The following is a 122,976-nucleotide window of genomic DNA, read 5'->3' on the forward strand; positions in this document are numbered from 1 at the left end:
GATGAATTTGATAACATCTTAGTTCAGATAGTAAGTTTAATTTAAAAGAGAAAGTAGAGATAAGTAGCCAACTAAACTAGTGTAAAATAACATGGTTGGCCATGGGTGGTTTCCCTTTTGTCCTCCACAATATGTAGAGTCCCCAGCTGCCAGTGATTCACAGTATTTAAACACAAAGCATTTTGTTGAACATTAAAGCAACGTAAACATGTTCTAGTAGAACCAAAAACACTAGCATAAACCTGAAAATGAGCATGATATGTCTCCTTTAATATTAATGTTCCATTTATTCATGAAGTTAAACACAAAAGTAAAAGAAACACAATGTGCAGACCAGAGATTACAAAATGAAAGAGTTGAGCCCAAAGACTCTACATAAACATAAATAAACAAAACAGAACACACATAAATAAACTAAACATACATGACAATATACACAGCAATCCAAAGTTGAATATCAGTTATCATGAAGAGGTTTGTTCAGTCTCTCTGTGGTCAGTGTTTCAACATGGCGTTGGCATTGTGCCAGCCTTATCCTTTAAAAGGAGTGAAGAAGGAAAACAACAAGCACCTCAATAAGGACAGTATTTAACAGCTTACCCTGGAGATGTCCTGCTCCTCCTCTTCATCACAACTCTCACCCATCATGTGGCTCTCCCTCTGGTTCTTCAGACAGTGTAAGACAAAGACTACCAGCTCTGTGGCCTCATCCTGAAAAACACACACAAACACACACACACACACACAGAGCTGAGTATGTCGCTGACTTCAATCTTTCCCGTTTGCCTGGATAGCTGATGGACTTACTGTTTTCTCTTGGCTGGGCTCCACTGTCATCACCATATGGTCCTTAAACCTCAAACACACCATATCCTCCAAGGCAGGAATTTTCCCAGCTGTGACACACACACACACACACACACACACACACACACACACACACACACACACACACACACACACACACACACACACACACACACACACACACACACACACACAAAGTGGCAATGTGAGTTCTAGCAATGTGCACATCGTTTTAACGCATACTAATGAGCAGAAACATGCTCACATGGCTCTGGCAGCTCCTGCTGGCTGTACGGTGGCAGTCGGTTCATGATGAAGTCTCTCTTCATGTGAGTGGAGCGGACTTCCTGAGTTTCGTTTTCCAGTTCATCAGCCAGAGATCTGAGGCCAGCGGCCAGCGTCCTGCCGATGTCCGGGCCTTCACTGTTACCCTACAAACCCAGACAGAGTCGGTGTTAACGCCTGTTGCTGAACATGATGAATGAATGCTGATACGATGTTTTACCTTACAGTGCTTGCAGGACTGTATGTTTCTTTACCAACTAAGGCCATAAAATGTCTGTTTGCACCACTACTTGAGATGATTTCTATGGCAAAATTACAATGTGCTGCCTGATCTGCATAATCACTACCTCTGCTGCTCCACTCCACATGAGTGGGTTAGTTTGGAGCCAGTAAATGAGCAGACAGGGGCCGGCCCAAAACATGGACCAGCTTGGACTGTTCTTCACGACTGTATCATCTTCCTGGTGGCATGAAAGCTGATGTCAAATCCTCTACAGGGTCGACTAGTCTTGAATTCTGAATAAAGTATAAACTAGAATTACCACCTCCTGGTTGTATGCCTCCAGCAACAAGCGATGTTGCATTTCCATGTCTGTCCAAAATGTCATCACTTCATTATTTTATCCTATCAATAATCCTAGAGTTGTGGCCAAAAACGTGTTTCTGAGGTCACAGTGACCTTCAACCAGCAAATTCTAATCAGTTCATTCTTGAGTCCAAGTGGACGTCTGTGTCAAATTTGAATAAATGACCTCATATCGTTCCTGAGTGGGGCTGCATCTAAAGATTATTTTGATGATTTCTTGATTGATCGATTATTAGCTTCATTAATCAATTATTAATCGGATAAAAAGCTGTTTTTTCAGCAAAAAACTAAACATGTTTCTCGTGTTCTTGAACAATATTATTTTCTACACACTGAGGATGCAGCCATTCACTGGGAATAAAATGTCACCTACACATCTTAGCATCTACTGTCTTTTTATCGTCTATTTGCCCTTGTTTAAATGGGTTGTGTTAATTATCATTATTGTTATCAGATTTGATAAGATATTACTCAAGTTTCAGTTGTGAACATTTAAATGATTCACTTTAGAGAGAATGAACAGCACGGACAGATGGAGAGAGACAGACAACCCAAAAACATAATCCGTCCAGCCGTGGCTGTCACAGAGGCATAGTGAAGTGGAACTGTAAGTTGGGTCACAGTAATCCAAACAGAGTTTTACCAGAAGGAGTGCTCTGGGCATGCCCTCTCTCAGGCTGACTTCAGCCTTGCTGCGGTCGCTCAGCAAGCTGGGAAATATGTCCAATAGCAAATCTCCCCATGACCTGAGGGAGGGACAGGTAGAGAGGACAGGTGAGATTATCAGAGGTGGGTGTCACGTTCTGACAGATTCAGATTCATTCTTTATGGTTTGTTTTCACAGTCTGTACACTATCAAACATATAAACAGGACCTCTGTACATGTAATGAGATGAGTGTAGCGTTACGTAGAAAACAATAAAAAAAACGGGCTGTTCTGTGGCAGCACACAGCCACTGTAAATGTTTTATCACACACAATACCAATCCATCTATCTGCCTGTCCAAATGAGCTTTTGTCTATTGAAGTAGAAAAACACTATGTAGGTGCTGTCCTTTTTAACTGTACACACCCAAAGTAGCTGTAGTTTGGCATTTTTGAACACTACATCACAATGTAGCGTTCTAAAGGGGCCAGTGCAGTTGTGTTTCTTTGTACTATCAAGATGTCATGTGTGGCTACTCTTTATTAGGGAGTAATGATGTATTACAATATACTTTAGTGATGATCGGACTTATTTTCTTCAATGAAAATTAGTTTTAAAAGCTCGGCCAGAAATGATGATCTGGATATGTTTCCATATTCTATTGACTTAACAGGGATGGACAGGGAAGTCTCCTCTGTTGTATTGATCTTAGTTGTTTTATTCAAAGCAGACCGTATCTCTTTATGCTAGTTTTATTCTACTACTTCTCCCAGTACTGAGGTAAAACCTAATACCCCCAATTCAAAGATTAAAAATCAAATATTTGGAGCAACGAGTTTGTTACAGTTTAACGTGCATAAGCATGTCCAAAAGCTGATTTTTAGGTATTTTTCTTCTGTTTTATGTACAGTGGGGCAAAAAAGTATTTAGTCAGCCACCAATTGTGCAAGTTCTCCCACTTAAAAAGATGAGAGAGGCCTGTCATTTTCATCATAGGTATACCTAAACTATGAGAGACAAAATGAGAAAACAAATTCCTGAAAATCACATTGTCTGATTTTTAAAGAATATATTTGCAAATTATGGTGGAAAATAAGTATTTGGTCAATAACAAAAGTTCATCTCAATACTTTGTTATATACCCTTTGTTGGCAATGACAGAGGTCAAACGTTTTCTGTAAGTCTTCACAAGCTTTTCACACACTGTTGCTGGTATTTTGGCCCATTCCTCCATGCAGATCTCCTCTAGAGCAGTGATGTTTTGGGGCTGTCGCTGGGCAACACGGACTTTCAACTCCCTCCACAGATTTTCTATGGGGTTGAGATCTGGAGACTGGCTAGGCCACTCCAGGACCTTGAAATGCTTCTTACGAAGCCACTCCTTCGTTGCCCGGGCGGTGTGTTTGGGATCATTGTCATGCTGAAAGACCCAGCCACGTTTCATCTTCAATGCCCTTGCTGATGGAAGGAGGTTTTCACTCAAAATCTCACGATACATGGCCCCATTCATTCTTTCCTTTACACGGATCAGTCGTCCTGGTCCCCTTGCAGAAAAACAGCCCCAAAGCATGATGTTTCCACCCCCATGCTTCACAGTAGGTATGTGTTCTTTGGATGCAACTCGGCATTCTTTCTCCTCCAAACACGACGAGTTGAGTTTTTACCAAAAAGTTCTATTTTGGTTTCATCTGACCATATGACATTCTCCCAATCCTCTTCTGGATCATCCAAATGCTCTCTAGCAAACTTCAGACGGGCCTGGACATGTACTGGCTTAAGCAGGGGGACACGTCTGGCACTGCAGGATTTGAGTCCCTGGCGGCGTAGTGTGTTACTGATGGTAGCCTTTGTTACTTTGGTCCCAGCTCTCTGCAGGTCATTCACTAGGTCCCCCCGTGTGGTTCTGGGATTTTTGTTCACCGTTCTTGTGATCATTTTGGCCCCACGGGGTGAGATCTTGCGTGGAGCCCCAGATCGAGGGAGATTATCAGTGGTCTTGTATGTCTTCCATTTTCTAATAATTGCTCCCACAGTTGATTTCTTCACACCAAGCTGCTTACCTATTGCAGATTCAGTCTTCCCAGCCTGGTGCAGGTCTACAATTTTGTTTCTGGTGTCCTTTGACAGCTCTTTGGTCTTGGCCATAGTGGAGTTTGGAGTGTGACTGTTTGAGGTTGTGGACAGGTGTCTTTTATACTGATAACAAGTTCAAACAGGTGCCATTAATACAGGTAACGAGTGGAGGACAGAGGAGCCTCTTAAAGAAGAAGTTACAGGTCTGTGAGAGCCAGAAATCTTGCTTGTTTGTAGGTGACCAAATACTTATTTTACCGAGGAATTTACCAATTAATTCATTAAAAATCCTACAATGTGATTTCCTGGATTATTTCCCCCCATTCTGTCTCTCATAGTTGAAGTGTACCTATGATGATCTCTCATCTTTTTAAGTGGGAGAACTTGCACAATTGGTGGCTGACTAAATACTTTTTTGCCCCACTGTACATAAGAAGATTAATGTGTGTTTTGAAACAAAGTAGACCTACACTCAACACTGATGAGACACGGCGTTACATTGAATGCTACGTGGAAGAGGAGCTCTCATACATTCTCTGGTAAGTGCTGAGAGTCAAGTGGGTCGAGTGGTCCACTCCTGCTGGGGTGCTGGCCTGATGGATGGTTCCTCTGGGAAAGTACAGAAGGTCTCCTGCCTGTGGAGGGAGGAGAGGATCTCACTCAAACAGAGAGCATATTTTATATGCTGCGGTTTTGTCGACAGCTTTGTGTATGAATATATATACAGCGGGTAAAATAAGTATTGAACACGTCACCATTTTTCTCAGTTAATATATTTCTAAAGGTGCTATTAACATGAAATATTCACCAGATGTCGGTAACAACCCAAGTAATCCATCCATACAAAGAAAACCAAACAAATAAGTTCATAAATTAAGTTAAGTGTAATAAAAATGGAATGACAGGGAAAAAGTATTGAACACATGAAGAAAGGGAGGTGCAAAAAGGCATGGAAAGCCAAGACACCAGCTGAAATCTATCAGTAATTAGAAAGCAATCCTGCCCCTTGTCAGTGCAAATTAATATCAGCTGGTTCAGTCCCAACTGATGGCCTTTAAAAAGGTGTCTCATTACCAAGGTGTCACACAAGAAACATCTCATGATGGGTAAAAGCAAAGAGCTCTCTCAAGACCTTCACAACCTTATTGTTGCAAAACATACTGATGGCATTGGTTACAGAAGGATTTCTAAACTTCTGAATGTTCCAGTGAGCTCTGTTACATAATCCGGAAGTGGAAAGAACATAATTTCACCATAAACCGGCCACAACCAGGTGCTCCTCGCAAGATTTCTGACAGAGGAGTGAAAATAATTATCAGAAGAGTTGTCCAAGAGCCAAGGACTACTTGTGGAGAGCTTCAGAAAGACCTGGAATTAGCAGGTACAATTGTTTCAAAGAAAACAATAAGTAATGCACTCAACCGCCGTTGAAGACTCCATTGCTGAAGAAAAAGCATGTTGAAGCTCATTTAAAGTTTGCTGCACAACATTTAGACTAGCCTGTGAAATACTGGGAGAATATAGTCTGGTCAGATGAGACCAAAATTGAACTCTTTGGATGCCATAATACACACCATGTTTGGAGGTCAAATGGCACTGCACATCACCCCAAAAACACCATACCAACAGTGAAGTTTGGAGGTGGGAACATCATGGTGTGGGGCTGTTTTTCAGCATACGGCACTGGCAAACTTCATATAATTGAAGGAAGGATCAATGGAAAAATGTACCGAGACATTCTTGATAAAAATCTGCTGCCATCTACCAGGATGATGAAGATGAAACGAGGGTGGACATTTCAGCAAGACAATGATCCCAAACACACAGCCAAGGAAACTCTCAATTGGTTTCAGAGAAAGAAAATAAAGCTGCTAGAATGGCCCAGCCAATCACCTGACTTGAATCCAATAGAAAATCTATGGAAAGAACTAAAGGTCAGAGTTCATAGAAGAGGCCCACGGAACCTTCAAGATTTGAAAACTGTTTATGTGGAAGAATGGGCCAAAATCACACCTGAGCAATGCATGCGACTAGTTTCTCCATACAGGAGGCGTCTTGAAGCTGTCATTACCAACAAAGGCTTTTGTACCAAGTATTAAATACATTTCAGTAAGCGTGTTCAATACTTTTTCCCTGTGTCATTCCATTTTATTACACATAACTTAATTTCTGAACTTATTTGTTTGCTTTTCTTTGTATGTATGGATTACTTGGGTTGTTACTGACATCTGGTGAAAATTTCATGTCAATAGCACCTTTAGAAATATATTTACTGAGAAAAATGGTGACGTGTTCAATACTTATTTTACCCGCTGTATATATATATATATATATATTTAGTTAGGGTGCTGTACCTTCAGCATGATGTCATGGGTCGGGCTGCCCATCCTCTCCTCTGACTCCACGCTGTACTCTGCTGCCAAAGGAACAGTGGGAGTGTAGAGGAGCCAACGTTTCTGCCCCTCCAGCTGCAGGATGAATACCTGTGCAAAAACAACACATCAGCATAATAAAAAATATATCTGTACCTGCTGTATGCTGATCACCGCTGCGTCTTCAATTGTACCTAAACTGTAAAAAGTTGCTTTGGACAAAAGTGTGCACAATTTACAGTAGTTAAATATATATATATATATAGTATAGTATAGTATATAATATATATTTAGTTAAATATCATAAATTCTATCCCCAACACTTATTAAACAGTTATAATAAATACATACTTTGCAAAACAAGCTTTTCAAAACCCATAATGAGCTTACAAAATATGCAAAACAAAATAGAAATCATTGACAGAGCCCATTCTGTACAAAGAGAACCTTCCCTTTCATTCATTTAGCTGAAATTACTTGTGTACTCCAGTTCACTCAAGTGAATGATTTCAGTAATTTAAGAAAGCTTGTGATTGGCTCTTATGGATTTTTTCAGTCATATATATTTTGTGGAATATTGGTGTGCTATAAATATGACTGCTGAATGAGTCCAGTCGTGGGTTCAGTGTCGTACCTCGACATCGTCATAGTGAGGCGGAAGGCCCTGGGACTCCTGTGGGGTGATGTAGACGTTAGAGCCCACCAAGGCTCCGAAGAAACACTCCAGCTTCTCCTGGATCCTCCACAGCTCATCCTGACCACACACAGGGAAAACTACATGAGTCATTCAGTTCTTATTGCATTTATTATACACTGCCACTTTGGACTCCCCTGTTATATTGATTTTTTCTTCTTTCCTTCAATAATAAATATATTTTGACATTGATCCAGACACCAAATGGGTTATTTCTATTTGAGATAGTTTTGGCACAAAAGAAGAAGAATTAAATGATTAAAACTTACGTATAGTCAATGTTGGGACCGTTTTTATCCCAAATACCCATTGATTTTGAATTTGTCTTCCAGTCAAGAAAAACATAAGTGACCCTCGATCATTTTTAAACCGCAATGGTGAATTTGGGCTGTTAATATTTTGGTAAGCCGTTTTTCTTTGGGCCCTCTGCGTTTAAGAGGTTTAAACTTGGATTTGTTAAGCTGATTTTCCAATAGTGCTAACCCTGGACTAACCTTCTCTTTCTATTGTGAAGTTTGAAGAAGAGCTTTGCTAAAGCAACACACCAGCTTATATTCAATCTTGCTATAGGCTACATTATTGTGAAACACATGACACAGGATCTGTTTCTGTTTAAATCTGCACACATTTTGATGCTAAGCTTCCAGTTTCTTTACCAATGACTGATGATTTGTTTTGTTGACTGTTCTTATTGAACCGTTGCTCAGAGGGATGTCTCCTTCCCCCCTTACAATTCAGGTTGAACCAATTCACATTATTCTTTAATCAATGTACAAAACAAACCCTTTAGACAAAATAACATCTAATGTAAAGAGGACTTTCTACAACCTAAAAACATGTCGAGTGGTCCTCTCAGCCATCGGACTGTAACAAATCTTCTGAAAGTTTTTGTGGAAGGAGATGCCAACCTTTAACGGCAGTGTATATGTTATATCCTACAATACTGCTGAAACTTTTCATTTTGGCACTGTATCATAACATTTTGTCATAAAAAAACTCATCTATCAAAAACCCACATTGAGTTGCTGCTCTTGTTGCTCCAATCAATCTGAAATTGTTAGGCAAGAGATCCAGAGTTGTATCTGTGAAGTGAACAGCTGCGTTCTTCTTCTCTTGTACAGTGTGTACTATGTGGTATTGTCTGAAAGAGCCAACAGCAACACATGACTGCTTATTTCCAATTTCAAAAAAAGACACTGGATGAAATAATAAAGATTGATCTGTTGTTAATATATGAATATTGATTAGTGCGAGGAATGCCGTGTCAATGAATAACTGATTGATGGACTAACATTAGCAGTGGCATTATTTGTCCCAAAGACAACAAAGCCAGGATTTCCTCTCACCTTGAACCTCTGCGGCTGGTGGAACTGGATGGTGGCCTTGTTCTGAACGAAGCTCTTGTTGAGGACACTGCTCTTAACTCGTCCCTGCTTGTTGAGCACTTTTTTCTTGCCGTCGATGCAGCGCACGACGTTGACGTCCCTGTAGTATTCCAGATCCTCGGAGCACAGGCTCGGCAGGTCGGACAGCTGGAACAAAGAGCGGTAGTAGGAGGCAGTGTCGGGATCAGACCTCTGCAGGTGGAGGGGCTTCTTCTCCCAGTACTCGCTGAAGAACTGCTCCGTCCCCATGGGCTGGATGAGGCTCTGGAACAGGCTGACCGGGCTGTTGAAGCACAGGGGGGATGGAGGGTCGCTGGGCTTTAGCTTGCTCTGTTTGGGAGGGAGCTGCTCATCGTCGCTGCTCTGTCTCTTTACAGTCTTTGCTTTGCTTTTCTTTGGCATTTTAATCTGAAAAATGAACACAATTCAAAGAATATCATTGGTGAGATGCTGAACCCAAAGCAGGCTGAATCTGGAGAAACCATTTGCTGTACGGCTATTTCTGCTACCAACAGGCCTAAACGTATTGGGTTTGGTGCATTCCCCTTTAGAAACAAACATCTAAAACGCTATGGTGTGAATGTAAAATAATTTATTTCCTTCAGCCCCTGGACAGGGCATCGGCCACTACACTGTTCTTGCCGGAAATTTGCTTAACTTCAATCTTAAAGGCCGACTCCATCTGTGTTCTTTAACTGGGTTTTCTAATGGAAGCGCCCACTGAGCTGTCAACCAAAGCATTAACATTACTTACTACAGCAAGCTGATCAATAAAGTTATGAATAATGTGAACACTAGCACCAGCTGAGTCAATATTAGCTGTGTTAAGTCTGAAAATAACTGAAAGGTTTACTTTCAGGGTTTTTTTTTAACAGGGTTGTATGTACCTCTGTGTACTGTGAGGTCAAAATATTGTTATCAATGGAGCCTGGTGGTTTTGAAGAGAGCGATTGAACAAACTGGACCAGATGCAAACAGTCTTGTCACCATTAACATTTGAAATTAGATAAGATAAGATAAGATAATCCTTTATTAGTCCCGCAGCGGGGAAATTTGCAGGCTTACAACAGCGTAGAGTAAAGTGCACACAAGAGACATAGTAGAAGAAGACAAGCTAAGAAATGAAAGTATTATAAATAAGCAATAAAAAAAAAACAGTAGAAAAAACAACAATAACTGAAATACTATATTTACAGACAGAGAAAAAAACCCAACAACAACTATTTTAACTATTGTTGTTGGTTTTTTTTCATCTTTTTTTCATCAGGGTCCACATCTTTAAAATAAACTCCTCCTGGGCACCTCTAATTTCTTTACAGCTGCTTTGGGATCAGATGTTTGGGTCACTTTGGTTTGACAGTGTAACATTCATATGTGCTACATTCCTCTTGGCTGATAGAACTGTAAAATCAGTGGTGTGTAGTAACGAAGTAGAAATACTTCGTTACTGTACTTAAGTCGTTTTTTTTGTTTGATCTTCTAATTTAGCTACACATGGTGTATGTTAGGCTGCTGTCTCTGTTTGTACCTCCTTGTCCTTGGTCATGGTGGCCACAGCACTTAAAAGAATAAACTTTATAATTCTCAAAATTCTGACCCTTTGCTTTTTTATTAACAGCATTTACTTGTACTTTTACTTTCAATACTTAAGTACATTTAATATCAGAAAATTACTTTTGATACTTAAGTACAGTAAATATCAGATACTTTAAGACTTTTACTCAAGTAGTATTCTAATAGGTGACTTTCACTTTTACTGGAGTCATTTCCCAGTAAGGTATCTTTACTTTTACTCAAGTATGGCTTTTGGGTACTTTATACACCACTGTGTAAAATCCGCCATACCAAAATAATGCATACTTCTTTAAAATATCGAAAATGGCGTTAGCAGCAGAGACATTATTTTGGGACTACTTTAGCTTGACAGTGTGTATTTAATGTGACATTCATATGTCTGCATGTAAATACTTATACCAACTGTATACTCAGTGTAAGCGTCTGATATTAATAACTACGACATTAAGCAAACCTTGTTACTTTCAGTCCAATCAAGGGATCTCTATTAGTTGGACGGTGTTTCGCCTCTAATGAGCAGATAGAGTCTGACGGTCAGTGTAGCTTTGATATGCATTATTAATTATGTTTGTGTGAGAGTTTAAACAAGTCTACAGTCTCACCTCTTCACCAGCAGCTCAGATGTGTTGAACCTCCCCACGTGAAGCGAGTTGTGTGTTTCGCTAAATATGTCCGACTGGAAACTCGGTACTAACATAGAATATGTGGTTCCCCGTGTGCATCGCTGGGGGGCGCTGTTAGGCGGATGTCACATTTTTGTTCAATTTCCATGCTCAGTGTTGCTTTTTTCACCACGACGGAACTGAACAAATATATTAATTATAAATATGGGTATAATGATTCACATTTTCTCTCCTGGAAGCCACATAATTGTTCACGAAAAGTGACACAAATATATCTATCTATCTATCTATCTATCTATCTATCTATCTATCTATCTATCTATCTATCTATCTATCTATCTATCTATCTATCTATCTATCTATCTATCTATCTATCTATCTATCTCTATCTATCTATCTATCTATCTATCTATCTATCTATCTATCTATCTATCTATCTATCTATATCTATCTCTATCATCTCTATCTATCTATCTATCTATCTATCTATCTATCTATCTATCTATCTATCTATCTATCTATCTATCTATCTATCTATCTATCTATCTATCTATCTATCTATCTATCTATCTATCTATCTATCTATCTATCTATCTATCTATCTATCTATCTATCTATCTATCTATCTATCTATCCATCCATCTATCTATCTATCTATCTATCGGTTAGTATGTCTGTGTTACAGTCACAGAGTGTGTGATAATATTAATATTTTTTCTTAAATAAAACATGGTTTGTTTAGCGTGAAATGAGAGTAGGGTTACAAATGTCCTGACATGTAATAGGAACCAGAAAGCCCACATGGTGGCCTGAAAAAACACCAAAACCAGTATCTCCAGTTGGGAGAAACATCTGATATTATTCTATTCAATGACACCTTTATGTTAAACTGACTTAATCTCAGTGGAGAGATTTGGGGTCAAATAGTCCAAGAAAAGGTTAAATATGTTAAGGATCCCAACTGTATAAAAAGTAGTAAAAAAAAGTTCATCTAGACCAACAACATTATTCCTAAACTGTCACATTAAAGCCATGTAAAGAATCTGAATCAGTCTTCCTCCACCGCAGAGAGGCAGCCTACCCACAGGTCTTAGTCTAGCACAGGACTGACACATACACACAGACAAGCCCATCCAGGGGTAATTAAGACCTTCCAGCTTACATGATCTTTAATTAACAGCCAAATTTAAGAAAAAAATTATCATAAGATTTTTCAAAAGTTGCACTGCAATCATACATCAGATAATAGTAAATTATTGTAAATATTCTTTCTTGACTTATGCATCAGAAACTGGTTCCCAGAGGGCAACAGTTCATACAAATCATACAAGGTAGGGGGGTATCCAAATATATGTGTTGATATGTTCTGAGATTTTCTACTGATTTAACATACTGTTAACCTCTCTAGCTAGTGTGTTCTTTATTCACAAAAATATTATTATATTCCTTTATTGATCCCCATGGGGAAATTCGGTGTTGCAGCAGCTCAACTACACAGAAACAGATAATAAATACACATATTATACAATAAAATAAAAATAGAATAAAATAAAAAATAAGAATACAAATAAAAAATGTACAGTATATCCACATGGGGGGCTGGTCAGCATGATGACAGACTCCACAGTCTGATGGCAGTGGACTTATTTGACGATATAAGGCACTAAATGTACATACATAGTCTAAGATGTCTGTGATGCTGGTGCACAGCCAGTCCTTGGGTTCCTCTGGACCAGGAGTTGCTATAGAACCTTCCACACCTCACTTTCAGCCCCTGCTCTCTGTCTAGACAGGAGGATCTGACTGGCTGATCAGGTAACATAAAAGTTGCTGGACAAACTCTTTAAAGTTTATTTAGAGATCTTTAAATTTTGTTTTCATGGTATCAGTTTTTATCATCATGCTGCTTCACCTCTTCAGATTCATCTATGATGGGGTGGCACCACAATAAGAGCTCCTACTGTAAAATATGACAAGTCATTAGAGGTCTGCTGCTGTCCTCTGGTGGAGTGACTACGTCTGCACAGGACACTTTTTCATGGCGGTCACGGCAGGCCTCCATGTTGAATGTGTTAACGATGGCTGTTAACCTTCAAGTAGCCGTACACACATGAATTATTCAGATTTTAGGAATGCTCAAGTTAAAAATGTTATACGATTGGATTTGTCGAATCAGAGAATAATATTACAACTACTTTGACAACTATCAGTGACGACAGATAGAAAGAAAAAAAAGTATTCCCACATCCATGGTGGATGATGATCAAACTTTATTTAATTATTTTTTTTTCAGCAAATTGTTTCCTAGTTTAATAAATTATTTATTATCATTTGTCATTTTTGTCAAAAATAAATTACTCATCCTCCAATTAATCTGATCCCCTAAACATTCACATCATGGATATCACTGAATCCTTATAGAATTCCTCAGCAGGTCATGATGAAATTAATGCTGGTTTAGTTAAAGATGTATAATATAATCCATCCCTTGACTCATGTTTAGTGCCATGTATCCATTCTAATTACCACCCAGTCTAAATGTTTCCTCCTTTCCCCAAAATCTAATTCATGATTGTTCATGATTTCATAAAAATCACTCAACTTCCTTGGCAATATTACGACCCACTCATACAATAACTGTCTTAATAAAAATGTGAACACAGACACACCACGAGAGGGCAGCATGAGACCAGGTATGATTTATCGATTTCAAAGTAATCCGGTTTGGATAACGTCTGCCTGATTTGGTTTTCCCATTGAAAAAAATGGACAGTTATCTCATTAGAGATTTAAATTAGAACTGCTCCTGCTTCAATTACAGATCAATCTATGATTTTATTTTTTTGCAAATGTTTTTAAGCCACCGTTTGGACAATTTGCATCAAGTGAATACACAAAGCAAGTATGGTGACATTTGAACTGTGTGTTAATAAGAACATTTGCTGTCTTCAGGGTATTGGCTTTCATTTTATTTTTTCTCCTCTAATACAGACAGAGCACCTTTTCATTCACCTCTAAACCCCATGTCTGCTGTCTGCACACTACTAAACACTTAACACTATAGTGCACAGGGTTAATGAGAGACGTACTGTATGCTGAAACACTGTGTGTGTGTGTGTGTGTGTGTGTGTGTGTGTGTGTGTGTGTGTGTGTGTGTGTGTGTGTGTGTGTGTGTGTGTGTGTGTGTGTGTGTGTGTGTGTGTGTGTGTGTGTGTGTGTCTGTTCCCCTGCTCCCTGCTCTGGAATCCAGGCTGCTGTGATGTCACATAGAAGACGGAATGTGTCATGGTGCAGAATGCATTCTGCTGTGGAGTCACACAGAATGTGGAATGTTACAGTGAGGAGCATCCTAGTAGGAAATATTAATTTGATGAAAGACTTTGGAGAGGTAACACATCAAACTTGAACATCATGTCTGAGATTAGCGATATGTTTAGAGGCGCTACAGAGAAAGACAACGACGAGAGGATGGGAGTGCACTTCATCGATCTAGAGGAGGTTTTGGACCCATCTGTGGATCGACGACAAAAGAGCCAAGAAGAGAAGAAGTACGTCTTTCAAAGTTAAATATGGGTTGTGTATTTGCTCCCAAGGGTTGTTTGGCAACATGTGATAAAGACACCTGTAGATATGTAAACTTTATACTCTTGTGTGTGTGCAGTGAACGAGAGGAGCTCAGGAGAAGACTGTATCAGGCCGAAACCCGCTACAGAGAGAAGTGTGAGGTTAGTGAGCGGTTGTATCAGCACGGACTGGACCTCGAGGCGGACATGAACGAGTTGGCAGCCAAGAATAAGTTCCTGGCCGGCAAATTGATAGAGTAAGACACCTAACCAGTCACTCATACACACACTGGCCATCAAGTCTGCTCTGCTCAAAAATTCAACATCTATCTAATGTGATTGTTAGTGAATCAACGGGCTTAGAAACTATATTAATAGTTTATGTGGTTGATTTTGTATTCAGGTTACAACAGCAGACGGCAAACATGAGAAAAATGAGAGAGGAGGAGGATGAAGAAGCATCTCAGGAGGAGAGCAGGCAGATGATGAGTCGAGCAATTAACGTCATGAAGATGGTGAACACATGCTTACATTTATTCTCCTGTTTGTTGATGCAAAGATGGGAGTAGATTACATTTACCAAATAAGAAAACGAGAGGTGGGGGTGTAAACGTTTGCATTAATTTATAACGTTATTAGGTTTAAATACATACTTGTGAATGACTTACACAAGTAGGGGAATGGGTTTCACAGATTTGAAATTCAGCATATTGGAAAACATCCTCGTCACCTCGTCATTAGCAAACAGGTCAGATTTTCCAGGGGTCAGGTCTACAGTAGCAATAAATAACAAGCAAATTATATTGTATCACTGTAAAATGTTTACATTGAACATATGCTGTGACAAAGATCATTTAAATCACTTTTTCTTAAAATCCATTTCTGTCGACCCACTTTGTGAGTGACAAACAATCGTGACCCAGTTCACAAATTTCTTATTTCCTTATATTATCACCTTATATTATTTCAAATAGGTAAACCAAACTTTTGGAAAGGATATACATTTGATAAATGACATGTTAGTTGTATGTATGTGTTATTGAAAACATTTACATGTTACATATTTTATAAATGAGTCCAAAAAATGGCTAGGTTAACATGCTCTTGTTTTATTCTTCTCATCAGTAAAACAAACAGAATGTGTGCCAGCCTTTAATTTTAGATTCAATGTAATACGAATGCTACAGAACAATGCAAACATTCAGGCTCCCTCATGTGCAGATATAAATGTTAAATAAAAGAATAGGGAAGAAATTCTGTTCATTTATTCGATGACCCAAATAAAATCTCTCCTGCGACCCACCTGCTGGTACCGACCCAGTGTTTGGGAATGAATAGTTTAGAGAATTGCAGTATAGCATATGTAAACATGATACAATAACACGTTGGAGTCCATTCCAAATATACATTATATGTGCAGTTTGCATTCAGCATTTTGGAATAATACCTCACTTGCTGTTTTTTGCAACGTTGTTCACTTTTTTGCACCAAAGTTGAATGTTGCAGACTGTCTTAACTCTGGATCATAGTTTTAATTAAAAAATATATATATTTAATTTAAAAAGTCAGCCGTAGGGCGAACTTATAATATGTCTTCATCGAAACAACATCAGAAAAAAAAATATCTTGAGACCTTAAAATTCAGGATTTGTGGAGACATTTTCATCTGGGGCGGTGGTGCATAAAGTTTAATTTCAGATCTCTTTTATCACAAAGCTAGATATTAGACTTAAACAGGACTGTAAAAAAAGGGGGACAGCTAAACTGGTAGTCCTTATTTCTTTGCTTTTCTTTGTTTTTGTGCAGGAGAAGGAGAAGCTGAGGGAGAAACATAAGGATTTGACTGCTGAGGTACGAACCCTGACTCTTGCACACACTGGTTATCTCTGTTCTCACATTATGTGTGGCATTTTAACCATTTTACAGACAAACTTTGATCTTTGAAAGCAATAAGAAGCATTTACTGGCTGCAGATGTGCCAAAGTCCCTCATAGATTTGTAGAAAAACCACAGCCCCAACTAAAAAGAAAAGTGTTTAGTTGGTGTTAATTTCTGAGCATCCTCCTTTGGACCCGACTCTCACTCTGAGCTGTTTCTCATTCAGCTGGAACAACTGTCTCTGCCACCAAAATATCAGGAACAAATACCAAAGCTGAAGACAGCTGAGCAGGAATTAAAGGTAAAACCCTTTTTCCTCATTCAAAGCAATGCAATGATATATATTCTTCCAAACAGTCTGTCCAATCTGTCCAAATAGCGCATTCCTTCAGTTAAGTTATGGTTGACTGGTTATGTGTTTCATAGCACAAGCTGGAGCAGGTTCAAGAAGTCCTACGTAGCAAAGATGAGGAAATAGAGAAGGTATGAACAGCTTTATGACATCTTCAAGATATCATATTGTGAAGTGGCTTCATCTTCAACATCATAGTTGTTGGTGAGTTGAAAATGTCTGTTAATCTGAGCGTCTTTGTGTCGGCAGATATCCACGACTGTCATTCAAAGAAGCAACGAGACAAAGGAGTATTTCAACAACATCGAGGTATGTACCACATCCTGTATGTTGTATGTGTGTGTGTGTGTGTGTGTGTGTGTGTGTGTGTGTGTGTGTGTGTGTGTGTGTGTGTGTGTGTGTGTGTGTGTGTGTGTGTGAGCTTACTGTCACCCCTGTACCTTTCTGACATCCTGTCTCTCTTCTCCAGGACCTTAGACAGGAACAGCAACAACTTCGAGAGCAGCTGAGCAGAAAACAGGAGGAGCAGATATTGTAATAACTGTGTTATATAATTATTATTGGTTATCCTGGTAGAACAGTCTTAAGTACATTACAAAAAAAAATCAGCCAGTGTGAATGTAGCACATTTCAGTGGTTGCTAAGCTAATCACAATGAGCAGCCCTGTTTGTGGAGTTATCAGTTTTTCTCACAGCTGTCCGTTGTTTGGTTCGATAGAGCTGCACAAAGACAGGGCTCGTCTGCGCGTATCACCAGGAAGATATCCTTCTTTGGTAAATTGAGGAATCTACTGTCCACTACAAAAGAATCAAAGGTTTCATTTCCTATTTTCTTGAGCTATAATGAACAAAATATATGGTGTAACGTTGGGGAAAAGAGTTAAAATGCCACCATTGAATGTTTTGCATGCAAGCAATAATGCCTTTGGAACATGTGTGTGCATGTGCGTGGAATGTATCTTTCAATGATTAATGTGTGTGTGTTGACTCTAAAGCCATCATTAAAACCCCCACCGCCATTATTCTATTCATTTATTTTTAGCATTTTTATCTAATATCATTTGGTATTGTTTTTTTATTAGTTTTATTTATTTACTTATAGCTATGCACATTTGTTCCCTATTTTTGCAGGCTATTATTGTTAAAATGTAATGAACAAAAACAAAACAAAAAAGACAGGGTTCGTCAGCTATGGTTAATTAATGGCTGACAATTCCTCTGGTTCCACACTTTGGGAAATACGCTTATGTGCTTTATTGCCGAGAGTTAAATGAGAAGATTGATACCACTGTCACGTCTGTTTGATAAACATGTAGCTGGAGCTAGCACCCGATTAGCTTATCTTAGTTTAGCATCTTCATATTTTGTCTGGTAAGGCAACACAACAGCCTCTTAAGCTCAAACATGAAGGGTTTCTTACCTTTAGGGTTTTCAGATGGACTTTTTCTTGTCCTGGTACTGTGAAATCCTGAAGTCTTGTTTCCACATTTTAAAGCCTTAATGGGCCTTTCACACAGACTGCTGCAGTGGCACCAATTCGCTCTGAAATCATAATTTGAAATTATTTCCAATTCCCATTCAAGTCAGCTTTTTTAGCCGAGCAAAGAGTGGATGCAAAACTCTACCGCTTTTGTACAGAACATGATGTGAAAGGCTCTTAACAAACCTGAGGCTTTTCTCTTTTCCTGTGTTTGCGTTAATATATTTTATGAATTGTTGTTCTTTTTTAAAATTGTGTTCTTTCACATAGAATTCAAAATATTGCGTTGCAAATATATCTAAGGACTTTTTTAACAGAACAAAGCCGTTCTAGGTCTCGCAACGCGAGTTAAGTCATCTGCAAATCATGTTTTGGAACAGGTTGAGTTTGGCTTGTATTAATAAAGCAACAGCACGGAGGCTCTGTAGTCCCAACCAAGAGTGCAAACTTTTTACTCCTTTCTTCCTTGAGAAAGGCAGCACAGACCAGATGCATTCTTCTGTTCTTACCTTAAAATAAATAGAAGCCCTAGACGCACAATATTGAAAGGCAAGTATTTCCCATTCTTGTGTCGTTTATTCATCACATCCCGGTGTGTTAAGTCCTTTAGGTTGCCCAGAAAACCACTGTAGGCTTCATGAAGTTATTCCCGGCTAAGAAATAGTCTGATTGTGTAGATTGTACAGTTTTTGTACAGATTAAACAATTATGATATAATCTGTTGATTAACTAGGACTTTAGAGGGGTTGGTAGGCCAATTTAGTTGTGTTTGGACAGAGAGGCTAGCTTTTACCACATTTCAGGCTTTGTGCTATGCTAAGCTAACTGGCTACTGGCTGCAGCTTCATATCTCCCGGATAGACATTAATATTGATATTTTTATCTTACTCATTAAGAAAGTGGATACTTTAAGTTGTGTTTGTCACACTCCTAAGATACATGCTGAAGCTTTCTGTTATCCTTATAGGACAAGGAGATCAAAGAGCAGAAGAAAGAGGAGAGGCCCCGGAAGAATGAAAAGTAGGCCTACTTATCCGTCACACAACACACTGAAACGTACAAAACAGAAACGTTCCTTTTCTTTATACTCACGTGTGTTTTATGTGTTTTTGTGTAGCTGGTGCTGGTGTTTGAAGGTACTGTGGAAAGGAGTACAGTTAGCAGCACACGTGGCCTTTTGTTATCTGCTCGCTGTGGGTATTGTGGCCTCCATGGTGCCAATCTGCAACAGTCCAGATCCAGACTGCAACCTTTGTGACATCGCTCTCAACCTGGCGGAGTACTACGGCGAGCTCCACTGCACACACACACTGTGAATAAAAGTCACAATGCAGTGTAAGAACTGATTTAATAACAGGTAGCAAAAACGCTGTGCTCACATGTATACTGTGGAAAACATAGTAAACACTAAAATATATAATAAAATTATTAATTTGCCTTAAAATAATACTGGAAAATATTAACGTTAATTACAGTCGGGATACACAACTTTCATTCATATTTCATTAAATGTGTATCATGCAGTAGGTTAGTATGAGATTTTGAACACATCCACAGAGACCTGAGACAAGACAAGACGACTTAACATTCCACATGACACTTTTTACCTGTCCCGTTCATGTAAAGCCACAGGGGAGGCTGGTGTTAGAGGTAGATTCCAGACTCCTCCAGTCCATGTCGAAGTGACCTTGGGCAAGACACTGAACCCCAATTTGCTCCTGATTGCTGTGTATCGGTGTATGAATGTGTGTCAATTAGTTTAGTGCTAATGGGCAGATGGCACCTTAAATGGTAGCCCCTGCCATCAGTGCATGAATCCGTTTGAATGGGTAAATGGCATGCAGAGTAAAGGGCTTTGAGTGGTCGGAGGACTAGAAAGGCACCATACCTTACTTATCATTTACCATAAAAAAATAGGGACATAAATAGAATAAAGTAAAATAAAACATAGTTAATCAAATTTAAAAATATATATATATTTTAAATTAAATGTAATAGAAGTTTATTTTTATTAAATTGAATTTATTACATAAATAGAAATCAAATAAAAATAGTTAAATAAAACAAAATGACCAAAACTAAAACAAAATTAAATTAAAAATTAAAAAATGTTTATTTTAAATCAATCATTTGGATTCATAACATAAATTAAAATAAAATGGAATGAACAAAACAAAACAAAATATAATTTTAAAAATAAAATGACATGACATGACATGAAATAAAATAAAATTAAAAAAATGTTTTTTTCAAAGTATGTTTCAGCTCCAATGGGATCCCTGTGGAGAAAGACAGGGCCCTAAATGCAGCATTACCTTATCTATTTATCCATACAATAATTAATTGACCAATAATTCAAGTAAAATGCAATCTTGGAAACGATCGAACAGACAATATCTTTGGAGTTCTGGTGAAGCCAGCCAGGCTATTCGGGCAAAGACTTAGTTTTAATTCTGTAAGCAACTTGAAACGTTAGAATGGAGTTTGACCAGATTGTTTCACAAGTAGCCAGTTTATGATCTTATTTTAAACAAATAAAAAGCTAAATCACCGTAAGACAAAACCCGGCGGGTTCCCAGATTGGGCCGATTCCACATATTTTGCCCTCCTCACGTACTGTTGTAACAAAAATGCCTGCTCAAACATGATTGGGCGATACTACATGGACTACAAATGGAAACCATTTTTTACATAACAAGAGATTCAAGAAGCATTGCCTTAGAGCAAGTCCTTATACCACACTTAGGTGTTAGGTGGTTGTGTCATATATTAAGTGTTGTGAGATCATTTGTAATAATAATAGTAATTGATGCTCTTGACTACACAGAGTAACTTCTAATACACACAGTGAATAATTAGGTGTGTCTTTTAAAGGGGGATTCTAACACACAAAATAAAAACATTCAGTTTGTATTTTATATTCGTAATGAATTTAGAGAGTTAGTTTGTTGTCTTTCTTTGAACATATAGTCATTGAAGGACTGACAACATATTCAAACTGTGTCATTCAGTTATTTGTGACTGGGTTTCTTCCGGTTTAGGCCTTTTATTCCACATGGAACCACTAGAGTGTGCACACACTTGAAATACTGCCTTCATGTGACACACCGAACCATATCAAGACACTGCGGAGTTAGAGAGACCAAACTACAAGGACTTTAAGTGGCCTAAACTAGAATATGGCTTGGGCATATTTCTAATAAATGACTCTGTTGTACAAATATTTTTTGGTTCAGAAACCAAAATTTTACATCTTTGTTACACCAGTTTGTAACATCTTAATGTTAGACTTACACGTTCACATCTGACATTTACATATGCACTGTAATCTTTAAGTAGGCTCTCAGGTCATGAACAGAATTCAAATATTTGGCGTTTTCAGCCTTTTTTTTTTCTTACACGTAATAACATAGATAACATCATAATATTGTACCAGACTGTATCAGAATTATTATTATTATTATAAGTATTTAATTGTTTTTTTATTTAACTTTTTGTTATAATTTGCTATAAACAACTTTAATGTTGAATATGAATCAGTTTAGTAGTGTTGTGTAGTTATATGATAGAAAATGAATTATCTATGTCAGATAGGGTTTTCTGGTCTAGAAACAGATTTTCTTGCAGTGTAATTGGTTGAAACTACAAATTTTTATTGTTTGGCCGGTGACCCCTTACATATGTTTTGTATATTATTCAATTCAATTATGTTTGTATAGCTACATACCAAAAATCACAATCTGTACACATACAACATTCTCAGTCCTTGGACCTTTGCATCGGAAAAGGGAAAAACTCCCTAAAGAAAACCTTTAAAGAGGAAAACAAAGGAAGAAACCTGTGGGAGAGCAACAGAGGAGGGATGTAATATCTGTCATGTGTACAGAATGAACAACATAACAAAATGACAACATAGTCTATCCATATGACAGAAATGATACATAATGGGAGTAGTAATAGCAGTGATAGCACCAATAATAGCAGATTAATACAAGAAAAATTATGAAACTCCTACTTATTACCAACTACAAACCCACCCTTGTATAGAGGGAGGACATCTCTTTCATGGTAATGTGGTGGCTGAGTGATTAGCATCTCTGCTGCACACTTCTACAGTAGTAGGCAGTAGTGGAAAGACGTGAGGTAGTCATTTCAGGGTTTCTCACATACCAACTGTGCCTTTATTAAAATTCTCTGATGCTGATACTGGCTCTTTCTTTTATGTGGCAGGTTGTGGATTGAGTGTGTGTGCGGCTGGGCTGCTTAATCGAGTGTCCTCACAAGTATAGGAGAACAGGGCTTTGTGTGTGATGGAGTGAGTGAGTGTGAGAGAGTGAGAGTTAAGTAAAGCAAATTAGAAAGGCTTAGCGCTGAACTCGGGTTATAAGCAGCAGCTGAACTCCACAGCTGGTTTTGCGTTGAATTTGCTCGCTCTTCTGCTTTAATGATTTCCATATGACCCAGACTGAGATGATGATGATGATGATGACAGTACCTGCACCCTTCACTGGCAGAATTCAAAGACGTGGTAACACGGAGGACAATTTGTAGGTAGTCAGAGAGTGTCACTATTAGAGACAGGGATGAACAGGGACAGTTACACACACACACACACACACACACACACACACACACACACACACACACACACACACACACACACACACACACACACACACACACACACACACACACACACACACTACACCGAACCCAGCTCAGTACAGTGAGACACACATCATGGCAGAGAGAACACGAAGTGCGGCGACATTTTCCTTGAGTAGATGCTGAGAACTCATGTTGTCTCAAACTCAATAAAACCCTCACAAGTTAAGGGAGGAAACAGCAGCAGTTTATCACAACATCTGGACAAAAAGCAGAACATCAATCTGCAGAAATGATCAGTTTTCTACTGTTTGGAGATCAGCCGTCTGCCCTCGTCCACTGCAGGTAACGTTAGCGATGCAATACAGAGTTTTATCATAAGAATAGTTTAATCAATTAAAGCTAATTGGTTAGTTGCGAATGTATTTTAAATATTCCGTCACTTTTTGTACTTCTGCTCAAGAAAGACTATTTGTTTACAGAGAAGAAAAATAAAGCAATGTCGGTTCTCTTATTAATTGTATTTTTTCCCCACAAAATAATAAAAAAGAATCAATAAGAGTTTAATAATGAACCGAACCGATAATCAGTATAGATAAGAGCACTAGTATCAATAAAATCTTAACAACACCCATCCCTACCTGAGAGGAGAATGCAAGCTGGCTTTTTGGAAAGAACTGCTCTGCTGAAGTTGCACTTTTAGTTCAATATTATAGTTATTCATATAGTTACTCTTATAGTCTAAACATACAGGTAAAAAGGGTGACACAGCATTCACATGGAAATGGTTGTTAAAATATGTTTACAGTGGCTAATAAAGGCCACAAGGTGGCAGTAACATAAAGAAGTCTCCCCTCTGGAGAAAGAGGTAGTGTCTCTACTCATCAGCAACACCGACCTGCAGGAAACAGGGGAGAACATTTCAGTTCCCTCTGATATATATAGACCTCAATTGAGCCTTGAACTGAGGAGCTCCATACCTGTGGCTCCAACCGACAACAGAATGTGCAAACCCAGATGAACTAAAAGTTTATAACAGCCAGAGGTAAAGCTCAATGTAAATAGAAGTCTGCAGTGACCTTGTCCAAAGTGAGACAGATGTGTGCAAAAGCACAGAAATTATTAGTGGTGTTTAGAGAACTAGTGTTCTTCCCCACAATAGTGCAAAATGGTGAAAATTGTCTTTTTTTTTTTATTAATATAAATGTTTTAAAATCAAAATTGACAATGACACCTACTGAGTTCTTTTTGAGAACATTTTCATGCTGTTACAGTTTGTGACCGTTTTTAACGGTAAAAAGATTTTGAAGAAAAAACAAAATACGTCAGTGGGCCATGACTTTAGATGGAAAACATAAAATGTTCAAAAATTCACATTTAACAACCATGAGCCCACAAAAATAACCTGGTAAAATGTGTTGAATGTATAATTAAAAAAGGATACATACATTGCAATGAATTCACTAAACTGACGTGGAACTTCCTGGAATTGCGCAACTCTTCTACCTTCAAACAAACAGTTAAAACTAATGTAAAACCTGTAACCGTTTCTCTAGCAACAAAGTAAAATAGTACGCTGTGGCTTTGCGCATGCTAACATTAGCCTACCGTGCAACTGAGAACACAGTGGTTGACGACTGGCGCCCAAAATGAGAGAAAACGTCCTTTGCGTGTTTGTACGGGTTAACTTTACAAGACGTGTGTATTAACTAAAACTATTTTACACCATAGGGTTACAACACCGTCCACATTGTAAACCTCCATGTTTGTCGCATGTAAACAGGAAAAAGGACCATGAAGCACTTGCCGGAGTAGCAATATCATGGCTCTAATGCTTCCACCTTGAGAACAAAGTCTGCAACAGCATGTGACATCGTACAGCCTACCTACTACCTGCTTTACACTTTACTTAGACTTAAACAATGTTACACTCTAAAGATAGCATCAAATAATACATGCGTTACCATTTAATTAACTCAGAGAATTCTAAAATGACATCTGAAAAGATTCACCACCTACATACATGTATTTACAACACCCTCACAGTCACCCGGAAGTTTAAGGGTATTAAACTCCCCCCTGTCTGTGTATGGTCTAAAATAATCTTCCACTTAGCTCAAATCACATCATTGCATTACATTTGCAACAACAACAGTTGTGAGCTGCGTAACCAAAAGTGAGGAGTCTGCATACAGAGATGAGGTGAGGCAGCTGATAACTTAAAGTGGTCCTATAATGCTTTTCCACTTTTACCCTTTTCTTTAGTGTGTTATATATATTTTTTTGTACATGTAAAAGGTCTGTAGAGTGTAAAACCTGAAGTCCACGCCTAAAAGGAGTTACCCTCCCCCTACGAATCACTGCTCCTGAGCTGCCTGAAACGGCTCCATTGAATTCTCTCCTTCACTTCTGTAACTTTATGAGGTCATAATGTTACTGACGTGACGTAAAACTCCTTCCGGCTAGTTTGGCCCGCCCTCAAACAACAAAAGAGAGAGACTGAGCTGAAGCTCCGGAGGAAGAGTTTTTTGAAATGTGAAATGTTGAGCAATCACAACAGAGCGGGCTAGCTGACCAATCAGAGCAGACTTTGCTTTCTGGAGGGAGGAGCAAGCGCTACAAAGGAGCATTTCAGAGAGAGGGTGAGAACAGGTGCTGCAGGACAGCCAGGATGAGAAAAACAAGGCAGATTATGAGCATTAACGCATGTAAACATGTTATAACTGTAAATTGCGATAAAAATATGCGTCCGGAAAATAGCATAATAGGGCCTGTTTAAACAGCGACTCTACAGTAAAGATGGTTCATAGAACTGTAGGTTAATCTCGTGTCTACTTCCCGTGTGTCATGAGGGAAGCCCACAGGGCAGCATTATAGTGGGAAAGAAGAAGAAAATTTACTTTAACAATTCCAAGGGGGGATTTTCATTTTTCAAGCTTTTGCAGGAGTCTGAGTAACTTGCATTGCTGTTGGCATGGAAACTGCAACACCTCTGACTGTAAGACCCTACAGCAGGTGCTGAGAACAGCAGAGAAGATCCTTGCTGCCTTTCATTTCGGACATTTTTAGAAAAGGTCCATGAACATTATCGAAGGCTTCTCTCACCCCTATCTCCAAAAATTCTAAATGTTATCCTTCCACTTTAATAGTCATTTATAGTGTTTTTTTCCATAAAGGCACACACTTCAAATGGTTAAAATATTGTATTTTCATTAATTAAACAAGTCATAAGCAGTTTTAATTATGTAGTATAAACTGCTTAGAGCTAGTGTAAACAGGTCATAATTATCTCTAATATCTATTGTATTTTGCTGTGTAAACATCAGTTTACACAGCAACGCAACATTTTACGAGATGACATGTTAACACATAATTATTACATTGTAATTTACCTTAGCCAAATATTCATTTTCACTAAACCAGTCCAAATCTTAATTCTTGGTGTTAACAATTAATTTCTCACTAACAGACATGTTCATTGTAGATATATGTTACTTAAACACAACCAGCCAACGTTTACCATTGACTATTCAGACTCAAATACAGATATCTATTATTTAGTTTTGACGTGTTATAATTCCAATACGACATATCAATAATGTCATTTTGAATAGTTGAAATCCTCATTAATGATATCCAAAAATGAATTCTCACTCGTAAAAAATTTTGATTGTTGATATTTACAATTCAATTGTCACTAGTGGAAAATTTCAGTTGTTGAAATCTGTGATGGGATTCGACATTTCCACTAGTCATAACCCCTTTTCAACATGTGGAAATTCAATTGTAGATAAATGTAAACGCTATTCTTACTACTGAAAAAGGAATAACTGATATGTGTAATTAAATTAAAGATTTTTGTACAGCAGTTTTAACTCGAATAAATGCAATTTCTAAATATGATAGTATATCTGAGTCATGTCTAAATTGTTTTAAATATATCTTAAATTGACATTTTAACTGATCATGACAAGTCAAAATGTCGTAAAAACTACATTGCTACTTGTCCACTATTCTTACTGATTAAATGTTGCCTTAACACCTGTGTTGATGTAATCCAATACAACAGCCCTTCATTAATAAAACCTGTTTGACATTTATAATGTTTAGATTGCCAGTGTTGATTCAACTGTGTGTGTTTTTTGGAGGCTGTAATGTGTGGTCCCGTTGAATTACATTCTATTGAGGGGTATTTAAAATTGGTACCTCAGAGTTTATTGCAGGAATGGCGTTCAAAACAACAACAACAACAACAACAACAACAACAACAACAACAACAGTCCTACCTCCACTTGTCGAGAGCCCTCAAATTGAAAAGTCTGCGGTGAGTCCCGGCTGAGATTTTCCTTCAGCGGCCAGAGCAATGTTCATCCATCAACGCTGACAGCCGAGCAGAAAGTGATAGCCAGGCTATTACAGCCAATGCAAATAAATGGACTGATTACACTCTTATGAAAGCTGCCTTCAGGAGCGCAAGGAATATTTTCCCCTCCAGTCACTATCCTGCTCATACACTCGAAAACCGCATGATTAACACAACTTTAAAGTGTTGGTCAAATGTCATGTTAAGACAGACGGACTGATTTCAGAACAGTGATAAAATAACATGTTTCATAGTCATTCCTAGGTAGACAAAAGTCTTTGATGTATTCTATTCTAGTGTTTTGTTACATTGTAGAACAGTTCTGTTTAGAGTATATTTTAATTTTAATGATAATTGTTCAAATGTCTGTGTCATATATGATATATAAAAAAACTCATATGCTGCTCAAGCATTTGGTAGAGCACATTTTTAGCTGTGATATTTTGTGGAAATCATTTTTTATACATAATCAATCTGTTTGAGGTATCTCTAGCATTTGGTATCTTAAGCCAAAACAAATTCCCAGAGTGCACTGCAGTTTTCAGAATATGACCTTTTTAGGTTCCTTTCTTCCCTTGCGGTGAAAAAACAAAACACTGTTACTTGAACTCCTTCACTTTGGGCGGTTATTCACTCCCAACCTGGAGGGAGCAATCCACCATTATCTGGCAGGGAACCGAAGCATCGGACTTGGAGATGCTGCGAGCCACCCTGGCGCGTGATGGGTCTCTCATGGTCACGGTCTGATGAAACCCACAGAGCCACATCATCTGTGAAGAGCAGAGTAGCGATTCTGAGGTCCCCGAAGCCGGACAAATCCTCCCCCTGGCTAAGTCTTGAGATCCAGTCCCTGAAGATCGCAAACAGAATCGGTGATATCAGACAAGCCTGGCGGAGAGCAACACCCAATGACAATGTGCTTGACTTCCTGAATACAAACAAAGATCTGGTTGTATCAGGACCAAGCTCCCATGACCCCTCAAGGAACCTTGCAAGGGTGAAGAGCGAGTCCTTGACCAGGGGGGAATCCGCGCTGCTCCTTCTGAGTCTCCTTTCAAGTACCCTGGCAGGGGCAGTCCCAGGTAGATGAGCATTGTAGTATAGACCACCCTCCGGTCACCCGTCTTAAAAAAGGGAAAAACTTACTACTGAACACATCCTGGGCCAAAGCCCTGCTTCCATTCCCTGGGTCGTCTGACGGGTGGTAAGAACTTCCCAGCCTCCTGAATTCCTCCAACACCTGGATTTTTGCTTCGGCAACCAAAAAAGCCACGGCCCTTTTGGCCTTCCTTTAACTCCGAAGACTACAGACAACTTCCTGGGCTAAAAAAGCCAAAGCGGATCTCCTTCTTCAGCTCAACTTATAACCCCATACTGACAACAACAACTTGGAGCATCTGCCGCCACAAAGGCCATGGACACGTGGGTCAGTTCACCTTCACTACATGCAATGGTTAATCAGGCCTGCCCTGCCACCTGTCCGACAGCCCTGTTCCTCTCTTCCCCCCAATGTCTCAGACATACGGCTGCAGATATGGCGATACAACCATAAAGTTGAACTAAAGCGTTGTTGGGCCAGGTCCACTTGCCTTTACCTTTATGCTCTTACATGGCAATCCAACAACAAAGCACCAGTCTGGTTCAGGTCGGACAGGCTGAGAAGTGCAATGCTGCATCCCTAGAACAAGTTGGGTCAGCACGCCATAGTTGCCCGCACCAATCCAAGTCCAACTGACTATCCATTGTGGGTGTTTGCTCCAGGGTTTAAGTCAATGACTAAGTTATCACAACATTCCTAATAAGAGTCCAGCCAAGGACCTTTGTTGCAAGTCATCCCCTACCCTTTCTCCGCTGTCACTACAAAAGCAGTAAAACGTATCCAATAAAAGGATACTGCAAATGAGATGTATTTTCCTATAATTTAAAAGAAATGCCTGAATTATAGTAACATATAATATATTATATTATTATAATATAATAAGTAACATATGATCCTGCCGTACCAAACGCCACCACACTGCCCGATGGGAAGAGGGTGAAGAGGCGAGATGGAAGCTGAGGTAACCCAACTAGGACCCAAGGCTACTCCACTACCCAGCATGCTCATGGCTGTGTGATGCCCTTTTGCAGAAAAATAAAGATGGATGAAAGCAGCAAGAGGTTGGTGACTGTTGAACCCCCATCTTCACAGAGACCTGACTCCACCGTTCATCCTCCTGGATCAAGCTACACTTGATGGGCGGACAGCAGGAGAGAGTGCAGGACTTCAGTGGGACGAGAGGAGGTGGACTCTGTGTTTACAACATGATGCTTGGTGCTCAAACACAGTCAAAATTGATGGACAATGTTTTCTTGATGTTGATTTTTTTTATTGTCTGCCCTGATAATTGTTTTTGTTGCTGCTGTTTTCATTCCTTATGATGCAAATTCAAATGATGCAGTATGAACTACTGTTTTTGTTTAGTTTTGTTTGTACTATATTTTTGGAATGCAAAATATGTTTTATATGTAAAATATTTAAAATGGAAATACTCAACTAAAGCAGCAATGCCTCTAAATTGTTTTAAAACTGTGTTTGAGTTAATACTTTACTTCTCTGAGAATTACATTATTGTGGCCATGATGCAAATGCAGAATTATGACTTACATTTGTTAACTTTTCCTTTAGTATTAAAAAAAACTATTTTTGAGTATAGTTTGTGTTTGTTGTGTTGAAAATGGGCTACAACTGCCTTTCACTGTGCATCCCTGTGTTACATAATGACAATAAATTGTTATTGACACACCTCAGCAAGTTAGAAAAAAAAAAGTTAGTTTTTTATTTAGCTATTTCTTTACATAGCTGTAAAGAGTAGCCTAAAGCCATTGTGGTAGTGTGTACTCGTATTAGTTGCTGCACTTACTGTATTCGTATCAGTTCGCTGCACTTATTGAATTTGTATTTGTTTACTGCACTTATCCTATTCGTAGTAGTTTGTAGCACTTACTATATTCGGATTAGTCTGTTGCAATTATTGTTTTCGTAGTAATCTGCCTCTGCACTATACTTTTGCTCTGGTTTATGCTTTAAGATGCTTGTTTAAGAAAGGAGATGCACTTATGACTTCTGGTGACTAGTAGTTCTCTTGAATACCTATGTTGAATACACTTATTGTAAGTCGCTTTGGATAAAAGCGTCTGCTAAATGACTGTAATGTAATGTAATGTAATGTAATGTGTAGTAGGCAGTTTGTAGTTCTTACACTCTCTCTCTCACACACACACACACACACACACACACACAACACAGAGACACAGCCCATGGAGAGAGAGAGAGAGAGAGAGAGAGACAGTGCAGAGGTGGTCTGAGGGGTTTCCAGTCTTCTGTTGCTCTGTTCTCTCCATCGGGTGACAACTCGGTCATCTAACAACTTCTGTTCGTGTTCTATAGCGGGGTAGGAAACCTGGACGTCTGGGTATCTGGATGGATGAATAGAAGTGACAGCTCACCGTGAACGCACCGTGAAGGTTCCGACACCTGCGACTCCTCTTTGGTTCCGGCGGTGCGTTCATCGGCGGATGGGATAAACGAAACACACCTGAGTCCATTTAAAGTTTGATCTCCGAGGACATTAATGATGCTCCAGGATCACTTCTAACCCCACCTCTCAGTGTTTGTCATACGAGTCTATGGGGAGACAAACTTTTATTCAACAATTAGGCCTATTTATGTGACATTTCCAGAGAAGATGAAGGAAAAATGCAAAAACGCAGCGAAGACGCGACGGGAGAAGGAGAACGGGGAGTTTTACGAGCTGGCCAAGCTGCTGCCTCTGCCGGCGGCCATCACCTCCCAGCTGGACAAGGCCTCCATCATCCGACTGACCAGCAGCTACCTCAAGATGAGGGCAGTCTTCCCCGACGGTAGGGACAGCCACAGGGCAATAACATAACAATTTAAGATTATAAAGCACTGAAAAGAAAAAGAGGAAGAAAGTATATTATAAGTGTTTACCCAATGTGATAAACTCAAATACTCAAACACACACACTCCATGTGTTTTAAGTCAATTCATAGCCATTCTGTGTAAGAAATTGTATCCATTCAAATTTTAAAATCAATCAATCAATCAATTAAAATCATGAATGATTTTGATGAATAGTATAGCTCTTTAGTTATTTGCATTTATAACTAAATATATTTAATTATGTAGAAAATATAGCTGTTTTTTTCATGTGTAAGCAAATGAATAAGAAATTCGGTAAGAAGAGTATAAATATTCAAATAATATAAATATGTTTTCTCTTGATTTGTTTGTATGAGAAGGTTAATGATGAAATAGATCCATACACTCCTTTTATAGGCGTCCTCCATAACGTGTTTAAGCAATAGCCTACTTAATTGCTTTATTAATTCACTAATGCTTTATATTTCATAGTTGAAAGTTAAACGATTTACCAACGCAAATAACAGCATTTCTTCCAAATATGAAATATAATATAGCCCAATTTATATTTTACATCCTGGTAGGATTTTACATCAAGTATATTTTATACAAAGCCGAACGTTGTAAACCATAATGAGTGTTTATTTTATTTTTTTACAACAACACCGACGTGCTAATTAGTTTAAATAAACTTTTAATTAAACTTTCAAAAAGTTGTATTAAAAATAAAAAATTCACTTGAGTGTTAAATATGCCTGGTTACTTTCCACAGGCCGATTCAATTAAAGAGGCTTTTTTTTTTACTAGACCTTTTGTCTGGAAGCTATAATCTTCAGATTATATTTCTATATATTTTTTTAAATTTGTATTATTTATTATCAGGCCTACTTATCCACGATGTATCAGAGTCAGAAGAGAAAAGAAGTGAAAGTTTGCTCCTTCGCTCAATCATAATCTCCGGGCTGTTAAACCAATTTGGTTAATTAGGGTGTCATCGAAGTGTTGAAGTTAGTTTCCCCACTCTTGATTAAAAGCTGATGTCTCGTTTAAACGCCTCACTCATTCATCAAGGTGAATTATTTAATTAGGGCCTGCTTGCAGCTCCGGGCTCCGGGTTAGAGGGCAGGCAAACATGGCCCTTCCTCTCTGTCATCACTCATAAAGTCGGAGTGAACACACGGCCCTCTGTGGCCGGGCCACCCCGTTCAGGGTCCAGCGAAGCCGCCGTCGCGACCTCTTTGTCCGAGGCGCAGTGAACGCCTCAGCGGCAAAAAGGCCCGCTGCAGCGCTCATAAAGCTCTACGGTGCGTTCAGGGGAATCCGGAATGTCAAGGATCCATCTGTGCTGGATTATATTTGTAGCCCCGTAATCCCGATAAAGACATGAGGAAGTCTGTAAAACAAACTTTGAGTTATCTAGAGGTGTGTGGGAGCTCTTAATGTGTAATGTTCATTACTTCAACATCTGTTTTAATGCTCAGAAGAAGAGCTAGTTATCGTCCCTCTTTTTTCGATTATCTCCGGCTGCAAATGTTATTATAAAGTCGCATTCTGAAGCGGAAAAGTACGTGATAATAACCCTAAAAATGTAGTTTTTTAAATTATTTTGTATATTTTTGAACGCAGCACGATGGAAAAGCAGATCCATTATATTCCTTTATTGATCCCCATGGGGGACACAGACAATAAATACACATACTATACTATACAACTACACAGACAATAAATACACATACTATACAACTACACAGACAATAAATACATACTATACAACTACACAGACAATAAATACACATACTATACAACTACACAGACAATAAATACACATACTATACAACTACACAGACAATAAATACACAACTATAAATACACATACTATACAGCTACACAGACAATAAATACACATACTATACACAGACAATAAATACACATACTATACAAAAATCCGCCTGAAACACAGAAGCCTAGTTGTGATCTGTAGCTTAATTTCGGCGACAAGCAAACTACACAGTAATAAAATAATTATTAAGCGTGGACATTCTGCATATTTGTTTTGCATATAATTCCGCATTTCATTAGATTTGTTGTTGTAGTAAAGATTAAAGCTTTTGTTATTTTGCTTGTTGGAGTTATTATGGGAAGAAGAACATCAGGAATCCAGCAAAGTCACAAAAGAGTTTAGCTCCCATTAATATATGACGTTTCTATTATTTAGATAAGATTATTTAGATTTAGGCTTAATTATTTTTTTTAGTGCATAGCAATGATCTATTGTTAAGGAGGGCCTATTATTCAATAAAAAAAGGAGTTTGTGTTTTTGTTCTCAAAAATAGTTTTTTTTAATACTAAAGGAAAAATTAACAAATGTAAGTCATAATTCTGCATTTGCATCATGGCCACAATAATGTAATTCTCAGAGATGAGAAGTAAAGTATTAACTCAAACACAGTTTTAAAACAATTTAGAGGCATTGCTGCTTTAGTTGAGTATTTCCATTTTAAATATTTTACATATAAAACATATTTTGCATTCCAAAAATATGTATCACTGCAGTTTAAATTATCCATCAGCCTAATGAATTAGTCAAACCAACTTTACCAAAACCCGAGCACATAAGGTTGATAGGAATGACTCTTTATGCTTTTCAGCGTACTTTTACTTCTTTAACTTTTTCACTTACGACGCCCGTTTCTCTAACTAGTTTTAAAATAGAATATAGTTGCATGTTGAGTTTTGGTGGTTTAATGTCCTTTTTCTTTGTAACTTAGATATTCAGCATTTTGCGTTCAGTATTTCCTCATACCCCTGCAGTGCCAATATTCCAGCAGCTCTGGTATGAAATTACAAATTATGTGAAAAGCAGAATTGATCTACAAACTGACTTGCCTAGCAGAAACACAGCTCTTCAGTTCTGTCGGGCTTTCAGAATAACTTTCTGCAGGAAAGGATTCAGTAGAAGTCAATGTAGGCCTCTAAAAAACGTTTCTATATGTATGCAAAGATATGTAAAATTAGCTTTAAAAAACGTTCATACATTGTAATATAGTATAATATTCCACTATTTGATATGTTATCAATTGAACAATATACTCCACCGCACATTTATTTTGGAGCCCCTTCCCTGTCATCAGTGTATTATGTAATGTGTTTCTTTGGATTATCAGTGAGAGAGACACAATCTGTGAATTGGCCTCCACCTGATGAAAACAAAATGTTTTTGACACTGAGAAGTGAAGAGTAACACCTTGTACATATGTCAAAAACACTGCAGACGGTTGCATTCTAAAAAGAATAAGCACTGTGAAGTGTCTGGATCATGATAGGTCACGTTGTTAACCCTCGCTAGCTCTATGACAGCTGAGCGTTTGATTTGATGTGTGAAGCAGTGCAGCAGACACTGGGGTCTGTGAATGCCAGCCTGGATTATAGAGGGGGGGAAAAAAGAGATTCAATTTGAAGTGTCAGGCACTTAACATTTCAGTCCTTCCTGATCAGGTGATGACAGAACCCTCTGCCTCCTCCAATGTTTTCCTTATTTCTAGCTGTTCCCACACATAACTTCATACAGAATATTATTTTTACAGTCAGTTCTCGTCAAATACTTTTTAACGTCTGATACTGACTCACAAGGCAACATTATTATGAGACGCTCAAAGAAAATGCTCGGGAGGTGTGATCGTAGTGAGAGTAGTGACTGTATAACTCAGGATGGGAGGGAGTGGAGGTGGATTGGGTCAAATAAACACTGGACTTTCAAACAGCAGAGCAGTGTTTGAGACTGGTGATTATGTCCCAAAGTTAGGTTAGTGATGTTTGTGAAGTGTTTTCCGTACCTATGTTACGTTGTTTACGTTATACTTATTTATTTTAAGCCCAAACATGATGTTTTTCCTAAATCTAACTAAATGGTTTTGTTCCCGAAACCCAAGCAAATGCTTTGTTTGAATTCACAGTGTTGACCACATGTTTGCTGCGACCGTAGTGGAGCTTCACTAGAAAGTGATGACAAGGGAGCTGACCAAGCGTCAGTGTGTGACCAGCTGGAATGAGGACGTGTTGTATTTTTACCTCAGCCTAAAGCACAAAGTGGAATAGTGTCCCAAGAAATGGAGTCTATAGGCGTGTTTGACAGAGCATGTCTCAGTTCTGTGTCCAAAAGAAAGACGTGCTCATGCTCTTCTCCAAGCCTAGAGGTAAAAGTAAGGATAAGGTTTATAGACATAAACAGTAGGTAGTTATAAAGTTTGCTGCTTACATAAGGATGTGGATATGGATACAAAACAGATCAACAACGTTTCCACAATTAAATGATACAATATATTTGCTTTAAATAATTACTTCACACAACTAACACAAATACAACACCCTCTCAATTAGCGTGACTGCAATCTGTTAGTCCTCAAAATGTGGAATAAGTCCTCTAGCCCTATGGGACATGTGGGTCCAATCTCGTGCAAGGACGATTTTTAAAATGTTGGAGCCTATGTTGAAGTTATGTGTGAAAACACTCTTGCCTTTAAGCGTTTAGGTTTCCGTCTGTAGTCCCAGAAGTATCGATCACGTTTGAGTGGGCTTTGGCTGAATGCAGGTAAACGGTGCATGTGGAGATACAAAAGAGGCGGAACGCATTGGCCCAAATGCAATCTGGCTATCTTCTGAAGATGACTTAGCTTTTTTAAATTAGCTTGTAAACCGGCTACTTGTGAACAATCCGGTTGTTCGAGTCGTCTCTCAACTCCAACTCTGGTTTGTATCTCAAGTTGCTCATCCTAATGTAAACCATGGGCAGCGCAATAAAAAAGGAAGTCTTGGAGCTGATGTCTGCTGGCAAGACAGAAACCCCAGAAATATTGCCCCTTGCACCCAAAGGCTTATCAGTGGTCAGACCAAAGGGTTCAGGGATTGGTGGCTAGATAGAGTACCAATAGTTTCTTTCATCCAGGTTGAGAGATATATCTGCCCCCAACCCAATACAATGGAGGTGAATGGAAATTTGTCTTTATAGTACTTAAACAAAACTGTTTAGCAGCCATGCTATCAGCTCTGTTAGGCTGTACAAAAGTACAGCACTACTTTGAACGAAATGCAAATGGCAGCGTGCCAACATGCTTACAACGACTGTGCTGACATGCTAATGCTTACGTGGTAAAATGTTTACCATGTTCCCCATGTCAGCAATACAGTCAAAGTAGTTACAGCTGAGGCTGATGGTAATCTCATTAGTTTTGTGGATATTTATTGTAATGACTCAGAAACCAAAGTGTTGGACGAAGCAACGTTATTGACGGAGCAAGATGAAAAGTGAAGGGTTTACGCACGTTAGTAAAATTCCTGAAGCGGACATAAATTTGTATGTCACGGCAATCCCTTCTAAATGTTTTAAGACATGGGCTACTCAAAACCATGAACGGACCTCATGGCATCGCAAGAGGAACAGTCCAGCTCCTACAGTTCTGCCAAGTTAAGCAAAAGCGGAAGTGTCTTTAAACCTGCATTATCCTTACTGACCAGCAGGGGGCAACTCTTCCGGTTGTAATAAGAATTCCATTTGTATAGAAGTCTATGACAAAATGACCCTACTTCTCACTTGACTTATTACCTCAGTTAATATTCTAAACATGAGTTTATGGTCTCAATCTCTAGTTTCAAGTCTTCTTCAATACAGATCATGTCACGGCACTTTCATGCGCCATGGCTACAGCAATCCGTTGAGAATCCCGCCTACACTGAGGGGGTTTTATCCGCAGTGGAAACACTGCATAGTAGAGTCGAGGAGAGCCGTACCGTGCAGTGTAAACACAGCTAAATTCAATATGATTCATGCATCTTGTCTGTAGAACATTTTGTGCCAATCCATCAGGTAGATGTTGAGGTATGAAAACTGCAATTGTTTACCTTTACCTCACATAGCAGATGTTGGCATCAGCCTCTGGGGAGGCCGTTAGCACAGAGAACGAGTCGAGGTAGAGGACAGCAGAGCCACTACAGTGACATATCAATAAGGGTCACGTGAGGTGATTGGCAACCAAATCTCTGCAACGGAGTTGTGTGAGATTAAAGCATGACCCATTGTGGCCACATTTGCGGGTTGAAATATACCAGAATTTGTCTGAAATAGTAACTGCATACAATTTTGATGCTGAGAAGAGTCAGCAGGTGGACTACTCTACCAGCTCTCTGGCTGCCGTATCATTTATTGAAACTGTTTTGCATGTTTATTTGCTCACAGCGCTGCATAGGAATCAGAGACATAGCTATATTAGCCTACTTATATTCTATTCACTCATGCATGTGATCAACACTCATCCGATCATAACAGGGATACTGAGCATGTATTTTCTGGTGTGCCCTCAATACAAGCCATGTAGTTAATCAATTGAAGAGAAGAAACATTTGGGACATCCTAAAATATTGTCTCTGTCAGCAACATTTTGCAGATGAGCCACACTTCTGAAATGCTGCTTATTGTCAAGTGAAAACATATTTTTTCATGCTGTTATTGGAGACAGTTTGTCTACATCCCGCTCAGACCTTCTTCAACAACGGATCCGATATCCTCTGGGGACACCGAAAACCCCCGCTATTTAGCTGTCACATACACATTGCTTTAATGCAGGCCTATAAGTAAGTGTAGATGTAAATAGCATTTCTATAAATACTATTGGATCGTAAAACGTGGTCAGGACATTTATATGCCAGGTACTGATAATAAATCAGCAGAGAAATGACTGTTGTTGGAGGAATCTGAGACACTTCACGGACAGAGAGACCTGAATAAGGGATACGGATAATTTCTTATGTTCCATATCATATCCCTGTAGACTTTTAATAAGAACAGCATGCAAACGCGCTCACTGACAGACAAGATTATGTTTTGTTTATGACACAGACCAGAAGCTGAATGAAGTTGAATTAAACTAAAATATGTATCAAGTGCTCTGACGGCAGATATGTTTGGTTTTCCCCGTAAACACAGCTCTGCTTGCTTATGATTCTCCCTGGATGGAAAAAGACTGCAGCACCGTCTAACGCAACGCTAGATATAGAATTTCTTATAATGAAAATAAAATCTGGCAACCTTGTCCCGTATTTTCAAAATTGGAATAATCTCAATTAATAAGTATTTTTTTCCTCTTTTTTTTCCATTTGGTTGATTGGTTGATTGGTTTACAGATTTTTATTTTGAAAATGTAATAAAAAATGTAAATATATTGAAATAGTTACAATATAAAATATCCAACCTGGTACATCCTCTCTGATATATTCTGATATAAATATATATGTATATATTTTTAAAGGTTATTTTCCCCAAGTCCCGGCAGTATCATTACTCTGGAAGTTTAAAGATGCACAACATGGGGTCATAATTTCTGCCCATTTGTAAATGCCAGAGTCTTACTTGGTTAGCGTTGTGGAAGTCAGCATATCTGGGGTCAGAGTTTCAATTTAAATTTAAAAAATGTTTTGGTCACAAAACTTGAAAAAACCTCAGTGGAGCAAACTGTAAATTATGCCCTTAATCTGCACAATGTCAAACTTGCATCTTATCTCTGAGTATTTGTCTCTTGCATGATCGATGGAGTGTCAGTCTTTGTCCCCCCCCATCTCACCGTGCCTGTCTCTCTCTCTCTCTGTAGGTCTGGGTGATGGATGGGGTCAGTCAACAAGGCTCAGTCCTCTGGACAGCATGGCTAAAGAACTGGGATCCCACCTTTTACAAGTCAGTACAGGAAACCACAAACTATGTTCTTGCACTGCTGGGTGCTCTTCCACACTCTACTGTAGTAGACGACTATGATGTGCTGCATGAAACGGATACCAAATGATATGTGTGCTAGTTCGTGCCGTGCTATTTCAGATGTTGCTTTGCTTTGCTTTGCTACAATAGGGTGGGGGTCAGCAAACAGCAGCAGGTAGCCAACCAGCTAAATATGACTTTATACCAAATTATCAAGGCCAACAATTACACTTGAAATTTGCAATACATCAACAAAGTTGGGCTTTTTAATTAATCCCCCATATATATAACAGTCAAATACTGTATTTACAATTAAATATCGTAAATAAAAAAGTATTGAGGGTTTATTTTATCACCATTTTTAATACATATATATATATATATATATATATATATATATATATATAAAAACATTTAAATCAGGAGGTGCTGGCTTTGATTGTACTGTCATGAATCTATCACAAAGTCATTTTTACACTGCACAAACCTAACATTCTGGAACAAGGGGCTTTCCTCAACCTGGTCTATTTAGAACCTTTTGATATTTGCATATACATTCAATTCAATTCAATTCAGTTTATTTTGTATAGCCCAGAATCACAAATTACAAATTTGCCTCAGAGGGCTTTACAATCTGTACACATGTTACATCCTCTGTCCTTCCCTCACATCGGCACAGGAAAAACTCCCCTAAAAAACCCCTTTAACAGGGAGAAAAAAGGAAGAAACCTCTGGGAGAACGACAGAGGAGGGATCCTTCTCCCAGGATGGACAGAATGCAATAGATGTCATGTGTACAGAATGAGCAGCATAACAGTTCATATATTATGCATATATATTTCATATATATGCATAATACATATATATTTCTATCACATATATTTTATTATAGCCATATTGCAAAGCTGTTGGTTATTGCAGGTAATTGCACAGGTTAGTATGTAGGCTACACTGTGGGCTCTGTGTCGGTGCACGGTGAGGAACGGTGTCTTCCTCCCAGTGGGGAGCGGAGGAGCAGCGGAACGCCTGATGAGACGGATTGCACAGCTCAGCGCACTCGTGTTGCCTTATATTTGATTTACTTCACTTGAACTGGGGAAAAACACGACACTCAAAAAATGTATTCCCTGCGTTTAAAGGGATGACGGCTGTAGTGGATGGGATTGCCTGTAACAGCCTCTAAAAACACCCACCTATACCGGAGGATAATGTCTGCTTTCTGATCCCACCCCTCTGTCCATAAATCCATAAATATTTTCATGGCTATAATTCTACTGTAATAATTGCTGCTGTTATTATAAGTAGTCTTATTATATGAATCATTTATGTCATATACATTGAATGTGTTGTATCTCTGTTATGCTGCTCATTCTGTACACATGACATCTATTGCATTCTGTCCATCCTGGGAGAAGGATCCCTCCTCTGTCGTTCTCCCAGAGGTTTCTTCCTTTTTTCTCCCTGTTAAAGGGGTTTTTTAGGGGAGTTTTTCCTGTGCCGATGTGAGGGAAGGACAGAGGATGTAACATGTGTACAGATTGTAAAGCCCTCTGAGGCAAATTTGTAATTTGTGATTCTGGGCTATACAAAATAAACTGAATTGAATTGAATTGAAATGACTGCCAAAGCCACTCATGGTTACCGTTATCACCACCACAGCCTGTAACATTCTTTAAATATTCATTATACTAACAATTTTACTCATACTGATACCAGTAATGTGTCAACACTACTACTGCTATTCAAATGAGTAGGCCAGGCAAATACATTTTACATTTTAAATTAATTAATTCAATTAGAATTTTAATAAATCTTTATTTTATTTTGCACTTTGGCTTTTCCTGCGTTTTGCTTGCACACGCTTATTTAGCACTCATATTTAAGCTCCTTTATTTAGAATTTGATTTGAGCTCAATAATAACATATTTCAGGGAAAATGTTATGATAATATTATTATACATTTCTTAATTTTCTTATAAATAACTGAATTTCTCACTGTACAGTATCAGCCACAGTTATTTGTATGAAGGAGACTTATAGATTTATAACAGCTATGTCACGAGTAACAAACAAAATGGAGAGTAAAAGGCTTAAACTTGGCCTTTACTCATCGGTATGACATGATTCATGGTCCAGTTGAGTTCTGCTAGTGTATACTCAGTGCTGTAACTTTTTAATAAATGTAAGTTATGTGTAGCTATAACCGTCAAGCACAACAGGCCTGCTGAAATATGTGCAGCTGCTATGAGCTCTGTGAGGAAGTGGCTGAATGAGAGTTCAGAGTTTTGCTGGGCCTCTGAATTCCTCTGACCATAAATATTCTGTATAGGGCTTGGGCATGCATTGGATGTAACTTTTTGCACATTAAATAACATTAAATTGTTGTTTTACTAATTAAAAATTTGCGCCCTCTCAATAGTTAGTTCTGTGGGCCCTTAAATGCTGCTGGTTTATATCACTGACACTTTTCTTAATTCCAATTTAAGCACTGGATTAAATAAATTCTGCTGTTCTTTTTTTAGAGATAGTTGAGTCACGCATGAGGGGTATTTGGGGTAATGTAATGCCATTTACCAATTTATATTAATAAGCTTTCAGACACATTAAAATTATCAACACATCTGCAAAATGTTAACTGCCAGTATTTTTAAGTCCAGTACTTTTAATGAGTGAAGGCTCATCATTTCTTTTTTTATTAATGTTTTTTACCAATTTTCCACTCATCAAAAACAGAAAGAAGAATGTTTGCTGCAGTTAAGAGCTATGCATTCAATACCAGAACCATAAAAGAAGAAAATGTGGGGGGGGAATGCAAATAAACTGCTGATCGAGTTTTTACACTGGGAATTATGTTAGATTTTTCACCTATTTAGATTTTTATTTTGTAAAGACACATATACTGCCTGATGTTTTTCTTTATTTAAAAATAATAATAAAGAAGCTTGATAAAAGTTGGTCAAGGGTAAATAAAAAGAAAATGTTTGGACTAACTACACTGCTAATGCAGAATGGCTGAATAAGAACAAAATATGGAGGTGGGGCTGGAAACTCTTAATATTGTCAACATCATGTTTTACCACATTTGGGTAAATGTATTGGCACAGATCACTGTAAAAATAGTTAACAATACTGATTTGTGTTTAACAGTTCTGTTCTGCTACTGCCCCTCAGACTCTGGATGGCTTTGTGTTTGTCGTTGCTTCTGATGGAAAAATCATGTACATCTCTGAAACAGCATCGGTCCACCTCGGTCTGTCCCAGGTAAGACCCTCCTTGGTATGGTAAAGCATAATATGATCATGTGACACATCACAAGTAATGTGCACACACACATTTGGGATGTCGTGCAAATAGAGTAGTCTTTCTTCTCTGCATGGATTCAGTACATTTCTGTGTTTTGTCTTGGTTGGTGTAGCTGTGACGTAGCTCATCACTGCACATTTATGAGCGTATGCTGGAAATGTGTGTGCTGCAGGTGGAGCTGACAGGAAACAGCATATTTGAGTACATCCACCCATCAGACCACGATGAGATGACAGCAGTGCTGGGTCTTTGTCAGCCCCCACACCATCACTTCTCCCCAGGTACCTAAAGAGCCTTAATCTCCAGGCTCTCATGCACACGTCATGGAATATCACCCTAACTGTAAATCTATCTCGGTGGCATAGAGAAGCATTATTTGAAACAGACCTTTGTTAGCTAATTTCCCAAGTAACTAAACTATTATATGCATACCTGTTTTCTTGATTTCCACAGCGCTAATTTCCATCAGTATTACAACAGAATCATTTGGAATTTTATTTTTCTTGCAGCCTCTGTGTTATTTTCATAGTTTTGCCACTAAAACTATCGTTAACAGAAATAAGAACTTTGAGGTAATATAATAATGTCTCGCAGTATGCTGCTTTGATATCCCACGTTCGATTTTGAAGTCTTGTGAGTCTTGATAATTACTTGCATATCCAATTATTTTACTTTAAAAACAATATTCCTGGACTAGCAGACCGAGTGGACGGCCTGTATCTTTTAAATGTGGGTTGTACGGTATGTTACACATACCATGAAAATGATCCAGGATGGTTTGCCATGGTGTTGGAGAAGAGTCCTTGTCAGAAGCAGTTCCGTACAGTCTTACATGTGGACTTGTGGCTTAGATTGTAGGCCTGCAGCATTTTGTAGGTTTTCTCTGACAAAAGTGCTTGCCAAATGAATACATGTTAATGTACATGTGTTAGAGTCATGAGGTGTTTCAAATCATGTCTACTTACGACATATAGCTTTATGATAGAATTAAGGCTGTAGTCTCTGTTCCCTCTAACTACACTACTAGAGTTTGATGCTGCTAAGTAAGGTGCACATTTGATTATACTGGTGTGTAAAAACAAAAAAATCTATATTTCATTGATTTATTGAATTTTGGATAATCTTAAGAGTGAAAAGTGTAACTGGTGACCACAGCACTAGGATATTGTATTGAAAAACACAATATAACATGTGAGTAATGTCTCTGTAATGAGTGTTTGTTCCACAGAGTATGAAATGGAGCGCTCCTTCTTCTTGAGGATGAAGTGTGTTCTGGCTAAACGAAACGCAGGACTTACATGTGGGGGATATAAGGTAGGTGCAACCACTGGATGGTCATTTACTCTGACACACACACGATGACTTCATTTATGGTAACTTGGGGGTCTGGAAGTGATTTCATTTCATGAAGCGATACTTAAACAAGTCATTGGTCATTAGCTGGATACAAATATTGGATATTCAGGAAAATTCAGCTACCCTTCAATAAGACTAGAGCTGCTGTCAGATCTTTGTCCAATCACTTCAATGAATAGAGGCCCTCATAATCACTACAAGCACACATGTGTGATGTACTGTGCAACAGGTGAGAGAAAAGCCACATACTAGAAAGACAGAGAGAGCACTCCTAAGAAAAAGATAGGGTACTGTTGACTTCTCTTCTGGTTTATAATAAACTAGAAGAGAAGTAGATGCATGATGTGAAAATATCGGACTCATTGATTTGTTTATGCTGGTGTTTTGTTTTCTGATTAACATCAATATAGGTAATGGTACTAGTATATGAATAACAAAGTACTCGCTGCTCGACTCCCCAAAAACATAACAAATGAAACAAAAGAGCCAGCTGGGTAAGCAGTTAGAGGGCTACACGTGCACACATAGAACATGAGTTACATCCAAATTTCTTTTTTTGGATTTGTTACTTGCATATATTAAAGGTTAAGGCTATTCGGGATAAATTACATTCCCACCTGGTGATTATATACCTAGGCTTAGCTTCTTACTGGGTAGAAAAGGTGATCAGACAACAGGGGAACCAGGGCTCTTGCTGTCCAACCTCAAAAACGGAAACAGCCATCCTGAGCACTGCAGTGGTCCTATACTACACTGTACAGGTCCTGAACTGGTATGCCACTATGTAATATGCCTTCTAAAAAGATGCAGAAAGCCTTAACTACAAAACCTTGGATCATAGCAAAGACATGACTACTTTGTTATGAAAGGTCAGGTTAAGTTTGCTATGATGCTGCCAGCGACCTTGTGTTTGATACAAATCCTGTTAACTTTATCTGTCAAAAAGTGTAACGGCCTTGTTGTCATGCTGTGGCTTTCCAGGTCATCCACTGCAGCGGTTACCTGAAAGTGCGTCAGTACATGATGGACATGGCACTGTATGAATCCAGTTATCAGACTGTGGGTCTGGTGGCAGTTGGTCACTCCCTGCCCCCGAGTGGAATCACAGAGATCAAACTCCACAGCAACATGTTCATGTTCCGGGCCAGCCTGGACTTAAAACTCATTTTCCTGGACACAAGGTAGGAGAGATGCTTGACTAAGCAAGTCCCTGTTTGTGGGATAAAACATCATAAAAGCATTGAAAAAATAAATGTATTAAAAAATAAATAAATGTAATTACAAATACACCCTTTCTACAGCACATGCACAAGAAAACACGTTATAAGAATGTTGAAATATGTAAAAAAAAATTGAAACAGTTGTGTAGACTGCTGGATTGTTAACTGAACATAACAATGCACTTAAGTACACTGATTTCCAAATCAACCCCCTGACTGTTAGCTTGTGCCCTCTCTCATGTGTGCTGGAGCCAGGGTGGCAGAGCTGACAGGCTATGAGCCTCAGGATCTGATAGAGAAGACTCTCTACCACCACGTCCACGCCTGTGATGTTTTCCAGCTACGCTATGCTCACCATTTATGTGAGTCCTCCAAATCCTTAGTAAGACTTGGGTGGGAGGGTAAATAGAAGCTAAGTGACCAATCAGCAATGATGAATAAACACTGTAATGGCTCAGGAAAAACAGCAAGCTTGAAGCCCATAACATGACTCACAGGTCAAGATAAAAAGTTTACTTGAATCCAAAATACAGTCAAATGTCAAAACCAGGCAGGCAGTCAGAACAGGCAAACTTATCCAGAAAGGGTTTGGTAGAGAATCATTAATCCATGGATCAGGCAGGCAGAATCAGGCAAGCAGAACGCAGGCTAGAATATATAACACTTGAAAGGTGAGTAGGTATGGTCAGGTGATGGGTATGAATTCAATGGAATAGTCGGCAACCCTTCTCCCTCCTTGAACCAGGTTGAACAGACCTCGAGCGGCCTCTTTTCTCTGAGTAGCATGATCAAATACCTTCTTGAGTTATGTGGTGAATAGCTTCTCTGAGTAGCAGAACAGACTCTCTCTTCCAATCGGCAGCGGCTTTGTCGCTGGCCCAAGCAGTTAGCACATAGATGATATAGGCCACCCTAGATTGCTCAGATGGGAAGGAGGAAGGCTGGAGCTAGAAGATGGGGCAGCATTTGGTAAGAAAAGACCGACCCACCCCATGGAGATCTTAAATAGGGCTTTGGAGTAGAGACGTGGTTCTTCCGCAGAAGGTGGACGGGCTGGAGTACTGAGTGGAGGAACTGCAACCGGGTCCTGCACCCTCATGGATAGCCTCTGAATCAGTTCACAAATGGATTCCATGGAAAATGCCTGGTATATAAACTGCAAGAATACTGAAGGAAATTGGGAACAGTCAAGTGAGAATGTGGGCAGGGATGGTCAGGTGAGTGGAATGTGTTACTGCAGGGCTGGAGCGAGTGGCTGGATATAAGTGATAGGAGAGTTAGCATATTGCAGGTAAAACAGAGCAGGCAACAGACTACATACAAGGAGCTGGGTAAAGTTGTGACAGACAAATTAAACTTGCAAGGTGCCGCAACAGAATATTGCAAACATTTGGGAAGAGTGGAGGACAACCGAGGAAAATAGAAGCCAAATAGCTAAAATGGTGCTGTCATCATGGCACGTCATTAATAATAATCCCTAAAACACAGTTACGTTTGGCTGCATTGCATTGTGGCCTTCTAAAGCAGCTAATAATATTATGAAAATCAAATGACAATGCCAAAAAAATATGGACTCATTATTTAGCTGTCCTACTCGTTGCTCTTTTATGTCGTGTTCGGCAGCAGAAGACAACTGTTTTCAGAGGAAAGGTTGTAAAAACTCACTTTACACCAGCTGCTCCGCACCAAACAGCAGCACATTTAGAGACTAGCTGGTGAACATATTGGAGCATTTAGCAGCTAAAGTGCCAGGAGTTGGTAGTGACCAAATCAGAGTTAAAAGAGAGAGAGAATATTCGGCTACCATTAGCCAGGGGGCCAGACTATAGACAAACTATAACTATACATATGTAAGCAACTGTTTGCTGACTAAAAGCTATTTGAAAATATGGCAATGTTTTGTTCACAGTTTATTTCTTCTGCCCCCAAGTGGCCAAAAAACAGTTCTTGGAGGTTTTAAGTTACAGTCCGTTGAGAAATGTTTCTTTTGCTTCTTTTGAATGATAAGAGGCCCTTTCTGTATGTGTCTAAGGGACTGATGTCAGATTTGACCATTTTTCTCTTTGATCCTGATCTTTGTGTTCCCTGTAGTACTGGTGAAGGGGCAGGTCACCACTAAGTACTACCGCATGTTATCAAAGCATGGAGGCTGGGTGTGGGTGCAGAGCTACGCCACCATCGTCCACAACAGTCGCTCCTCCAGACCTCACTGTATTGTCAGTGTCAACTACGTCCTCACGTGAGTAACGATGCCTCCCCCCTGTGATTCTCCATGTAAAACCTCCAGTTAAACCAGTACAAAGATACACAAGGCCTTCCTGTTTGCACACAGTGATGTCGAGGGCAAGGAGCTCCAGTTATCTGAAGACCAGAGCCGAGCCACAAAGCCAGGTCTCAGTCTTACTTCGATTCAGGACCACCGCAAACAACTCCGAACCAAAGCAGTCAAGATGAAGACTAAACTTAGAGCAGCTCACTATCCCGAGGTGGGCCTTCCACTTGGCTTAGTGAGTAAACAAAAGGTGAATGTTTTCACATGGTTATGATGGAAAATGTTTTGTGCCCCCATTTTAAAGAAAGTAATATAATCCTAAACATGTCATTTAAAACCTTAAGGATTCCACTAAGTACTGCTGTAAATTGTACTCCTGTGCTTACAGTAGTTTTGTGTTTGGTTACCTTCTCGATGCTGTTTTGTGTTTGTTTATGGATAGCAGCCGGCTGCTAGCCTCTTCCAGCCAGACCTCTCGAGCTGCTCCCCACAGAGGGGGCTGTGGAAGGAGAGATCCCCGTACCCCCTGACCTCCTGCAGGGAAAGGAGCTCCAGCTTGAGCCCTGAAGCAGGCCAGGTGTCCTGCAGCCCCACATACAACCTGACCCTGCACCACCCCTACAATCACCGACATCTGGATGCTCAGAGCCAGCTTCCCAGCTCAGGTCCGTCCACCCAGCTGGCTCAGCAGATCATCGGCTCCCTGCACAGCAGAAGCTCTGTTGGGTGGAACATCAGTGGCCCCCCAGCAACAAATAAGTACACAGGTACACATTTTATATAACACAGTTTCAATTAAGCCACATTTAAAGGCAATTGTTCATTCTGTAGATGTGTTTCCTGCATTTCATCTAAAACACGGTTTGCTCCTGATGCTGCCCCTTCTCTCTCTCAGCAGAAGTTCTGATGTAATTTCAGCTCCTGAATATTGTTTTCTCCGTCAGGTCCCGTGCTGGCAGCTGACCGCAGGCACCCTGATGAGATCTACCACGATTGTCCCAGCAGCACAAACCCACATTCTACCAGCAGGCTGAAGGAAGAACCTTACGAACATTACACCCTCGTCCACGGCGAGGTGTCTGAGGTTTGTCCACACCCCCGTCCTCACGCCGCCAAGGACAGTAAGCGTTTAAGCCAGGAGGTCCGACATCACATGAGAGGTGCCGAGGGACCTCGAGGGGACCGGGCCCTTGCCTGCCCTCTGCTGGGCCCTGGCCAGTCTCTGCCCGTGCAGATGGCGCTGGAGCAGAGGAGGCGGCTGTGTATGATGGAGGCTCCCTACAGCCACCCGGCCGCAGCATATCCCCAACCTGCCGACGTTCTCCAGCAGCACGGAGCTTCTGCGGAGCTGCAGCCCAGGTCAAGTGAGGAGGACATGAGAATGTTGATTGGTATGGGGGTCGGGATGGGACTTCCGGCCCAAGCCCCATACGTATCTTTGAACTTTCACACGGTGCTGGGCAAACACGGTTCCATTAAAGCCCCTGCTTTTACCACACTGAACCATATAACAGACGGCCACAGTTACCATGGCAAAGAGACAGCCTCTTACAGCTGTAACAGCCAGAGCCCCAGCTCCAGCTCGTCACCCGAGAGCCAAAGAGAGATCCCGCATTATATCGGCACATCCGTCATTATCACAAACGAGAGGTGACCCAGGACAGAAGCTCAGGAGACCCTGAGTGCTTCAAAGACTCCGGACAGGGTCTTTTCTCTTCAAATGCATCCATTTTGCACTCCTGCAGGATAGGACATTACAGCTAAGAGCTATTTTTTCCCACGTTGTCTGTCATATAAAAGACGTTCTATAGAATGTATATGCAATTCAGCTTTCGCAGGATTTTTTATTAACTTTTACTTTTTTTTATTATTAATAAACCCAAACTTAGGGCCTAAACATTATTCAAGACTTAAACCTGATTTTGTTAAAAAAAAAGATAATAATAATTTACACATTTTACTTTTGTATGTATACATTTCATTTAGACACAATTTACACACAACCAATTCTTATCAGCGATGTTTGAAGTTTTGGATGAAAAAGGATTTTTCTTTTTTTTTTTTTACATATGCCAAGCATACATCAATAAACAAAAAAAATATCTCTCAAAGTTTTGATACATTTTTGAAAATTAAAGAGCCATGTCATTTTTTGGCAAACAATAAGTATCAGATTTGCAACGCTTGCACTAGACCCAGTATAGTGCAACTCTGTGTATATGATGCAGCAACAAGCCTCCAGTACAGCAGCTCTTGAAAGGAAAATCAAATATTATTTAACAGGCAAAAATTATTAATTCAGACAGGATTTTGTCTTTAATTGCACTATTTTCTCCACGTTTTATATTTATTGCATAACTTAAATCACTCCACCATTTCCACACTCAAAATATGGTGCAATACAGTGGGAGCCAAATGAGTATTCAGCATGCTGTAAGCTAGCAGCCCTAAAGAGGCTGAAACATTCATTAAACTCAACTCTGTGTCCGAGAAGTTGACATTTGAAAAGATGTCTGTAGACAATAAAAATAAAGCTTATTTTAAAGGAAAACTATGGTTTACTGCAGTTTGGGTTTTATTGCCATAGCTCTGGTCATGGGGGCTGTAGGTTATGATAACACTGCACTCACCAAGCGGAGTTTGGTCACATGCTGACATCGCCGGTGGTGTAAACATGGACAGTGCAGGCAGAGAGGTTGACATGGGGCTTATTGGTGGGAGCAGCACACCCTCCATGTAAAGTGAAGAACAGGTTAAATCACATTTCCACTTTGGAAAAGTACTTGTGCTCAAGAAAGAACTCACATTACTTTAACGTCAGTGCCATTTGCTACATACTCCTTTCAAAGTAAGGGAGTGTTTCGGTAAAATAGTCTGTAGCGATAACAAAATTATATAAATCTATTCTATATAAACTATAAAACTATAAGTAAACTATGAAAAAAACTAAGCACTTAAATTAATAATCTCTTATTTGCCTTGGTATTATTGGCAATAATGATATCTGGGTAACATGAAGATGTGACAAGATGGTGTTTTTGTGTGTGTGTGTGTGTGTGTGTGCTTCATAAGTGGTAACTAGCGTTCACTTGGGTCGTATCTTACGCCACTGAACATCACCAAAAAGAAATCTGAGAGGACAAGAAACACGACACTTACGTACATGTTTGTTGAATTTCCCTGACAAAAAATAAAAAAATTATGAATTTCGAAGAATAAACACTTATTTATTTTGTAAGCTCTTACTCTCACCATCAACAATGTCTCATGTTCTGCAGCTGTGAGCAGCATTTCCTCTCTGCTTTGGTTTGGACAATATTGTACATTAACAGCACGTTAAAAAATGTGTTTAGTATGCATGATACCTTTTTAAAGCATCCTTTGTATCTCTGTGAACACACTACAGTCAAAACCTGCTTAGAATTTGTTCAGAATTAGGATATATTTTATGACATGGACATGGATGACCGCTGGTACAGGCATCTGTGTTGAAAGGTCACCTAGTTGAATGGAGATCGAATGTGTGCATATAATCCAAGGTTGACATGTGGTTTTAGGTCAAATACATGTGTATCAGGAAGGTCTAGCAGCTGGTTTCAATTTCTTGACAAAAAATAAATAAATAAAAACATTTGAAAAGATTTCCCTCTTCTGGGAAAGTGTAAAACATATACAGCAAAGACTAATCCATATGCTGTGTCTGCTTCCGTATTAACATAAAGTGAACACATTATTATGGAATTGATTATTCATTTTCGTTTTCGAATGTTCTTAAGATCCATTAGTATTTTTGTTATCACTCTTTATATTCACTTTTTTTTCAAAAATCAAAAACAATCCACTGTGATTTAGTTTTGTTGAATAATGAAAACTACAATAAAACATGGGGGTGAATCATTTATCTTGGTTTTGTAATAAACATCTGTATTATCTTTAAAACTGGATTCACATGCCCACTTGCATTATGATAGCTCAGTCATGTAATTTAAGCCGCTCTGACTTTGTGAGCGATTCACAAGAGAAACGGCCCGTTCATGGTTTAAATACACTCACTGCAGAACATCCTGTTACCGTGATGACTTCCATATTGGCGTGCTGTGTCCAACAAACAGAGCAGAGGAGGAGGAGGAGGAGGACCGAGGTCGTGATGTAGTACGGGGCTGCATCCAGCTCCGGCAGTTCGCATGTCTCCTTTGACGTTTTCACTTCATCTGAGGGGGACGGGCCGGGAGACCCAGGTGCTGAAGACAAATGAACTGTCAACAACAAGTAGCTGTGGGACGGACCTCAGAGAAACAATCCCCCCCACACACACACACACACACACACATCAAACACATCACCACCACATACACAAACAGAGCACTGGGTAAAATTGCAGCAACATATTCTCTATCCTATCCTCTGCAGAGGAAGTGCACTGCATTTAGATGAAGCACATTCACTCTTACACTCACTCACACACCAACGGCAGTGAGCTGCCATGCAATTTGGGGGTTGGGTGTGCTCAAGGACTCGAACCACCAACCTTGATGTTAGTAGATGACTCCTACCTGCTGAGCCACAGCAGCTCCGAATCTGAAGTGTTACATTAACCATTTAGGGGTTATTCTTGTACAGTAAAGGGTAAGATTGCTATTTTTCCGTCTGAGCCCTCTTCTTCCATGTATTTGTGTCTTAGAGACTAACAGGGACAACCTTTTTGTGAACGCTTACAGCAGCAGCTAAATGTGCTGCGGTGTAATCGCTAGGGGCAACTCCTCACTGTCAATGTACGTCTAATAAATGTGATTGTTTAACCAACGACAGGCTCAGATTGTTATTATTGTCTGACAACGTTACGGAAAGGACCCCCAAACAGAAATAAGTGCATTTTTCTTACTTTCCCCTTGATCCAGCCTGTTTGCTATTGTGACATGTGTCTTGTTGCCGGGAGACAGCGTTAGGAGCATGATTGAACAGGATTAGACCGTACTCTGTGCTTCACAGAGACCCAACAATCCCCCCATGAGCGAGCGAAAAAACAAAACCTTTAACGGGTTGGGTTGAGAGAGAGATTTACAGCAAAAACAATAATAGCAAAACAGGTATAACAATAATAGAATAATAGAATGATAATAAAAAAAAAAGAAATATGACCACTCTTACTGATAATAATAACAGAAATGGATGTATTAGAATGATTATAACAGCGATAGATAGATGAAATGATTTGAGCAGCAGTGTCAAGGCAATGGCAGCAGGTATAACCCTGATCTATGGAAACCTACGAGACGAGAGAGGACAGAGACTAGTAACGTGCATTAATGGGACATGGATGCAAACATTGGAGTAAAGAAAGCATGGCTTGGTGTCATCTAAAAGATTTTGAATGTCATGGCTGACTATTTAGCTGATCACAACAAGGTGGATGCAACGCAAGATTTCACGAGACTTCTCCTTGAATGAGACACGGTCAGACGTGGTCCTGGCTTCAACAAGGCCGGTTTGCCATTAATTCTGTACATCTACTCCAATGTTGTACTTATGTACACATTTGAGGCTTGTACTTTACTTGAGTATTTCCATTTTATGCTACTTAATACTTTTTAATACACTATACACTTCAGAGTAAAATATTTTTACCACTTTTACTGCAGTACTGAGAAATCTAACTTTTTTTGTTTTTTATTGGCCTATGTTATTTGTAAATAATCTAAATAGCATTTATAGATGTGAATAACGCACCAGCTGTTTTATCAGCTCAAATACTTTTTTTAAAGCAACTCATTGGAGGCACACGACCCAGGTTTTAACCCACAGCATGTTTTACCGTCTCCTCATGGACGCATCATTTAGAACATGGTGGTTGCTTTCTGCCACAAATCAGTTCTGATTCACACTCTCATTAAATTATGCATTTATGTTTATATATATATGCAGTGGTTTGCATTATATTAAGTGTGTAAAACACTGGCCAAGTGGTTTTTAAACAAGTATATAAAAGAGAACTTCCCATTAAAATTATTAAAGCTACAATCTGATCTTTTTCTAGACAAGTTACTTTTGGAACTTTTTGGGGGATAATCAGGATTTTGTAGGCAGGTCAATAGAAGCTGGTAAGTTAAAAAGACGTATTTCTGTGCAAATCTTTATTTTTGCGGAAACAAGCAACAGGAAAAGCTGCAGTGATCACTGTTCTCATGTGACAGTGAAATAAAGTTGGCTCTTCAGATGAGGGTTACATGATTTATTGCTCCCAGAAAGTAGCACAAGTTTGAACTGGTGGTCCCGAATCAGCAGGTCATAATCAACCTGACGTGTGTATTGACCCATCACTGACAGATGTCACTAGCTGCCTTTAAACCCAGTTACCATCACTGTGCGTCTTCCAACAAATTACCCCAGCTAGTTCAAGTTAGTTAGCACAAGAAGCTAACCAATGCTGTAAACCAGGAACATATTTATCCATTAGAAAACCCAGACACATTTATACAGTTACATAAAATTTTCTCTCAGACTAAATAATACTTCAGTGTGTTGGGAGAGACGATGGATTTGGTTCTAACGCATCTTGATGACCACCAGGTTCTTCAGCATGTCGAAGGAGTTGCCGTCGGGCTCCACGGAGACCACGCCGTGCTCCTTGTTGTGCACCTGGAGGAAGCCGTTTTGGTCCAGGCCCACCACCTCGGCCTCCAGTCCGTCCTCGCTCCAGAGACGCACCAGAGTCCCGCTGAGGTCAGAGCACACAGAGAGCAACCGTCACGCCTCAGGGAAATGACAAAACTCTGTGACTGAAAGCAGTATGTGCTTCTAGGCTTTGACAAAGAGCGAGAGCCTTTAAGATTGAGACTACTACCCAATGGGGACGGGCATTTCAATCAACAATACTATTAGATATTTACTGGGAGCTATTTGACCATTCCTTGTTTTGTTTTGTTTCTGTTTGAATGAGGTGTGTTAATGATATACTGTTGCTCCAACACACAAATGGAAAAGAGCCACACACGTTTTAATGGCGCGTTATAGGTAACGCTTAAAACAAGGAAAAATATTATTTCTAACACAAGATGATAGTTACGACTATAAAACGATTACATTTATTGACAAATTGAAATTTGTTTTATTATACCCCATCCCTCTTAAACATCCCCTCCATATCGGTTTTCCTTATAACCCTAATATAATATAACCCCAGCTCTGAGGCTGTGTTCTCCCTACTACTGACTGACACGTGTCAAATGTTTCACTGTCTTAACTTTTCCATTTCCTGTCCTTTGCACATTATGCAAACGCTGCCCAAATACTTCTCGATGAACCAGTTGTGGGTTATATTTATTCAGTCCCACACAAAGCAGTGGGTGGGAGATCTGCACTCTACTAAGTGACACCTTTCTAGTTTGATTTGTTTTTTCTTTAGGCACATCCAACCCATTATATCAGGGGTCGGCAACCTTTACTATCCAAAGAGCCATTTTTCCATATTTTCCACAAAATAAAATTTGTCTGGAGCCGCAAAAGCTATTTGATATCACAGCTTATAAAGCTTTATGTTTAGTTATATTATACTGTATATACAGAAACTATAGTTTGTTGTATTTATGAAATTATAGAACAAGAATAAAGACAATTCTTGACATTGTATTGCTATTTTACCTGTTATAACAATATCAAAGTCTTATGAAGAGGAGAAAAAAAATACACTGGCATGTGTATCACTCTTTTTCGCTCATCTCCAGCTTTATACTTTTCAGCAAATGCTGTCTGCTTGTTCTGGAAGGCTCTTTCATTACATTTTTTGTTTTGTGCTAATATATATGTGTGTGTATACATATCAAGCATACAGGTAAGCCAGCATTGTTATATAGTCAAATCAAATGAATACTTCCATGTAGAATTAAACTCTCTATTTCTCTCTGTGACTTTTATTTTTTTGGATTTCTCCATATAGTTTACACGATATATATGGGGTCTGAACACATACACATATATATATATATATATATATATACACACGTATATATATGTTTTTATATAGGCATGTTTTTGTGTATGTGCATAGCATTCTTACCCATCTATTATTATTTAATTTGCAATTTAATTTTTATCTTTCAGCTATTAATTAATGTAAAAACTAGGCACGCACTAATTTGATTGAAGGTTGGGTATAGAGATGCCTATCCACATAAAGGGGGGCACAGATTTGAAATGTGGGAAAAAGAGAGCCCCGTATCACATCTGTACTTGGTATCCTGAGTCGAGCTGTATTGACATATCCACCTAAACAAATTCCCTGTATGTGTGTACCAGCTGATTTAAAGTTTCTGACTCGAAATAAGAAGTGAAAAAGCCGTGCTCACCTGTGAAGCCACCTCTTGTAGTAGGTGGGCAGGACGGTGTCTGGGCCCCCCCGCTGGAAGCTGCCGATGAGGGCCTCCAGGCTGCTGACCGTGCGAGCGATGAGCTGGTCGCAGCGGAGCGGCTGCAGGCTGCTGTTATGCTGCGTGTTGTGCTGCTGGATCAGGTCGTTGATGCACACCGTCGGGTTGCTGTTCGTCACGTTGAACCCACAGCCTGTAGGGGGACACCGTGTTCAGGACATGCTACTGTGTCTGTTAGATATTGCAAAAGATTGTATAATAATGATTGGTGACTAATTATTTGTCCCACAAAATAGAAAAAGTGATGAAGAGGAGGTCATTACCTATGAGCAGGTGAAAGGTCGATCCTATCACTGTGGAAGTCACCAGTACTCCACCGAGCTTCATCAGGTTACTGTAATAGATGTCATTGGGCCACTTCACCCTCAAGTCTATGTCCTGTGAAGGATGAAAAACTTCAATCATCATCATCAGACATGTTCAACTATTTCGGTGATGTTAATTGCATAATCAGATATCACAGAGGATGTGCAGGCTGATAATATCTCATCAGCTGGTGAAGGGAGGACGTGTGTGTTCATACCTGGTATCCAGGAAGTGTACGAACAGCCTCCACCACAGCCAGAGCGGCCAGATGCTGCAGGAAGGGGATCCTCTGTCCCAGCCTGGAGCTCAGCTCCACCTGCACCGTCAGAGTGAACATGGCGCAACCCAGAGGGCTGAGCCAGGCGTTCCCACCCCGACCTGCAGGAAACACAGGAGACATTCGAGGGGACGATAAGCATCACACACTTCTGACAAATAAGATGAATAAAAACAACAACAAAAAAGAATGCAACGGAAAATAATACGTTTGAGGAATGTGTGATTGTTGGTATGCTGGTGTACAGTGTGCTGGAGCGCTGACCTCTGCCCTGGCTCTGTCGAGCAGCAACCGCTATCAAACCCAGTTCCTTTGGTAAGTGCAGAGTCAAGCTGAAGAGGGAGACAAGAACGATGAGCACAGACATGTTAAAACCTTCAAAGTGTGTTCAATGTTTAACATTTATTATTAATATTGTGAAATCCATTTCAATATCATTGTCCTCTCCAGCAGATAATGTGCAGAACGTTTTCTTTTGCTTATGTAAGAGCTAATGATACTTTCCAGAAAACTGACTCTTACAGTAATTATTATAAAATATACACTATGGTCAGTATTTTTTTTTAATAGAGGTGATGTTTAGAGCTGTCATTCCAGGAGATTTGTCCTCATCTAGATCCTGTGGATCGGGACGTCCTTCAATTATGTTAATTTCAGGACGTTGACGTTTATCATTAAAGATCATCGTTAAAACTCACTGACATACTGACTGCTACATGACAGGAGAATGGCACACCTATGAGTCTCATTCCGGAGTGGATCATATTGTGATAAGAACATGTGCATTCCTGTAGTGCTATTTTTGATTTTTTTATTGAAACAATTCTCTGGGCAATAAGACTGACATCTGAACCGTAACATCAACTCTTTTTAAACCCCCATAAAAGACACAGACCAATTTAATTTTTTTTTCAACCAAGGCGTTTTGTTTTTTGAGAAAACCATCTTTGACTAAGCACACACGACATTCAGTGAGCGTATTAACCAGACAGCAGCACTTTCATTTTGCAGTTTTGACAAATTGTGTAATTATTTTGAAAAACAAAATACATTCACTTTTAAACCTTGTGAAATTTCTTGATAACGTAAATGAAAGGTATAGCTTGAAGTGCAGTTGTTTTTCCTCAATCATCCTGCGAGGTTGTAATTATTAGCACAGTGTGTCGGCATTTCATCAATGCTCATTTGAGAGCTGGGGGCTGCCTTACCAGAAAACCAAAAGGGGAAAATGTTTGCACATTCTCTCATCTCCAAATGCAATTAAAGCTGATCCAGCGGCCGAAGAAAAACTGCCCTCGATTGGCCAGCGAACAAAGATTGTGAGGCTGCCAAAGCAAGCGAGCAGGGCCTTTCTGCTATTGTGATGCAAAGTTGGTCTTTGGTAAATCAGCTTAAGGATGAGGGCGCCCCCAACTCTGGCCAGATAGAGCTTTGTAACAGACGTCTCTTAGAGCTGTTTATCAAAGGGATAGATGGATGGCTCAATCTAGCTTCTGAGCTCAGGGAATGCTGATGCGACAGGCTGATGACTTTGTATGGCGGACTACATTAGAGAGGAGTTTATCAGCCGTTAGTCAAGTTAAGTACGGATGATTATGAAAAGAAGGTTCATAATTTTTCTTGTCTGTCTTATAGAGAGCTTCAGCGACGTTGAATTTTTGTAGTCCAACAGCAAGTTAGCACCACACTGGTTCTCTTGACAAAAAGCCACCCAATTTTTCCATCCGATTCTAGATTATTACAGAAAATAAGCCCTGTGGCAAGCCAACCTTTAGGATTCTTACACGTTTTGTTCAGCAAGATAATATTCACAAATGAACAATGCTGACTTTTAAAGGGTGAATACAAAAAGCTAACGCAAGGCTATAAAGGAATAACACCACCGACACATGATCTCACTACACCACTACTAAGCTAAAGAAGTACTAGTGTTTTAGTGAAGACGTTTAGTCGTCTCATTTAGACACTTGTTAGCATCAGAATTTTTCAAGACATGTAAAAGCTTCAGAATTAATTTGCTCTAGTATTTACTGACGTACTTTATATTGTAGTACAAAATGTTAAAATTTATTAAACTTGTGTTAACCAAAGACCTGATTTTAAGGCACCTAACCAGAAACCTATTAGAAAAAACCTTCACTTGGAGATGCAAGAACTTGCTGACTCATTTACGGGTTTTATGCAGGCGGCAACTTCTGGTTCTGCAGAGTGAAGCCAATGCGGAAGTGCCTTAAACTGGCCTTCTCTCTACTGACCAGCGGGGGGTCTCAATTGCTAGTTTCAAGTGATCTTGAATACAGCATGATGTTCATTTCGTAAATGATGGTCCATTTAGAGTCAAATAGACCATAAAGCAGAGTATGCTTTAGGACTGGGCTACCTTGTGATTGACAGATCTCTACCAGAGCCGCATAAGGTGTCTCTATGTCACTCCTACGCAGTCCAAATATGGTGACCTCCATTCATTGGTTGTGAAAAAACAACATGGCGATGGCAAAAACTCTAGGCTTCATAATGGCAGTCCACAAACCAATGGGCAACGTCACGACATCTAGGTCCACATCTTATATACAGTCTTTGGTTTTAGGACTCATTCCTGCAGAACTCCATGACAATAGTCAGCTGCCCCAATGCCCAAATGTTGCTTCCTAATGGTCTTACAATGGAAGAGATGGAGGACAAAATCCACAGGCTTCATTCTGTGCAAAAATGTATAAAAAGTATGAAAAGAAAGATCTGAAGTTAAAAGGCCTCAACCATTCACTTTAGACAAATCAAGAGGTTAAAACTTACAGCCCTTTTATTACCAAACTGTTACTATCCTTCCAGTAGCTCAAGAAAGAAGAGCAAAGAGGGGATTTTATACTAAACGAGCTTAACATTGGTAGACACCCACTAGATGTGAACATCTCAGACTGCTGAAGCCCATTAGGAGGAGATCTCCTACTGGCCAATGTAAACAGAAGGAGTGATTACAGCAAGCACAATCTGACTCAATCTTCATACGGACACCTGACATTTGTTTGAAATGTGAACCTATCCTTTTAGTTCACCTGTGCAGTGGTTATTTCTTAACAACGTTCTTTGCAAATCCTTTAATCTATGCAAATATGTTGGCCAGACTCGCATAGCTCGGGGGCGAATGAAAACATTTGGGGGGAGATGTTTCTGAAAAAGCTCACGGCTTCAGGAATTTGTTCACTTAGCTGAAGCTGATCACACTGGACGTTTTGCGTGGCGCTTCTGCAGCCAAGTAACTGCCAACATGTGCTCACTAATGAAAGACAAAAAAAAAAACAAGACCCTGGGTCTCTGCTGTCAGAAACTTATCGTCTTTAGCCTCAGAGTGAAGGAAGTCCTCATGAAAACGGAATAATAATAGCCAACTACATATGCAGAAAACTGGGAAAAACAAGGCTGAAATGTATTATTTTTTCCCTATGTGATTGAATTATGTTGGAGTACAAATCTTTAAACAAGCATATGAAATATTTCAATATGAACCGATAAACACACACCACTTGGAGGGGTGGAACTGGGTCGCCGTGTGAGATCTTAATGTATGCTGCATTAGCTGGAGCATGACCCCGCTGAGGGTGAGGCTGGTTAGGAGGTGCTTAGTCCCTGCTGAGGCTGTAACTGGGGGGATGCTGCTGTTTGGCAGGACCACCGGAGAATCGGCCCCGTCCGTGACTGACAGGTCTCTGCCGACAATCAGCCCCACGCGGAGAACTGGACCAGGGGCCCAGCTGGCTCTCCGGAGTCCTCGAGCTTCAGAAAATGAGCTTTATATAAGAGGAGCCGGACCTAACAAGACAAGTGAGTCCACCGCTGACCGACTCTTCTGATATGGCAGTGGTGTCTGCACCAGAGTGGGGGACACAGGACGGGACTGGGATTACTATTTGGGAAACACCCTGTTCAGTTTGTGAGGACCTGAACTATAAAATGGATACATTTCTACACTGCAAAACACCAAGACGTCAGTCCTGATATATTTTATTCCCATCCGATCTGATCCCTACACAAAAAAACATCAACAATCATTCTCATGTTGAAAATGTTGACGCGATAACGTTATGGATTGTGCATTGGACTTCCCTCGTGCACAATATGATCCAATAAGCATCTGTCCTGACTGATTATAGATATATTACATACATCTCTCTGGACTCCCATCCATCTTAGAAGCTTTCTTTGTGTTACAACCAAGTGACATGACAGATGTTTGAAGTGAACAGGCACAAGTAACACAAGCAGTCAGACAATCACAAAGTGTGTGAACAAACTTCCAAGTCACACCTTTTTTTAAACAAAATTAGCAGAAATATGTACATTCTTTACACACCGCAAGACAGTAGACTGCCTAAAAGAAATGGATATAGTCATCTAGACTTCACCCATTGGTTTGTTGACTGTAGTTATAAAGCCTGGAGTTCGGGGATTTGCCATCTTGGCTTTTTTGCAACCGATGAATGGAAGTTACCATATTTGGAATGTGGAGGAGTGACTTAGTGACGGAGGATACGGCTCTGGTAGCAGCAGCGACCTGTCAATCACAGTAAACTCGCCTCAAAGCATACTCTACTTTATGGTCTATTTGACTCTAAATGGACCATAATTTACTAAATGAACATCATGGAACAGAGGAAAGATTAACAAAGATGATCTTGATGAGTTTTACTTTAGTTCAGTTTAGTTTGAAAGAAGCATGTTTCATTGATCAGCAAGGTAAAATTGTCGGAGCGGAGTCTGGTGGCTTTTGAGGGGCGCAAATTAATTGCATGTTTTGCACGTTGATATATTATAATAATTGTCCAATTAGGCACCCTGCAGAGTCATGTGTCCCGGGAATGAATGCAGATTGTAACCTTTCCTACTGAAGATAATAGCCAGATGTTAGCGGGTTTGTTTTGTCCAGTTGGAAAGGGGCTTTTGTGAAACAGAGGATAAAACAAAGGACAACTGTAAAATAATTACCCAAAAGATACGCTATAAACAATTTACAGACCCACGTCCTGTGTCAGCTTTTACCTATGGTACATATCAGTATTTGTAGTTTATCATCTTAATAGTTCTGAATCAGAACCTTGTGGAAAATAAGGTGACAAGTGAAATGCTTTTTTAATTTCTGACTGTATTAATCAGAGTTAACTCATATCTACCTTAGTGCTTGTGTAGAAGTATTGGTAGATCCCTGGTTTTAAATGACTAGCCTATGTGTATTATATTACTGCTCTGCTGTGTTTCTGCTCAGACATTAAGGACCACACTCCACGGCATCGGGTCAGTGGACCAAATCCCCAACCCTTTACGTTGGAAAGTGCCTCATTCAGAGATGAAAGTCCCCGGCCAACATGTCCATCCCGACATGCAAAGAAGCACAAATTTATCTCTGGAACTCAATTATGAGATCAGTGACGAATCTTGTGTCTTAACACCTTAATGCTCTTACTCACTCAATGGGCGGTTGTCAATAGAGGAGGAGGAGGAGGAGGAGGAGGAGGAGGAGGAGGAGGAGGAGGAGGAGAAGGAGTGCTGTGTCTCCATGTGTTCCAGCGTACTCCAGCTCCAGGCTGGAACGTCGGGGGCAATTGCATTCCTCTAGAAAGTTAATCTCATTTTGAAAGCACCTCCAACTGAGTGTTACAGAGGCCACCATAAGCCCAGAGAAAAGCCTAAAATGTATTTAAAAATTTGCATTCATGTCAATAAAGGGATGCAAAAGTGGCAATAAGAAAAAGATTGCAGATGTAGGAAGGAGTGAAAATGAATACACAAGTCGAGACCATGTAGCGCTGGAGTTATTGTACCAGTTTCTCTGTCCGTCTCACCCACAGAACCTCGTCTGAAGACTCAGAGGAGACATCCTTACCCACTGTTCCAAATAGTAAACAAACAACGACACATAGCCGCAAAGATTTGGATTGGGACTCTATCCCACTCTGGTTAACATCTCCTATTAGCTAGTTAATCATAAATAAATGACAAAAAGTGAGAGAAAATATATTCTACTTCTGTATCCCTTTTAAGACCCAAACCAAGAACGAATGAATCCTACCAACAAGAATCGCCCCTATTAAACTATTAAAAGTTCCTTTCATTACCATGCACGCACGCACTAGTTGATTCTATTTGAATGTCACACACACCAGACTTATTTTATTTAAAAAAGAACATAATCAGGTTAAACTCTGAACATTTGTAAGGATCCAGGACGTGTTGATCATAGGGGATTCTCTCATTAGGCAGCTGCATTGATCAGTAACAGCTGTTAATGAACTATGCTCAAAGCAGATCTAGATGAGGCCCTTCCAGATGTGGCTTCTGGCCTCTCCAGGCCTGGAACAAACCAGCTGGCTAGTGGGAGCCACCTTTAAGATTACAGCCCGGGTTATGTGTATACATCTGAAAACCGGAGAATTTTGGAATATAAAATGTACTATGTACATTTCTAAACAGCTTACAGCTTGCTACTTCTCTTGAGGCTGTGCAATTACGGGTTTGGGGTTTGATAGCATCACGTTAAAGAGCCACATGCTGCTTATGGTGTTTGTTATTGAAGTGGCAAAAGCGCGGCTACCTGAACAATCCTATTTGCTAATAAGAACTGGAGTTAGAGCCTTAAACTAAAGCCCACTTTTCTACTCATTGAATCAAGAATCACAATTCCCAAAGATTCAAATCTGTAGTCAAAGTTCAAGCAGGAAGTTGGTCTGTAAACTGTGATATCTATTTTGTGTGTGTGTGCATATATATTTATATGATTGTTTAAAACTACCAAAAAACGAACAAAGTTGTAATTAGGGTTGCAGCAAACAGTTATTTGTTGCTTTTCTTCCCTCCAATAAATCGATTGTTTTGATGTTTGGTCCATAAACTGGCAAAAAAATGTGAAAAATGTCTCATAGACTCCAAGGTGACCTCTTCAAATGTCTTGTGTTGTTTCACCAAAATCGAGCTAAGCTAAAACCAGGGAATTTCTGCAAATGATAGACGGTTCACTGATTATCATAATGATAATTCTACGCGTTGCAGCTCTGGTTGAAGCAAAGTGTGTTCAATTGAAAAAAAAAGAGAAAAAGGCAGGTTATTCGAGAGAGAAAGTGATCAAAAGCCACCCAGACAGGGAGAACGTGGACCCTCTGTGGTGTTAAGATCCATTTCATCTCCTCAGATCACTCTGTGACCGTTGTCCTCAACTCATTCCAACAAGACCAGGAACAAAGAGATACAAAGTAGCGTGTTTGACAGATAGAGAGCTAAAGGCATTGTCCCAGGAGGAAGAGCATGGGCCCTCTAAATCCCCGCTCAGGACTCTTTGTTTTAAGGGGACGGCTAAGCCACAGGGGTCACCCTCCGGGACGCAGCGGGTCAGGAGGATAAACGGCCACCAGCCGAGTCAGCTGTGACGGAAGAAAGGTGGAGGAGGACCTGTGATCGCGTCTTTCTCACACAACACAGTGAGGCGACGCAAAACAAAAAGAAGAGAGGGGGGGGGGGGGGGGCTCTGCTTTCCTTAAAGCAGCCTTCTCACACAGACTTGATAGAGACGTTTTCAAACTGCACTTTGGAAGTAAAGGTGAGTAACATTCACAGAAAGATGTATAGATACAAATCCAGTAAAGATTGAATATAACAGATACATAATGGAATTTAAATGGAAGCATTTGATGTGGTCAGTTAAGATACAATTTTCTGAAAGCCATTTATCTCCCAAACCGTTCTACCAACCCACCAAAAAAAAAAAATCTCACTTCCCAGATTAAAATATCTCAGATTAAAAGATTATTTCTGCCGTCGATGCTCATTTTTGAAACAGGATTTGCCGTGCATAAGCTCGTTTGCATTGATCATCCGGCGGCATCAAAGGGGGTGATCAATAAGGGAGGACAAACTAATCTGTAAATGTGATTAATTGAGCTAATCCTGTTTACCAAGGGACAGCAGAAATTATCATTTCCAAATAGCACTATTGGAAGTGATCAATGAGAGAGGGCTGCTCCATTAACGGGGGGCAGCTGAGGCCCCGATGGATGACCTTGCTCTCGCTGGCTGCTTGTCTGGTCCATGGCCGCCTGGTCTGGCTGAGGTTCCGGGCAGCGACACTCAATCGTCCATTACACTGACTACATTTCTAAAAAACGTCCACTTTCTGCGTTTTGTGTGGCTAAAGCAGGTGTCCTCTTATTGACTTCCTGCAGTTTAAATCCCGGTCCCTAACAGCTGCCGTACTGTTGGGCAGAAAACATTGAAACATGAAAAAATTTCACCTGAGATGAAAGTCAATTTTAAAAACTGTGGAAGGACCCAGTCTACTTAGGTTTCATCATATTCTGATCAAAAAACAGCACAGCGATATATGGATGTCAGCAGTCGCCAGAGAAGAAACCACAGAAGAGACCACTGTTCGCAGTATGTTGTTAACGATAACTTCCATATTCGTAAAAGGTGTCATGTCAGTACAACCACGTGCTCCAAATGTCCCTGACCATTTCAATGTACCAAGACAACACAAATTAATATAGGAATACGTAGAATGTGAGCACAATATTAACATTTTTTTTTTTACTTGTTAATACTCAGGCCTGAGCCAGATTACTTTTTAGTTAGGAGGGCACGATTAAGTTTCATATTTATTCTCATTATTACCTACCCTTGCTCTTCCTCGTTATTGGTAGTATTTAGGTTAATTTAGTAAAAAAGAAAAGAAAATATTGATATCTTGTGGTAAAGAGGTAGAAATTAAACACCGAAGTACGGGTTACATTTTGCTGTACCTTGTCGTTTGAAAGTGCGTTCATCATTTACAGTATTCATTGCAAAAAAAAAAAGTAAGTCCTGAGGAGTCATGCCCAGTCCCGCCTTTTTGCGACATAAGGTCTTTTATTGGAGTTTACCTTGTACTGTTCTTTACTGGTGAACACTTTTCTAATCAATTAAATCACCTGAATTGATTGACACAAGGCCTTCATGTAGCTTTCACTGGCCCCTGAGGGTCCTCCAATCAGACTTTATCAGGGATGTCATCATGTTTCTATATCTTGGCAATGTACTTGGTGAATGCAATGTTATAATTACTGATAGAAACAATGGCCACACCTCTGAAGATAATATCCCCGTTGTACTGAAGAAGAATGATCCTTTAAGGCGTTGGGACAATTTGCTCACAGCACAAGTAATGTGAAGTTTTTACGAGGTTATGTATAAGTATAAAACTAGTCAAATATATATATGATTAACCAATCAGAACAGATTCTATGGTCGTTTGGTAGACTACATGTACTTTTTGGATGTAAACAGACGCAACCGTCTGCTAACAGGTTGGTGTAGTCTCGGTGAAGCTGAAATGAAAACCGGCACGTTGTGGACCCTTCATGGGACTCCGTGACCCCCTCACCACCACGGGGCTCCAGAGTATAACATACCTTCCACTGGACATAAAAAGTTCAAGTCAAACACTGCACCATATGTTCCCCAGGATAAGAAACGGGGACATTTAGGCATCTGCTTACAATCTTTTATAATTGCAGGTGGAGCATGCAAGGTCAATTGGGCCAATTTGATTTTTATGGTGGAACCTATTGCCGCAGTTATGAAGAATCCATTTTCTCTGTTCCAACCCCCCCCCCCCCCCCCCCATGCGTGTTCTGCGGTTTGGTTTTTTTTTTCACAGGAAACAGGACTCTAATTCCGTACAGTGTCAGTTTGGATATTGGATTGCTTGTCAAAACAAACATTGACTGCCAGGTTTTTTTGTTTTTTTTGGCCCAACAACTGGAACAGCTTTAAGTAGAAGAATCCGTTGTTTGGTTTGTTTTTCTATTCAGATTTGCAGAGTATGAAGGTGTAACATTGCCATTGCTCAGTTCTGTTCATGCAACTCTCTGCCTCGACTGTGAAATTACGACAGAGTTTAAGGAAAAATTAAAGAAATGACCTTCCAAATGTGTGGACGGCAAGGAAAACAAAATTTGTAATAGCAGAAGTATTAAGGAAAATAACCAGAATTACATTTACAACAATCTCTGCCTGTCTTCCTTTATGCATCGGGGGAAAATAAAAAGGGTGGGGGAAAAAAGAATACAAAAGTGAAAGTGGGCCCTTGGGTTTTCATGTCTGAGCCTGAAGCTCTTACAAGAGCAAGTCAACAAGTAGGAAGTGTGTTGCTCCAGGCGCAGGGATCAAGTTCAGCCGAGCAGGAAAAGAATCATTACGCTCTCTGGAGCAGCCAAGTGGTGTTAGAAAACCCCTGTAGTCTCTTCTCCCAGCGTTTTCACAAATAAACACCTCCACTATCCTTAACCAAACACTAACAGCTTGTTGCTGACACACACTCACAGACAAACAGGGCTGGAACTATTAGTTGATAAATTGATTATTTATTGGGAGGAGAAAATTAACCGGCAACTATTCTGAGGAGCTATTAATAAGTTAAAGTGTTAAACATTATCTGGTCCCAGGTCTTCTAAAGTGAGGATTTATCATCATTGTCAATTCAATATATTTGATTTGAACCGGTGGTTAGACAACATTATATATATTCTGTATTTGGCTCTAAGAAAATTAGATTTAAATATTTCAATTAAGACTGAAGATGAAATGAAAAATTATACATTTGTTGACACTGTACCTTGTAGAACTACTTCTGTTGTGTTTACTGACATGAAGGGCTAGGTGTATTTAAAAAAGATTCAAATAATACAACTGATGCTGAGGTTAAGTATGATGTACTTTGTTTTGGATGCCTTGCTTAGAGAATTTTTTTTTTTATTTGATAAAAGAAGCCCAAATTTCTCAAATATTCAATTCGGCCTAAATACAAGGAGCTGCACTTTGCATGAATAAGAGAGTTTCAAATTTCGAATGAAAGCAGAAAGTAAATTACAATACGAGCAAGCATTTGATCATGGCTTTCCTTACGTCAGTTTTTGAAGTAGAGCGTGTTGTCCACTAATCGTTAGATCGGTGGTTCGATCGCCAGCTCTTTTAGTCCGCATCTATAAATGCAAGTACAACTTACTTTTTACCATGAGTACTGTAATGATTGACCAGTACACTCAGTATAACAGGATACTGTATGAAAATGTGGCTAAGAATCACATTTTAAGGAATAGTTTGACATTTAAAAAAAAAAAAAAGCTAAGCGGGCAAACAGCAGAGACCCCACAATTGTATTGCTGTTTAGAGCAAAGAAACAGTCCGGCACATAACACCATATGAGACCACAATGTGCTGTTTTTTAGACATTGTGTTAATGCTGGGAAGATCCAGGCTAGCTGTTTCCCTGTTTCCAGTCTTTGTGCTAAGCTAAGCTAAGCTAACCAGCTGCTGGCTGTGGTCCATAGTAAAAACAAAGAGGTGTATCGATCTCCTCCACTAGAAAGCAAGTAGGCGCATTTCCGAAATGACAAACCATTCCTTTAACAACGTATATATTTAAATATTAACCATGAAGACTGCACTGAAAGGCATTCAGTATACCGGCCCCCCTGTACTAGCTGTTGAACTGAGACATCGCTGTGTCCTTAGGAGTGTGAAGCTGCTCACTAAAAAGCATTGCTATTCCAGTTGGGTGTGACCTTGTGAGAACACTATCCTGTGTCTCGGCACTGGCTATTATTAGCCTGCTCCCCGCCAAACAAAGCATTAAGACCCTGGACAAACACGCGGTCCGCCAGCCATTGAGCCTCGGCTTCCGGCCTCTGCACTCAAGTGCGGCCGAAACCCGTGTTTTCATCAGCTCCTCCGTTTCGGGCAGCGATGACCTACAGGCGCTTCGCCTCCAAATAAATTCCCTCTCTGCCCATTAGGCCCTCTCAATCCTTTATTTGTGCTGCGGATATAAGAAAAGCCACAGTCATTGTCCTCTCAAAGGACTCTAATAACTGACTTGTCTGAAATTCATCATCTGTTTGACTGTTTGCTTATTTGATTAACAATAAATCCCTATTTTCTCAAATAAGATATACGATTCCATCAACATCCTCAGGAATTTAACGGTAATAAAAGGTCTGGGTTCATCAGCATGTGCAGCGTCAAGAACAGCAACAACCTCTACTTACTAAAGCTACTGTAAGTGAATATGAAATGTTTGCCTGTTATTTCAGGAGCAGAGAATAGAAGTGCCGTGGCTTCACAGAATTTTTAAAGGCAAGCGAAGGCCTTTCCACCTTTGTGACCACTGACTCAGCAGTTTATTGGTTTTGCATTGCGTTAATGCTATAATATAATGTAATATAATATGATATATGTATATAATATAATATAACATAAAACAATTTAATTGAATACAATATTATATAGTATTTTTCTATTGTATTGTATTCTAGCATTTTTGATATAGTGCTGCAGGGTTGACTGGTTCCCTCTATAAAAGGCCAATGGGATTTTTCATTAGATTTTGGATAATTGCTTAAAATAAAATCTACAACAAACTAATATTTATGATACTTACTTATAATACTTACTAATACCTATAATACTTACATTTTGTCCAACAAGATAATGCAAAATCAGAAATGAACACCACTTTCATGATTTTTTGAGGCATAAAATAAATCGGCAGAACAAAAAAGCCTAAACCACGGTCACGTGACTTCTCGTCATTGACTTTGAGATGAGAGAACGGGACAATGCAAAAATGCTGACCCATTTCGTGGTTTAAGGGCTCATTCCTGCATCACTATAATGTGTGTATGCTTTGATTGTGACCTGCAAACATCAGATGGAAGAAGAGCTTTTTCGCATAGGATACGTTATAAAACATCTTCCTAGAAAATTGTGACATAAAATAATTTACATCTATAAAAGAAATGTACACTTTTAATAACAGAAAGTTTCTCCGACAATGAGAAACATAACAAAGGCCTAATGTGTCTCAAACTGAGATTATTCACATTTATATGTCTTCTCATCCCAACTCTTCACCAACCTTAAGAAATAATCTATGCAACGCTCACAGGAAGTTGAGAACGCTGCTGCTAAGTTTCTGAGCAGCTCATTCAAAAGTTGTCTGTGACACCACTCTTGATCTCATTTCAATTAATTTTGATTCCAGGTGCTTGTGATCACAGATGGATCACCAGTAGGTCTCTGCTAACACAGAGAGACTACCTGGTCTCCAGGATTAAAGCTAACAGAGACTGAGCTTTGGAACTCTCTGCCTTTAGAATGAAGATCTGTGGACAATGTGGACACTTTCAAAAAGCAGCTCAGACCCAACTGTTTACACTTTCCGTTGTGTAGTTTTATACTTTTGTATTTTTAGTAATTTACGTTTAGTGGTGTTTTACTCTTAATGTCTGTTGCCTTATTTACTTTATTTATTTATTTTGCTATTTGTGATGTTGTGATCTTGAAAGGTGCTATACCTAAATGTAAAATAAAATTAAGTTTCTCTTTTTAGACTATGACTAAAATTAAATCAAAATAAGGTGGAAAAAATACACTTAAAAGGGTTACGTCCACAAAAACCTGAATTCATCCATAAAGTTGGGTGAATTACAAGAGGCCGATACAAAATAACAGTCAAAATTGGAGCAGCAGAAGCAGAGACTCCAGACGTTCTTAATACGATTTAAAACTCCCATAACAATGGATCATGCAAAGCACATGTCTGTGATTTGTATTCTCCAAGCCCAAGCTCTAATTGATCCAAGTGACTCAGACCTGACAGAGAGGACATTCAAAATTGTGAGTATTATCCAACAGAAACATTAGTTATATACTAGTAAATCATCAGTGGTGACTGAGCAAAAACTGTACGTTAGCTCCCGCTAGCATTGCTCTAAAACGTTTTACATCTGTCAATTCTACGAGGCGTATTCTCTCTGAAAGTATTCTGTATCATACTGAACACTTAATAAACACCAACGCTGGAAGAAATAAAACAGACATTCCTTAATAATAACATTAATCAAGGCTGGTCCAGGGAGACATCTGGAAACTCAGACGTTAGCGGTGAAATCAAACTGCAGCTACGGGTCTGGGGTTGCGCGGTCCGCCCGCTCACCCTGCATTAGGTTTTGTATAACCTTAATGACAACACTGTCTGTTCCAATCAGCTCACTGCTGCTCCACCGTCCATTTTTCAAACTTTATGACAGTTTTAATTGCTCCCACCTGCTGCCTGATCGACCCGCTCAACAGCCACTTTTGCTCATGTGTGGATGCAGACAAAGAAGTCTATTAGGTGCAACTCGCCTTTGCTGCAGTGAGGTCACTAAGGCATTAAATTAGTTCCAGCCCGTCTACCGTCCCACCTCAGTGTACGCACACACACAAAAAATGCTTGATTCATTGTACGATTTATATGCCGTATCGCTGTTTTTTTCTTTCCTTCAATTGGCCGTTGTCAACTTACTTTTCATCCGTTGCTAAAGAGGAGATTTTCGGACTAATTTATGAGTGAGCATCTTGACATCATCCATTGTTTTTCATCATTGTCCGCTCCTCTTTCAAAGCAGCCTTTTAATTGTGGCGGTGTTGGTACAGATGATCAAAAGCCAAACCTCCATCCCAGCATCCACCTGTAGTCTTCCTTCTCCAAGAGGGAAGTTAGAGGGTGGTGGTTAAAGGCAGTGTTGCAGACATAAACAGAGTCCAGGTAATAGCCAAGACCAGAGTGTACTGAGACCGAGACAAGGCCAAGACTTTGAGATGTCGAGACCAATAAAGACCAAGACCGGACCGGTCCCACACTGCATGACACACTTCAGATAGAATGTGGAACATGCAAACCATACAGGCAGACCTCACACTGATCTGAAATATTTACAATAAACTATTAATGTGTGCATTATAGGTGTAGCATTAGAAGTCTTGATAAAATAGACAGAAAGCATTGCAGAGGTGAATTTTGTGTGTGAATCTTCCTTTGTTTTCTATCGGCAAACCCATTGCTGGTGGTAAGAAATGAATCAGACAATGTAGTTGTAATAGAGTTTAGTGATTTCCATTACTTGTGGTCTTGACACGTCTTGCAATACAATCCAGATCTTTCTCTAAAAAACGAGACAAGACTGAGATCTTCAAATAGGGGTCTTGAGACCAGGAGCGATCTTGAGTACTACAACACTTGGTTAACGTGCTGGTGTGTGTGTCTGTGTGTGTGTACGGGGATGAAAAGAGTACTCTTACTACCACACACACAAGCGTTGGTGCACGCACTTTTTAAAATGCTGAAATGCCACACCTTACACACGTGCATTCATCTGCGTCCCCCCTTTTTTTTTTACGCAACACATGTACGTGTGCTGCTTCAAACACTACACACTTAACATGCAAGTGTGCACGTGTGACTGAATATTTTGGATTGGGAGGTTGGTGGTCTGTTTCCTGCGCAGGGGGGTTTATTTGTTAATTTATTCCAAAGCTGTTTCATTTAAGCTCAACTCTTTTTCACAAAGACTGTCAATAAAACACTGTCTGCAGTATGAAGAACACATTTGGTGAATATTAATCTTTCAGCAGTGTGAACTTACATTGATCAAACAGCCCCCTAAGCACAGGCAGACAGTGAGCGCAAGTTAATGGAAAAAACATCATACCCCTTATGCAATCATAGTACTTTTTTTTTAAGTTAGAAAAGTTACACCTTTTCACGTTATGCTGATAAGGACACTATCAAAAATAAATAAATAAAACTATCCCTATCCAAAATGTTTGCAGATGGCTTTTTCACATGAAGAGCTCTTTTACAACAGTCACTCAACTGTGGTACACAGAGCACCCTGACACAAGTACAACTTAATCATAAACTGTGAGAGGCTAAGGCTGAAGACTCAGGCTTCCCCTCCTCACTCTTTTATAGCCTACTTACTAGGTTCCAACAGCAAACAAATGTATTTCTTTGTTTATTTCTACAAGCATCTCCATATTGATTAAACTCTATTTAATTTAGGTATAAACTTGGACTCAATAAACAGAGATTCTACTTTAATAGTGACAAAGAGATCTGCTTCATTTTAAACCTGGTTTTGTTAAACTATGATTAGAACTAATCTTACATTAAATTAATCCTTGTTGGTGCAGCAAAGCCTAAGAGAGAAACAATAATGCACTAACCTAAAACTCACATGTGGTTTAAACGTTTACAGATTTACAATTGCATAGATAATGCAAAAATTCCCGGTTGCCTGGTCAGCTGATTGCTCCGCCAGTGTTAACAAAATGCAAAATGAAAAGAGTTATTAAAAATGAAACAACAGGGGGCTGCTACAGTCACTCAGACCACTCTTCTTATCGCAGTTGACGAGGTGACTCACAATATCCATAGTGTATCTTGTGAGCACATAATAGATACAAATTTCATCTGGACTTTTAGGGGGGCTCTGAACATTGAGTGTAACGATTGCGAGAAAGCATGTAACGATTGCAAGAAAGCCAACTAGTTTATTTGACTAGCTGTAATGAAGGGCGCTGTGTGAGGCTACAGCTGGCTAGCCTGTGCACATTGCAGCAATCAAAAACCAAGCGTTGCATATCCATTCGGTCACAAAACCACCATGTTGCCTGTGAGAACATGCTGCTGCCAGCCTCAGTGTACATTCCCAACAATAAGCAGGCTCAGAGGAGCATGTGTTACCCTTGTAGCAGGTCCATGGTGGACGAGGCGACCTCGGCGTACAGCAGGGTGTGCCCCAGTAGGCTGGTCTTCAGGTTCTTTCTGTAGGTCTCCATGCTGAACTGCGCCCAGCCCTGAGACTCTGAGGAGTCGGTGACCAGGGCCACGGAGCCCTCGGGCAGCGAGGGACCGTCCTGGAGCTCAGAACTGGACACCAGCGAGAGAGAGGCCTTGGACAATGTGAGGAGGCCATTTTGATCCGCACGTGTCTGCAGCCATTCCACAAAGCTGGTCTTGGCCTCCTGGGAGGTGCAGAGAAGGAGAATGACACTATCAGTTATGTTCTTTCATATAAATTATTGTGGCCATTTCTCTATAGCCACGCAGCCAAATCCACAGTAGCATTTTCTGTCATGCTATTGGATAAACCACCTGAAAGCCTCTTAGATTTCGTATTTGCTTTTGCACAAATATCGAGAGCATAGGTCTAGGCACCTACTGTGTTGGTATTTACTGAAGATGTTAATCTTTTTGTGTAATGAAATACTTTAGATAGTATTATTCTTACTAAGTTGCTGTTTTTATTGTTCATGGCAGTGAAGGAACATATCACTCAGTGGAAACGTATAACTTACTCTACTGAAGCTCTATTGCACTGAGGAATGAGTTATATTGAGCTATGAATAAACACACAACACTTGTTAGTGAAAACAATTGAAACCACAATTTTAATTCCACGGCCATTAAATCATAAAATCATGCATTCAGTTTTCAGGCTCTAAATTATTTTTTAAAAACTTTTGTTTTTACTATTTTCCACCAGAATGAGTGGAAACTGCTCATATTTGTCCTTTGGGGCTATTACATGCTATTTACCTGGTTTTCACTAGGGGAATCACTGCTGTATTATGTTTAATGCTATCCCCCTAGCATTTAGTATACAGAAAATAATTCGAGTTTTTACTTTCATAAAAGCGGCAAAATATTTACAAACTGGCATTTGAAAGGTTAAAATTCTGAAATTAAATGAATATTTGGTAGTTATAATAGGGACTGAGATTTAGGCCAGCGATAGTGGAACATAAAGTTAAGATGTAAATTCATGGCAGATTTTGGACTCTGACATTTTTGGCCTCTGAGGACATCAGAGCAACTTTTTTAAAGAGACATAAATGGGTTGATATTTATTAACTGTTTTCAGTAGTTGTAGGGATATATGAGAGTTCAGCTACTTAAATATTGGCATTCCTCGACCAATAATTATGGATCTTCTGAAGCTGCAGCAAGTATAGACCTGTATTTAACTGGGTGGACTGGGTTTTCATATCAGGCACCCAGTCCAAGCTTTTAGAGAGACATTTCATGTCCAGAATCGGCTGGCCATAATAAGAGTTGGATTTGATTGATTTTCCGTTTGAAATAAATGTGCTGAATGAGTTAATCAGTGTGTGTGGCTAATCAATGACACGGTGTAATTAGGCAGCGGTCCCAGTCTGCTCTGTTCCAGTCACTTCCTATTAATCAGGCTTCTCTCCTGTGTCCTTACACACATAAAACATGTTGTCTTAATGTTTACTCTGGTCTTAGGAATGATGAATCTATCATCGTACGTACTTCCTTCACCTCTCTTATTAGATTTGACATTAGAAGAGTTGATTTCATTTAATTTGACATCAACGTGAAGTCATCCTCACAAGACATAACAGGACATGATTTGCACTCAGTATGATACTGACATTTCAGAGATAGATCAGAAACTGTGGATAAAAAAAACCCTGCCACATGATTGGCTGAGCAAGACAGATTGGTCCCAGTGCCACACAACTCATTAAGTCTGACACATAACAAGGATTGTTTCAACTAAACTTAGGGTTCATCCCAATATCCCTCCTTGACTCCTCGACACCTCTATCCTTGATCACTTGGACCCGGGAATCTTCCGAAATCTGGCATGATGAAGGACGTCCCAATTTCAGAAATCAATTTTATGTAAAGAGGAGGCTTCCAGAGGAGGGAGAAGCGAGGATACCCAAGCACAGCCTATGTGGAAGCCTTATGGCTACACACGTATAATTGCGCCAAACCCAGCAGGCAGAATTTAAACAGGCCAGGGCAGGACGAGCAATACATCTTTTTTTTTTTTTAATCTTAAATTTTATAAGGGTAAACTTAAGGCAGACAAATAATTTCCACACACCGATTTTTTATGAAAATCCTGATGTCATGTGAAGCCATTTTAAAATCCTACATTGAATCCCATAGAGTAGTATTTATATAATGTATTCAATTTACGTTAGTATATATTTCTTTGCACAATTTGTATTGTTTACAACATACAGACCTTGTTGTAAGGAGAAACATTTGTCTTTCAACCATGGCCTCCAACATTAAACCGCTCACAATGAGGTCTGTGGAATATGTTCAGTACCAGGTCATGATTTCTGGAAACATGATATGGAAAATGTCCTCTTGCGTTGTTTTTGGGTGCCCGAGATGATATTACATACATTTGAGATGATGAACTTTGATTCAAGGCTCTAGCAAGCTACATATCAGGGACCACAATGCTTTCATGCTAACGTTACACTGGTTAAAGAGAAATAGCCCAACTGCGGGCTGGTGGTCAGCAGCAGAGCTGGGTCCGACAGTCCCTCTGCCTCACTGCTTGCTAGGAGACAACTGTGCCCAGAGAAGAGCAGGCGGGAACTCCGGGAAATAGCCAGCTAACTAGTCAGCTCTAGAGATGGAAAAGGTAGCTAGCCAAGTAACAAGCCAGCTATGGAGATGGACAAGCTAGTTAGCTAGGTAACAAGTCAGCTCTGAAGAAGGACAAGCTAGCTAGGTAACTAGCTTGTCCATCTTCTCCAGAGCTCCAGTTTGCTCTCCTCCCAGGGACTAGGGAATATCAGAAGAATCTGGCTTTAAATGTATGTCCAACTCTTGTTGTCCTTGTCTTGTTGGTTAATGTTAACTTCCTCACTCCACATAGGATTCAAGGATGCTTGGTCCTCCAAATGTGTCAGAGAATGGTGTGAAAAGTTTTCCCGACATAACTAGTCACTACTTGTAAGACTAGAAGAGCTAGAAAAGTGTTGGCTGGTAGTTTAGCCTAAACACATATAATGTTGATGTATAGGACCGCTGAGTGTCTGCTCTTAGGTGTGAATGGTGTCGGCTGTCAGGGGTCCCATTAGATATATGACAGCCTGATACCTACTGCAGGGCCTCGTGCTAGGCCAACACAGCATTTAACATTAATACTGGGCTTCCTTAGGAATGCTCACCCAACTTTCACTGTCTATTGAATACTATAAAGAAAGAAAATAACATCTAACAACGTAGACACACAATAAGCCTCTGAACTTGTGAATGAATCCTATTATAGTTAAAAAAAAAAAAAAATCTTAATTTCCAGACGGAGGGAAATGGTGATTTTCCAGCTCATGGCGGAGAACAGGAACACCCACTGAGCAGCGGTGGAAGTCAGTCACACTGATCACCACCATACTGAATGAATTAGTGTGTGCTGGAGAGGCTTTTCATCACCTGCACAGAGTGCTGCTACTACACTGACTACGGTAAGTGTGTCAACCTTACAGCTGTTGCTGTTGTACATAATTCTGTCTGAAGATAGTGTATGATTTAATTCTTACAATCAGCCTTATTTATACAACTGTACACAAGCGACTAGTTTTGGTACATTTTTTATATTTCTTGTTACAGTGTTACATACACATGCAGTATATCTATTTTTTTAACCATTAATTAAAAATTGACAGTATTTTGAGAATCGTCTCAGTTTCACAAAACATTATATGAAGTGTATCGATATTGGCAGATAATATTCCCCATGCCAATGTATTATTCCGGTTCTAGGTATGGATCTGTCATGTTTTACAGTCTAGTTATGTTATTTTGTTAAAACCGCATTACCTTGTTGAAAATATGTAATATGTGATACAGATAGGAGGTTGTTATGTGTCTGCCAAAAGAACTGTTAAAAAAAACGCTGACACCTGAGTTTCACCTGCACAAGAGAATCATGTGGGTCATTTCAGCAGAATACAATTGATTAAACCAACAGTAACACTATATAGTTGCATCCAAAACATATTTTCATTGTTAGTAATTCCTTCTGTGGATTATTCTTCTTCATTTGGTCTACTACGTGTTCAAATAGTTAATATTTATTTATGTCCATCATCATTTCTCAGAGCCCTAGGTAACCAAGTCCAAACTCCAAAGTTATAAATCTCTAGTTATATCCAAATACGTTTATCTTAAATTCCTGGTGAGAATATTACTTATATTTGGCCAAGGAATGGGAAGGAAACTGTGAAATGCTACTTATTCAGGCGAAGAGCTTCCAACGAGCAGCAATGCCTGACAACAAGCACTAATGGAAACCTCCAACACTCATACCCAAGACCAAAACACCAAAGGACAAAAACAACTTCAGTACTGAATAGGAGCTACTGGAACCGATCCCTGTGTAGTGCACCAGGAGCAGAGAGGTCGCTCTACAGACATGCTGAGGTTCACAGCTCTCCTCCTCAACCTCCCAACAATCTGGAAACGATTCTGCAGCCCCCAATTTCCATAAGCCTGCTTGTTGGGACTGTGGGGGGGGGTTAGCAGGGTTAAAGGTCACACAGCAATCCAAATATACAACAATGAAGACAAAAACGACTACAATACTAAAGCAACTACTGCCAATATTAATGTAATACTATTTTCTTTCTTAAGGGAGTGTCCAAGTAGGACACCTTGCCTCATTGATACCAGCCAGTGGAACTAAAGGTCGCATTAGAAAATGTGACCAGAGCCGCTTTGAAGAAGGACTCTTGAGCTCGATTTCTGTTTCTCAGCAATCCCGGAGCTCCAACTCCCCCTAGTGGTTCTTCTCAAGGACATGTGTCATCAAAACGAGCTGTGCGTTCCAACACCCACACTATGGTACTATTTAGTATGCCAGAAAAAAGATTTGGTGTGTCACTCCCAATACATAGTATGTCAAATGTAGCATGCCAAAAATTACCAGGATATTCTACTTCAGTAGGTAAACAAGCTTTTCCCCTCTATTCTGACCCACGATGCTCTGCGCAGCAGATGTATGAGCAAGAGGGTCAAAGTTTAAGGTGCAATGTTATGAAAAAGTAGTATGTCCCAATTGAATTCATACTGCATGCAATAGTGTGTACTTCGTGAGGGTAGCTGCAGTATGCGCTAAAATTAAAAAGAAACAGTATGCGATTCTCCATGATGAACACACACACATCAAAAGTACATTTTTTTCTTTAAAAGAGTAGGACCTTGACTGGGTAGAATGATGTTGGTGCTTGTGATATTTAATTGTTTGTTGTTGTATTCAGGCGCTGAAGGGGAGACCGTTTCTCTGTGCTTACCTTAAATCTCAGTCTAATACCTAGATTTACAGTACAGCAGGATTTTTGTGACATCACTAGTTTGGAAATAAATCGCAGTCCAACATGAGACAACAAGTGATGTAGAAACTTAAAATCTTCAGTGACTATGCACCTTTTTTTATGCCAGTGCAGCTTCAAAGGAGAGACAACTTTTTTTTGGCTATTTTCAAGGAATAGTTTTGATGTTTTGAAGTGGGGTTGTATGAGGTACAATGTACTGCTGTTGACATATTTTACACACCTTAAAAAATCAATATCAGTTTAAGTGTATGCAATATTAAGAATGTTCTCACCGCATTCTCTTGCAGTCAGACAGCCCTTTCTGAACTGAGGATGTTATATCCATCTATGCTCTCTTCAAAGGCTCCAGACTCCTTTGAAAATAATAGTAATTTTACCTTGCAGTACATAAGAGTCGCTAGTCTACTGCTGCCTCGATCAGTTTGTTTGTGGTTATTGTCTTAATTTGCAGAATACCTACACATTTCAAATGCCTTTTTTTTTTTTCAATCATTCCAAATATTTTCTTTGAGCTTTTTTATTAATCAGACCGCAGTCAATAGATATATCTTCAGGATAAGGTGACCGTGTAGGGTGAAATGTTTTTCCAAGAATCTAACCGTATGGTACCCAAACTGAGCGTCAGTCGCTGCGATCATTCACTGTGATGGCTGATCAAAGACTGATTACTGCCCTGGTGTTTGTACTGGCCCTCTGTACACAGACCTGCTGTGGGCCTGCTCCATATATGCTCATACATTTGCATACATTAAGGAGGCAAAATTGTTTCCACATGCGTAGTGTGCCGGAGTATCTGTGCTGCAGCTCATACAATTAACTTTAACAAAAACAATGTGGTGTGCGTGTGCGTGTGTGTGTGTGTGTGTGTGTGTGCGCATGTAAATGTATGAATGAATAAGTAGATGAATGAATAGATGATGGATAATGAAGATGATGGATAACTGTGTTTTTACATTCTTGAAAACACTGATAGACACAGAATACTCTTATTTCCTACTTTCGTCTATGTACTTGATGTTGCAGAGAATACCGGGCCTTGTTATAAGGACAAACTGTCGGTTTTGACATGACCTTATCTTAATCCTGTGGCCTGCCAACGTACCGACAGAAGAGCAGCAGGGGTCTTACCTGAGAGGTGGCCAGCAGGTGGACCGGGCTTGAGGCTGGAGCCTGGTTCAGCTCACAGCTGAGGCCCAGAGAGGTGAGGATCTCCGTCAAGACTTCATAACGCAGCGTGTTGCTGACTTTCAGTTCATCGAAGCCTTTGGTCGTCAAATTCTGGGGGTCTGGAGCAATTTCCAGGTGGGCCTGCAGACAGGGAACGTAAAACATGTCTGACAGGCTTTGAGACTTAGACTTACTTAACAGACTGTCCCAAAAGGATTTTTCTATTGCAAATATCAGCCAAAATGACGTCCTTAACCGTCTTGTTTTGACCACAACTCAAATACAATCAGTATACTGTCAAAGAGGAGTAGAGAAACAAGAAAATATTCAGATTTAAGAAGCTGTTTTTTAAATATCTCAAACTGATTTATCAACTATCTAAATTGTTTTTGATTAGATTCATAGTTGACGACTAATCTATTAATTGATGCAGCTCTAAAACAAAGGACGATACGGGGAGTAGTGGTGAGGACAGAGGTCAGGTGTCTGACTAGACTGTCAAGCGGACTGAGTGACGCCGACAAGGTTATGTTCCAATTCACCTCAACACCAGTGAGTCTGTGGAAGTAGTGGCAAGCATGATAGCAATGCTGGCCCACAACATTAACCCTTTGGTGACGTGGTGTTATATCTGAACCAGGAACTGTGGGTTGCTGGTTTATACCCAGGACTGGTAGAGGAATATCAGGCAGCCTCCTACTGGCTGAGACGTTCTGATAATAATGCTCATGAGGGGGTAAGTTTTTAGTTGTACTGGACCGCAGCATGTTCAAATGTGTTTCTAATATTACCCCCTGTCATGCATTCCAGTGCATCTCCACTGACTACTATAACCACACATTTACCTCCCTAGAGTTGTCAATGAACATTACTATCTTCATAATGGTATGAATGCATGGCGAAGCTGTTGTATTGGATTGCATAAAAAGATTAACAGGTGCACCTAAAAAAAAAAAGTGTCCCCTGAGCTGTTTGAGTATGAGACGAATAAAACGCTGAAGCGAGGAAACATTAAAAACAAGATTCAGCCATGCAAACTACTACAATCACCACCTTCAGCAATGTCACGTGTCTTTACCTGACAGAGGACAGCCTCCCCACCGTCCTCTCCATGGGTCACCCTGACTACAACCATGTCCTTCTGATGGGGGACGTCCCCTTTTAGCTCCCCCCAAAGCTCCACCTCCCCTCCTCCCTGTGCATCCCTGACGTAGACCTTGCCACTTGACAACACGCTTAGCTCCAGCTCTGTGCTGTCCTCCCTCGTGAAGCTCAGCCTGCCGACCCGGCCGCGTTGCCCCTCCCTGGCCTCCAGGCAGAGGCCCGCCGGGCACAGGGTGGAGGCCAGCCCCAGCACCCTGCCCCCCTGGCTCAGGTAGGTGAGAAAACGGGTCTGGAGCTGGGGGGTCAGGGGCTCCTCCTCTGCCAGGACGAGGAGCTTGGCGTTGTCCAGCCACGGGTCGCTGAGAGCCTGCTGTGGTTGGAGGGGATATATGATGTTGTCTTCCATGTTTACACACTCTGATAAAACCTGCCGGACTAACTGAAAACGCTCCTGGCAGCCTCCGGTGAACAGCAGAACATTTGGCGGCTTGCTGTTACAGTCCAGTCCACCACTCTGCCCAGAACACCCTTTGTCATCGTGCTCGACGTCATCCAGAGTCTCATCTCCACTGTCCGGCCCTGCTGAGTTGTCATCGGGAAGGTCTGGAATGTTATCAGCCGAAGCATACTTGACTGAGAGGATGGTGCTGTTCTCCAGCTCCAAGCACTCGTGGCAGCTGGACAGATGGAGGTGGTGCCTGTGGCCCTCCATGTGTTGATGGTTCCCCAAGGAGCGGTCCGCAGAGTCGCAAACGGGTCCCGGATCCTTTGTGCCGCAAAGTGGCTCCGACCCTCGCCGCTCCTCCAACCTCCTCTTGAGCTCCGGGGTGAGGAGGAGGCTGCCTTTGCGGCACGATGGGTGATGGCGATCGGCCGATAGGTGACGTGGCAAAGGCTCAGCAATGCCCTCTCCAGTTCGTGCTTCACAGAGACATGGTAGTGTCTGCTTCTCCAGGAGCTCGCTGAGGGTGGATTCTTGGAGGAGGACAGCTGTGGGAAGGTCATAAAAATGTAAAATAACGTGCGATCTGGTGACAGCCATTTAGTAAAATAAAAATATATTACATGTATTTGTGTTTACAAGCTAAGCTGAGTTACAAAGTCGGCAGAGAGCTTTAGCACGTATTTGCAGTCATGATGAATGAAAGTCCAATAGTCAAGTTTCCACTGAAACTTGAGATAAATATCTGTCACTTCAGCTGCTAAAAGCTGTTCACCAATTAAGTGGGGATGAACAAACTTCTCTGTTTGTGGGTCATAAATAAAGCATAAGGAGTCACGGGCCAATAAAGGGTCCGCTTGAAGATTATAATGCAAATGTAAATGTAAAATGTGATATTAAGATATATTAAACACAAATGGTAAAATTTAACAAAGTTAACAAAGAACATTTCACAAACTTTTGCCGACATCTAGTGTTTACACAAGGATGTACAATGCACAGTGCAATTTATTAGAAATATGCTCATGCCATATTCTGGTTTATTTTTTATTCTGTGGGCCTTAGACGGTGACTTTACAAAAAAGATGATGCATAGCTCATTAAAAATGAAATGAGTATTGAAAGAGATAAATCACCACATCAGTAAGCTGTTCTGAGGTGTTTATAATATGGGGAAATATGAAATGTAACTGAGGGCAACACACGGATTATCTTTGACGGTGTCAGTCCATTGTCCAGCTGAAGGCGATCTTCGATAAAAGCCACCCCCAGCCGACTGAAGTTGTCCACACTGGCCTGAGCCACGGCCCTGAAGGGCTGGCCGGGGCTACGGGCCAGAGGGAGGCAGTAGTCAGACCACTTCAGCACCTGCACACAACACACATCACTGGTAAGCTGACACCCACGACTGATCCAATAGAGTTCATCATGTCTGCCTCACTAACCGAACAACCAGGCGGCTACATGGTGGAGAAATAACACTGATGAGGAAATGCATGAGAGCTGTTTGCTAAACCATGAGTAGGATTACTATAGTAACATTTATTTAGATGCAATTGTCAAACCCACTAAAGATACATTTATAATTAGAAGATCAATAATATTAAATCTGGATTGTACTTTAAGTAATACTAATGAAATATGATATTTGAATATAGGTTAGAAGACGAATAAACACCTCTAGAACAGTCCGAAAATAACCTAAATATGACAAACCTTTAAAAAAAAAAAAAAAAAAAAAAAAAAGGACTTTAATGCTGTAATAGATTTATATAGGTGTACCAAGCAACTAGTTTCAACTCTGTGTATACAGACTATAAAATAGTATGTAGTAATGGTGCACTATTGTGGGTTAATAGGTTACTAAAATATAATTTGTATTGTACGATATTGTTCTTACAAGAAACAGTGGAAGAGGTGCACTGAGGGAATTCAATTAAAATATGACTTTAGGAAACTAATACCAACTTCAAATGTGAAATCGTAACAAAAGAGTAGAAATATTTGTCCAAGGATGATTACATTCAAACGAGCAACGTGGAAGAACTCCTCAGAGGGAACACAGTGAAATTAAGAGGACAGAGTTATTACCGATGCTTCCCACATTAACAAGATCTTTCAACACTCTCAGTAGCAAAATTATAATGTTATGCACTGGTTTTCTGACAGTAGCAGTTTGGAGAATTAGAAAATGGTAAAATGGAGAAAATATATATGTGTAGATAACATAGGTAAATAAGTAATATATGCAAACATGTGACGTCAGAATTAATGCACAGTTTAACACCAAAATTATATTAATTTATATAATAATTAAGAAATACTTTTGATTGCTACAATCAGGAAGCCACTGGTGCATCATAAAAACAAATGGACACAGAAATCAACAGGTCAGCAGGTAGCTACAGGCTCTTAGGCTACAGGGGTCAGATGATAAGGTTGGACCGTTCATGCCAGTGTTAAAAAAGTGAAGTGAAATGGGTAAATCAAAGAGAAAACATGGCAGCACAACATTCAGTCAGCGCATAAACTGGACAGCACTGGAGAAAGAAAAGTAGAAACAGAGAAGTAGAAGGGAGAGGGAGCGCATCAAAAAGGAGAGTAGTGTAACAAAATGCCGCAAAATCCCAGGGATGCTCATGAGCAAAGTATGTCGTTAGTGGTTTATACATTTTTAAATAAAAACCCAACATGCTAAAAAAAACAATCACCTTTCCAGAGTTGATTCAGTGTTTTTAAATAAATAAATGGTATCACTTAATCATGCTATGGAGGAAAGCAGGCAGGGGATGCATGGACATAATATTGAGTATAAAGATCAGTTTTGCGTATTTGTCGCTGGCACACAGGTTCTCCCTCTGCGTGTGCTCAACATATGCAATCATGTCAACATCACCATGTGGGCAGTTAGTCGTAGAGCGCTGTCATAACTCTTGAATGCATCGTGCAATTGTTACTAAATATGGAAGGCCTGTTCATAAGTGAACATCAAACAGCTCTGCTAAGTTTTGATGGCATTTAACCAACAGGTTGCGTTGCTGTATAAATATTAAATGACTAGATTAACTGTGCTGTAACATTGTGTAGTTTTGATTCTGAAATTCTGTAAAAAAGGTTGGAAGTGTTTGGCCACTAGGGGGTGCAACAAGCACTGTGATTTTTTTTTTTAAACTGAAAAGCTCAGCACAACTTTTTAGCCCAATTCCAATGTCCCCCCTAAGCCTTAAACACTGAACCTTCAGGGACTTATCTGACATCACCTTTGAAATGGTTGAGTGTGAGACACTGTAATGGCCCGAAATAATGTAACTAAGAACAGGACAGCACTTTGCTTCAAAATATGATGTTACCAGGACAACTTCATATTATGATACCTACAATTGTGGGTATTTACTTTCTATTTTTTACTCCCGTATTTTAATTACTTCCAGGCTTTTTCCCCACGAGATGACTGTTATTTGTCAAATAATCCATAATTACTTTTTTTGTCAAACAGCTTCAATAACAAAACTACTGTTTCCTCTGATTAAATGTTTTTTTTGTACCATCTTTAATCCCTAATGTTTTCTGTAAATGTGATATTCTAGGCTGAACACGTTTGCCATCCTTTTGTTTACCTTGTTTATATATCAGGCTTCCACTGGTAACCCTGTGTTTAACGTCATAATGCGATGAAATTTGGGTATTTCCCTGAGGCAAAGTCTGCAGAAATGCAGACCTGCTGAAAGTGTTCATAAAGGGCTCAAAATGGCCATGAGAGAGCCCTTAAACACTTGATGATTTGACAGTGGGACAGCCCTAAACCAAAGTCTGTGAGTCTGTGAGTGTGGAGATTGGGATTGGGCCAATATCTTAAAGTTAAGTCTAAGGATGTAACAGACAGTTTCCCTGGTACAAGTAGATATTATATATAATTTACAATAACCTAAACAGGTAATACACACAATATTACTGTGTCTTAATAGGTCAAGTTAAGGAGGTGCAAAGGTACATATGCCTTATTTTTATTTACACACAGTTTATCAAAAAATATATACAATTTGTATTTAAACAACTGTCATAAATTTAAAAAAAGGGAAAATTGACATAGAATATAAAAGATACAAACTATAGATTAATGGGACTCGGGAATAATGAAGTTGGGTGTTGGGGCAAAATAAATCATATTTACTAAATAAGAATGGTGTTCTTAAGGGATATTACTTGTTAGACAATGTGTTTGGTGCCTACTTTCTTATTGGACGTGTGAAGAGAATGGTAGCCCACTCTGTGTCCCGTAGCTTCTATGATGAATGAAATGTTCTCTATTCGGGGCCTGCAAACCAGAGAGGACCCCAACAGCACGGTCCATTTGCTGAGGTCGTCACATGCCTGGGGACAGCACAGACAGCACAAAGAAGAATAACTCCAAACACTACAAGGCTGTTACACAATTATTAGTAGTTAGTGACAGGGAGGCGTCTAAAATGCTTTGACCGATAAGGCACAGAATGACATCAAGTCATGTAGACAGTGACACAGAGACACCCAGGCTCATATCAAGTTAGGTCTCTAAGCAGTGAAGTTTCAAGTAAGTCAAAAGTCCAAGATTAGTCTAAAAAATGAGGACTAAGTATGGAAACCTGGTTCTGTTTACATTAAGTCAACAATCAAACACTGCTGATTTGTTTTCCTTTTTCTTAATCACAGCTAATACTAAAGTAGAGTACTTTAAGTATAATGTAATGCTGATATTGTGTACATTGACTTTAGTAAAGTTTTGAATGCATAGCTTGTACTTGCAACAGAGTATTTCTAGTCTAGGGTAAATGCTAATGTTTAGCACCACTGTGGTTCTGAGTAAGATAAGATAAGATAAGATAATCCTTTATTAGTCTAGATGAGAAATGTAAACAAGGCAGTGACAGGCCCAGGAAGTATCCATTCAAAGCTGACTGTTTGCAATAGCATTTCATTTCAAGCTAGCTAAAGTATCCAACCTGGGGCTCCGTGACATAGACGGCCTTGTCTCCCAGCTGGAGGAAGACGTTGTCCTCGGTCGGAGGCGGACCGGGTTGCCGGCCCCCGGTCAGCGACCCTGTGGCCGGTCCCGCTGCCGAGCTGGAGGAGCAGACTCCGAAGCTGAAGCTGCCGCTGCCGCTGCTTAGTCGTGACAGGCTGTTTCGTATCAGCACCGAGTAGCACTTGTGGAAGCGCACCCAGAGATAGACGTAGCACAACGTTATAAGCATCTTAGAAACACGACGGGGACATCGTTTCCTTTTTTCTCGCCATGTATGTTGATGTTGTTCTCAGCGGTCACAACACGCTGGCTGTCAACTCCACCGACTCTTCTTCTTCTCTCCGTTTAATGGCGCAGAGCGCAACGAGCGTTAAGGCTCACTACCGCCACCTATGCGTGAGTGTGCGCCAGTGCTCTTCGGCGAGCTGCAAACAAGATGGCGGATGTTAACGTTAATTATTTTTTTTATTTTTTTTAAAGAAAGGATGGAAGAAAGTTATCTGAGATAAAAGAAAAGAAAAAGATAAAAGAAAAAAAAGAGATAAAAAAAAAAAAACTGGGAGATAAGTTATCTCCCAGTAATTTTGAACTTTTTGAACAAATAATAATAATAATAATAATCAATCCTTTATTAGTCCCACAATGGGGAAATTATTTCTCTGCATTTAACCCATCCCGGAGGAGCAGATATACGCCCACAACACAAACAGGAAACAAAAACTAGTATGCCCTGCTCTCACCTCAACACAACCACCTCCATACATTTTATATATATTGTTTTGCCACAGTAGCAAATATCATACAGTGTTAAATTAAATTCTGCTGGGTTTCTGTTTGCTCTTTTATCATCGCAATGGAACTAGAGTCTCTGATTGGCTGAGAGGAATGATTGACAAGTGTCAGGTGACCAGGCGGGTCAGACACCTGGTCCCTCCGCCATTAAAAAGCACAGCTATAAGAAACTAAACACATCTTTTACCTGTATGTGAGTCTTGATTTTACTACTCAATATTGCTTATCAGGCATCTTTATGGTACAAATACACTTTGAGTGTCGTCAGGAGTTATTTAGTTTACAGTGTGTCACTTTCAGAAGCTAACTTTTCATGAAAAAATAGTTATGTTAGCTAGCATGTTATTAGCAGTTTTGCTAATTTGCCAAATTATACGGATAAAGAGAAATGTCTTAAGGAAAACTAGTAATACTAATACTTTTATAATGTGAAAATTATTTTTAAAAAAGTCAAGAAATATAAAACATTATGGAACTTTGTATGTGGGATTTTACAGAATAAATCCTAAAGAGATGATGTCACAAGTAAAGTTAACTTTAGAAATAAATTATAAAATTAACAAATAAAGGGGTTGATTCAAAATATATTAAGTAAAAGTACTTCTTAATAATATTTGACAGTGTAACACATTATTTTCCTCTTGCTGTGAGGCGAAGGTTCTCATTGCATTATTATAGAGATCAACCTGTGTTTGACCTGCACTAAACATGCTAGGTATAACAGCATCAGTAAAGTCAAACTGGCTTCAACAAGTCTGTCCTCACTGTAACTGACAGCTGGGTCCCCCAGAAACAGGATGAACGCCCTACCATTCCCCTGCCCTGTGCACGTGGGTGTTGTTACCACTGGAGGCCTGCACGCTCAACTGCACAAATACACTTTGGAGAGAAATCTCACCAAGTTGGAGAAACTTCTGAATAAGGGTATGTCACTCAGTTGCTGTCATAGCACCAGTATTGTATTTGTAACTGTACCAGTAATACATCCAGGTTGGCGTCATGCAGATAAAGATGAATTCAACCCTAATCTTAAATCAGACACCTAGCGCTTGAAATAAAGGGACGCTTGGTGACAGTGTTTTCTGACTTGTTCCAGGTGTTGATGTGGACTGTGTGAATCACTTGGGTCAGACTCCACTGTTCTGTGCCGCTCTGTCGGGCCAAGCAAAGGTGACGGAGCTGCTCCTGTGTCACGGGGCTGACCCCAACCAGTAAGTCTGGGCCTGGAACTCACACTAGGGATACTTGTAGCTTATGCATTCTCATAAACTTTGCCTCTAAAGTCCTGCTCATGATGATAGAATCATTTAGACTTTAACACTAATGACTTGTGTCTTGACTCAGACTCTAGCCTTCTGACATTCAAGACTTAATTCCACTATAAACCCAAAGATTTAAAGGGATGTCATATAAAAGTGCGCCACATATTAACTCTTAATATTTCTGACAACATATATACTTTGAATATATCCAACAGCAGCCCTTTGCGCGACCAAAAGGCACAGATGTTTGGCAGTGCACACCTGCACAGCATCACATAAAACATATCAGTTAGTAGATTTCTAATATAGGCCAGATTTAAATGTTTGTCTTTTGTCTGGTTCATGTCTACCCTGCCAGCTGATGTCCGTACTCAGCCAAAGATCTGTGTGAGGTAAAAGTAGCATCACTTTTTAACGTCACTCTAATATCCTGACAGAGTAGACTGTATGTTTGTGTATTGATAAAACAATATCAAACCTCAACCCTAGCCCCAGGAATAATATTCTTCAATACATAAGGTATATTTTATAAATACAGAGCACCTTTGTAGCCAAATGGTTAAAGCACATGTCAACTGCAACAACTCTGGTTTGATTCCGGCCCTTGTTGCATGTCATACCCCTTTCTTTCCACACTGCTTAAGGCAAAAATGTTATGCAAATTTCAAAAAGCGTTTATTTCTGTCATTGAATATACTAACTACTGTTAAAAAAAATGAAATGCCATTATATTTGGTGAAGCATGCATAATGGTGCAAAGTCTAGGACTTGACTTGTTGGCCTTGACCTGGGACCTGACCCCGAACTTACAAAACACTGACTTTTTCCCACCTCTGGTGTGTTAACATTCACCGTTTTACAACACAGAGAATAATAGATAGCATTAAATATATTATATAATCGACTTTCTTCTAGTCGCTGTGAGGACCGGAGCACCCCAGTGCACGCGGGCGTACTCTCCTGTAACCCTTCAGTGATGAGCAGCTTGCTGGATGCTGGAGGAGATCTGAGGCTCCACGATTGGGAGGGCAGGTCGCCCTTTGACTGGGTCAGGACTGTGAAGCAGGAAGGCCGTGCCAGGGTGAGCCGTTCAGTGATTTAGCTTGCAGCGTGTCCTCTCACCATTTGCTGGTGAAGTGTGAGATTCATAGTTGAAACAACAGCTTAAGACTTAACTTAAAATATATGGACTGATAAAAGAGGAACTCCAGTGATTGAGCATTACACATCCATAAAAGTGAAGGATTCAGTGGTAGATAAGGATATCAAGTCACAGGCCTCCAGATTTTCCTTATATTAAGAGTTACTTTAAAAAAAGTCTGCATTGTTTAAGCTTGTGCTGCTGCATCCTTCACGTTAATCTGACAGCATTTAGTTCAGACTCGTGGCGTTGAAAGTGATACAGAAATATTTTTAGGTCCAACCTGTAACATTGTCACGGTTACGTGAAGATGACTCGGCAATTCCAACATGTTAAATTACACCAGTACTTCTATCTCATCAGATGCAAAACTTCCTGGAGAGCTGCATGTCCTCAATGGGACAGCTGTGTCCGAGCCCGGCCGTGACACCCTGTAGCCCGTCCCACACGTCTACCTCCGTCTTGTTACACCCTGCATCTCTGATGGATCGCATAAAATCACGGTATAGTGGACAATCACCCCTTTGATCAGACACCTATAAAAACATTATACTGTTCTTATCTAACATAAATGAAAAGAAAATCAGGAAATTCGAGTCATGTTCACACAGCTCTGTTTTTTGTTGTGGAAAGTATAATCAACTTTGTGTGTGTTTCTGCTAATTTCAGTGGAGTTGATAGGCAGTTCAATAAGAGGACAAACAGCAAGTCATCCTGTACAGCAGCTTACTGTTTAGGCTTTGGAAAGGTAATCACTTCTTACAGTATTTAGTAGATGCTGATTTGTTATGTATGTGCTCTGTGTTGGCTGGGAGTGACACTATAAATTTCAGCCACAGTTTGTAGCAAATTAAACGTGAAAAAAACGGCTGCACGGCTTTCTCCTTATGGCCCAAATGTGTCTGAACGTTTCAGTTAGTCAAATGATGGAAACCAACTTATTTAGACTTTTGGTGGCTGTGGCTCGGGGGGGAAAGCGGGTCTTACTTTAATAAAAAGGTTCTCCCTGTGTATGTTTGTCTAGGTGTGTGTTATCAAGCCGACCCAGGCATTGGCTGTGCCGGCATCTATCCCACTGATCAGAGACAGTGATCTAACCCAGGCTAACGATGAACCTCTGCTCTCCTTCTCCTGTGGCTCTATGACCTCCATGACCAAGTAAGACCGGAACCATCAACCAGAACAACAACTAGAGCCACACCAGAATCACAGAATTAATAGTGTGTCGACACAAACCAAGAATCTGACTGTCAGTATTCTCACACACATTCATACCAATGACTAATAGGATAAACCATTGACGTGGTTTTATCTACACACTTAAATAACATCATGAGACAAATGGAATCAGATACAAAATAATAGTACCAGGAATTGGACAGGACTTTTATTATGTAAAAGCAAAGACCTGTTCTTCAAGCCAGAGATATTTTGTCACATTGAAGACCAAATGGTGTGTTTCAGTTACAGCTGGAGGGGCTCCAGGGTGACAGTAAAAACAATGAGGGACAGTCAGACAGCCTATCTGGACCTGCTCCTTATGGAACAAGACTACTGCAGGTGAGAGAGAACAAGGGGGTTCCATCTTCAGTCATTTCTTTGGTTGTTGACTTGTGGAATTTATAAAGTAAGTTTATGCTTGTATGAATATTTTGAGATCACCACCACCGACACTGACCCAAGATCCACCCATTGCTCCAAGAAATAAGGGAATATATATGTATTCAAAGCTGGAATACATCATTCATTCATTCATTCATTATCTTATTCTGTTAAGGGTCGTGGGGGGCTGGAGCCGATCCCAGCTGTCATTGGGTGAAGGCAGGGTTCACCTGGACAGGTCACCAGACTATCACAGGGCTGACACATAGAGACAGACAACCACTCACACTCACATCCACACCTACGGGCAATTTAGAGTCATCAATTAACCTAAGCTGCATGTCTTTGGACTGTGGGAGGAAGCCAGAGAACCCAGAGAGAACCCACGCTGACACGGGGAGAACATGCAAACTCCACACAGAAGGCCATCTAGCCGGGGAACTGAACCCGGGCCCCTCTTGCTGTGAGGCGACAGTGCTATCCACCACACCACCGTGCAGCCCTGGAACACATCATATTTTAAATTAATATCTTGTTGGCATATCCATCTGTATTTGAGGTAACAACCGTAACCTAAGGTAACAGCTAACCCTAACCTCACAGTCCAAAGACGAAAGAGAATTGAGCAAAGCAGCTCTTGCTAGTAACCTTTTAGGAACAAAAATTTGTCAGATGTAATATTGCTTTACCAAAATAACTGCAGGCGATTGCATCAACCAACAGATTGAAGCACTGTTCTCTACTTAAACATGAGCATCAAGCCCTTTCTGCAGTCAAATAGATCAGTGTCATAATTCAAATGTGATTCGAGCATCGCAACTTCTACATAGACTTTATGAAACAGAGTCCACTCACCAAAGTTTCCTCCCACAACAATGCTCTCACTTTCAACCAAGTCCAGCTGACTTGAGGCCGGTCTGGGGGAGCCAGCAGGAGTCAGGATCAGGCAGCACATCAGCTGTGGCAAACTAACATTCATTTCACGACTAACTTGATCGACCAACATTTAATTTGTGTGTGTGTGTGTGTGTGTGTGTGTGTGTGTGTGTGTGTGTGTGTGTGTGTGTGTGTGTGTGTGTGTGTGTGTGTGTGTGTGTGTGTGTGTGTGTGTGTGTGTGTGTGTGTGTGTGTTGTGTGCGTGTGTCAGCCAGCTGTTCCACCCACAGCTGCTGCAGCTGATGGCGGTGAGTCTGTCTGATGACCTCCAGAGGACCAGTCTTGTGTTTGAACCAGTCGACGTCGGTACGCTGCACAACCTGCTGCACAACAGGGTAACAAAAGACACACCTGTAGGATTATTTTATACTCCTGACAGACACATAGAGTTCATGAGATTCATGTAGGCTTTTCAAAAAAAAAAAAAAAAAAAAATGTAGACAGTTTAGAAATAGAGACATAGGAATCAGTTTATTTATTTTCAGATTCTGCTTTATTTTTTCCCAAATTCCCTGTTTTCCATTCTAATTTTACATTAAGAGGAAAGAAAATGGATTAAAAGTATATATATATAGATATCTATATATATAGATATAGATATCTGCTGCTCAAGCTATTTTTTTTGTTTTTGACTTTTCTCCTTGTGAAAAACAGACAACCTGAGAAGAAAAAATCTGTCCATTTCTGAACTGACTTCATAAATGTAAAGGGTTACAAGCCAAAGGTTGGATAAGGTTGTCTCCGATGTAAGGCTTTCTGTCCCAGAAACATGATGATTCATGTTTCAAACAGTTACACCAGCCTGGAGATGCAGTTTGTGTCATTTGTAGATTTTAGCAATGGCATTCCATCTCCTGCTTCACTAAAAGAAGTGACAGAAACAAACATGGAGTCCCAAATAAATGCATTTTGTACGTAAAGCACAAACCATTAACAAACCAAATGCACCATTGAATGTCATTTTTAAATAAATGTAGGCATTTATTCACATACACTTATACATTTTAGTCTTTTGAGACCAGAGTCGGTCCAGCAAAAATAGAAATGGCACGCAAATACTTGTAGTGACAGCCATGAGGGATTGTCCCTGTCCAGTGGACATACTCAGAAGATGGACAGATTAATCACTATCTGAAGGCTAACTATTGTATACGTTCAATTTTAAATGGTAAGCAAATAGTATGTTGTGTAAGTTGCCTTGTATTGCTGCCCTTTTCAAACAGTAAACAGTACTGTACATTGTGTGTGTGTGTGTGTGTGTGTGTGTGTGTGTGTGTGTGTGTGTGTGTGTGTGTGTGTGTGTGTGTGTGTGTGTGTGTGTCTGTGTGTGTGTCTGTGTCTGTGTCTGTCTGGTCTTCTCCCTGTCCACTGCAGCGTGTAGAGTTTCCAGTGCTGCAGGACAGGTGGCTGCTGTCGGTGATGTTGCAGGTGTGTGAGGGTCTGCAGTACATCCACAGGGGAGGCCTGGTGATGAGGGCCCTGTCGTCCCACAGCGTGGTCCTCACTAAGTTGGCAGTAGCCAAACTGACTGGTTTAGGCTTCATGGTCCCCAGGTAGGAAGGCCCAGGCCAACTCCAGGCTCAATCCGTGCTCTATGAAGGGGGCACAGAATAGACTTCCTGCATGATGAACAGGTTTGAAGTGAATATCTGAGAAGATAGACGAAAATGGTTGTCAGTAGCCTGGTTAGGACTGATTTTTTTTTAAGTACACTGTTTACAGTATGAGTAACTCATTTCTGACAGCCATGGGCTCTACCTAAATCGATGCTTGACACTAGAAGTACTCAGATTTTAACTAAAGTAAAAGTAGCAAAAACACTGCGTAGAAATACTTTGTTGCAAATAAAAGTCCTTCATTCAAAAACCCACTTAAGTAAAAGTACATAAGTATTGAAATCAAAACATACTTATATTGGCAATCTCGAACATTTCTGAAAACGTGAAGCTAATATAACAAGACTCCACACTAATAATCTAAATCTGCAAAGTCATTTGTAACTGAAATGTAGTGGAGTAGAAGCATCATAAAATGGATAAAACTCAAGTAAAGTACAAGAGCTTGAACATTGTATTTAAGTACAGTACTTTAGTAAATGTACTTAGTTACCTTCCACCACTACTTGACACTTATAGCGTTACATAATACCACATAGTTTATTATCAGGGCCAAATGGTTGCTGGTATGCAGTAAAGACAAGGTGAATGGAAACATATTAACTAGGTAAAGACAGTCTTCAATACTGGTAAATATACCGTGAATCAATAATCATGATCCGTTTGTGTTTGTGTCCAGCAGTCAAAGAACCTGTGTCAAACCCCCCCCACACATAGACCTGCCCCCCAGCCTCCACAGATGGGCCGCTCCAGAGGTCATTAAACAACGACTGTGCACAACGCAGGCCGACATCTACAGTCTGTGTGCTCTGATCCAGGAACTCTACACAGGTAGCTCTCACATCCTGGCTTCTCGGTTCTGGACTGTAAAGGAACAGTGTGTGTTATTTAAAGGGGGATCTATTGGCAGAAGTGGAATATAATATGAATAATTTTCCTTTATTGTATGAGCACCTGAAAAATAAGAATAGCTGTTACCTGAGAATGAGCTGTTTGAAGATGGAGGAGTGGACAGCAGGGAAGCACTTCCTGTAGTTTGAGGATGTCCAGTAAGTGACAGACAGTTTGGTCAAATGGAATAATGTTGGTCTCCAACACTTGATGCATTGTTTACAGACTGTGAACCGTGGGGCACAGTGGACCTGGACAGGATCAAACAGGCGATGGCTGCAGGACAGGCACTGGCAGTAGACAGCAGCATTCCACAGCCTTATTATGATGTGGTCCTGAGAGGCCTGCAGCACCACCCACAGGACCGCACATGCAGCCTGCAGGGCATCTGCTACACCCTACAGCAGGACCTCGAGGTGAGCCTCTGCCTTTGCAACGTCACCCTCATATTAATGTTCATACTGTTTCAAGTGACTATTTCTAGAATGCACATGTATGCATCCTGAGAAGTCATTCTGAGCCTGGAAATGAAAGTTTTGGATGATAGACTCGTTTGTTTGTTTGTTTGTGTGTGTGTGCTGCAGAGGTTTTCCGTGGAGGAACGGATGACTGGTGGGCTTTGTGAACAAGATCTGGAGCCTGAGGTCCAGACATCAGCACAGCTTAGGACCATGGTTGGGGAATCAGTACAGAGCGGTACAGAGCACAACACACAAACTGAAGGGTCCCCATGCGTACTGAAAAAGATAAAAAATAAAGCTACTGCAAGGAACTTTTGGTAGTGTTCCCTAGAAGCAGAGTCCCTTTAGAAAACATTTCATTTTACAGCAGCAGGATCGTACTGGCTGATACCTGCATATCTGGTTCTGGTTCTCCTGGGCCTCCCTTCCCTCCAGCGGACCGAGCAATACGGCCTGGGTCTCCAGCAGAGTGGTGTTGTTGTTGGCTCCCAGTGGTGGCCTGAGGAGGATGAGCTGGTCTTTGCTGGATTCTCCGCTGGAGTCTGAGCTAAAGGAGTTTCTGGTTAACCGGCAAGATTTCATCTGGTGCCAAGTGGAATCCAGTCCGGTTGCACCGATGACAAGCATTAAGAATAACTCTGAATTATAACCACTAAAAAGTTCCCCACAGTAACTTTGAATATTAATTGAAATGTGTTAACCTGTGTTTACTGCGTGTGCTTCCGGCACCTAATTCATCACAAATTGATTATGAAATTCCTCTGTCTCTTTCAGTTGTCAATAGAACTATCAGACCAGTCACGATCCAGGCAGATGTTGTAGAAAGACATGTCCACCTGCACAAACAGCTGGATAGAGGAGCAAAGGCAGAGCTGAGGAGAGAAGAAAGAGATGAGCGTACGGAGGGAGAATCCACGCTCCACCAGGTTTACCCGTACGCAGGCATGCTTCCTCTGCTCTGTGAGTATGACTCAGTAAGTGTTGAGGAAGAACCAGATCCGTACACGGACAGGGAGATAGTGGAGCAGCTGGATGGCCTGAAAATAGCAATGGATCAGCAGATCAGCACCATTGCGGTGAACCTCAAAGTGTCCAGGGAGCTGCTGCAGCAGGCCAACAGGAGCCTAGACACAGTGGAAAACCAGCCCCAGCTGGACCCCAGAGGGGAGGGTGAAGTGGACTGTCCCAGAGATGCTCCCCGCAATCGCCACACTGGCTCCTCTAGTGCTTCATCTGGCTCATCCTCCTCTACGTCCTTCGTAGATCTTTCAGGATTGAGCGCCGCTGTCGGACCGCATTCAAAGCGTTACAGTCTCTATCCGCACAGGGGAGATGGTTGGGGAAAGAACCTGGAGGCCCAGCTTCTGAGCAGGGATTGGGAACTGCTGAGCCAGGAGGAGCTGGCTCTGTGGATGAGTCACTATCCAGCCGAGCAGCTGCAGCAGTACGAGGAGGGCCGACCGCTGCATTTCCTTCTCTCCAGTCACTACATGACAGGGAGCCGACCGGTGGGAGCTGATGACGGAGCAGAGGAGCTGAGCCAGTACAGATCAGCTCTGGACAGCAGCCTTCTTAACATCCTCTCTGAGAAGAAGCAGCAGGTTTACTCAGTCTTTTTTTATGATTGGTTTTCACATATCTCTATACTATGATTATTCACAAATGATCTTCTGTTGCTTTGACACAAAATGCAGAGTGTTATATTTTTCCTCCAGACGTCCAGTTCACCAGAACATGCAGACATTACAATAGAGGTGTGCAGGCCAGCAGCTAGTGGGAGTCTACTGCCAGAAACTCATAACACCAGTAAGTCATTGATACTTCCTGACATTAGGTGTCGGGGAAAAATTGTGTTTGCAGACTAGTGTGACTTAGTTTCTCTGTTTGCCCCCCCCCAGAATATGAGAGCTTCTCAAACAGTGATGAGAAAATGGACAGTGATCCTGATGTCAGTGGAACACAGGCTCAGTATACAGCCAACACTAACACGTAAGGACACTGACATGAACCAGTGTGCTTCATGTTGTAAAGTGGGGTGTGTGGAATTACTTTTTATAATTTTGGCTCATCTACAGCTTGATGAGGCCAAATAAAAGTTCAATCAGAGGGGCAATACCTTCAGAATTTAAAGGGACAGTTGATATAATGGGACTATATAACACTCGGTTTCTCAGAAATAATGACCCGGTTGATCCTCAGACTTTGTTGTGAGCAGTTTCATGTAGAAACTATTCTCTTTGAATTCCACGGAACTACGGCAGCATCCACTCATGGACATGAAGCTCGTGCTCCTGACAGCATGAGTCGTAAATATAATGGTGTCCTCCTCAGCTGTGATGTTAGCTAGCTTGGTGGTGCTATGGGAGATAGCAGCATCGGTTAGCAACATGTAAACTGTCCCTTTACGGTGTACTTCACACAGAGTGCATGAGAGAACTTGAGAGTAGAGTTAAGGAAGAGACATCCATGTGTCCGTATTTAGCGGTAATATGCAACATATAAACGATTTAATAAAAGATTTAGAACAGAATATAATGAAATAGTAAAATGATATATGTGGTGTATTCGTCAACTATAACTTCTCCTGTGGACACCCATAGGTCAAGGCTGCTGTGTTATACACATATAGTACATTAATAAACACTTAGAAATGTCCTTGTGTCTGTTTATAACTACATTATAGTGTGTTAGGGTTATACGCTCCATCCCAGAGCAATATTTATCCTTAGAAGCTGATCTGTGTGTGTGTGTGTGTGTGTGTGTGTGTGTGTGTGTGTGTGTGTGTGTGTGTGTGTGTGTGTGTGTGTGTGTGTGTGTGTGTGTGTGTGTGTGTAGGCCTCGGTTAGACGCGGCTCTGATGGCTGAGCTCTCCAGCATCACAGACTCTCCAGCTCAGCCTCAGGAGAGGAGACTCCACGGTATCTCTGATAGCAGAAGAGCCACGCCCTGTTATAGTACCCCACGCAGCCCAGGTAAAACCACACAATGTGAGCTTTAATGACATTTTTTTAACTATTTTTCAGAAAATATGAATTGGGTGCAGCATAAAATCATGAACTCTAAATTGTGTTTTTTACTGTTTCCCTACCAGATTTAGCCATTTTCTCATGTTTACCCTATGGCTTCCACTAGGGGCATCACTGCAGTAATGTGTGTTTGATGCATTGCATCAAATTCATTGTTGCTAATTGTTGGTATATCCCAGTCTTTAAAAAAAAAACAAAAAAAACATTAGCATTTAGAAAATAATTAAATTGTTGTGTTCTTCATATAAAAAAATGGTTTATGTAAACTGAATTCTGAAAATTAATGAATATTTAGTAGTTATCAGGACTGATGTTGGTTAGTAAATATTGACTCTGGGAAAGTTGTAAATAAAATCAATATATAGTTTTTTACGGCAGTTTTAAGAAGAGGACATTTTGTCCTCTGGGGACATCAGTCCAACTTTTGTGAAAGCATGCACAAGGGTTAAGAGGTCAACTTACTGGAGAAAGGAGACTACAACGCACAGATGGACAATTATAAAAAAAACTTCTAGTAAAGGAGAACATAAGTAACATACCTGCTGCTCGTGTGTTGTTTGGACAGACGTACGCCAGTGTGTGATGCCAGGCATTAGAGAGGCCCATCTCCCAGAATCCCCCGTCTGCAGGACTGAGAGTTTCACCACAGCAAGAGACAGCTCAGTAAAGGTGACTCATCTCATTCACCAGTGTGGGCTCTTCAGAGGACTCTGGTTTGACCAAAACCATTCTAACGGGGGAACTAAGTGTCAACCTGCCTCCTTTTAATAATAATCATAATAATATTTGTCATCCACAAATGTGGAAATTTGCCTTCAGCTTCACATGTTAGTTAGAAGACATCATAGTAGATCACCACACATAGCATAAATAGCACAACATTAACAGTAAAGAAGAAAATACCTAACATCTAAGCAGTGTGAATGGTTTTAACACATTTAGCAGAGTTATTGCATTTGGTACCAAATACTTTATCTGTGTTCCTGGTGGTGGATTCACTGGATCAAACAGTTTGTCTGGCTTTTTGTTTCACCTGGGTTTCTTTTATACATGCCCGTTCTTTTTTACTCTTACCAATTATTTAAATGGCCATATTTTATAATTCTGAAGAGTCTATTTTTGTTCTTAACCCCAGGTGGCCATACATCAGACACATATTCAAAGTTAAACAACTAAAATTCTCTTGCTTATATCTTATGAATCCAATTTCCCGATCAGATACAAGCTTCTCCTTTTTAAAAAGAGTGTTTTCTGTTTTGGCTGTAAAACTTACAAGTCCAATCAAAAAAAGCTTCCTAATCAATAATAACGTGTCCACTGTTTCAGCAGGCTGATCATTCATCTAAACATCCTGATTCTTTATTTTGTTTATATGTAGACTGATTAACTGTGTCCCTCGTCTGCATTGGAACAACTAGCACCGTGTCATCATCATATTCACACAACCCGCAGTTTGAATTCATAATCTGCAGTTCATTAGTGTATAAGGAAAACAAAACAGGGGACAGGCACAGTGTTGGGGTGTTCTGTTTTCAGATAACTGTGTCAAAAGGTTCACTCCAGCTACAACAACCTATACTACATGACTTCACATTTGCATATATGTCCAAGAGGATTGACACCCGACTCATACGTGCTGTTACCTGTCACTTTTCCAGCCTCCCCCTTTTAAGTTAGAATCTGCCAGCAGTCCAGAGGGCTTTGTCACTGCCAGCCAGGAGGAAGAGCTGTTAGATACTGCATCTCCCATATCTATGGTCCACAGTGCCGAAGAAGGGGAGGACAACGTGGACGAGGAAGAGGAAGAGGAAGGAGAGGTAGAGGGAGCATCCGAACGGGAGCAAAATGAAGAGAGGCAGGATGGATGCAGTCAAAGTGTACCGGGGGTGTATGAAGAGGATGAAGAGGAGCACAGGCCACAGGAGGAGCACAAGGAAATGCAGAGAGGACTACAGCTGGAGGGCAAGACGGGAGGAGAACACATGGAAGAGGAGGAGGAGGGTGGTGAGCATGTTGAGGAGGAGGAGCAGGGCTGGTGCAACACGCAGAGCGGTGAGAACCAATTGAATGAAAATCCTAACATGAAAACCTGACTAAACATATTTATGGGTTCTTATCAACAATATTATGTCATTCAAAAAACAAATAACGGACACACTTGTTTTAAATTCTTAAATATATATACTATATATTAAGCAACAACCAGTAGAAAAATGTAATTTAAAAAAAATAATAATTTCTTGGATGGGCTTGTCCACTCAGGTGAGCTTGGTGCCGACACAGCCGCTGCAGATCAGAAGGAAGAGCTCAGGGAGTCTCCAGGGTCACAGCAAAGTCACAGTTTACTGGAGGACACCAACAGGTGGAGGACAGCTGCTGTGCCTGTCTCAATGAAGTCAATCTGCTTTGCTTTTGACGTCATAAACACAACAATTCCAGGATTACAGTTGAAGACTCTTACACCTCTCGCTGACTCATGTTAATGAATCTACCGTCTGAGTGTGTTCTCTTTTTTCAGAGCCCACTCGACACTAGACGATGTGCTGCTGGGCTTTGGAATGGAGGGCACCGGAAAGAGTCCAGGAACAAGAAATAGGGTTCGCACACTGTGAGTATCTAGTTCTTCTAAAAGTTTGAAAACAAACTAATCAATTTGTTTTGCAGGTTAAAAACAGCAATCATGCAGTTTATTATTTTCCTGCAACATTCCAACATTTTATAGGTGGCCCTGAATTCATCTCACTGTCTGTGTAACACTTAAGTGAAGAGCAAAGTCTGGAAATATATCAAAATAATATATAATAAAATAGTAAAAGAGTGCCTCCCGTGTCTAGGTGTCAGCTGTTTGAAGGGCAGAGTGGTGATGATGAAGGACACCCAGCAGGAGACCACGCACACACCGTCAGCTCCAGTGATGACTCAGCCACCACCTGAAACACGGCCTCCACTGGTGAACGCATACACAGCGTTCTGGTGAAACACCTGGCCTCTGTACATTTGATGCCAGTAATGATTGAAATGATGCACTTGAAAAGACAAATTGAGAGTTCATGACCTCTGCGTTATCCACTCTGTATCTCTGAATACAGGAGGACTCTGTTGTAGCAGGACCAGACCGCTCATGAGCCAAACCAACGGGGGAAAAGTTATTTTATGTGCGTTTATGTTACCTGTTGTGGCATTAACAGGGTAAGTTTTGTTTCTAGCGCACTGTTACTGGTTTGCTGTTTTTTTAAGAGGTTTGTTTTTCTGTAAGGTTTTCAGACCGTTACTTTACCAGCTGCTGAAGCTGTGAATAAACTGACTTTTTCATGTATGACGATGTCAGAGCTGTAATAATTTGCATTGTTTAAAGAATTGTTCAGAAATCACTTTTGATGCAGGTAGAAAACAAGTCCCCATCGAGTCATCGGGTTTACAACATTATTTATTTTACATTTTGCTGTTTCGTGAAATGTATTATTATTTAATTAATATACAAAGACAACATCTGGTTTTAAAACTGTCCACTTAAAGAACCTCCGACAGCCCAAAGGCTTCCAGCCCTACCTGCCCTCTCCACAGAGGAAATATTATGTTTAATCTTTAATTCTTTCTTTCTGTAATTCTGCATTTCAGTCTCCTGACCTGAACACAGAATGGTCCATAGATGTGAAGGTGTAATATTGTTCATTTGGGTTCCTCTTTGTCACAGAACCTTTGACTGATTGATACAATCAGACTGCTGTATAGTACAGGAATAACAAAATCCCTCATATGCAGAGATGTGAAGACATTTATCAAGAACAAGACGTCCATGCATTTATCACAGCTCAAATCCTTTGACTTGGTTCTAGAGTTATGTGGGAGAAAAGAAGACGTCACTTAATAAAAAGGGCGATCCTTCAGCGAGCTCATCCTCCACACTCCAGGTGGGAGCAGTCACGCCCGGCGACTACGCCGACCCACCACAAAGGCCTCCGTCTTGTGTTTCCCCTCAGACGACAAGACGAACGTGGCCCTTCCTGTCCAACTCCACCAACGAGAGGTGCTGCAGGACCTTCAGCTTTGCGTCGCTCACCTTCATCTTCATCTGCTTCATCTTCTGCACGCTGACGGAGCCGCTGCAGAGGACGACAAGACACCTGTCCGTCAAATGATGCAGTGTGACGTCCATAATCTTTCTGCTAACTTTTATAAAGGACTGATGTGCTGTTCATAAAAATACAGAATAATCGTCTTAGCCGCTCTCCTACCCGTCTTTGCCGAGGTGCTGCTGCAGCTGCTGGTAGAACACATTGAGGTCAGCCAGCTTGATGTTGGCGCGTATGCTGAGAGGAACCGCCTCCAACATGGCGTCGCTCAGCTCCTCATACTCACAGCCTGTGGACACACGGACAGAGGTGTCAGTCTCAAAGATTACATCAGTCTCCTGATGGAGGAGCATGGAAACTACAGAGATGTATTCCAACTGGTCTGAATTTACACTAAAAGGGTCAGCTCACCTTAACTACAAACAACATAGCTTTGGATTTATTTATCCAAGTTAAGAGATATCTGTTAGGAGGTGAATTTTAAAAGTCCGCTGAAACAAGTACCTCTAAATTAGGCGGCAACCTCCGGTTCTGTCTTAAACCTGCATTCTCTCTAATTTCCATCAGGGGGCGACTCCTCTGGTTGTATAGAAGTCTATGAGAAAATGACTCTACTTCTCTCTTGATTTATTCCCTCAGTAAACATTGTAAACATGAGTTTATGGTCTCAATCTCTAGTTTCAAGTCTTCTTCAATACAGCATGATGTTCATTTAGTAAATTATGCTCCATTTAGAATAAAACAGATCATAAAGCAAATAATGCTTTAGGGCGGGGTTACCTTGTGATTGACAGGTCTCTCCCAGTTTTTTTTCAATCTCGGAGTTGATTGTGTTTTTATCTTAGAACTTTAAACTAGAGGGATGTTTAAAAAAATAGCTGGTGCTTTAACATTTCACTGTTAATATTAATACACATTATTTTAATAACTTTTTTAATTTCACTTATTTGCTAGACAAACCTTAAGCAACATTATTTTGTATCAATTTGGAGATTTTTGTTCAGAACTCCATGGTTCTCATGCAAGAACATTTTATTCTTATTTTTACTTTCTCTTCCTTTTTTTCATACCATAGTGCCATCTCATAATCAGCAAATGTTCGCTCCAGGCTGGCGTTAAATACTGTTTCGACCTACCAAACCTGAACCAAACCTTATCCCCAATCCTTACCACTGAGGGGGGTAGCTATCATTTTAACAGGAGGAAACACTATTCTTCATAACACTGGAAGACTTGGAGGTAACAGACTCACTCAATGGCTGCTGGTGTCCAGATGCTGCTACAGGAGGAGGAACCTGAAAGACAAAACACAGTAGCAAAAACAGTCATGTGACCTGAACCCAATATTCTCTCTTAGTATCTTTGCTGTGACTCAAGCTGCTGACTGTGGAGCAGGGAAAAGGGGAGGATTCTTGCCTTTAAACAACAGGAAGGCTTTACAGTAGTAGCCAAATACAAATTGCTGGCTGGGCCATGACAGTCGTTTTGGAGGCGATACATCAGTCATGAAATCACGGAGGGCTTCAAGAAAAATGTACCAAGTATTCGTAATTCTCCAGAACATAAATGAGGAGAAACTTCCCTACATCTTGAGAAAAAAGACAGAAAGATGGCTCTCAAGGCTGCCAGAGTCAAGAGGTAAAAAAGGGGTAAACAAAGGCCCAGTCCACTGTAATACCTAGAATGTTATACAGCTTAGTTTGAGCTAGTCTCCTCTAAAGCTGAACTGGACTCCGCTGGGACGAGCGGGGGCAATTACTACTTTCTACTTTAATCAACGATGCTCAAACATTGACCAAAGTTAATGGACAGTGTTTTCTTGATGTCAAATTTTTATTCTGATGATGTCAGCCATATGGCTCAAGATACATGTTTTGTTGCTTCTATTTACTTCTCTCCGGATGCAAACTAAAAAACTACTCTTACTCTTAGTGTTTTGTTGTTGTCATGGTTTTACTTGTGTAGTAAATGGGCTACAAATTGCATTATGACAATAAATTATATTTGTATCCTTGAATATCCACCCTCAATTGAGCTGCTTCCTCCCCATAAAGTGGCTCAATGAGAGGTCATGAACATGCTGGTGAGCTGGCTACCTCTTACCTCCGTTATGGTCTCACTGACAGCTGAACCCAGGAGCTCTGCTGACTCCCGCTCTGACTCCGTTAGTGGCTGAACCTGTAGAGCGTAAATAAGGAAACAGTCAACAGTTTATCCCAGAGAAGCGCTCAAACTGCTGTCTCGACGTTCACAAAAGGCCTTTAGATCATGAAACACTTGTGCGGGCACCTCCACGTCAGTAGTCTGCTGGAATTGCTGCACCATCTCCATGGCGCTGCCGAGGTTGTTTCTGATGGAGTCCATGGACTCTTTCTGCGCCGCCGCGATCTCCTTCACCTGTGAGCACAGCGACGCGTGCTTGGCCTTGATGGCCCTCAGATTCTCCAGCATCACAGCCGGGTTTTCCTGCGGGAACAGTATCGGTCAATGGCCCGTTAGGACTCAGTGCTCCAAGACAACATCCAGCCTCCACTTCATGTTGTCTGTTGTTTTCATGGATATGTGTAGCAACAGGACTGTGGTCTAGTCTGATGATGTGATATTTCCATAACTGAAAAGGAGGTTCATCTTTATTATTATCATTATTATACACCAGTTTAACTTAAAAAAAAAACAGGACTTGTGGATGATATTTGTTGGAGGAATGAAAATATTTCTCATTTAATTTGGGAATTGTTCTCTATTTTCTCTACTTTTTGGTTAAGTATTGGAGAGTGATTGTAAAACATATTCGGGATCTCTTGAGCAGTTGGAATTAATGACTGTCTTTGCCTATTTGGAATCTCTGATCTTAAGAACATATAAACACCAAGGAGGGGTTTATGAAGTTGGGTCTGATATATTTTTAACGGATATAACGAGAGAAACATAACAGGAACTAAATATTCCTTCTTCCATTATGAAAACATGCTATCCCATATATGTTGTATATTTATTTAGACGTGCTCCTTTTTCTTTCTTCTCCATTTATTGCTCTATACATCTTATTGTCCTCATATTAGCTTCTATATGACCTCATTGTCTTGGTCTGTTCCCTGTTCTCCATTGATTTACTGCAATGTTTTGTCTTGTGCTGCAATATGTCTCTAGATGATTTTATATATAAAACCATACAAGTGACTTAATGTGATGTGTATCAAAACATGAAAATGGAAAAAAACCTGAGTGTGTCCTCAGTGAACTGTGTTTACAGTGGAGGTTATCAGCCAGTAAGTCACAGATACTGGTCGGGAAAAAAACGCCAACAATAATCCTTATATTGCATGTGAACCACGTTAGCTATGTCTTTAGTTGTTGGAAGATTTCAAAGGTAAAATAAAAGCTGTTATTTCAGTTATCACCTCAGCGGGACATCCATTCTCTGTTGTGTCTTTGATGAAGTCCAGCTTCAGCCGCCTCTCGATGTATTCCAGGTCCGCCTCGGACTTCTGGAACTGCAAAGACACTCAGCGTTATGCTTCTGTAGTAACACTGTACACAATCTGACCCTGCTTCCATCTGCTCATTAGTAGGGCTCTATAAGCACTATAAAATACAATCGTGAAATTCCTAACGTAAATGTCAAAGTAGTCAGTGCAGCTGGTCTCTGCAGTTTTCAGATGCTTTGACAATACTATTGCACTGCTAGCTGTCTTGATACAGTAGTGCAATGAAGTCAGAGCACCTGCCAACAGCCACAACAGCCACAGCTTCAGAGTTTGGAGGAGCGCCCCGTCGTTTGCGACCATTTCTGGCCAATGCCCTTTTAACATTGCACTGCTTCTTCTAGCAGGGTCACCAGTAGCACAACATAAAAGGGGCACTGGACAGACAGCTGACGAGCTTAGGCGAAGTCTGGACGGCTGTGAGGGTGTCATGTTATTGTGAGGAGGTATCTCACCATGTAAAACAGGTCGAAGTGTAATGTTGAAATGTTGAACAGGTATTCATTGTGCCCAGAGGATAAATTCCAGTGACTTTTCTGATCCCTGACTTTTCCCTTAGCGCTGCCAGCAAGGCAAAGGTTTTAACTTAATCTAGTCAAATATTCTATATGGATCGAATTCTAAATGATTTACCTTTAGTGCCACCATGAGGTACACGTCTGTGGTTTTAAGTGAAAGCTACTCACTACTACTAAACTATGTTTTGATTTATTATTATAATAATAAAATAAATAGTTTCCTACATTTGTCGCTAGACCTTTGAGTTAGTACATTACTGATATTTTCCTCTCCAATCTCTCTTAGACAAAACAGAAAAAAACATGGTCCGCAGTTTCTTCTTCTTCACAAAATTCACACTTTCTGCTTTTAGTTCCCTCTATGCACCAATAACATAGAGGGAACTGTTTAGACCAGTATGACCATTCCTTAGACTTGTTATAAACCTCTTGCCTATTTCGTCCACCAGATCCTGCTTTCCCAACCAAGGGTTTATTTAAAAATGATATCCTCCTTTACTCCATATATTCCATGCATTCTGCCATATCTTTTTTTGATTTGTCACTCTCCGCTTTAGCTTCTGACTTACTTATATTCATATTATTGTTATTTCTCCCACTCTTCAAAGCCTTTTTTCAGCTCCAACATGGGCAGGGACCCAATAGAGATTGTAGTATTGCATACAATAAGTCCTCTCTAACTAATTGATGCTGCAACATTGCAAACCTTGTTTTTATAGCAGCTCTCTTCATGGGTTCACAACTCACTTTGGAGACCATTCATGTCCTCCACTGCTTCCCAGTAAATACTAAGAGGAGTAACCCACTGGCGCTATGGGAGACTTGAGAAAACGTACGTCTGGAATAAAAGAGAAGTCTTTCTAAGGCTAGTCTTCTAAATCTAAAATGCTGTATCTAAAATGACATTATTCTCAACCTAACGACACCCTTATAGTCTGCGTTCCTGCTATGCTGAAGATGCTACATGTCTTGAATACTTCAAATAAGAACAGCAGCTATGTCCATGTTTTAATGGTGGCCATGTTATATATTACATGTTGAAGGAAGAAGGAAGGGCTTTCTGGAGAGCAGGACGTTAGGTCTGCACTGTTGTTATAGTCGTAGTTACACAGTGAGCTGGAGGGATATAAGCCAGGGTGTAATATTTACGGTAACGTTACGTAGAAAGGAGTTTGAATTGTTTATAAAACGCGAAGAGGAAACCGTGACCCGGCTGCTCTTCCTGTGATAGTACGAACAGCTCGTCGATAATTAACGAGCTGCTAAAGTCTGTGGAGTCTTCCAACAAGAGTCAAAAACCCTTCTCAGAGGATGCATATAAAGGAAAATAAGAGTTTTACAACGGGCTTACCATCGCTTCGAGCTTTTCAACTGTTGTCTCCATGTTGAATAGTTCCCAGCCCGACGCGGCCGCTGTGATTGGCCAGCTGTCAGGAAGTGATTGGACCGCCGTGAGAGGCCACGCCTCCATGTGCGGCGCCATGTTGGATTTCTGCCCGTGTCTTTTTATGGAATGGCTGCATTTTTTTCTTCTTCAAAAATACTTCATTTACTAAGTTTATTTGTCTACACTACATTTATCTTTTTTTTAATGTTTTCCATTAAATTCTCTAATATCATAAAAACACTTTTATAAGATGTTTTTTCATTTTATCTCAAGTTAACAGTTTGTTTAGGAATTACATTACATTACATTACATTACAGTCATTTAGCAGACGCTTTTATCCAAAGCGACTTACAGGAAGTGTATTCAACATAGGTATTCAAGAGAACTACTAGTCACCAGAAGTCATAAGTGCATCTCCTTTCTTAAACAAGCATCTTAAAGCATAAACCAGAGCAAAAGTATAGTGCAGAGGCAAATTACTACGAAAACAATAATTGCAACAGACTAATCCGAATATAGTAAGTGCTACAAACTACTACGAATAGGATAAGTGCAGTAAACAAATACAAATTCAATAAGTGCAGCGAACTGATACGAATACAGTAAGTGCAGCAACTAATACGAGTTGGACTTTATATTATGGGCCAATTGACATGACCGTTTTGAATCCCCCAGTCTTTACTTTGTTAATAGTTCTGGTTCAAGTCTTGGGTAATTTCTTCCTCTTGCATGGTCTATTACTGTGATATGGGTGCAGTTTGTTGTGATAACAGAGTCACAGAGTGTGGGGGTTTCAGGACTTGAACTTCCTAATGGGCACCTGAGACTTACTCTACCCAGCCAGTTTGCTGCTATACGTCTGTTGGGAATTGGATCCTGATCCCCCCAGAACAGTGATCTCTAAACCAGTAAATGATTGCGTCTTAACCAGCAGAACACACTAATCCACCATGTGGAACTGTTACTGTTTTAGTTATTTACATACTAGTTGTCCTCGTTCACAGAAATGAGGACAACTTTAAATAATATTCCCTACAAAGATGTGCTTTGGCAACAGACAACGCAAGGCCCAGATTATTGGACATAATGGATATCCAAAGAAAAGACCAAAACCAACAGTGTGTCTCTCAATACTAGTCTATCTTTGTCTGTGGGTCTCAGCTCCAAGCTCAGTGGCAGCACATCGCTGGCACCATGCCCAAAAAATGATTTGTTTCTTGTTATAACCGGATATTATTCCTACTGAAGACCCAAGTCTTTTAAAAACAGCTCGCAAGTATATACATTTCATTTCTTAAAACAGCTGGTCACTGTAGTTTTTTTAACAAATAATACTCAAACAGGAGGTATTAGTGCATTTGTTGGGGACTATGTCCAGTGGCAGATTAATCCACATTTGGTGCTCTAGTGAGTGTTAATGGCAGCAGGGCGGTGTATGTCACAGCTATTTCCATTTCTGTGGAAGAACATTGAGAGAGATGAAAACAAATTCCTTGGCTGTGCACACATACCTGGTCATCCTATTGGATGAATAACACCATATTTGAGTTATGTTTACTAATTATACATAATTCCCCCTCAAATTTAAATGTAATTTTGTTTAAGTCCAAGTTTAAGCAACATCTTAATCCCCAAATCTGTTCCATCGGCTACCGCTGATGCTGTGAAACTAAACTAAGGTCAGCAACCCAACATTTATCTGGGATGAAATCATTTGAACGTTTATTATAAATAAAAAAAACCTCTCTGGCAAGTAAACTATCATGAATGCCAGCACAAGCAAAGCAGCCAGCTACATTGGCACAAACAGAATTTATTTGGCCATGTTGAAGTCATATTCACACAGATTCTGGAGGTGTCCGACTTGCAAATGGAAAGCAAGCTTTTTTACCTTCCGTAAATCACCGTAGAAAATACAGTCAACATATTTACAGACATGTTTTGATGACTTGGACTAAACAGTGCTGTTTAGTGTAGCTTTTTTTTTTTTTTTTTACAAACACATTATCAATACACCAATATTACGAGCATGGATACAACTACCTTATCGAGCCTTTCACGTGGAATAAATGCCGTATAAAACAAAATCAGTTCAAATATGAACAGAGCCAGAAGCTAGACCAAAGTATTTAACTGGGGTTAACGTTTCTCTGATATTACAGTGCGTCAAGCTGCACTGTGAACATACTGAAACTGCCGTGAGAGTTTTAAGAACACATCATCTTAGTGGTCACGTATAAAAACTAATCCTGTACAGATATTTGAAGGGGAAATCAACGGCTGTTATGTTACTGTGGTTTAATGTGGTTTTGGACTAAGATTCCCATTTTTTTTCTCATCATGCAACACATGGATGTGGACCCATCAGTGTAGCGGTCACTGGATTACTTCGTTGACAGCTGTCTCGTACTGCATCATGGGAAGCTCCAGCCTCTCGCTCTCTGTCAGCTTCAGGGTTAAGTGCTGGGCAATCTCGTTAGGATCTGTGTACAGTGCGGCGGGTACATTCTGAAGAGAAATACATGGAGAACATCACAGGAGGTTTAATGCAAGTTCTTCTAATGAAGGCTTAACATGCAATCTGGTTTTATGCATAATTATTGTCATTAAACGAAATCTATTCAAACACTTGGTGATAAAGAATGTTATTATGCAAGAACTGTAACATGAGCAGGACTTGTGCAAATGTCTGTGATATAAAGTTTTTATTCTTTTGAACATTTCAATGAATAAAGTGCATTTCTATGTAAATAAATGGTAACTATGGTATTGTTTTTCAGATGCAAACCATCCATAATGTACAAATGTTTTATGCAAATATTCCTGATGTAGGGAGTTCTTTTAATTTGTGGTGTTTTCGTGTCAGTGGTCAGTGACAGGTACACCTGTAGGATCTAATGTAATATATAATATGTTTATAAAGATTTATAAGTGGCAATACAGGTAAGAGGAAAATGATGCATCTTTGATTTTCGGGGCGTACTGTCCCTTTAAGGTCAAAACAGAATTTCCACACTCAAAAACATGGCGTCTTTGGAAATGTGCCTTGTAGCTCGGGCGGCTGTGGCGTAGTGGAGAGCAAGGTAGTTCTCCATTCAGAGGATCGGTGGTTCAATACCCGACTTCGGCAGTCGATGTGTCCTTGGGCAAGACACTTAACCCCAAGTTGCTCCTGAAGGCTTGCCATCGGTGTGGACTGGATGATGAATGTTAGTTAGAGTCTGATGGTGGCACCTTGCATGGTAGCCTGTCATCAGTGTGTGAATGGGTGAATGATATGCAATATACTACTGATTGTAAGTCGCTTTGGATAAAAGCGTCTGCTAAATGACTGTAATGTAATGTAATGTAATGTTATCGGTGCGTGACGTGTCGCTGCTCACCTTCAGCTCTGCTACTTTGCTCTCCCTCGTGCTGAACTCTCGCAGCATGAAGTCCTTTCCAGCCTGGAATCAAAAACAGCATCGCCACAGTAAGCTGGCTAGCTTCAGTCATATTCACATCATATGATTTGTTCATTATAAAACCACATATTGTACATTTACGTCCCGCCTAGAGGCAGCCAACTTGCCTCGTGATACAGTCGCGTGTCATTTATTCTAATCAGCACTCCGTCCACTCGTAGGAAGAAGCGCAGCAACAGGAAGAAGCTGGTGGGCATCACCCTCTGCATCAGACACACAGCGACATGTTACTCAAAACTTGTTCTGGTCCTCGTTTTGATCATAAGTATTGTCCGTTCAGCATCGGTTGCACTCACAATTTTGACGCTGATCATTGAGACGCCGTGGTCGTGCAGCTCGTCCTCGAACAGCAGCACCTCGTCGAAGAACATGATTTGTTCCCGGGCCTTCAGCTTCTCCATGTCGATCCGTTCCTCCGTCTTGGTTGCCTTCATATGAATGACAGGTAGAGGCGAAAACACAGGTAACGCATAACAAAAAGGTGTGGATGATACTGAGTTACAACCTATCCCTGAAAAAGCTCCACCTTCATCTGCATGCTTTCTCCTATGAGGGTGCCTCTGTAGTCGGTGGTGTATGTCCAGTCGTACGGTCTCACCACCTCTTTGGAGTGTTCAGAATCAGCTCTGGAAGGAGATCACAGAGATTCTTGTTACCTTCACAGGTGGCATTCCGGTGATGAAAACTACATTATTTTCAAAAGGGAATTTTCCTTCTTTAAATTGTTCTGACAGCGTCCCTACATGTGATATCGGTGATGTTCTGTTGTCTCAGAGTCTTGAGCTGCACACATTTGGCAACTCTATTCACTTTGTGTTGTTTTTTTTAAACATCATTGTTTTTTTAAGACCATGCATGTAAATCACTGCTCTTATACACGAGCCAATCTCTTATTTAACATGAAGGTGCACTCAGTAGAGAACAAATCTCCACCAGGTGTTCATGCAACGACCTTTACTGTATTGTGTGATTGAAAGAATACAAGCAACGCTTGGCTGACCCCCCTCTGGTTTAGACACCAATGGGCTGTAAGGCGTCGTAAAGCAAACTTCATTAACACTAAAAAAACAAAACAAGCGGTTAGCTGAACACACCGTCGTTCAAAACACTAAAAGTGTGCAAACAGTTTTCCAAGTAAATAACATCTGATGCATTTGTCCTATGTGTTGGATAAAAGTGTACAAGCAGCTGATTGGCTAAAAGTGAATGCAGCTTGCTATGCATTACTGCTTTAAAAATCCCAACAGGATTTTGAGAACAGGTGAAAAGGCCACAGAGAACTGTATGTTGCCTTTGATTACTGAATCAGCAGGAAAATCTCAACTGCGGGATTGAATTGTCTGTAGACAGACTGTCATTTATTCTATCGGAGGGCAACATTTTTTCGGGCATATCAAACGTTAACCAAACAATCCTCCAGGACACTCATCTTGCCTGCTCTCCTGCCACTCCTGCGCACAGGCCACCTTGACTGCGTCCTCCATGTTGTTGACCCTCCTCAGGGCATCGATGGCGTTGAATTCGATGCCGTAGCCGTCCGTGTGCTGGATGCGCAGGACGTTGTCCCCGAACAGCATCTCCGGAAGGGAGGGCATGTTCATCTCCTCCGCTAACCTGGAGAGGCAAACGGCAAACAGTTTAAAAAAAAGATGACAGCTACTCACTCATTCAGTTGACATACTATATTTAATGATGCTTACAGTGAGTGGAATTTACAACACAACCAATGAAAAACGTCAACCTGCATAGGGAAAGAGCTCTTAAGGGGTACGCAGGGTTTGCAAAACTGGGCCCATAGTGCCATGTTCTTTTGGCTGCACAACTGTAGATCAGTGCATCATTTTATACACAGTTTAATAATAATAAATGATGATATGCTGCGTTCAACCATCCTGGGCTGCATAACCTGAGTAAAAGCTGAACCCACCGGAGGGGCCAGACAGAGACAAACTATCTGCTTTCTACTGAAAGGGGAGCCATTCTCACCGTTCAATGTCCTTGGATTTCATGATGTGGTTTCTGGCAGCAGTCACTCTCCATGGTCCAAAGGTGAAGTCCTGCTTGCTGCTTTTGAAGCCATGCGACATCATCGTGGACAGAGAGGCCAACATCAACTAGGAAAAGAGATCGGCAGCAGACGTTACAAAGAGGTTGTCTGTCATCACTGTTGGCTGCTTCTCAACTTCTGAAAGGACACAAAGCACAAGTTCTGGACCCGCCTAAGGGTCTGGGGGTGGCCTAAAAGGGTCTAATAGTCTAATAGTATACAAATATACTATTGTTTACAAGGAAACGGGAGGTAGAGAGAAACTGTAATAAAAAAAGAAGCAGGGAAAAAATGACAGGTAGTAAAAATAAAAATGAAGGTGATCAGTCCCCGGAGTTCTTGTGCTTTCTCGCCTCGCAGGTTCCCAGGAATCGGGGTTATATTTGGACTGTCATCGTGCCACCTACTGAGGCCCTGCTGACACCCACTACTACTACCACTATCATTATTAGTCACATTACTATTATTATTGCCTGTACTATTACGCTTATTGACTTGCTTGTACCCTGGAGTCTTTGTGCTTTCTCGCTTCGCAGGCTTCTATAAATCGTGGCTGTACCTGGACCGTGGACGTGCATCCTGCTACGGCCCTGCTGACACCGACTGCTACCACCATTATTATTACTAGTCACATTACTATTACTATTACCTGTACCATTAAGCATTTTAGCTTTACTTCCACCCTGAAGCCCTTTTGCTTTCTCGTTCTGCAGGTTTCCATGAATCGTTGTGGTACCTGGACCGTAGTCGTGCCTCCTGCTGTGAGCCGACTGACACCCACTGCTACTTCCATTATTATTATTAGTCACATTCCTATCCCTATTTTCATGGCTATAATTCTACTGTAATAATTGCTGCTGTTATTATAAGTAGTCTTATTATATGAATCATTTATGTCATATACATTGAATGTGTTGTATCTCTGTTATGCTGCTCATTCTGTACACATGACATCTATTGCATTCTGTCCATCCTGGGAGAAGGATCCCTCCTCTGTCGTTCTCCCAGAGGTTTCTTCCTTTTTTCTCCCTGTTAAAGGGGTTTTTTAGGGGAGTTTTTCCTGTGCCGATGTGAGGGAAGGACAGAGGATGTAACATGTGTACAGATTGTAAAGCCCTCTGAGGCAAATTTGTAATTTGTGATTCTGGGCTATACAAAATAAACTGAATTGAATTGAATTGAATTGAATCAGCCACCTGAGCCCCGATGCTTAACTGGTAACTGTCATGGATGCACTCAGCTGCTGTTCGCACACACACATACACACATACATATATATATATATACACACACACACACACACACACACACACACACACACACACACACACACACACACACACACACACACACACACACACACACACACACACACACACACACACACACACACAATAACAACACACCTCCACCTGTGCCAGCCCAACTCCTTTTGTAACTCAACTCAAATTTAAACTACACTGATACCGAATGAGTCTGGTGGTGTTCTTGGTGTTATTGTTGGTGTTGGTGAATGTAGGTTGTGATTTGACTTCCTCTCCATTGATTCTGTGTCTTCACTAAAGCCGAATTCACACAAATCTCGTTTTTTTTGTAATAAAAAAAAGAAAAAGTATTGTTTGCACAATTAATGGCCATTTTAATTATCTACAAATCTATAAACTCGTCGCTTTTAATTTAGTTAGCGTTAATATACTCGGTTCATAAATTGGATTCATTGAATGCTCTCTTCAGTTACGGCGGAAAACACACAGCGTGAATCATTTATTCATTAATAACGTGAACATTAGCTGGTTAGCTTCATAAACCCAGCAAATATGAATGTTAACCCTAATCAAAATTTGAAAGAAATGCTTCGGATGCCAGTGTTTCTTCCCATCGTACAATTTTTCAAATATCAGAATATTAAATTATTAGACCCCTGCTTCGTTGTATGGGTAACGTTACAGAAGCTGGTTAAACATTAAAACCAACCCGTCCCTTACCAGAAACACTGTAAATCTCCACGACTGTGCGTTACAAGGCACATTAACAGAGAGAGAATCTATTTACCTTGGTGTTGTAGTCAACTGTAAGCTGTCATGGAGGCTACTTGAGTGCGCCACTATAAACTGTCCGGTTAATTCTGCTACGCTCACGCTTTGGTTCCGTTCATTTTTAGAGTTGTCCGTTCTCTGGTGTTTTTTTTATTTTTATTGAACAAATGCGCATATAAAATGTCATAAAATGTCAATAAGAAACAGCACAAAAAACACATTAAAACTAACACACCATGGGAGCAACCGCAGAGAATAAGAAAGATAAAAATATATATATATATATATATATTTTTTTTTTTTTTATATATATATATATATATATATATATATATATATATATATTATATATATATATCTCTTTCTTATGTTTTTTTTTTTTATTGAACAAATGCGCATATAAAATTTCATAAAATGTCAATAAGAAACAGCACAAAAAACACATTAAAACTAACACACCATGGGAGCAACCGCAGAGAATAAGAAAGATAAAAAAAATAAAAAAATATATATATATATATATATTTATTTTTTATTTTTTATCTTTCTTATATATATTATATCTTTATATATCTTATATATATATATATATATATATATATATATATATATATATATATATTATCGTCTATATATATATATATCCTGGTGTTATCGTCTGCCCACAGCAAAGACTCAATCCGCCCCCTGCTGTTGCTGCATTCGCTTTCTGGGTGGATCAATAGCGTGCTTGTTGTGATTTTTATTGCCCATTGTATCAATTATTCTATTATTATATCATGTATTATATCAATTTGCGTGGGAATTATATTACAGCAGGATATCTTGGGCATGTCTGCGCAACAGTGTTGATCTCAGAGGTCATGTTTCGTGGAATAACATGACATTCACCCACCCTTGTATCGTGTAGATCTGTACCGTTTGGACATCAACCCAAATATTGAGTGGAATAAATAACGTGTACATTATCATTTGCGCACTTGTAAAGGCTGTACCCAGGGATTACTGAGCACACCATGAATACATACATGTTCATTCCTTTTGTACACATTTTATTTGGCTTCTGTAACGTAAATAGTTTTTGATATGTCTAGTCTAGGATGTTAATCCTTTTACATCCGATCACCAAGGCTTGGAAGAACAACTTTCAAAAGTCTTGTTCACTAGTGTTTGTTCATGTGTTATATCATATGTTATTTCAATAAATATTTGAGATTCAGTTTCTAATTTTGTTTTTCTTTTATGTTTGAACCACACGGGGGGACCTAGTGAATGACCTGCAGAGAGCTGGGACCAAAGTAACAAAGGCTACCATCAGTAACACACTACGCCGCCAGGGACTCAAATCCTGCAGTGCCAGACGTGTCCCCCTGCTTAAGCCAGTACATGTCCAGGCCCGTCTGAAGTTTGCTAGAGAGCATTTGGATGATCCAGAAGAGGATTGGGAGAATGTCATATGGTCAGATGAAACCAAAATAGAACTTCTTGGTAAAAACTCAACTCGTCGTGTTTGGAGGAGAAAGAATGCCGAGTTGCATCCAAAGAACACCATACCTACTGTGAAGCATGGGGGTGGAAACATCATGCTTTGGGGCTGTTTTTCTGCAAGGGGACCAGGACGACTGATCCGTGTAAAGGAAAGAATGAATGGGGCCATGTATCGTGAGATTTTGAGTGAAAACCTCCTTCCATCAGCAAGGGCATTGAAGATGAAACGTGGCTGGGTCTTTCAGCATGACAATGATCCCAAACACACCGCCCGGGCAACGAAGGAGTGGCTTCGTAAGAAGCATTTCAAGGTCCTGGAGTGGCCTAGCCAGTCTCCAGATCTCAACCCCATAGAAAATCTGTGGAGGGAGTTGAAAGTCCGTGTTGCCCAGCGACAGCCCCAAAACATCACTGCTCTAGAGGAGATCTGCATGGAGGAATGGGCCAAAATACCAGCAACAGTGTGTGAAAAGCTTGTGAAGACTTACAGAAAACGTTTGACCTCTGTCATTGCCAACAAAGGGTATATAACAAAGTATTGAGATGAACTTTTGTTATTGACCAAATACTTATTTTCCACCATAATTTGCAAATATATTCTTTAAAAATCAGACAATGTGATTTTCAGGAATTTTTCTTCTCATTTTGTCTCTCGTAGTTTAGGTATACCTATGATGAAAATTACAGGCCTCTCTCATCTTTTTAAGTGGGAGAACTTGCACAATTGGTGGCTGACTAAATACTTTTTTGCCCCACTGTATATTCAAGAGAAATTTAAAATATAGGTATGAAAACAGCATTGGAACCCAATTCATATAGTTGAAAATAAAATACAAAATGGGCTATCCGTGGCAGTTTAAGGCAACAGTCTAACTGGTAGCTTATGAGGAAGTAAAATGGACTAAGGCCAGCAAATGTTTAAAAATCTCTGTAGTGTGTGTGGCCAACTGGTTTTAAGAAAATGCTCACTCTCCCCTGTAGGTGGCGTGAGTAAGCTGCATTCCCTTTCTTATGTAAACGATTATAATAGATTATTCTATGGAATCTTCCCCTGCAGGTAAAATAAGAAAAATAGTCAAAGCAGTAATACACCGTTCGTCCCCCACTTCATAATCAATCAACTTAGTTTATGGGACGGTGGCACCTTGCATGGCAGCCTCTGCCATCAGTGTTTGAATGCATGTGTGAATGGGTGAATGACATGTAGTGTAAAGCTCTTTGAGTGGTTGTTAGACTAGAGAGGCACTATATAAATGCCATATCCCGTCCAATTACCAACCCCTACCATTTCTGTCTCCTCAAAATATTAACCCCCTTAGGCCCTCAAAAAACCTGCTTAACACATACAGCCTCACGCCAAATGTACACTGCAAACGTATTCCTTATTGTGCTAACCCAAGTTTGTATCCAAATGTATCCAAACTTTGAACTTGGTAATATTAGTAATTGGTTAGTTTTATCCAGTCTTTGTTTCTTAGGTTTCAATTCAGTGCCACTGAGTTTTCCAAAACTGCTTCTTTTGTGACCGTGACTTAACCATTCGTGTATTCGGCCCACTTTAAAGCAGTAGTCATTCATTTCAATTGTTTGCAATTCAACAATGCATCTTTCGTGGTGCCATCTTCCTGGACAATGAGGCACAACTCTGCAGTTGTACGGAGCTGTTCAGCATCTTTTAGCTTCCTGTTGTGGTTTTAATATCCGTCCATTCGTTTAAATGTTTTCAATTAAAAACTGAGAAATGTAACTTGAAGGTGACCCTGTTACTGGATTTCTGAGCACTTTCCACAGCAGAGCAAATATTGGGTCCCTGCAAAATGCTTGCACTCAGTATCACAATATTAATACATATTTTTTAGGTATTAACTAAAACATTACCCGTCATAAATAAAAAATAAGGCTTTTTAAGACCTTTTATGACCTTAAGACTTTTTTACGATCCCTTGGAACTTGTTTTAATCTTACACACCTACATAATATTTCCACTTAAGTAATTCACTTTGCACAGAGTTAGTTTGATAGGTGATTGAGGGTTCATAGGCCAGCTGTTGGTCTTCTTCTTTAACCACGCACAAGATCTGCTTTCAGTTTCTTTTAGATCTTTGGACACCAGCTGTGAGATTGTAGATCAGTGGTTCTTAACCTTATTGGAGGTACTGAACCCTGCGAGCTTCATCAGTGCATTCACCGAACCCTTCGTAATTGGAAAAATAAAATATGATTTCTTCAAAACATAGGTATATATTTTATTAGTGCACAAAATGAACCATGCATCAGTTGCACACAAAGAACAAAACCAACAAAACATGAATTTCACACAAAAACATAACTCAATGAATGATTTGCGATCAGGTACGCAACTTCGTACGATGCTGTGAGGATCGGTTTGTCGACAAACAAAACATGAATTTCACACAAAAACATAACTCATGAATATTTACTGCAAATCAATGTGACTTTTGCTGTTGCCTTTCAGATACAAGTTCAGAAATGCGCGGCTTCACCTTGGCAAGTGCCACTCTCATATCATTTTCGCAGCAAAGTCTGTTCCTTTTCTTAGTTTTCATGTCCACCATCCTCGAAAAGGATTGCTCACAAAGATACGTTGTAACAAACGGTGTGAGTATCTCAAGGGCTTTCTTGGCAATACGAGAGTATGGTACGATTTGGTGACACCAAAACGTTGAGAGCGTTGGCTCTGCTGAAGTTCAATGATTTCGTCGAGGCATTCATCGTTGACATCTGCTGTCATCTGCTGAACGCAGCATAAGTTTTAGCTTTTCTCCGTGCTTTTTGGGAACCCCTGGGGTTCGATCGAACCCAGGTTAAGAACCACTGTTGTAGATGGAGGGAAGGCATTCTTGCTGTTCAGCTCACAGAACTGAAAGGTATGGCTGGCCATTGACAGCTCCTATTATTTCTGTGAAGACCTTGTAGAATCTTTTATTGTGGCTCCTTTACTACTTTGAATTAAAGAGATTGTATTCCACTTAAATTGTATGGACACTATTGAATCTGTAAACCCCACAGCAAACATATGTTAAAATGTTATGTTCAAAGAATGTTCAATTCAATTCAGTTTATTTTGTATAGCCCAGAATCACAAATTACAAATTTGCCTCAGAGGCCTTTACAATCTGTGCACATGCGACATCCTCTGTCCTTCCCTCACATCGGCACAGGAAAAACTCCCTTTAACAGGGAGAAAAAAGGAAGAAACCTCTGGGAGAACGACAGAGGAGGGATCCTTCTCCCAGGATGGACAGAATGCAATAGATGTCATGTGTACAGAATGAGCAGCATAACAGAGATACAACACATTCAATGTATATGACATAAATGATTCATATAATAAGACTACTTATAATAACAGCAGCAATTATTACAGTAGAATTATAGCCATGAAAATAGGGATAGTAATGTGACTAATAATAATAATCGAAGTAGCAGTGGGTGTCAGTCGGCTCACAGCAGGAGGCACGACTACGGTCCAGGTACCACAACGATTCATGGAAACCTGCAGAACGAGAAAGCAAAAGGGCTTCAGGGTGGAAGTAAAGCTAAAATGCTTAATGGTACAGGTAATAGTAATAGTAATGTGACTAGTAATAATAATGGTGGTAGCAGTCGGTGTCAGCAGGGCCGTAGCAGGATGCACGTCCACGGTCCAGGTACAGCCACGATTTATAGAAGCCTGCGAAGCGAGAAAGCACAAAGACTCCAGGGTACAAGCAAGTCAATAAGCGTAATAGTACAGGCAATAATAATAGTAATGTGACTAATAATGATAGTGGTAGTAGTAGTGGGTGTCAGCAGGGCCTCAGCAGGTGGCACGATGACAGTCCAAATATACCCCGATTCCTGGGAACCTGCGAGCGAGAAAGCACAAGAACTCCGGGGAAGAAGCAAAATCAGTAATGTGCATAAATAGGAGATTAATACATAAAGAGGGAGGGAGAGAAGAGGAGAGAGGAGCTCAGCGTATCCTAGGTAGTCCCCCGGCTGTCTAGGCATATAGCAGCATATCTAGGGGCTGGACCAAGGCGAACCTGAACCAGCCCTAACTATAAGCGCTATCAAAAAGGAAGGTCTTAAGCCTGCTCTTGAAAGTGGTGAGTGTGTCTGCCCCCGGACTGAAACTGGAACCTGGTTCCACAGAAGAGGAGCCTGATAACTGAAGGCTCTGGCTCCCATCCTACTTTTATATACTCTAGGAACCACAAGTAACCCTGCATTGATTGAGCGCAGCTCTCTAGTTGGGTAATATGGAACTATAAGTTCCTTAAGATAAGACGGTGCCTGACCAGTTAGAGCTTTGTAGATAAGTAAAAGAATTTTAAATTCTATTCTTGATTTAACAGGGAGCCAGTGCAGAGAAGCTAATACTGGAGTAATATGATCTCTTTTCTTAGTTTTTGTTAGAACACGTGCTGCAGCATTCTGGATCAACTGTAAAGATCTAAGAGACCTATTAGAGCAGCCTGATAATAAGGAGTTACAGTAATCTAGTCTAGAGGTAACAAATGCATGAACTAGTTTTTCTGCATTGCTTTGAGACAGGATTTGCCTGATTTTCGCAATGTTACGTAAATGAAAAAAGGCTGTCCTTGAGATCTGTTTTATATAAGAGTTAAAAGACAGATCCTGGTCAAAGATAACTCCAAGGTCCTTAACGGTAGTGCTGGATGCTAGAGCAATGCCATCTAGAGAAACTATATCGTTAGATAATTGAATTCGAAGGTGATCTGGGCCTAGAAGGATAACTTCTGTTTTTTCAGAGTTTAACATTAAAAAGTTACAGGTCATCCAGGTTTTTATGTCCGTAAGACATGCTTGAAGTTTAGAGAACTGGTTAGTTTTGTCTGGCTTAATTGATAGATATAACTGGGTATCATCTGCATAACAATGAAAGTTTACTGAGTGTTTTCTGATAATATTCCCCAAGGGAAGCATATATAAGGTAAATAAAATAGGTCCAAGAACAGACCCCTGTGGAACTCCGTGACTAACCCTGGTTTTCATCGAGCTTTCATTGTTTACATATACAAACTGAGATCGGTCTGATAAATACGACTTAAACCAGCTAAGTGCGGTTCCTTTCAATTTCAATTCAATTCAGTTTATTTTGTATAGCCCAGAATCACAAATTACAAATTTGCCTCAGAGGGCTTTACAATCTGTGCACATGCGACATCCTCTGTCCTTCCCTCACATCGGCACAGGAAAAACTCCCCCTTTAATGCCTATAAGATGCTCCAATCTCTGTAATAGGATTTGGTGATCAATGGTATCAAATGCAGCACTAAGGTCTAGCAATACAAGTACAGAGACAAGTCCTTTGTCTGAAGCTATTAGAAGGTCATTGGTAATTTTTACCAGTGCCGTCTCTGTGCTATGATTCACTCTAAATCCTGACTGAAAATCCTCAAATAAACTATTGTTATGCCTAAAGTCACAGAGCTGATTTGCTACTGCTTTCTCAAGGATCTTAGAGAGGAACGGAAGGTTAGATATAGGTCTATAGTTAGCCAACACCTCTGGATCAAGAGTAGGTTTCTTAAGAAGAGGTTTAATTACAGCTAGTTTGAAGGCCTGTGTACTGTATAAAATACTAATAAACAAAACTCATTATTCATGTCATGATACTAGTTTTCCTCTATGCTACAACCTGGTCCGTTAGCTACATGTTGAGATTCCACGAGGTGTATATCAGCAGCCTGTGTTGTGTGGTACAGGTCTTTGTTAGGATTGGAGATTCCACGAGGTGTATATCAGCACAGGTCTTTGTTAGGATTGGTAGGCTGTGACTAGAGCTGGGGAGCTACACACTCCAGCCACCAACTACAAATATAGAGCATCCACATTGCTGGATGCCAGACTCAGTAATTTCCATAATGCAACCCGATAGCATCCTCAATTAGACTCTCCATGCCTCAATTCCGACTTCTTTTCAACTTCATATTTGTAACACAAGCTATCTGTTAAAAATGTTAAACTTTGTTACATATCAGACGTAAAAACACTTTAAACAAAATAAATAGCTGATCTCATCCAGGCTCATCTTCATCCTCTTCCTTTGAGGGGAAGCTGCTATCTGGATTTCTGCACACATCAAAACTTGCTTGAATCTCGTGAATCTTAAAGTCTAATGGTACAGATCGTCAAACAGCAAAGTGATGCAACACCTACCTACTCAGACACTTTTCTCGTCTTCCGAGATTTGGTTTGGTCCACCGTCACTGGAGCCTCATCAGAATACTATTTTCTTTTCCTCTCCAGGGATGCACAGTGCGGGTTTCTGCACAGATCAAATGCTTTTCAAATCTCTTGAATCCAACAGTAACAGCACAATCTCATCAAAACAGGGAGGTGACATAACATGTACCTGCCATCACTCTCTGGACTTTTGGCCTTGCTGTATGAAGCCTGGTACAGATTATGGCGCTTCTCTGTGGGGGAAAAAAGTTTTTAAGTTTCACCAAATTTTGTATACAGGACATGGTTGTACGGAGACCTACTGAATAGGTGTCAAAGATTGGCTCACTTGTGTGTCTCCACCTTATCCAGGCTCATCTTCATCTTCTTCCTCTCCGGTGAGCCGCTATAAGGAGTTCTGCATGGATGGAATGTGTTTTAATCTCTTGAATTAAGTTGGAAAGTAAAATTTTATCAGTACAGACAAGATAAATAACACATACCTTAACCCACTATGCAAGGCGACAAAAGCGGCCCTCGTCCTTTTCCTCTGAGGCTAAGCTGGGGCTGGGCTGGATGAAGCCGCAGCTGGAGCCTCTTAGATGTTTGAGGTAACTCTGATGATGGAAAGATATGACATTATATTGCTCCTAAAGTTAAGGAAAGCAATGGTTTATGTTCACCAAATAAATACTGATTTAATTTCTCCTCAGTAGATC

At 40.2% G+C, this 122,976-nt stretch overlaps 6 protein-coding genes across 8 annotated transcripts in view; 2 read left to right on the plus strand and 4 right to left on the minus strand.

Annotated features, from left to right (window-relative positions):
* Positions 1–11,107, minus strand: part of riox2 (ribosomal oxygenase 2) — a 12,057-nt gene extending 950 nt beyond the window's left edge. The window contains exons 1-9 of the mRNA XM_054626037.1: positions 11,026–11,107; positions 8,810–9,256; positions 7,404–7,523; positions 6,752–6,880; positions 4,929–5,032; positions 2,322–2,424; positions 1,073–1,238; positions 808–896; positions 601–711 (exon numbers count right to left, since the gene is read on the minus strand). Of these exons, the coding sequence (XP_054482012.1) occupies positions 601–711; positions 808–896; positions 1,073–1,238; positions 2,322–2,424; positions 4,929–5,032; positions 6,752–6,880; positions 7,404–7,523; positions 8,810–9,250 (1,263 nt within the window). The 5' untranslated portion in view covers positions 9,251–9,256; positions 11,026–11,107. The remainder of the gene's footprint in view (positions 1–600; positions 712–807; positions 897–1,072; positions 1,239–2,321; positions 2,425–4,928; positions 5,033–6,751; positions 6,881–7,403; positions 7,524–8,809; positions 9,257–11,025) is intronic.
* A 19,908-nt stretch (positions 11,108–31,015) lies between these two features.
* sim2 (SIM bHLH transcription factor 2) lies at positions 31,016–48,755 on the plus strand. The gene is made up of 11 exons (XM_054626520.1): positions 31,016–31,190; positions 38,850–38,932; positions 42,122–42,211; positions 42,426–42,534; positions 43,482–43,567; positions 44,591–44,790; positions 45,085–45,191; positions 46,921–47,068; positions 47,162–47,315; positions 47,544–47,868; positions 48,046–48,755. Exons 1-11 carry the CDS (start codon positions 31,016–31,018, stop codon positions 48,753–48,755), a joined length of 2,187 nt encoding a protein of 728 aa, XP_054482495.1.
* Positions 48,756–53,127: 4,372 nt separating this feature from the next.
* Positions 53,128–86,077, minus strand: hlcs (holocarboxylase synthetase (biotin-(proprionyl-CoA-carboxylase (ATP-hydrolysing)) ligase)). Of its 3 annotated transcripts, XM_054625756.1 has the most exons (11): positions 85,814–86,077; positions 85,065–85,205; positions 82,040–82,202; positions 80,367–81,382; positions 79,250–79,429; positions 72,696–72,976; positions 56,372–56,439; positions 56,048–56,208; positions 55,788–55,902; positions 55,444–55,657; positions 53,128–53,816 (listed from the first exon to the last, which is right to left on the minus strand). In XM_054625756.1, the coding sequence occupies exons 1-11, from the start codon at positions 86,063–86,065 to the stop codon at positions 53,645–53,647; spliced, it is 2,763 nt and encodes a 920-aa protein (XP_054481731.1). In that variant the 5' UTR covers positions 86,066–86,077; the 3' UTR covers positions 53,128–53,644. The 3 variants fall into 3 exon arrangements, with proteins under 3 accessions (XP_054481731.1, XP_054481732.1, XP_054481733.1); XM_054625757.1 differs by lacking the exon at positions 85,065–85,205; XM_054625758.1 differs by lacking the exon at positions 53,128–53,816 and having other exon boundaries at positions 55,543–55,695.
* Positions 86,078–87,425: 1,348 nt separating this feature from the next.
* On the plus strand, positions 87,426–100,698 carry LOC129113089 (uncharacterized). Its single transcript, XM_054625228.1, has 19 exons — positions 87,426–87,552; positions 87,725–87,839; positions 88,806–88,971; positions 90,056–90,189; positions 90,477–90,591; positions 91,800–91,904; positions 92,944–93,122; positions 93,865–94,016; positions 94,302–94,492; positions 94,661–94,772; positions 95,312–96,138; positions 96,253–96,343; positions 96,436–96,526; positions 97,373–97,509; positions 98,129–98,232; positions 99,222–99,615; positions 99,826–99,925; positions 100,082–100,171; positions 100,398–100,698. The coding sequence occupies exons 1-19, from the start codon at positions 87,426–87,428 to the stop codon at positions 100,495–100,497; spliced, it is 3,330 nt and encodes a 1,109-aa protein (XP_054481203.1). The 3' UTR covers positions 100,498–100,698.
* A 280-nt stretch (positions 100,699–100,978) lies between these two features.
* Positions 100,979–107,071, minus strand: ska2 (spindle and kinetochore associated complex subunit 2). The gene is made up of 7 exons (XM_054626130.1): positions 106,991–107,071; positions 105,038–105,130; positions 103,926–104,102; positions 103,740–103,814; positions 102,889–102,931; positions 101,799–101,925; positions 100,979–101,666 (listed from the first exon to the last, which is right to left on the minus strand). Exons 1-7 carry the CDS (start codon positions 107,021–107,023, stop codon positions 101,540–101,542), a joined length of 675 nt encoding a protein of 224 aa, XP_054482105.1. The 5' UTR covers positions 107,024–107,071; the 3' UTR covers positions 100,979–101,539.
* Positions 107,072–108,981: 1,910 nt separating this feature from the next.
* tiprl (TIP41, TOR signaling pathway regulator-like (S. cerevisiae)) lies at positions 108,982–114,667 on the minus strand. Its single transcript, XM_054625972.1, has 8 exons — positions 114,591–114,667; positions 112,478–112,605; positions 111,926–112,105; positions 111,018–111,117; positions 110,788–110,919; positions 110,599–110,694; positions 110,411–110,473; positions 108,982–109,535 (listed from the first exon to the last, which is right to left on the minus strand). Exons 2-8 carry the CDS (start codon positions 112,600–112,602, stop codon positions 109,404–109,406), a joined length of 828 nt encoding a protein of 275 aa, XP_054481947.1. The 5' UTR covers positions 112,603–112,605; positions 114,591–114,667; the 3' UTR covers positions 108,982–109,403.
* Between the last annotated feature and the right edge of the window lie 8,309 nt (positions 114,668–122,976).

This window comes from Anoplopoma fimbria, chromosome 24 (assembly GCF_027596085.1).
Source record: "Anoplopoma fimbria isolate UVic2021 breed Golden Eagle Sablefish chromosome 24, Afim_UVic_2022, whole genome shotgun sequence".
Lineage (NCBI taxonomy): Eukaryota > Metazoa > Chordata > Actinopteri > Perciformes > Anoplopomatidae > Anoplopoma > Anoplopoma fimbria.

Bases quoted from the DNA above. Each gene is read 5' to 3' on its own strand.
- sim2 (XM_054626520.1), top strand. From the start codon at position 31,016: ATGAAGGAAAAATGCAAAAACGCAGCGAAGACGCGACGGGAGAAGGAG. The intron at 31,191-38,849 runs GTAGGGACAGCC...CTCTCTCTGTAG, and splicing joins GAGGGCAGTCTTCCCCGACG to GTCTGGGTGATGGATGGGGT. The intron at 42,535-43,481 runs GTACCTAAAGAG...TTTGTTCCACAG, and splicing joins ACACCATCACTTCTCCCCAG to AGTATGAAATGGAGCGCTCC.
- hlcs (XM_054625756.1), bottom strand. From the start codon at position 86,065: ATGCTTATAACGTTGTGCTACGTCTATCTCTGGGTGCGCTTCCACAAG. The intron at 85,206-85,813 runs GTTGGATACTTT...TGCTGTCCCCAG, and splicing joins TCTATGTCACGGAGCCCCAG to GCATGTGACGACCTCAGCAA. The intron at 53,817-55,443 runs GTGAGCACGGCT...CTCTGACCTCAG, and splicing joins TACAAGAGGTGGCTTCACAG to CGGGACTCTGGTGCGTCTCT.
- LOC129113089 (XM_054625228.1), top strand. From the start codon at position 87,426: ATGAACGCCCTACCATTCCCCTGCCCTGTGCACGTGGGTGTTGTTACC. The intron at 96,139-96,252 runs GTTTACTCAGTC...TTTTTCCTCCAG, and splicing joins TCTCTGAGAAGAAGCAGCAG to ACGTCCAGTTCACCAGAACA. The intron at 97,510-98,128 runs GTAAAACCACAC...TTGTTTGGACAG, and splicing joins TAGTACCCCACGCAGCCCAG to ACGTACGCCAGTGTGTGATG.
- ska2 (XM_054626130.1), bottom strand. From the start codon at position 107,023: ATGGAGACAACAGTTGAAAAGCTCGAAGCGATG. The intron at 105,131-106,990 runs GTAAGCCCGTTG...GTGTCTTTGCAG, and splicing joins TTGAAAAGCTCGAAGCGATG to TTCCAGAAGTCCGAGGCGGA. The intron at 104,103-105,037 runs GTGATAACTGAA...CTGTTCCCGCAG, and splicing joins AGAATGGATGTCCCGCTGAG to GAAAACCCGGCTGTGATGCT.
- tiprl (XM_054625972.1), bottom strand. From the start codon at position 112,602: ATGTTGGCCTCTCTGTCCACGATGATGTCGCATGGCTTCAAAAGCAGC. The intron at 111,118-111,925 runs GCAAGATGAGTG...ATCTCCTTCCAG, and splicing joins CAGGAGTGGCAGGAGAGCAG to AGCTGATTCTGAACACTCCA. The intron at 110,474-110,598 runs GCAAGTTGGCTG...TTTTGATTCCAG, and splicing joins ACACGCGACTGTATCACGAG to GCTGGAAAGGACTTCATGCT.